Source organism: Ammodytes marinus, assembly GCF_949987685.1.
Source record: "Ammodytes marinus genome assembly, contig: scaffold_61, whole genome shotgun sequence".
NCBI classification, from domain to species: Eukaryota; Metazoa; Chordata; class Actinopteri; order Uranoscopiformes; family Ammodytidae; genus Ammodytes; species Ammodytes marinus.
Genome location: NW_027648338.1, coordinates 25,453 through 169,631, shown reverse-complemented (window position 1 = coordinate 169,631; position 144,179 = coordinate 25,453). Strand labels below are relative to the sequence as shown.

Here is a 144,179-nt window from a genome sequence, read left to right as displayed (position 1 = left end):
TTAGATAAGATAATCACTATTTATTACATTTTGTGACTTCATGCTGTATCATATTGATATTTCAACTGATTTGTATCATCAATTCACATATTTACACCAGTAACTCCAAATAGCATGTACAATATTTGTGTTTGAATGTACGATTCACATTTCTTTCCTGCTCTTCTTCCTGTTAATTACCAGTTGATTAGATTTATAACACCTCTTTATATCCACTGTCACGCTGGTGGAAATTCCTACAACATTCACATAGGTGGAATGCACCTGCAGCTTGTTTCAAAGGAAAAAAAGGGGAGTGTGACAAGGTGCTAAGCCAAAAAAATTACTGATTGTCAGCTGACAACCTGTATCCAGTAACCTGGGTTTTTGCTATGGTCAAACAACATTTCTGAAAAATGTGAAAGATCTGATTCACGTCATTACCCCATAACATAAATAGGCAATAGTAGGTTGTAGGCTGTCACATTAGGAGGGAAGGATTACACAGACGTCAACTGCACTGAACTATAAAACACTGAAATAGTTTGAAAAAAGCAGGAAGAAAGGGGATTTATTTTCTTCCATTATGGGTAAGTACAAATGTAAGTCTCTATGTACACTTTTGTATATTTAACAGTGTGTATGTGGTGTGTGTGTGTGTGTGTGTGTGTGTGTGTGTGTGTGTGTGTGTGTGTGTGAATCAATTCAATCAACTTTATTTATCTGTTAGGAAACACAATATGCCACACAGTGCACACACACATCACATAGCAGCACATAGAGAGAGTTTGTGTATATTCCATCAGCTCTAACCTATTGTAAGGAAGACACTAAAAATGGAAGATGAATATAGGAAACAAAGATATTTGTTAGTGAGGTGTGAAACAGGTAACATTTATTAGCGATTCTGGAGAAAGTTTTTCGTCTCACAATCCACCACCTGCCAATTATCCAGAATAGCTGACTCCACCTTTAAGCACCTTATTTTAACAACTTCTGACAGTCTTCGCTGTTTCCTTTTATTGGAACAACTGCAGGAGACTGAAATTAGGTCTTGTGAGGGGAAATGGGCATTTCCGATATGTAATAGCCGTTCACATCAATGATTTTGGTTTTAAATTTGCTGATAATCTTCCAAAAGTTGTAGAAATTCTTATGAAAAGAGATGTTGCATAAGTCCATAGAAAATCAAGATTTTCAAACTTTTCATCTAATTTAATGTTATAATTATATCTCTGTATTCTGTCACACACATTAAAACAAATGGTACACAATATATTGAATCATCTCAGTTTCCCATGCTTCAGATATAGATTAATGTACATATTGTTTTCCTTTGGATAGATTGTGTACATTGATTTATACAAATGCAAAGTATTCCTAATGTATTTAAGAGATTGGATACTGTGTACTCACAAGCATTAATTCTTTTTGTAATCACCTGTTTAAATGTACACATTTACGGAGTAATGTACCCAATGGGTAACACTTTATAATAACTATCCGTTGTAACTTGTTAATAGATCATTAGTAAACTCTTAATTAATGATTTATTAATGATTTGTTAAGTGTTTGTTAGCAGTTTGTTAAGGATTTATAACAATGCCTTACAGACAGTTAATAGACCATTAATACATTTTTAGTTAATTGGTTATAAATGACTTGTTAAATGACAGTTAACCGTTTGTTAAGGATTTATAACTGTGCTTTATAGATAGCCGATAGATAATTTTCAAGCTAGTAGTGAACTACTTACTAATGACTTATTAAGTATCAGTTAATAGTTTATATGTGTTATCGGGACGTTATTCTAAAGTTGCAACTATTCCTCATTTATTAATTGTTTGTAAATGAGGAATAGTTGCAACTTTAGAATAACGTCCCAATAACATATATAAACTATTAACTAATACTTAAAGGCCTACTTCACCAGTTGGAATATGAAGGTGTATTGAATTCTGAGATCCTATGTAGTATAAATGTGCAAAAAAAATTGAAATTGGTTCATCCTAGCCTGAGAAAAGGCAGAAAGAGTGTTTTTTTAACCCTATATTTCTCTTTCTCGTGACTAAATCATATCTCTGTATGTAATATAAACTGGTTAAAAAAAAACGTACTTTGTAAATATTACTGTGACGTCACAGTAAAAGACATCACATTAATATTTACAAAGTAAGTTTTTTTTTAACCCTATATTTCTCTTTCTGTGATGTCACGAGAAAGAGAAATATAGGGTTAAAAAAAACACTCTTTCTGCCTTTTCTCAGGCTAGGATGAACCAATTTAAAAAAAAAATGCACATTTATACTACATAGGATCTCAGAATTCAATACACCTTCATATTCCCACCGGTGAAGTAGGCCTTTAACTAATATATTAACTCACACTTTACAGATCAGTTGTTAATAGATTATTAACCTTCTACTAATACCAGTGAAACTTTGTAAAACTGCACATGGGTGAAACAAGTTCAAGGTACAGAAATTTGACATGATATTTAAAATATCTAATTTTTGTACCTCAACCTTGTTCCACCCATAGGCTGTTCTGTGTACTGTTTTTTACCAAAGAAACACCACAGATGAAATGTTGAACATTGTGTTTAATCTATAGAAACACACATACTGAGCCATCACATGGCATAACAGTATACAACAACATACAAACCCATGAGGTTTGGGAACTTTTTGTGGTAAACACTGGATAAACAGAATTTCAGATGGACATTTAATGTCCATACATCACGGCAATGATATCCGTCCTAATGGCCCTTTGCGATGCTATAAAGCACAGTTATAAATCCTTAACAAACGGTTGACTGTCATTTAACAAGTCATTTATAACCAATTAACTAAAAGTTTATTAATGGTCTATTAACTGTCTGTAAGGCATTGTTATAAATCCTTAACAAACTGCTAACAGACACTGAACAAATCATTAATAAATCATTAATTAAGAGTTTACTAATGATATATTAACGAGTTACAACGGATAGTTATTATAAAGTGTTACCAAACAAGGTAACAATGCATACAAATGTTCTTGTTCTAAACAGGCCCGGTTCTAGACAGTCAGATTATGGGTGGGCCTGTAGAAATTTTAGGTGGGCACACTGGGCAGAGAGACCGAAGATGCAAGCGCGCGCAGGGCGCGCGAGCCGAATTTTTTTGCCCTTGTAAGATCTCTGCGTCTGATTTTTGGCACATTTACTGTGAATTGTGTAGAACACAATATGCAAATAAACTTTGAGTGTTGCTGTGTGGGAGATTTGATTCTTGCATGTTTTTTTTCTCCAAAATGTTTATGAATAACATATAATATACATTATATACAACATAATGTATCTTTTTTTTTCATCGCAGTATTAACTGTAGGCAGCCTGAGCTGATTGAAGAGAAAGCTTTGGGACTGGGCAACCTGGATGGTGGTAGTCCAGAGCTATATACTATACACATAGATATATAGTATTTCCACTATTGGCTCCAATGTCCAGCTGGGTGAAAATAGTAGCCAGCCGAGGTCACAACTCTGCTAGGGGGGTCCGGGGGTATGCCCCCCCGGGAGATTTTTTTTTACCTTTTTAAAGTGAAATGCATGAATCTGGTAGCCTGGCATTCCCAGACCTGCCACTAGGCGCTGGCAAATTAAATTTGCTGCGCGTGTTGGTCTGGACACGCTCCGTTGAAGCTTATCAAGAAAGCAAGAAATCTGGCGGGCGCGCCAGAGCCCCTTATATGGTACTCTGGGGAGGACGTAACCGGATGACGACAGTGGCGTGCATGCGACGTCGAAGCCGTGATAGTAAACATCAGAGATGGCTGCGGATATGTTGTGTGAGTTTGAGACTGCTTTGGCCTCGACCCTTAACGATTTGGAAGACGGCACTCAAATCTTTCATTAGCAAGTAAGTGGAATGTTCTATTTTGCCGACCGACAACGGCAAACGTTTAATTTAACAGTTTAACAGCTGTTCGCTAAACGAAAGGGGCTTACGTCGCCTTGTGCATCGCTCTGATTGGTTGTAGTGCTATCCAACTGCGTGCAGTGGCATTTGAAATGCACGAGTAGGAGCCGCCCCTTGAGTTGGATATTACTATTGATCGTGGCCAGACCCTCTATCGTTCAAGATATCAGGGTCTGGATTTCCAGGCTATGAATCTGGTGCACTTTGAGAGCAAAATTAAGAGGCTAAATCTGAGGAATTTTGTGTGAACAAATAATTTGGAGACACTGGGTCGGATGAATTAGAAGCTATTGAAGAAAGACACATGGATTTTCCATAGAAATATACATTTGAAATAATATAAAAATATTATGCAGGGTCCTCTGGGATGGGCTTGGTGCTCTTTTTCTTTTACGGGACATATTTTTCTGTAATATAATGAATTCATTTAAATACAGTGAGAGGAACGAAGCAGAAGAACTCTGTTGTCCAGTTATCTTTTTTTCCACAGACGAGGCTGAAATAGGCTATAGACTATACACAGTGCATGGGCAACTGAGGGCAGCCCCATTTTAAAATATTTTTACATAAACTCAATACTAACTGTGCATGCCATGGACTTGAACGTGACGTGATCAGTTAACCTCGGATTACCTCCCAGATGAACTGATTAAATTATTAAGCTATTAACTATCTACCAAAACATTGTATTCCTTTTATTGCATGATAATTTACATTTACATAAAATGATGTTGATATCAAACACACAAACTAAAAAAAAACTAAATAAAAAAATTAATTGGGGGGGGGCCCCCCTGGCAGTCGGGACCCTAAGCAACCGTTCATTTCGCTTATGCCTCGGGCCGGCTCTGCTGACCAGTGACCACTATAAGCGGGTGGGTAACTTGGAGGCAGGCTGTCCTGCCCACCCAATAATACAATTAGAAGCAATGCATGGTAATGGTATATTCTTTAGTATTAATTAATTGTCTGAATTTTATTTGAAATTTTCTTGGACAGCGAATGAACAGGTCCGTCCGATAGTGGGTCTGGACTTCCACCTAAAAAATTGGGTGGGCACAGCCCACATTTGGGTGGGCACCGCCCACCCTGGCCCCTGGCTACCGCCGGCCCTGGTTCTAAATATTTTTTATTTGAAGAAATAATGATTCTAGTTGCTAGTAACTGCTGTGCAGAATGGTTTGATAAGCTGCTTCTGTCAATAATCCTCTGTTTTGATTGATTTTACAGAACAGAAACGAGAAAGGATTAGTGTCAGATGGATATTATCCATTTACCTGATTTTAACAGGTAAGCTGAGTGATGCTCAACCTTTAATATGTCTTGATACCAAATAATAGAAAAGGTGAAGGGGATAACATTTTAATTTAATTTTGGAACAGCAATTTAAAAGTTTACACTTTAAGTATTACATTCTTTTTTCTTGAGCCGTGGCATAAGAAGTGAATCATTGATCATTATGAAATCCCATTTAACTTATACCAATTTTTCTGCAATTACAACCACTGTGGCAACAACAAATCCTGATATGACAACAACAGCTGCTGCTGCAACAACTACTGCTCAATTAACAAACACTACTGCACCAACAACAGTTGCCCCAACAACGACAACTGCTTACCCAACAACCACAACTGCTTACCCAACAACCACAACCGCAGCCCTAACTACAACAACAGTTGCCCCAACAACAACCACAGTTGCCCCGACAACGACAACTGCTTCCCCACCAACAACTACAACTGCTTCACCAACAACGACAACTGCATCCCCCACAACAACAGTTTACCCGACAACGACAACTGCTTCCCCAACTACGACAACCGGTGACCCAACAACAACCACAGTTGCCCAGACGACAACAACTGCTGCTACCACGACAAAAACTACTGTCCCAACAACAACTACAGCTCCAACTACAACAACAGCTGTCCCAACTAAAACAACCGCTGCACCGACTACAACAACCGCTGCACCAACTACAAAAATTGCAGCACTGACTACAACAACCGCTGCACCAAAAACAACAACTGCAGCTCCAACTACAACTACTGCAGCCCCCACAACAACAACTGCCGCCCCCACAACAACAACTTCAGCTCCAACTACAACTACTGCAGCCCCCACAACAACAACTGCCGCTTCCACAACAACAACTAAAACTACTGCTGCTCCAACTACAACAACTGCAGCTGCAACTACAACAACTGCTGCCCCCACAACAACAACTGAAGCACCCACAACAACAACCACTGCACCAACTACAACAACCGCTGCACCGACTACAACAACCGCTGCACCAACTACAACAATTGCAGCACTGACTACAACAACCGCTGCACCAACAACAACAACTGCAGCTCCAACTACAACTACTGCAGCCCCCACAACAACAACTTCAGCTACAACTACTGCAGCCCCCACAACAACAACTGTAGCCCCAACTACAACAACTGCCGCCCCCACAACAACAACTTCAGCTACAACTACTGCAGCCCCCACAACAACAACTGTAGCCCCAACTACAACTAAAACTACTGCTGCTCCAATTACAACAACTGCAGCTGCAACTACAACAACTGCTGCCCCCACAACAACAACTGAAGCCCCCACAACAACAACCACTGCACCAACTACAACCTCTGCCCCCACAACAACAACTGTAGCCCCAACTACAACAACGGCATCACCAACTACAACAACAGCAGCCCCAACTACAACAACAGCTGCACAAACTACAACAACTGCAACCCCAACTACAACAACCTCTGCACCAACTACAACAACATCTGCACCAACTACAACAACTGCAGCCCCAATTACAACAACCACTGCATCAACTGCAACAACTGCAGCTCCAACTACAGCTACTGCAGCCCCCACAACAACAACTGCCGCTTCCACAACAACAACTGCAGCACCAACTACAACAACTGCAGCTCCAACTAAAACAACTGCAGCTCCAACTACAACATCTGCAGCCCCAACTACAACAACTGCAGCTTCAAATACAACTACTGCAGCCCCCACAACAACAACTGCCGCCCCCACAACAACAACTGCCGCCCCCACAACAACTACAGCAGCAACTACAACAACTGCAAATCCAGCTACAACAACTGTAGCCCCAACTACAACAACCACTGCCCCCACAACAACAACTGTAGCCCCAACTACAACTACTGCTGCTCCAACTACAACAACTGCAGCTCCAACTACAACAACTGTAGCCCCAACTACAACAACCGCTGCACCAACTACAACAACCGCTGCCCCCACCACAACAACTGTAGCCCCAACTACAACAACTGCAGCTGCAGCTGCAACTACAACAACTACTGCCCCCACAACAACAACTGAAGCCCCCACAACAACAACCACTGCACCAACTACAACCTCTGCCCCCACAACAACAACTGAAGCCCCCACAACAACAATCACTGCACCAACTACAACCTCTGCCCCCACAACAACAACTGTAGCCTCAACTAAAAAAACTGCATCACCAACTACAACATCAGCAGCCCCAACTACAACAACAGCTGCACAAACTACAACAACAGCAGCTCCAACTACAACAACTGCAGCCCCAACTACAACAACCATTGCATCAACTACAACAACTGCAGCTCCAACTACAACTACTGCAGCCCCCACAACAACAACTGCCGCCCCCACAACAACAACTGCAACCCCAACTACAACAACCTCTGCACCAACTACAACAACAGCAGCTCCAACTACAACAACTGCAGCCCCAACTACAACAACCACTGCATTAACTACAACTACTGCAGCCCCCACAACAACAACTGCCGCCCCCACAACAACAACTTCAGCTCCAACTACAACTACTGCAGCCCCCACAACAACTGCCGCTCCCACAACAACAACTGCAGCACCAACTACAACAACTGCAGCTCCCACTACAACATCTGCAGCCCCAACTACAACAACTGCAGCTTCAACTACAACTACTGCAGCCCCCACAACAACAACTGCCGCCCCCACAACAACAACTGCAGCTCCAACTACAACAACTGCAGCCCCCACAACAACAACTGCCGCCCCCACAACAACAACTACAGCAGCAACTACAACAACTGCAAATCCAGCTACAACAACTGTAGCCCCAACGACAACAACCGCTGCCCCCACAACAACAACTGTAGCCCCAACTACAACTAGTGCTGCTCCAACTACAACAACTGCAGCTCCAACTACAACAACTGCTGCCCCCACAACAACAATTGCAACCCCCACAACAACAACCACTGCACCAACTACAACCGCTGCCCCCACAACAACAACTGTAGCCCCAACTACAACTAAAACTACTGCTGCTCCAATTACAACAACTGCAGCTGCAACTACAACAACTGCTGCCCCCACAACAACAACTGAAGCCCCCACAACAACAACCACTGCACCAACTACAACCTCTGCCCCCACAACAACAACTGTAGCCCCAACTACAACAACAGCATCACCAACTACAACAACAGCAGCCCCAACTACAACAACAGCTGCACAAACTACAACAACTGCAACCCCAAGTACAACAACCTCTACACCAACTACAACAACATCTGCACCAACTACAACAACTGCAGCCCCAACTACAACAACCACTGCATCAACTACAACAACTGCAGCTCCAACTACAACTACTGCAGCCCCCACAACAACAACTGCCGCTTCCACAACAACAACTGCAGCACCAACTACAACAACTGCAGCTCCAACTAAAACAACTGCAGCTCCAACTACAACATCTGCAGCCCCAACTACAACAACTGCAGCTTCAACTACAACTACTGCAGCCCCCACAACAACAACTGCCGCCCCCACAATAATAACTGCCGCCCCCACAACAACTACAGCAGCAACTACAACAACTCTAAATCCAGCTACAGCAACTGTAGCCCCAACTACAACAACCACTGCCCCCACAACAACAACTGTAGCCCCAACTACAACTGCTCCAACTACAACAACTGCAGCTCCAACTACAACAACTGTAGCCCCAACTACAACAACCGCTGCACCAACTACAACAACCGCTGCCCCCACCACAACAACTGTAGCCCCAACTACAACTAAAACTACTGCTGCTCCAACTACAACAACTGCAGCTGCAACTACAACAACTACTGCCCCCACAACAACAACTGAAGCCCCCACAACAACAACCACTGCACCAACTACAACCTCTGCCCCCACAACAACAACTGTAGCCTCAACTACAAAAACTGCATCACCAACTACAACAACAGCAGCCCCAACTACAACAACAGCTGCACAAACTACAACAACAGCAGCTCCAACTACAACAACTGCAGCCCCAACTACAACAACCACTGCATCAACTACAACAACTGCAGCTCCAACTACAACTACTGCAGCCCCCACAACAACAACTGCCGCCCCCACAACAACAACTTCAGCTCCAACTACAACTACTGCAGCCCCCACAACAACTGCCGCTCCCACAACAACAACAACTGCAGCTCCAACTACAACAACTGCAGCTCCAACTACAACATCTGCAGCCCCAACTACAACAACTGCAGCCCCAACTACAACAACTGCAGCTTCAACTACAACTACTGCAGCCCCCACAACAACAACTGCCGCCCCCACAACAACAACTGCAGCTCCAACTACAACAACTGCAGCCCCCACAACAACAACTGCCGCCCCCACAACAACAACTACAGCAGCAACTACAACAACTGCAAATCCAGCTACAACAACTGTAGCCCCAACTACAACAACCGCTGCCCCCACAACAACAACTGTAGCCCCAACTACAACTACTGCTGCTCCAACTACAACAACTGCAGCTCCAACTACAACAACTGCTGCCCCCACAACAACAATTGCAACCCCCACAACAACAACCACTGCACCAACTACAACCGCTGCCCCCACAACAACAACTGTAGCCCCAACTACAACTACTGCTGCCCCCAATACAACAACTGCAGCTCCAACTACAATAACTGCTGCCCCCACAACAACAATTGCAAACCCCACAACAACCACTGCACCAACTACAACCGCTGCCCCCACAACAACAACTGTAGCCCCAACTACAACTACTGCTGCCCCAACTACAACAACTGCAGCTCCAACTACAACAACTGCTGCACCCACAACAACAACAACAACCACTTCACCAACTACCACAACTGCAGCTTCAACTACAACTACTGCAGCCCCAACTACAACAACTGCTGCCCACACAACAACAACCACTGAACCAACTACCACGACTGCAGCTCCAGCTACAACTACTGCAGCCCCAACTACAACAACTGCTGCACCCACAACAACAACTGCATCCCCAATTACAACAACTACTGCCCCCACAACAACAACTGCAGCCCTAACTACAACAACTGTTGCCCCAACTACAACATCTGCAGCACCAACTACAACAACATCTGCAGCACCAACTACAACAACTGCAGCCCCCACAACAACAACCACTGCACCAACTACAACCGCTGCCCGCACAACAACAACTGTAACCCCAACTACAACAACTGCTGCACCAACTACAACTACTGCAGCCCCAACTACAGCAACTGCAGCTCCAACTACAACAAGTGCTGCCCCAACTACAACAACTACTGCTGCCCCCACAACAACAAAAACCACAGCTCCAACTTCAACTACTGCTTCCCCTACTACAACAACTACCCCCACAACAACAACTGCAGCCCCGACAACAACAACAACAACCGCAGCTTCAACTACAACAACGACTGCCACAACAAGAACAACTGCTGCACAAACTACAACAACTGCAGGTCCAACTACAACTACTGCTGACCCAACTACAACTACTACTGCCCCCACAACAACAACAACAACAACCACTGCAGCCCCCACAACAACAACAGCTGCCCCCACAACAACAACTGCCGCCCCAACAACAACAACTGCAGCTCCAACTACATCAACTGTTGCACCAACTACAACAACAGCAGCCCCAACTGCAACTACTGCTGCCCAAACTACAACAACTGCTGCACCATCTACAACAACTGCTGCCCCAACTACAACAACTACTGCCCCCACAACAACAACTGCAGCCCCAACAACAACCGCAGCTCCAAATACAACAACCTCCGCCGCCACAACAACTGCAGCCCCGACAACAACAACCGCAGCTCCAACTACAACAACTGCCGCCCCCACAAGAACAACTGCAGCCCCGACAACAACAACTGCAGCTCCAACTACAACAACTGTTGCACCAACTACAACAACATCAGCTCCAACTACAACTACTGCAGTTCCAACTACAACCACTGCTTCCCCAACAACAACAACTGCCGCCCCAACTACAACAACTGCTGCCCCCACAACAACAGCAGCTCCAACTACAACAACTGCTGCCCTCACAACAACAACTGCAGGCCCGACAACAACAACCGCAGCACCAACTACAACAACTGCCGTCCCCACAACAACAACTGCAGCTCCAACTACAACAACTGTTGGACCAACCACAACAACAGCAGCTCCTACTACAACTACAGCAGCAACTACAACAACTGCAAATCCAGCTACAACAACAGTAGCCCCAACTACAACAACCGCTGCCCCCACAACAACAACTGTAGCCCCAACTACAACTACTGCTGCTCCAACTACAACAACTGCAGCTCCAACTACAACAACTGCTGCCCCCACAACAACAATTGCAACCCCCACAACAACAACCACTGCACCAACTACAACCGCTGCCCCCACAACAACAACTGTAGCCCCAACTACAACTAAAACTACTGCTGCTCCAATTACAACAACTGCAGCTGCAACTACAACAACTGCTGCCCCCACAACAACAACTGAAGCCCCCACAACAACAACCACTGCACCAACTACAACCTCTGCCCCCACAACAACAACTGTAGCCCCAACTACAACAATGACATCACCAACTACAACAACAGCAGCCCCAACTACAACAACAGCTGCACAAACTACAACAACTGCAACCCCAACTACAACAACCTCTGCACCAACTACAACAACATCTGCACCAACTACAACAACTGCAGCCCCAACTACAACAACCACTGCATCAACTACAACAACTGCAGCTCCAACTACAACTACTGCAGCCCCCACAACAACAACTGCCGCCCCCACAACAACAACTTCAGCTCCAACTACAACTACTGCAGCCCCCACAACAACAACTGCCGCTTCCACAACAACAACTGCAGCACCAACTACAACAACTGCAGCTCCAACTACAACAACTGCAGCTCCAACTACAACATCTGCAGCCCCAACTACAACAACTGCAGCTTCAACTACAACTACTTCAGCCCCCACAACAACAACTGCCGCCCCCACAACAACAACTGCCGCCCCCACAACAACTACAGCAGCAACTACAACAACTGCAAATCCATCTACAACAACTGTAGCCCCAACTACAACAACCACTGCCCCCACAACAACAACTGTAGCCCCAACTACAACTGCTCCAACTACAACAACTGCAGCTCCAACTACAACAACTGTAGCCCCATCTACAACAACCGCTGCACCAACTACAACAACCGCTGCCCCCACCACAACAACTGTAGCCCCAACTACAACTAAAACTACTGCTGCTCCAACTACAACAACTGCAGCTGCAACTACAACAACTACTGCCCCCACAACAACAACTGAAGCCCCCACAACAACAACCACTGCACCAACTACAACCTCTGCCCCCACAACAACAACTGTAGCCTCAACTACAAAAACTGCATCACCAACTACAACAACAGCAGCCCCAACTACAACAACAGCTGCACAAACTACAACAACAGCAGCTCCAACTACAACAACTGCAGCCCCAACTACAACAACCACTGCATCAACTACAACAACTGCAGCTCCAACTACAACTACTGCAGCCCCCACAACAACAACTGCCGCCCCCACAACAACAACTTCAGCTCCAACTACAACTACTGCAGCCCCCACAACAACTGCCGCTCCCACAACAACAACTGCAGCTCCAACTACAACAACTGCAGCTCCAAATACAACATCTGCAGCCCCAACTACAACAACTGCAGCCCCAACTACAACAACTGCAGCTTCAACTACAACTACTGCAGCCCCCACAACAACTGCCGCCCCCACAACAACAACTACAGCAGCAACTACAACAACTGCAAATCCAGCTACAACAACTGTAGCCCCAACTACAACAACCGCTGCCCCCACAACAACAACTGTAGCCCCAACTACAACTACTGCTGCTCCAACTACAACAACTGCAGCTCCAACTACAACAACTGCTGCCCCCACAACAACAATTGCAACCCCCACAACAACAACCACTGCACCAACTACAACCGCTGCCCCCACAACAACAACTGTAGCCCCAACTACAACTAAAACTACTGCTGCTCCAATTACAACAACTGCAGCTGCAACTACAACAACTGCTGCCCCCACAACAACAACTGAAGCCCCCACAACAACAACCACTGCACCAACTACAACCTCTGCCCCCACAACAACAACTGTAGCCCCAACTACAACAACAGCATCACCAACTACAACAACAGCAGCCCCAACTACAACAACAGCTGCACAAACTACAACAACTGCAACCCCAAGTACAACAACCTCTACACCAACTACAACAACATCTGCACCAACTACAACAACTGCAGCCCCAACTACAACAACCACTGCATCAACTACAACAACTGCAGCTCCAACTACAACTACTGCAGCCCCCACAACAACAACTGCCGCTTCCACAACAACAACTGCAGCACCAACTACAACAACTGCAGCTCCAACTAAAACAACTGCAGCTCCAACTACAACATCTGCAGCCCCAACTACAACAACTGCAGCTTCAACTACAACTACTGCAGCCCCCACAACAACAACTGCCGCCCCCACAATAATAACTGCCGCCCCCACAACAACTACAGCAGCAACTACAACAACTCTAAATCCAGCTACAGCAACTGTAGCCCCAACTACAACAACCACTGCCCCCACAACAACAACTGTAGCCCCAACTACAACTGCTCCAACTACAACAACTGCAGCTCCAACTACAACAACTGTAGCCCCAACTACAACAACCGCTGCACCAACTACAACAACCGCTGCCCCCACCACAACAACTGTAGCCCCAACTACAACTAAAACTACTGCTGCTCCAACTACAACAACTGCAGCTGCAACTACAACAACTACTGCCCCCACAACAACAACTGAAGCCCCCACAACAACAACCACTGCACCAACTACAACCTCTGCCCCCACAACAACAACTGTAGCCTCAACTACAAAAACTGCATCACCAACTACAACAACAGCAGCCCCAACTACAACAACAGCTGCACAAACTACAACAACAGCAGCTCCAACTACAACAACTGCAGCCCCAACTACAACAACCACTGCATCAACTACAACAACTGCAGCTCCAACTACAACTACTGCAGCCCCCACAACAACAACTGCCGCCCCCACAACAACAACTTCAGCTCCAACTACAACTACTGCAGCCCCCACAACAACTGCCGCTCCCACAACAACAACAACTGCAGCTCCAACTACAACAACTGCAGCTCCAACTACAACATCTGCAGCCCCAACTACAACAACTGCAGCCCCAACTACAACAACTGCAGCTTCAACTACAACAACTGCTGCCCCCACAACAACAATTGCAACCCCCACAACAACAACTGCAGCTCCAACTACAACAACTGCAGCCCCCACAACAACAACTGCCGCCCCCACAACAACAACTACAGCAGCAACTACAACAACTGCAAATCCAGCTACAACAACTGTAGCCCCAACTACAACAACCGCTGCCCCCACAACAACAACTGTAGCCCCAACTACAACTACTGCTGCTCCAACTACAACAACTGCAGCTCCAACTACAACAACTGCTGCCCCCACAACAACAATTGCAACCCCCACAACAACAACCACTGCACCAACTACAACCGCTGCCCCCACAACAACAACTGTAGCCCCAACTACAACTACTGCTGCCCCCAATACAACAACTGCAGCTCCAACTACAATAACTGCTGCCCCCACAACAACAATTGCAAACCCCACAACAACCACTGCACCAACTACAACCGCTGCCCCCACAACAACAACTGTAGCCCCAACTACAACTACTGCTGCCCCAACTACAACAACTGCAGCTCCAACTACAACAACTGCTGCACCCACAACAACAACAACAACCACTTCACCAACTACCACAACTGCAGCTTCAACTACAACTACTGCAGCCCCAACTACAACAACTGCTGCCCACACAACAACAACCACTGAACCAACTACCACGACTGCAGCTCCAGCTACAACTACTGCAGCCCCAACTACAACAACTGCTGCACCCACAACAACAACTGCATCCCCAATTACAACAACTACTGCCCCCATAACAACAACTGCATCCCCAACAACAACAACTGCAGCCCTAACTACAACAACTGTTGCCCCAACTACAACATCTGCAGCACCAACTACAACAACATCTGCAGCACCAACTACAACAACTGCAGCCCCCACAACAACAACCACTGCACCAACTACAACCGCTGCCCGCACAACAACAACTGTAACCCCAACTACAACAACTGCTGCACCAACTACAACTACTGCAGCCCCAACTACAGCAACTGCAGCTCCAACTACAACAAGTGCTGCCCCAACTACAACAACTACTGCTGCCCCCACAACAACAAAAACCACAGCTCCAACTTCAACTACTGCTTCCCCTACTACAACAACTACCCCCACAACAACAACTGCAGCCCCGACAACAACAACAACAACCGCAGCTTCAACTACAACAACGACTGCCACAACAAGAACAACTGCTGCACAAACTACAACAACTGCAGGTCCAACTACAACTACTGCTGACCCAACTACAACTACTACTGCCCCCACAACAACAACAACAACAACCACTGCAGCCCCCACAACAACAACAGCTGCCCCCACAACAACAACTGCCGCCCCAACAACAACAACTGCAGCTCCAACTACATCAACTGTTGCACCAACTACAACAACAGCAGCCCCAACTGCAACTACTGCTGCCCAAACTACAACAACTGCTGCACCATCTACAACAACTGCTGCCCCAACTACAACAACTACTGCCCCCACAACAACAACTGCAGCCCCAACAACAACCGCAGCTCCAAATACAACAACCTCCGCCGCCACAACAACTGCAGCCCCGACAACAACAACCGCAGCTCCAACTACAACAACTGCCGCCCCCACAAGAACAACTGCAGCCCCGACAACAACAACTGCAGCTCCAACTACAACAACTGTTGCACCAACTACAACAACATCAGCTCCAACTACAACTACTGCAGTTCCAACTACAACCACTGCTTCCCCAACAACAACAACTGCCGCCCCAACTACAACAACTGCTGCCCCCACAACAACAGCAGCTCCAACTACAACAACTGCTGCCCTCACAACAACAACTGCAGGCCCGACAACAACAACCGCAGCACCAACTACAACAACTGCCGTCCCCACAACAACAACTGCAGCTCCAACTACAACAACTGTTGGACCAACCACAACAACAGCAGCTCCTACTACAACTACAGCAGCAACTACAACAACTGCAAATCCAGCTACAACAACAGTAGCCCCAACTACAACAACCGCTGCCCCCACAACAACAACTGTAGCCCCAACTACAACTACTGCTGCTCCAACTACAACAACTGCAGCTCCAACTACAACAACTGCTGCCCCCACAACAACAATTGCAACCCCCACAACAACAACCACTGCACCAACTACAACCGCTGCCCCCACAACAACAACTGTAGCCCCAACTACAACTAAAACTACTGCTGCTCCAATTACAACAACTGCAGCTGCAACTACAACAACTGCTGCCCCCACAACAACAACTGAAGCCCCCACAACAACAACCACTGCACCAACTACAACCTCTGCCCCCACAACAACAACTGTAGCCCCAACTACAACAATGACATCACCAACTACAACAACAGCAGCCCCAACTACAACAACAGCTGCACAAACTACAACAACTGCAACCCCAACTACAACAACCTCTGCACCAACTACAACAACATCTGCACCAACTACAACAACTGCAGCCCCAACTACAACAACCACTGCATCAACTACAACAACTGCAGCTCCAACTACAACTACTGCAGCCCCCACAACAACAACTGCCGCCCCCACAACAACAACTTCAGCTCCAACTACAACTACTGCAGCCCCCACAACAACAACTGCCGCTTCCACAACAACAACTGCAGCACCAACTACAACAACTGCAGCTCCAACTACAACAACTGCAGCTCCAACTACAACATCTGCAGCCCCAACTACAACAACTGCAGCTTCAACTACAACTACTTCAGCCCCCACAACAACAACTGCCGCCCCCACAACAACAACTGCCGCCCCCACAACAACTACAGCAGCAACTACAACAACTGCAAATCCATCTACAACAACTGTAGCCCCAACTACAACAACCACTGCCCCCACAACAACAACTGTAGCCCCAACTACAACTGCTCCAACTACAACAACTGCAGCTCCAACTACAACAACTGTAGCCCCATCTACAACAACCGCTGCACCAACTACAACAACCGCTGCCCCCACCACAACAACTGTAGCCCCAACTACAACTAAAACTACTGCTGCTCCAACTACAACAACTGCAGCTGCAACTACAACAACTACTGCCCCCACAACAACAACTGAAGCCCCCACAACAACAACCACTGCACCAACTACAACCTCTGCCCCCACAACAACAACTGTAGCCTCAACTACAAAAACTGCATCACCAACTACAACAACAGCAGCCCCAACTACAACAACAGCTGCACAAACTACAACAACAGCAGCTCCAACTACAACAACTGCAGCCCCAACTACAACAACCACTGCATCAACTACAACAACTGCAGCTCCAACTACAACTACTGCAGCCCCCACAACAACAACTGCCGCCCCCACAACAACAACTTCAGCTCCAACTACAACTACTGCAGCCCCCACAACAACTGCCGCTCCCACAACAACAACTGCAGCTCCAACTACAACAACTGCAGCTCCAAATACAACATCTGCAGCCCCAACTACAACAACTGCAGCCCCAACTACAACAACTGCAGCTTCAACTACAACTACTGCAGCCCCCACAACAACTGCCGCCCCCACAACAACAACTACAGCAGCAACTACAACAACTGCAAATCCAGCTACAACAACTGTAGCCCCAACTACAACAACCGCTGCCCCCACAACAACAACTGTAGCCCCAACTACAACTACTGCTGCTCCAACTACAACAACTGCAGCTCCAACTACAACAACTGCTGCCCCCACAACAACAATTGCAACCCCCACAACAACAACAACTGCACCAACTACAACCGCTGCCCCCACAACAACAACTGTAGCCCCAACTACAACTACTGCTGCCCCCACTACAACAACTGCAGCTCCAACTACAATAACTGCTGCCCCCACAACAACAATTACAAACCCCACAACAACCACTGCACCAACTACAACCGCTGCCCCCACAACAACAACTGTAGCCCCAACTACAACTACTGCTGCCCCAACTACAACAACTGCAGCTCCAACTACAACAACTGCTGCACCCACAACAACAACAACAACAACAACAACAACAACCACTTCACCAACTACCACAACTGCAGCTTCAACTACAACTACTGCAGCCCCAACTACAACAACTGCTGCCCACACAACAACAACCACTGAACCAACTACCACGACTGCAGCTCCAGCTACAACTACTGCAGCCCCAACTACAACAACTGCTGCACCCACAACAACAACTGCATCCCCAATTACAACAACTACTGCCCCCATAACAACAACTGCATCCCCAACAACAACAACTGCAGCCCTAACTACAACAACTGTTGCCCCAACTACAACATCTGCAGCACCAACTACAACAACATCTGCAGCACCAACTACAACAACTGCAGCCCCCACAACAACAACCACTGCACCAACCACAACCGCTGCCCCCACAACAACAACTGTAACCCCAACTACAACAACTGCTGCACCAACTACAACTACTGCAGCTCCAACTACAGCAACTGCAGCTCCAACTACAACAAGTGCTGCCCCAACTACAACAACTACTGCTGCCCCCACAACAACAAAAACCACAGCTCCAACTTCAACTACTGCTTCCCCTACTACAACAACTACCCCCACAACAACAACTGCAGCCCCGAGAACAACAACAACCGCAGCTTCAACTACAACAACGACTGCCACAACAAGAACAACTGCTGCACAAACTACAACAACTGCAGGTCCAACTACAACTACTGCTGACCCAACTACAACTACTACTGCCCCCACAACAACAACAACAACCACTGCAGCCCCCACAACAACAACAGCTGCCCCCACAACAACAACTGCCGCCCCAACAACAACAACTGCAGCTCCAACTACATCAACTGTTGCACCAACTACAACAACAGCAGCCCCAACTGCAACTACTGCTGCCCAAACTACAACAACTGCTGCACCATCTACAACAACTGCTGCCCCAACTACAACAACTACTGCCCCCACAACAACAACTGCAGCCCCAACAACAACCGCAGCTCCAAATACAACAACCTCCGCCGCCACAACAACTGCAGCCCCGACAACAACAACCGCAGCTCCAACTACAACAACTGCCGCCCCCACAAGAACAACTGCAGCCCCGACAACAACAACTGCAGCTCCAACTACAACAACTGTTGCACCAACTACAACAACATCAGCTCCAACTACAACTACTGCAGCTCCAACTACAACCACTGCTTCCCCAACAACAACAACTGCCGCCCCAACTACAACAACTGCTGCCCCCACAACAACAGCAGCTCCAACTACAACAACTGCTGCCCCCACAACAACAACTGCAGGCCCGACAACAACAACCGCAGCACCAACTACAACAACTGCCGTCCCCACAACAACAACTGCAGCTCCAACTACAACAACTGTTGGACCAACCACAACAACAGCAGCTCCTACTACAACAACAGCAGATCCAACTACAACAACTGCTGCCCCCACAACAACTGCTGCCCCTACAACAACAACTGTAGCACCAACTACAACAACTACTGCCCCAACTACAACAACTACTGACCCCACAACAACAACAACTGTAGCCCCAACAACAACAACCGCAGCTTCAACTGCAACAACTGCTGCCCCAACAACAACAACTGCTGCACCAACTACAACAACTGTAGCAACCACAACACAAAGGGTGTCCTTCAGATCTCTTCAAGCCACATTTACATCTGACCTGCTGATACCATTATCAACAGCATTTATAAATCGAGCTTCAATGATAGAAACACAGGTGAGTCTAACCCTTAGAAAAAAATCTGCTGGTAAACCTACTTTGTTTATTTTTTTCGAGTTTCCAAGCGCCCACACAAAAATGTCTATGGTAAAATAACACATGCTTTATGTTTTTGCAGCTTGGAACTTTCTTCCGTACAGAATTCCCTTCATTTAGGTCCTTTAGAGTGGTGCGATTCAGGTAATATTTCAAGACTTATCGTGTCACAATTTGAGATAATTGGGCTAAATCTGATACTTTAAATCTTTTTCTTTCTCCTTCTGCAGAAATGGATCAATTATCACAGATGCAAACGCTGAATTTGATACAAATACAACAATTCCTTCTGAAACTCAGATTGCAAATGTTTTGATCATTGCATCTTCAAACGTCACCGGCTTTGACATTGAAGGCAGCTCCGTACTCATCAATGGTGAAAGTAGGCATCAAACATATACTTAATCAAATATTTCAATTGTTGCAGCACAAAGTAGCTTTTTGTTAAACTAAAGTTTTGTTTCCTTTTTGTTTCCAGCTCCAACTACAACAGCTGCCACCCCCACAACAACAACTGCAGCCCCGACGACAACAACAACCGCAGCTCCAACTACAACAACTATTTCACCAACTACAACAACAGCAGCTCCAACTACAACTACTGCAGCTCCAACTACAACAACTGCTGCCCCCACAACAACTGAAGCCCCATCAACAACAACCGCAACTCCAACTACAACAACTGCCACCCCCACAACAACAACAACTGCTACCCCAACAACAACTGCTGCACCAACTACAACAACTGCAGCTCCAACTACAACAACTGTTGCACCAACAACAACAACTGCAACCCAAACTACAACAACTGCTGCACCACCTACAACAACTGCTGACCCAACTACAACAACTACTGCCCCAACAACAAAAACCGCAGCTCCAACTACAACAGCTGCCACCCCCACAACAACTGCAGCCCCGACGACAACAACAACCGCAGCTCCAACTACAACAACTGCCGTCCCCACAACAACAACTGCAGCTCCAACTACAACAACTATTGCACCAACTACAACAACAGCAGCTCCAACTACAACTACTGCAGCTCCAACTACAACCACTGCTTCCCCAACAACACCAACTGCAGCCCCCACAACAACAACTGCAGCTCCAATAACAACAACTGCAGCCCCCACAACAACAACTGCAGCCCCGACGACAACAACAACCGCAGCTCCAACTACAACAACTGGCGCCCCCACAACAACAACTGCAGCTCCAACTACAACAACTATTGCACCAACTACAACAACAGCAGCTCCAACTACAACTACTGCAGCTCCAACTACAACAACTGCAGCCCCAACAACAACAACTGCAGCTCCAACTACAACTACTGCTGCCCCATCAACAACAACCGCAACTCCAACTACAACAACTGCCACCCCCACAACAACAATTGCAGCTCCAACTACAACTACTACTGCCACCACAACAACTAATGCAGCCCCAACAACCGCAACTCCAACTACAACAACTGCCGCCCCCTCAACAACAACAACTGCTGCCCCAACAACAACAACTGCTGCACCAACTACAACAACTGCAGCTCCAACTACAAAAACTGTTGCACCAACAACAACAACTGCAGCCCCAACAACAAAAACCGCAGCTCCAACTACAACAGCTGCCACCCCCACAACAACAACTGCAGCCCCGACGACAACAACAACCGCAGCTCCAACTACAACAACTGCCGCCCCCACAACAACAACTGCAGCTCCAACTACAACAACTATTGCACCAACTACAACAACAGCAGCTCCAACTACAACTACTGCAGCTCCAACTACAACCACTGCTTCCACAACAACACCAACTGCAGCCCCCACAACAACAACTGCAGCTCCGATAACAACAACTGCAGCCCCCACAACAACAACTGCAGCTCCAACAACTGCTGCCCCCACAACAACAGCAGCTCCAACTACAACAACTGCTGCCCCCACAACAACAACTGCAGCTCCAACTACAACAACTACTGCCCCCACAACAACAACTGCAGCCCCAACAACAACAACTGCAGCTCCAACTACAACAACTGCTGCCCCCACAACAACAACTGCAGCTCCAACTACAACAACTGCAGCTCCAACTACAACAACTGCCGCCCCAACAACAACAACTGCAGCTCCAACTATAACAACTGTTGCACCAACTACAACAACCGCAGTCCCAACTGCAACTACTGCTGCCCAAAGTACAACAACTGATTCACCAACTACAACAACTGCTGCCCCAACTACATCAACTGCTGCCCCAACAACGACAACTGCTGCCCAAATTATTACAACTGCAGCCCCCACAACAACCTCTGCCCCAACATCAACCACAGTTGCCCCAACAACAACAACTGCTATCCCCACAACAACTGCTCCACAATCTACAACAAACGCTTCCCCCACAACAACAACTCTAGCCCTGACTACAACTACTTCAGCTACACCTATAACAACTGCTTCCCCAACTACAACTTCTACTGCCCCCACTACAACAACTGCAGCACCAACTTCAACAACTACTTCCCCCACTACAACAACCCCTGCCCCCAATACAACAATTGCAGCCCCCACAACAACAACCACTGCACCAACTACAACCGCTGCCCCCACAACAACAACTGTAGCCCCAACTACAACAACTGCAGCACCAACTACAACAACAGCAGCCCCAACTACAACAACCGCTGCACCAACTACAACAACTGCAACCCCAACTACAACAACCTCTGCACCAACTACAGCAACCTCTGCACCAACTACAACAACCTTAAACACTGCCCCTACAACAACAACTGCTGCCCCAACTACAACAACTGCTGCCCCTACAACAACAACTACTGCCCCAACTACGACAACTGCTCCACCAACTACAACAACTGCAGCCCAAACTACAACAACTGCTGCACCAACTACAACAACTGCTGCCCAAACAACGACAACTGCAGCCCCCACAACAACCGTTGCCCCAACAACAACCACAGTTGCCCCGACAACAATAACTGCTACCCCCACAACAACTGTTCCACCAACTACAACAACCGCTGCCGTCACAACAACTGTAGCCCTAACTACAACAACTGCTGCCCCAACTACAACAAGTACTGCCCCCACAACAACAACTGCCACCCCCACAACAACAACAACTGCTGCCCCAACAACAACAACTGCTGCACCAACTACAACAACTGTAGCAACCATAACACAAAGGGTGTCCTTCAGATCTGTTCAAGCCACATTTACATCTGACCTGCTGAATCCATCATCAACAGTTTTTACAAATCGAGCTTCAATGATAGAAACACAGGTGAGTCTAACCCTTAGAAAAAAATCTGCTGGTAAACCTACTTTGTTTATTTTTTTCGAGTTTCCAAGCGCCCACACAAAAATGTATATGGTAAAATAACACATGCTTTATGTTTTTGCAGCTTGGAACTTTCTTCCGTACAGAATTCCCTTCATTTAGGTCCTTTAGAGTGGTGCGATTCAGGTAATATTTCAAGACTTATCGTGTCACAATTTGAGATAATTGGGCTAAATCTGATACTTTAAATCTTTTTGTTTCTCCTTCTGCAGAAATGGATCAATTTTCACAGATGCAAACGCTGAATTTGATACAACTACAACAATTCCTTCTGGAACTCAGATTGCAAATGTTTTGATCATTGCATCTTCAAACGTCACCGGCTTTGACATTGAAGGCAGCTCCATACTCATCAATGGTGAAAGTAAGCATCAAACATATACTTAATCAAATATTTCAATTGTTGCAGCACAAAGTAGCTTTTTGTTAAACTAAAGTTTTGTTTCCTTTTCCTCTTTTACAGCTTCAAGTGGAGTAAGCCACAAGATCAGTCTTGTCACCGCATCCTGCCTTGGACTGTTGTCATGGTTGCTATCAAACCAGCTGTGCTGATTTGCCTTTGAAATACCATCAATCCTAAATGCAGGCTTAATGATTTGAGCAGCTTGAGAGGAACTATTCATCAAACTCAGCCTTGCACTGTTTTGACACATTAAGACATCTGGGGCCGTATTCACAAAACATTTTAAGGCTAAGAGTAGGTTCTAACGTGCTGATTTAGGAGTTACTCTCAAAAATAAGGGGCGTTTCACTCCTAGTTTTAGGACTGCTAACTTTTTAAGATAAGTGTAATTCACAAAGCATTTTAGCGTTAAAACTAGCTCCTAAATCTATGAAAAGCTAGTCACTAAGTCACTAAGAGTAAATCACAGACAACCATTTGATGGTGTTTTGGAGAGATTTGATGCTAGTGAGCTTTATGAAAGGTACCTTTAATAGCTGTAAGGGTTTAATGATCGTAAAGCTATATTTAGAAAGTATAGTCACATTTATATTTATTATATTTATATAAAACATAATACAGCGACACAATATGGATATCTCCCACAGTGTTTCTATCATAAATTCACTCTTAGGGACTCATTCCCTCTCAGCCAATCACTGTGGGCATAGAAGGTATGAACATGACGTCATCCATAGCAACAGGGTCAACCACACCCTCTATTCTTAGCTTAGGAGTCCCTCCCATTCCTTAGTAAAAGTTGGTCTTAGCAGCTTTGTGAATAGGTTTTAAGAAATTACTCCTTACTAAGAACTTTTAGTGCTCCTTAGGAGTACTCTTAGCGCTAAGATAAAATGTTTTGTGAATACGGCCCCTGGTGAACTGAACATGTTACTGTGCGGGAAGTGCAGTATCCTGGGCAGACAGAATGACACAGTCTACTTTTAGCACCTTGTCCATTTAATCATAAGTGTAATATTAAGCCAAACAATATAATCACACTGTACAACTGCATATTACTTGGCTGAGCGCTTAGTTACCAATAATTTATTGTAAAGTCTTTTTCGCGAACTGTGAAATCACTTACCACTGTTGTGTTTTTGTATCAGCAAATATCTATCAAAATGCAATTGCTTTGATTAAACTCGAAATATCTTTTCAAAGTGATGTTTAAGTTTAATTTGATAACATAGCATAGCAATACGACATAACAGACATACATCAGAACAGTATATTGTATACAGGATCAAGAGCCTTTAAATAAATTATTACACAGCACTGAAATGCTGTGTTCTGATCGTAATACTCGTTTATAAGGATAATTCAGTAAGATGTTGTTAACAGAATTTAGTTTGCTTTATGATTGTATAATATTTTAATGCACAATACATGCTTTCTGGCTGTTGAACTTTGTCCCAGTAAACTTAAAGAACTCCAAAGTGTTTTGCTAAGACAAAAGTTGTTGTTTAGCCTTGAAGAAGAAACTGCCTAATAAGATTTTGGCACATACAGAGGTATGACGCATTCATGTGCACAGTAGTTGAGAAGAAAAGACTCCCTAAATTTCCCATATCCTGTTATCTGCCTAATTAAAAACATTTCTGCTTTCGGCAGCAAAACAAGGGCTGGACACACCAAACCTAGTATGTGTTTGCGCACACACCACCTTCTCTTGCATATAATCCCATGTACACTGTTCATTTCTTTGTATTCAACCATGTACCAAACCAGATACATTGTTGATTCCCTTGTATGCTGTTTGCAAGTAAATTTCACCTGCTTTTCAAGAAAGCCTGACTCAGTTTCAATTATTCAAATACTTGGGTAAATGATTCTAGTAACAGATGTTATTGAGTAAGTTGGGCCACAAATAAACCAATGCTATGGAGGAAGTTCCAACCAAGAGGACGATTATTTTGTCACATGAGCAATACAAGCCAACCTTTAAGAAAATTAATTATATATGTACTTTGTGCCCCAGTTCACCTTGTCAATCTTTATCTCTAGTGAGTGACCCATTCGCTATACTTAACAAATGCAGCTCAAAGTGGCTGCACATCCCTGAAACAATATAAAGAGTTTTACTAATAGTTAATGTATATTTTGTAGTTTGTATAATTTATGTGTGAAACTTTACTATGACCACAATAAAAAAAAACTTTGAAGACTTTTGTGATGTTTTTCTAGCCTGGTCCTACGAGACCATCGTACTTAATTTCATTTGTACAGAAGGTGCCACTCTGGATCTGCCAACTACTCGCATAACGTTTGGTTGTGACGTATGTTTTACGGTGTGGCAGACAGGCAGGCAAGTAGGACCCAAACGCAAGATGTATCAAGAAAATAAATTTATTTAGCTCCAGAAAAAACTAAAAAGTCCAAAAGTCCAGGAAACAAAAGTAAAGCAGGGAACTGAGGGAACACACAAGACAAGGACTCACCGACACTGACACGAAAAACCATAATGCACAGACAACAAAGGAACACAAGGAGTATACAGTCATATGAAAAAGTTTGGGACCCCCTTCTAATTTTGGGGATTTTTGTTCATCATTAGCTGGGATTTCAAAGAAGCAAATTCCTTTTCATATATGACATACCTTAGGGAAACAGAAGCAATTCAGCAGTGTCATTTTGTTTATTGGAATAATAGAAAATATGCAATAGGCATCATAACAAAATTTGACTGGTGCATAAATTTGGGCACCCCAAAAGAAAAATGACATCAGTACTTAGTTGAGCCTCGTTTTGCAAAAATAACAGCCTCTAGACGCCTTCGGTAGCCTGTGATGAGTGTCTGGATCCTGGATGTAGGTATTTTGAACATTCTTACATACTAAAGCGATCCAGTTCAGTTAAATGTGATGGCTGCCGAGCATGGAAAGCCCGCTTCAAATCATCCCATAGATTTTCGATGATATTCAAGTCATTGGACTGCAAAGGCCATATCCTAACATGGTAACACTTTATAATAACTATCCGTTGTAACTCGTTAATAGATCATTAGTAAACTCTTAATTAATGATTATTAATGATTTGTTAAGTGTTTGTTAGCAGTTTGTTAAGGATTTATAACAATAGTAGATAGTTAATAGCTTAATAATTTAATCAGTTCATCTGGGAGGTAATCCGAGATACCGACGAGGCTGAAATAGGCTATAGACTATACACAGTGCATGGGCAACTGAGGGCAGCCCCATTTTCAAATATTTTTAAATAAACTCAATACACACTGTGCATGCCATGGACTTGAACGTGACATGATCAGTTAATCTCGGATTACCTCCCAGATGAACTGATTCAATTATTAAACTATTAACTATCTACCATTGTTATAAATCCTTAACAAACTGCTAACAAACACTTAACAAATCATTAATAATCATTAATTAAGAGTTTACTAATGATCTATTAACAAGTTACAACGGATAGTTATTATAAAGTGTTACCCATAACATTGTACTTTTCCCTCTGCAGGAATTTGAACTGTGTTAAGGGTCATTGTCTTGTTGGAATATCCAACCCCTGCGCAACTTCAACTTTGTGACTGATGCTTGAACATTATCCTGAATAATCTGTTGAAACTGGGTTGAATTCATCCAACTATCCACTTTAACCAGGGCCCCAGTCCCTGAAGTAGCCACACAGCCCCACAGCATGACCACATTTGATAGTAGGTAGCAGGTGTTTTTCTTGGAATGCAGTTTTCTTCTTTCGCCATGCAAAGCGCTTTTTATAAAGACCAAATAACTTAATTTTTGTCTCATCAGTCCAAAGCATTTTCTTCCAATATGAAGCTGGCTTGTCTAAATGAGCTTTTGCATACTCCAAGCAACTGTATCTGTGGCGTGGGCGCAGAAAGGGCTTCCTTCTCATCACCCGGCCATACAGATGTTTTGGTGCAAATTGCGCAATCTGCAGCCAGATGTTCTTGCAGGTCTTCGGAGGGGATCTTTGGGTTGTGTGCAACCATTTTCACAATCATCCACCTATGCCGCTCCTGTTTTTTTCTTGGTCTGCCATGCCTGGGTTTAACTGCAACTGTGCCTGTGTCCTTCCATTCCCTGACAACGTTCCTTACAGTAGAAATTGACAATTGAAACCTTTGGGAAAGCTTCTTGTAGCCTTCCGCTAAACCATGACAATGAATAATCTTTGTTTTTAAGATCTTTTGGGAGCTGTTTTGATGATCGCATTCTGTCTCACTTCTGCACAGAGTCAAAGAAAAGTGGAACTTGCATTTAGGCACCTAAAATACTTTTTATCATGATTAAACAGACCTTTATATGAGGTTCAAGGCTTAACAACATAATCCAACCAATTTTGTGTTTAAAGTCCTCAGTTTTACATGCTGTTACATGCATTAAAATCAGCAAGACCACAAGGGTTCCCATATTTTTGCACAGCCAGTTTTTCACATTTTATTTAATTTCATAAAACTAAATACTGCTTCTCAAAAATTCTTTGTTTGGAAAACATCCCAGTACTTAGCTGTTCCTGGTAAATGAAAGACATACCACTTTTATCTTTTTTGTGTGAAAGCAGAGTCAATTATAATGCCGGCTGAGAGGGGTTCCCAAACTTTTTCATATGACTGTATATATACATACACACACACACCGAGACACAGGAGTAACACATTAGGGGAGGGAGCAGCAATCACACAGGAGGGAAACTTGACAGGACATGGGGAGGAACAAGACAGACACACCAAAATAAAACAGGAAACGCGGGTAACACCAAAACAAGATAAGACAAAGACAGACCATGACAGTAGCCCCCCCCCCCCCTAAAAGGTTGACTTCCAGGCGACCACACACTGGAAGAAAAAAAAAAGTCAAACCCAAAAACAGGGTGGGTGGAGGGGAGCCAGGAGGAGGGAAACAAAAAATGGCCTGGGGCAGAGCACAGGGGTGACCAACTGGTCAGGGAACTGAAGTGGGGCAGCGCACGGGGCGACCGGCTGGCCAGGAAACTGGAGTGGGGCAGAATGGAGGGGTGTCAGGCCGACGGCCAGAAACATGCCCCAGGGCATAAACGGGAGCCTCAAGCGGATGGCCTGGGGGGCAAGCAGGGGCACGGCAGAGAGCTTCAGACCTGCAGCGACGAAGGCGAAGGTGAGGAACCCTTTCTGGAGCCCGGCCTTGGCCAAAAAGAGGATAATGGAAACCTCCTGGAGGCTGGCAGAGGCGAAGGCGATAAACCCCCTTCTGGAGACCGGCGGCGACGAGGACGATGGAACCCCTTCTGGAAACCGGCGAAGGCGATAAACCCCTTCTGGAGACCGGCGGCGACGAAGACGAAGGCACTCTGCTGGAGGCAGGCAGCGGCCCCTTGGGAGCGAAGGGCGGTCCCCCTCGGGCAGGAGCGAAGGGCGGTCCCCTCGGGCAGGAGCGAAGGGCGGTCGGTCCCCCTCTGGAAGGCGAAGAAAGCAGGCCTCCCCTGGCAGGGGAAAACGTGGAGTGGGCTCAGGAACTGGACAGTGTTCTTGTGGTTGCTTGAGCGCCTTCAGGAGCTGGCAGCTAGCATGCTGGGGCTGGTAGTTAGCATGCTGGTAGTTAGCATGCTGGGGCTGGTAGCTAGCATGCTGGGGCTCTTGAGATAGCTTGGGCTGGTAGCTAGCATGCTGGGGCTCTTGAGGTTGCTTGGGCTGTTAGCTAGTATGCTCGGGTTGGTAGCTAGCATTCCGGGGTTGGTAGCTAGCATTCCGGGGCTGGTAGCTAGCATGACGGGGTTGGTAGTTAGCATGCTGGGGTTGGTAGCTAGCTGGCAATCCAAACTCATCACCCCCACTCTGATAGTCCTTAAGGCAGGAGGAGGCTGGTAGCTGGGGCCTGGAGGCAGAGGCTGTAAGCAGGAGACCGGTGGCTGCGGCTGGAAGCAGGAGACCGGGGGCAGAGGCTTGAAGCTGGGGACCACGGGCAAAGACTTGAAGCTGGGAACCGGGGGCAGAGGCTTGAAGCTGGGGACCACGGGCAAAGGCTTGAAGCTGGGGATCGGGGGCAGAGGCTTGAGATTGTGCTGGTAGCTGGGAGGCCAAATCTCGGGTGGGTATAAAAAGTTATTTGCCCACTCTGGTAAGGACTCCCTGAGCCAAGGCTGTAGCTCCACGCGCCAGCGTCAAGACTGCCTCTTGGTGGTCGAGTGTGGGTCCATTTCTGGTCTGTGCATTCTGTTACGGTGTGGCAGACAGGCAGGCAAGTAGGACCCAAACGCAAGACGTATCAAGAAATCTTTTGTTTATTTAGCTCCAAAAAATACAACAAAAAAGGCCAACTGGAAAAAATGCAAAAAGTCCAGGCAACAAAAGTAAAGCAGGGAACAGAGGGAACACACAAGACAAGGACTCACCGACACTGACACGAAAAACCATAATGCACAGACAAGGAACAAAGGAACACAAGGAGTATATACACACACAACGAGACACAGGTGTAACACATTAGGGGAGGGAGCAGCAATCACACAGGAGGGAAACTTGACAGGACATGGGGAGGAACAAGACAGACATACCAAAATAAAACAGGAAACGCGGGTAACACCAAAACAAGACAAGACAAAGACAGACCATGACAGTATGTCATGCGCCGCCTTCTGAGCCACTACCTCTGTTTTCTTGAAAAAATATTTGCCCTCCCCTGGCTCATATTTGGTATCTTTGGAAACGTTGGACCACTGCTAGTGAACTAATCGGAATTGTGATGTAATATTTTATGTACATACGTCAACAGCTCCAGCCGAACACTTTCAGCCTGATGCAATGTGTGGATCTAACCCTTAAAAAAGGTAGTGACGTTGGAAAAGCACAAATGAAAGCTATAAAAAGAAACCAGCGCAATATGTACGACAAAAGGATGTAGAGTCACGATCAAGTACTGAGGAATGTTTGTGTTGGCAGCAAGTCTAAAGCAAGCCCCAACCTAAGCAATTTTTACCAGCATCCAATAAGGAAGTGACCACAACTGTAGTAACCGGAAGTGCTACTGGGGGGGTGGTACCAAGACTGAGCAATTTTTCTTTGACTCACTTGTTAGACAGGCTGTTTTCAAAGTCTTATTAAACCTATTTACAGCCTGGTCCAAAAAACCATTTTAGTCTGTATGTTTAGGTCATATCTCCATGACAACACTGAGGGGGGTGATTTTTTTTGGACCACGCTAGTTTTTATTCTTTTGGAGGTTAAAATGTATTGGCGCGATCTCTTGAGTGACAACTCTCCGCCCGTTGTCCCTCACTTTGCCCCGGAGGTATACGTCAGCTATCTCCCTCCCCCTCACAAAATGGCGACACGCACAAACCAGGATTATTGGATGCCGTGTGAATAACTGAGGTCAGCCCGGATGCTACATCCATATTATTTACTATCTATGGTCTAAAGGTGTGCCTACACCTATCATTCTCGTCACAATCATCACACTGGACAACAAAAGACTCAAGCATTACAATAAAATGGTGGGTATTTTTGTCACAACACTGGCATACCTTGGTCTACTGGTTGCAGAGTGCAGAGAAAGAGAAACAAACACCTGTGTCATATTGCTGCATCATTTAGGTTAATTAATGGATTTTCATTTCCCTGTCAGGGTTACTTAAAAACGTTTTCACAACCTACAATATATCGAGAATTAAAGGGCTAATATCTCAGCAGGACTTAGAAAAACTTGTCCATGCATTTATTTTTAGTAGACTTGACTACTGTAATAGTGTCTTTGCAGGCCTTCCTAAAAAATCAATCAGACAGCTTCAGCTAATTCAGAACGCTGCTGCTCGAGTCCTCACTAGGACCAAAAAAGTAGATCACATTACCTCAGTTCTTAGGTCTTTACACTGGCTTCCTGTCACTCAAAGAATTGATTTTAAAATATTGATGATGGTCTACAAAGCCTTAAATGGTTTAGGGCCAAAATACATTACTGATCTGCTGATACGTTATGAGCCGCCCAGAGCCCTTAGGTCGTCTGGGACAGGTCTTTTAAAAGTCCCCAGAGCTAGGACTAAACAGGGAGAGGCGGCATTCAGCGTTTATGCGCCCAATGTCTGGAACGGACTGCCAGAGAGTCTGAGGTCCGCTGAGACTCTCAGCTCTTTTAAATCGGGTCTCAAAACGTTCTTGTTTCCCTTTTAACCTGTAATTTATTTATTTATTTATTTTTTTGGTAAAATGTTTTAATTCTTTTATTTAAATGTTGTATTTTTATCCATGTTTTAAATTTGTTCCTTTTTTTTTGTATTTGTATTCTTTATTTGATTGTAACCCTGTGAAGCACCTTGAGTGGCCCTGTGCCTGAAATGTGCTCTATAAATAAAATTGCCTTGCCTTGCCTTGCCTACAAATGATTTTTAATGAATCCAAATATTACCCAAAAGGTCTTATTTTGTGTCAATTATGTGTATAATGTTTACTCAGTGTGTCATTAGTCCAGCTCACTTACATTTGGGAGATTATGTATGCGAACAGTTTATGGACCTTCAAATATTTAAAATAGTACTTATACCAATTGTTTTATTTTAAATCTGCCTGGAGGAAAGAAATATCCGAGATCCGTTATTTGTCAAATCGGTCAATGTAGTGTAGATGTTCTAATGTTGTTTTGTTTTTTTAAAGAAAGTAACTTAAGTCCTCACAACAGCTAAATGCTCCAAAAAACACTTTTCGGCTGACAATTTGACCTTCCTCAGCTGTAAAAGCCCAATTTTTCCCAGCAATTCTCAACTAAATTGATGAAATCTTGAAAGTCAAAGTTCATTCTTTGAGTCAAAACCAACATTGGAGCGAAGCGTTAGTTCAGGCAGGGTACGGACGTCAAGCCGGCTGTCATCTGAGCTCGTCAGCTGACAGCCAGGATACGCCCCTAGCACACCATTGGCCGTACATTCAAAGTGGCGCCTTATTTAAGATGCTCTAGCCTACCTACTGGTGCTGCTTCCTCTGTAAACTCTTGCAACCTACCTCCACCCCACCACCTCCTTGTTAACTGTATTTGTCATCAATGTAATTTCTGTTGTCATTGACGCTGTTCTGTTCTACACCCTAGGGGGTCCTTGCTGCAGATCTCCTCACCTTTCGGTAATCCGTGTAGCTCATGGAGGTCAGAGGGATGGCTCTCTCCGCCTAAAACCTTTCCACGTGTGCGCGTGGAGGGGGAGGAGATCATGGATCAGAACTATACCGCCAAATATAATAATTGCAAAGTATTCTGCTAATTGAAATAAACTTCTACTTTTGACTAAAGTATTCCTGACTGAAATGACTTTGAGGTGAGAATCTTCCCCGATTTTATCGAACCTACAATATATTGTGATTGTATCATTTGGTGAGTAAGCACTGGTGATTATTACCTTAATCTACAGTTGATAAACACATGACAGCTAATCAGTAGGTGATTATTGCTGCTTAGCTACAAATATGTTGTAGGTTTTAGTGTGTAAAACCACAGGTGTCACCTCTGAGATTATACTGTATGTGCAGAGTCACTGATACCTCAACAAAACCTCAACGTGTTCTGGGACAATATTGCTTCCTGCTACGTGATGTTTTCATAACTGTCAATTAATTTTTTATTGACTGAATTAATAGGTTATTTTCATTACTTTCTTCTATCTATGTGTGTGTTTGGTGTGAGAGAGAGAGAGAGAGAGAGAGAGAGAGAGAGAGAGAGAGAGAGAGAGAGAGGGTCGGGGCCTCAAGGGCAACACATCCAGCAGAGGACCCCTACTAAACTTCCCTTTACCAAGCCAGTCCTACAGAACAATCCAAGCACAAACAGAAACACTAATTTAAAAAATCTGATTTCATGTGAATAGCAGCATGCAGACCTTTGCAGAAGTTCCAGTTTATTACACCACTGTTGCGCATGATACTGGAAACCAGCCAGTAGCGTTCACGATTTCCCGCGGCACGTTTCGACATTATCTCGTGAATTCAGCACCCAAAATCATTCTTCAATATTAGTATCACAAAGGAAACACAACTCAAGTCCCTCTTTGCAGGTTTCTCAGCTTCTTCAGCTTTTAAGCTGTTAACCACTAAAAAAACTCTGCGGTCGTACAGAGAGTGATATGTTTGAAAAGCTCCAGATCTTATCTTTGTAAGATTCGATTGCATCTTTGTTCAAAAAATCTCTCTAGCTGTCAACTGATACACTTCCTTCTTCTGCATGGCACTATTAACAACAATTAATCTCTGCAAACAAATAGACCCCCAGTCATTGAAAGCACCTAAAGCCTTTGATCTAGGGAATCATCACTGGAAACATACAAAACTAACAGTAACTGTGTTTGATTGTGTGTGTGTGTGTGTGTGTGTGTGTGTGTGTGTGTGTGTGTGTGTGTGTGTGTGTGTGTGTGTGTGTGTGTGTAATACAGTAGAATACAACATACAGTAACTCAGATATACAGTGAAGAGCTAAAGAAAGACAAATACCACTGTGCACAATGCAATATAATTTATAAAATTTGCTATGTCATTACATCATATAACAATATGTTTATTTGTAAAGCACCTTTCCAGGGCAGACGTCTCAAGGTGCTTTCAAAATAAAAAAACAGAGCAGCAGACAATGTGGAAATCTTTTGGACAACTGAAGCATCTCCAAGGATAGTATTGTTAACTGAACTGGGAAGAAAAAGCGTTAGCACAGCACATGGCTAAGCTTAAGACTCTTTTATGTACGTGATATGTACATTTACTGATCTAGACTGTTTTGTTTTTGCTGTTGTAATTAGGTTATTATGTTGAGTTACACACAGTCACCACTATCCTGATTGCACACAAACAAACTTCTTAACCTGGACTACTTTTTTTTATAAATTTGCAAACATTTCTAAATTTCAGTTTTCACTTTGGCATTATAGGGTTTTGAGAATAGATTAATGTGGCCTAAATAATTGAATTCTTTTAAACATTTTAGAGTCTGATTACTTTCTGATTGGTCTGTAACAAATAATTGTTTTGTCGCTTCTGATTTTCCATAATATTTTCACCAGCAAGATTCTCAAACTGGTAAAATGGCATTCTGTGTGGTACATAAAAGGTTTAAAATGACTCAAATTAATTTGGTGAACCCTGCAAAAACCAGTAACCATTCTTTGCTACAACCAGGGCCGCCCATAAGGGGTAGAAAGTGGGAAAGCTTTCTAGGGCCCAGCCCTTGGGGGGCCCATGGTCTTCAGAAGCCAAGAACTTAACTAAACTTAACATTATTTTTAACAGAAATATTCACTATAACCATTTAAAACTTGCACGTCCATAACGACAAAACAAACATTTTAAATATTGTAACTTGGGTAAAATGCCAAAATCTACTCGTCCGCTACCCTCCGCTTTATGTCCGTCCTGTGTGCATGGCACGCTGAAAAAAAGTCGCTAAAACCAATTTTAAAAAGCCTGGCTCAGAGTTGTTAGCTGTTTATATTTACGATTTTGACGTTTCGGGGAACGGGTTAGGCGGGGCACTGGCTCTGAGAGACAAACATTAACGTGGTTAGTATAAACATAAACAAATATTCGCCAAGTGTTTGCTAGAGATTACCTATGCCTTTTAAACATCATAACACAACTACCCCACCCTTACCCAGGGCAGGTGGACTGGGTACCACAAAACTGAGCTGAGGGGGAATGGAAGCTGTCCAGGGAAATTCTATAACTTATAATTTGACCCCTTATACAGTATGCCTTGTAGGCTTCCCACCTAGTTGTAGTATTGTGTTACTCACAAAATAAATATCAATTTGTTCTCCCAGAAATTGTAGCATCTTTCAGCCCAGCATCCATTTAATTTGAACTCTCAGAAAATAATCTAGTCTTGAAGAGGTTTTTTAAGTTTGAGTTACAGTAAAATTATTTCCTTGATGAATTCAGGTATCCCCATATTAGATAAATGTAGTTCTTTAATACAAGTATGCATTACTTTCCTTTACTTTTGTGTATGCCATATGGTTACAAAATTTGGTTTGTTATTATTATAGGCCAATAGGCCTTCTGTGATGCGATAACCAATAATTCATTAACGTTATTATTAGTCTACTTGCTTGATTTCTTTATAAATAACCTACAGAGACACTTGGAGACACATGTGGACATTTATTTACTGCAAATTGCGGCCTTTCGCGCGGATATGACCATACACAAGCACACATAGCGCTTGCTAGCACTTAAAAAAATAAATAAAAAAAATGTGTCAGTTGGAAATCAAGGCAGCCCGCGCCCCCCCCTGACAACTCACGGCGCCCCCCCAGGGGGGCGCGCCCCACCATTTGAGAAGCACTGGTGTAGTTGAGCTAACTGATAGGCTGCAAGCAGGACAAAATACACAAGATGTCATAGACAACTGGTATAGTAGTGTATGTAACCTTTTATATGGTGAATTGGGCGGGCAAACCGAAAGACCAAAGCGTAAAATCCACAGACAGAATAAACCTTTTTGGAACAAGGAGCTGAAGGACCTGTGGAATGCAATGCATGAAGCAGAACACACTTATCTGAAATATAAAGGTGGAAAAGAATTTAAACAACAGTATAAAGCTGAATTTAAGTGGAGACAACATTTGTTTGACAAACGTTTGCGATACTTTAAAAGACAGTACAATAAGAGTAAAAATTTTGCATTTGGAGGAAATGCACACCTCTAATCCTCAACGTTTCTGGGACCAGATTAACAAACTTGGGCCAAAAAGACATAGCAGTATTCCCTTAGAGGTATATGACGATAAGGGCCTATTAACCTCAGATATCTCACTTGTATTACAAGAATGGGAAAAGTGTTTTTCAGAATTGTATTCTGGGAACCAAGAAGTAGATGGTTTTGATTCTGTTTTCTTTAATGAAATTTGTTTTCTCAAAAGCCAGTTAGAGAGAGAAACATCCCACTTATTAAGTGGCGAAACCCTGCTTGAGGAAGAAATTAATGAGGAAGAGGTGCAGAAAGCTATTGATGCCCTGAAAGAGGGAAAGTCCTCTGGTTTTGATGAGCTGACAAACAAATTACTGAAATGCCCTTTGCTTAACGAACTGTTATTTATTTTGTGTAAGTGCTGTTTCGGAAATGGGCTCATTGCTCCGTTACTACAGTAGTCAGGAATAGGCTAATACGAAATAAACCATAATTTGCCTGTTTTATAGACTTTCAAAAGGCTTTTGATTTTGTCAACAGAGATTTATTATTTTACCGCCTGCTAGAAGAAGGGATAAAAGGGAAGTTGTATTGGGCCATACAGTCTTTATATAAAGATCCAGAAGCCTGCGTTAAAGTCAATGAATACCGTTCAGGATGGTTCCCTACACCACTTGGGGTAAAACAGGGTGATTGTCTCTCCCCTACGCTGTTTGCCATATTTATTAATAATTTGGCAAAAGAAATAAAAGATTTATGTTTGGGTGTAAATTATGATGGATACAATACACTTTATATATTACTTTACGCAGACGATATCATTTTGTTAGCGGAAAATGAAAAAGACCTTCAGAAGATGCTACAGTGTGCTGAGAAGTGGTGTAAAAAGTGGAGACTTCGAGTTAACTACAATAAAACACAGATCATGCACTTTAGACAGACCAGGGACAAAATAAGCACTTTTCAGTTCTACTTTTGGGACCACAAACTGGATTTTGTTGAAACTTACAACTATTTGGGTTTTATTTTGGGTGATCATATGGATTTCCAGCATGGCACACAGGTACTGGCTGGTTCTGCGGGTAGGGCTCTTGGTGGAGTAATAGCTAAAACTAAACAGTTGGGAAATCTGGGATATGCTACCTACTCTAAATTGTTTCATAGCTGTGTGTGTCCAGTCCTGGACTATATGGCGGGAATATGGGGTGCTAAAGTAAACGTGAAAGGAGAGACAGTGCAGAAAAGAGCGGTACGATACTTTCTGGGAGTTCACAGGTTTGCACCAGTCCTTGCAATAGCGGGAGACATGTGCGGGAGACAATTGCAGCATCGACTACAACAACCGCTGCACCAACTACAACAACTGCTGCACCAACAACAACAACTGCAGCCCCCACGACAACAACAGCTGCCCCAAATACAACAACTGCAGCCCCAACTACAACTACTGCAGCCCCCACAACAACTACAGCACCAACTACAACACCTGCAGCTCCAACTACAACAACTGTAGCCCCAACTACAACAACCGCTGCCCCAACAACAACAACTGTAGCCCCAACTACAACTACTGCTGCTCCAACTACAACAACTGCTGCCCCCAAAACAACAACTGCAGCCCCCACAACAACAACCACTGCTATAACTACAACCGCTGCCCCCACAACAACAACTGCAGCCCCAACTACAACTACTGCTGCCCCAACTACAACAACTGCTGCACCCACAACAACAGCAACAACAACCACTTCACCAACTACCACAACTGCAGCTCCAACTAAAACTACTGCAGGCCCAACTACAACAACTGCTGCCCCGACAACAACCACTGAACAAACTAGAGCAACTACTGCCCCCACAACAACAACTGCATCCCTAACTACAACAACTGCAGCTGCAACTACAACAACTGTTACCCCAACTACAACAACTGCTGCCCCCACAACAACAACCACTGCACAAACTACAACTGCTACCCACACAACAATAACTGCAGCTCCACCTACAACAACTGCAGCTCCAACTACAACAATTGCTGCCCCCAAAACAACAACTGCAGCCCCCACAACAACAACAACCACTGAACCAACTACAACCGCTGCCCCAACAACAACTGTAGCCCCAACTACAACTACTGCTGCCCCAACTACAACAACTGCTGCACCCACAACAACAACAACCACTTCACCAACTACCACAACTGCAGCTCCAACTACAACTACTGCAGCCCCAACTACAACAACTGCTGCCCCCACAACAACCACTGAACCAACTACAACAACTGCAGCCCCCACAACAACAACTGTAGCCCCAACTACAACAACTGCAGCCCCCACAAGAACAACCACTGAACCAACTACAACAACCGCTGCCCCCACAACAACAACTTCATCCCCAACTACAACTACTGCTGCCCCAACTACAACAACTGCAGCTCCAACTACAACTGCTGCACCCACAACAACAACAACAATTGCAGCTCCAACTACAACAACTGCAGCTCGAACTATACCTTTGTTGCAACGAGTGGTTATTTGAGTTTCTTTTTCTTTTTCCAGTATCTCGAACCAGCCTGCCCTTTCTCCTCTCACCTCTGACATCAACAAGGCATTTTCGTCCACACAACTGCCGGACCATTCTCTGTAAACCCTAGAGATGGTTGTGCGTGAAAATCCCAGAAGATCTGCAGTTACTGAAAAATTCAGACCAGCCCATCTGGCACCATCAACAATGCCATGTTCAAAGTCACTTAAACCCCCTTTCTTCCCCATTCTGTTGCTCGGTTTGAACTTCAACATATTGTCTTGTCCAGGTCTACATGCCTTAGTACATTGAGTTTATGCCGTGTGATTGCCTGATTAGTTATATGTTAACAAGATATTGAACCAGTGTACCTAATAAAGTGGCCGGTAAGTGTATAAAGTCTTTAGCCAGTTAAATGCTGCCTGCATCTAGTGACATGCCCTTTATGTCACAGGGTCAGAGTATTTTTAAAGTCAGGAGAAATATTAAAGCTCACATATTATACACTTTTCTGTCAATATTATATGGTCTTAGAGGTCCCTAATACGTTTTTCTTTAGTTGTTTGCTGAAAAAAACGTTCAGATCATTTATTGTAGTATGCCTCTATACCCTGATGTTCAGCTAATCTCACGATGGCCTATTTTTTAAACCGAGCTGCAGCTCCCCTCGTAAATATACAATCTTTGAGCTGCCCCCGCCCCTCTCTGGAAGCGACGGGTCTGTCACTACACGATCTGAGGAGCCTGCACGATATGAGGTGCGTGTGCGCAAAATGGCCGCCATCATTGACAGCCCGCTTAGCTCTAAGTGTTTTGGAGAGCCACAGACTGCACTAAAAACAGACTGTAACTCGCTCAATTCTGAACCGATTTTCATGACCTTTAGTTTGTTATGAAGATAGAACAGATAATCATGCTACAGATTACGTGTTGGAATTAAATTCAGTTACGGGGCGGCTAACCCACGGACTTTGTGTGTGTGTGTTTGTGCTCACGGGGAACTTTAGGAGGGGGTGGGGGTGAGGACGCTGACGTGCGTTGCCTAGGCGACTGCGGGCTTTCCAAGATGGCGGCCGTTCTGCGCATGCCGTCCTCATATCGTGCAGGCTCCTCAGATCGTGTAGTGACAGGGTCCATAGCCTGTAGTAGTAGCCTGTCCACAGTGCCTGTACTGAATGTTAGCACGGAAGCTAACGGCTAAAAATATCACGAAAATCAGTGAGAAAATGAGCTTCAAAGTTAAACTTAAACTCCATTTCCTTCCTATGCTTTGTCTGGCTAAAAACGAGGCATTTTCAGACTGCTGTGGAGAATATAAAGAGCTTGTTATGGGCAAAATATCAATGCTTTTCCCGAAGCTAGCTCGGAAGCTAACGGCTAAAAATATCACGAAAATCAGTGAAAAAATTAGCTTCAAAGCTAGACTTCGACTCTATTACCTTCCTATGCTTTGTCTTGCTAAAAACGAGGCTTTTTCAGACTGCTGTGGGGAATATAAACAGCGTGTTATGAGCAAAAGCTGGTTGCTTGTCCCAAAGCTAATAGCTATACACCAGACAGGCAAAAATACCAATAAAAACAATTATTTTAGTTTCACCGTTTAAAAAAAAGCACAAGTAGCTTCCTATCCGTTGTGTTATTAACCCTTTGGTGCTCTTGGGGACGTTTTTGTCCTTTCGCACTTTTTTTACGCTCTTTTTTGTGTATAACTTTGGCTGTGCTTATGTTAGCTGAAATATTTTTGGCCAGGGATTTTTTTTTTTTTAATATTTTGTTTATTTCTACTCAGCAACTTTGTACCATCTATTATAAAGGCTGTACACTTTTTTGTTCCTCTCAGCTCCCTAAGGACGTTTTTGTCCCCTATTGACTCCCATTCAAAATGGCCTTTTTTCACCAATTTGATCCTGCTGTCATTATAGCATAAAATATTTTTTTCAATGATTTTATGCTTTCATCCTAGACACAAAGCATCAAAATTGATCATTTTCAACACCATCAAAATTTTGAGCCATTTCCCTATATTTGGCATAGGGTTGAATTACAAGCAATTTTCCAGGTTGTCGGTCCTGCCCCCACAGTGCAATAGAAAAAAAAAATTCAACCTAAATGGTGTGAGTGTGATGGAAGGGATGCTAGTGTGTGGTGCATATGTGTGTATTGAGAAAATATAGTGTGTGTGTTTGTGTACACACAGCCAAACTTTACAAACTCAAACGTGTATGGAAAAAATGGCCCAATTTAAACTTTATTTTTTCAAACCATAGCCATGATGACAAACACATGTAAATGTGATGATATTAGGCAATAATCCAACACTTAAGACACCAAAATTGCTTTTTTAGCCCTATCTAGCTCAATCATTTATTTTCTCCAGTTTTTTTTGAGGATCAAATATGCTCCCTAAAACCATTTTTGTACTTTTTTGTAATTTTTTAGAGTTGCAGGCCTAAACATAAGAAATATGAGAAATTAATGGAAAGTGTGGATCCATATGGATACCTTAGGGTTGTGTCTGTGTGTGTGTTGTGAAATTACTGTGTGTGTATGTGTGTGTGTCTTTGTGCGTATGCATATGTGTGCAGCTGTAATGTGCAATTTGTGGGTTTTCAGGTGGCTGCAGGTTTACTTTGTTACTTTGTTGACATCATCAAAGAAACTGGAATTAAAAGGTCAAAAGCAACTAACAATGAATTAATATTTGATATGTATGTAAAGAGGTCAAGTGGGATAAAAGGTTTTAAAAAAAAAGTAGAAAAAAATATTACTGTATAATGTGTTTAGGGCAGTTTATAGGGAGGTCATGAGAGGGAGTATTTATTTGCATCTGTGACTGCACAAATACTAAACATGTATCAAAAGCAGTTTTATTGCAAATCATTAACATATCCTAGAGTCTAATTATCCCACTCAAAAAAATCCACTTTGCATCTATTATATGAGAAATTTTTCAATTATTGTGTTTTTTTTAAATAAAAATGGCTCACGTCATCACATAAGCTTGCATGTAAAGGGTTAAAAGCAATTACAAATGAATGAATATTTGATATGTATGTGAAGAGGTCAAGTGGGATAAAAGGTTTTAATAAAAAAAAGTAGAAAAAAATATTAATGTATAATGTTTTTATGGCAGTTTATAGGGAGAGGACGTTTTTGTCCTCTAAGGTCATGAGAGGGAGTATTTATTTGCATCTGTGACTGCACAAATACTAAACATATATCAAAAGCAGTTTTATTGCAAATCATTAACATATCCTAGAGTCTAATTATCCCACTCAAAAAAATCCACTTTGCATCTATTATATGAGAAATTTTTCAATTATTGTGTTTTTTTTAAATAAAAATGGCTCACGTCGTCACATAAACTTGCATGTAAAGGGTTAAAAGCAATTACAAATGAATGAATATTTGATATATATATGAAGAGGTCAAGTGAGATAAAAGGTTTGTAAAAAAAAAAGTAGAAAAAAATATTAATGTATAATGTTTTTATGGCAGTTTATAGGGAGAGGACGTTTTTGTCCTCTAATAGGCCTTTCACACCGCCGCAAAATCGGAGCTAGTTCTGGGCTTGTTCGGAGTTAGAGCCAGTGTTTTGGTTTCACACCGCCAGAGAGCCTGCTCCGGGCCGTAAAAACCGGGGGAACTCATACCCCAGGATTGAGCAGGGTTTGATAAGAACTGCTTGCGCGAACGGTTGGGGGAGGGATTATCCTGACCAACCAGAGCAACTCAAACCTCATGCCCGCCATATTTAAAAACACCGCTACTACGAGACGTAAACATAACATAATTACCGAACGTAGCGATCAAATTGACCGGCGAGAATACGCTGTATGGGTCCTGTTTGCTTAAGAAAGCAAAGCGAGAGCCAACAAGTGTAAAAATAAGACGTATTCGCCGCTGTTGTTGTGCTTAAAGCTAGCGGTAGCTTTAGCGTTAGCCACAAGAGCAGCGGCGTCGGGTGACGTACACACACGTTTACAGTGACGTCATGACGTTGCTCTCTTGCCGGCTCCATGGCTGTCTCCGGTCGATGTGAAACCAACCGGTTCATAACTGGGATAAGGCTGTAACCAGTTTTGAACTGACCCCAACACCAGCCTGGAACTGACTCTTGGTTCATTTTGGTGTGAAAGGCCTATAAGGTAACCAAGGCGTAGTAAAAGTTAAGGATACCCAAGGGTTAAAAGCGAGGCATTAATAGACTGCTGTGGTTAAGATAAATTAGTGGAGTATGAGCAAAAGAATTCTGTGTTGGTGTATGTAACATTCAGGCTGTACTATGGGTATCTTGTCGCTTAGCGGGGAAAGCGGGGAATTTTCGCTCAGAAAATTTTCCAGAGGATCTCGGGGCCGTGGACCAATAAGAAATGGGGGGAGGGGGGGGGTTATCATAGACTACTGCACGGTGGAAGTTTCTGGTTACTAATGTGGGGGGCAAGCATGGACATATAAAGAAAATATGGGGATGTGGCTGTGCAGTTTATGACGTCATAAACCGCGAGAATTCTGAACGGAGTATATTGGGGGGGAGGGGTGGGGGTTTCAGAAAGGTGGAGAGTGAGAAAAGGAGAGATTGTTATCTTTTTTAATATTTTGGCAGTCTCTAGGCACACCGTGGACCCATGGATATGTTGGAACACATTTAAAAAGTGCATTCAGCATAATATGTGACCTTCAAGGGAACAGCTATATTTACACAATCAAACTGTCACTTTTGGGTGTGTTGTGTATTTGAATCAGGTTTGTTCAGAAGAGAGAACTGGGAGTGGCACAGATTGTTGTTTATTCAAATAACACCAGACAGTCTGAGAGATGCCTTGTCTCACATAGAAAGTGTTGAAAAAGACTTATCATAGTAAGAACAATGAATATACATTAATCATAAATATTAACTCATTAAATGCAATTGTCTCATTAAGTTGATGACGTTACCACTTATTTAGTCATGTTAGCCCCAAGACCTAGCCTATAGAAGAAAATTACTATTGAACACTTAGTAATGCTTCATTGTTCAGTCTTTTTCCTGAACTGTGATATAATTCACCACTGTTGAATGCAGTTGATGCTGGTTTTGAAAACATGCAGATTAGCACAGTATATTGTAAAGGAACAAGAGCCTTAAATTAAATTATTACACAGCACTGATGAATACTTTTTTGTGATTGGTCATTAACAGTGTAGCGGCATTCTACAGTCCCTTATTTCGCGTTAATGCTTTTTCAGTTTGTTGGAATTAAATCTATTTAATAGCCTGTCACATCCCTGGTTATATTGTTCTGTTAATCAAGGAAGAAAAAACTGCATGTCAAAATATACCCATATCCATCTACAGGGGGAGCCTTCACTCCGTAACAATGGGTTTTCCCTATGATCACTAAAAGTTTCCAATCTCTTTTTATGTAGTACCCTTTTCATTTGAAAATTATTTTTTATTTAGCGAATGCAAAGTCCTTTAGCCAAGCAGTTGCCTCTTGCTCTGCTGTATGAAGGGTGACAAGTCCTCCTTTCAGTTTTTGTAGAGGGCATGCTTCAATGATGTGATGCATTGTTTGCAGCTCTCCACAAGCACACTGTGGGGTTGGGCTGCTGCCCCATTTGTGAAGGGGCCATGTCCAGTCCTGAATCTATTCAATGTTGTCCACCGCTTCCTTGGGAGATTGGTGCCAGGGACCGGTAGGGTGGGGTCTGACACCAGATGTTGAAAATTATGGAGGCAACTTTACTGTTGCAGACATTCAATGTAGCTACATTGTGTAGCCTTTCCCAGAAGGCATGCAGTTCCTACAATGTCATGAATTGCCTTTTGATCCTATGTACATTGTCAGTTGTGAGACCTCATATAGATGCTTTTCAAATTCATATCCAATCAAATGAGGTAACCTCAGGTGTACTCCAATCAAGGTGTGGAAACATAAAAATCTGAAGCATCTGAAACTAGAGATAATAGTCTGAATACTTGTCAATATTTAAGTTTTTAATTTAATTTTATATAAATTGGCAAACATTTCTGAAAAATGTTGTGGTATAAAAAAGGTTTTAAAGGGTGTAAAATTATTTTGTGAACAACAGAAACCAGTTTACAGTATTTGCTACAAAAATAAGATGCAATCGTTAACTGTAATTGTTAACAATACTATTAGATAATCATTACATTTTGCTGACTTAATACTGTATCATATTGATCTCATGGATTTGCCTTTATTCAGAGACAGTTAAACAGATACTTGATTGAACAGATTTGTATAATCCATCACATATCTTCTCCAGTAACTCTGATCATGTGAAATATTTATTCAATTAGTTTGAGTAATTACTTCATCTTTTCCTGCATTTCTTCCTGCTCCATTACCATATGGAGCAAAAGTACCTCTTCATATTCAGTAACTTTCACACTGGCGGAAATGACAAGTTTAACAAAGGTGTAATGCACAAGCTTGTTTCACAGAACAAGAAAAGGGAGTATGCCGTTGTACTAAGCCAAGAAAAATGATTAATTGTCAGCTGACAACCTGTATCCAGTAACCTGGGGTTTGGATTCCTGTGGTGTTACAACATTTCTGATAAATGCATCATGTTTGAATCACGTCATTACCCTTCACATATATAGGCGATAACAGATGTAGACTGTCACATAAAGAGGAGAGTTTACATCGACGTCAACTAATCTGAATTAAAAAACACTGAAATTGTTTTTAAAAAAGCAGGTTGACGAGGGATTTTTTTTTCGAAAATGGGTAAGTACATTTTTAGGTGTATATATACACTTTTCTACATGTATACAGTGTGTGTGTGTGTGTGTGTGTGTGTGTGTGTGTGTGTGTGTGTGTGTGTGTGTGTGTGTTTGTGTATGTACATTAACAATAGCCATATAAATGAGTGTGTGTGCGTGTGTGTGTGTGTGTGTGTGTGTGTGTGTGTGTGTGTGTGTGTGTGTGTGTGTGTGTGTGTGTGTGTGTGTGTGTGTGTGTGTGTGTGTGTGTGTGTGTGTGTATGTTTGTGAGTGAGTGAGTACATTTTTCCAGTTTCCATTATATCTTATCTTAGCATGGTAAAAACGCCTTTCTTAAGGAACACACTCATCACAATATTTAATTCTAACTAAGAATGTGATTCAGTTTCTATTCTTGTGAGGATCTCTGTTATTCATACATCATTACAGTGTCAGTTTAGGGTTAACTTGTACCAACCTTGCACTAATAGAGTTTTAGTGCCCTGCTCAAAGACAATTGAGCCTGGTTGATGCTTGTGCTGTTAAAGAGCAGTTGCCTTAGTCAGTGGCCCTTCCTTGGCAAGTATATGGAAGTAAATGAGTGTCATCGGATTTTGAAAATAAAAAGCCATTGAATTTTAAGCACTGAATATTTATGCATTGAAATAACGCATCTGAATTTTTTGCAGCATTGAAAGAATGTATCTGAATTTCAAACATGTTTCTATATATATGCTAGCCATTATATTCTTCCCTATATAGAAACATTTTTGTACTCACCCAAGCACCATCGTTACTTGCGTTGCCGTTTGACATGGCTAAAACCTGATTTGCCTTCCTGCATCAGTCAGGGGTATCCAAGTCAACAAGCTAATATTCCCACTGGCTCTCTTTGTTTGAACGTGATCTAGCATCTATGATCGATTGCTCTTTCTTGGGTCCCCAAAGTTTTACTCTGAATTTCATACATGGGATTTTGTAGTTGAATTTGGCACGTTGAATTTTTTAACGTTGAATATTTGATTTTTAATTTGAGAACATTGTAAAATAAAGGTGAAAATGTGTTGTTCAAAATGTAATGAGTTAAATTCAAAGGCAAACAATTCAGATACATTATTTCAATGCGGCAAAAAATTCAGATACATTATTTCAATGCTGCAAAAAAATCAAATACGTTATTTCCATGCATAAATATTCAGTGCTTAAAATTCAATGGCTTTTTATTTTCAAAATCCGATGACATTCATTTACTTCCATACAATTACTCTTTTGTGTTAACGTAGTGCATTTTAACGTGTATATTCCATCAGCTCAAACCTATTGGAACACACTAAAAACTCAAGATGAATATAAGAACCAAAAATATTTGTTAGTGAGGTGTAGTGTTGTTTTTGTCAACAAAATGTATGACTAAATATCGTCGTCAACTAACCTTTTTCACGTGACAGTGACGAGACTAGACGAAAATAGTCACAGATAATATTGACTAAGAGAAGAGAAAAATGCTCAAGACATTTAGTCGACAGAAACTTGACTAGACTTAAAGAGTTTAAACGTGACTAAGACTAATAAAAACTAAAATTAAAGTTTGACGAAAAGACTAGACTAAAACTAAAATTAAAACAGGCCGCCAAAAACAACACTAGTCTTCCGTGTCTGGAATTGCATGTATTCTTGAGTCTATAAGGTAAAAATAATATAATAAGATAAGATAACCTTGTTTGACTTGTGAAATGGGGGACTTAAAGAACATTTTGGTTTTGGCTGTACTATACTAGGTAGTGGTACTTGTACTATATTAACTGGGTTAAATATAATTGCATTACTAAAAAAACTAAAATACAAATGTCATTGACTAAGACTAGACTTAAATGTCATCAGTTTTTGTTGACTAAGACTAGACGAAAATAGTCCCAGATAATTCTGACTAAGAGAAGACTAAAAAGCTCAAGACTTTTAGTCAACTGAAACTTGACTAGACTAAAAAGAGTTTAAACGTGACTAAGACTAATAAAAACTAAAATGACAGTTTGACACAAAGACTGGACTAAAACTAAACTTAAAACAGGCCGCCAAAAACAACACTAGTGAGGTGTGAAACAGGTAACATTTAAGGGGCGCCCTTAGCTCAGTTGGTAGGGCGTCCCCCCCATGGGCCTCGGTCAGCAGAGCGGTCGTTCTCTGCATGTCGCTCCCCTCTCTGCCCCATTTCAACTCTGTCTCTACACTATCAATAAAGCATAAAAATGCCAAAAAAAGATCTTTAAAAAAACAAAAAAAAACAGGTAACATTTATCAGGCAGGGTTTTAGTTTAAAGGTGGAGTCAGCGATCTGGAGAAAGTCTGTTGTCAAAATCACTTTTTGTCAAAATCAGTAAATAGCTCCTCAAGATCCACTCCCTGCCCATTCTCCAGAATCGCTGACTCCACCTTTAAGCACAACATTTTGGCAACTTATGACAGTCTTCTCCATTTTCATTTATTGTATTGACTGTAGGAGACTGAAATGAGGTCTTGTGAGGGGAAATGGGCCTTTTCCCATATGTAACAGTCGTTCACCTCAATGATTTGGGTTTTTAAATTTGCTGATGATCGTCCAAAAGTTGTAGAGATTCTTATGAAAAGAGATGTTGCATAAGTCCATAGGAAATCTCCATTTTCATAATGTTCCTCTACTTTAATGTGATAATCATCACTATATTCTGTAAAACACATACAAACAGATGGTACACAATATATTGAATCCTAGATTAGTTTCCCAAAATTCCGGTAGGGATTTTGTTTGGGTGTACATACTGTTAGCCTTTGATTGGTTTGTGTAGCTTGAGTTATAAAAATGAAAAGTAGTCCTAATTTATTCAGTCATTAAGAGATTGGATACTGTGTACTCACAAGCATTACATTTTTTTTTATATCACCTGTCTCATTTAATGTACACATTTAAGGAAGTAAACAAAACAAGGAAAAAATGCAGACAAATGTTCTTGTTCGAACTATTTTCTATTTGTGTATTCAAAGGGTTTCCAACATTGACATTACAGAAGAAATGAGAAAGAGTTTGTAGTTGCTAGTAGCTGATGTGCAGAATTGTTTGATAGGCTCCTTCTGTCAGTAATTATCTGTAATGTTTGATTTTACAGAACAAAGAGGAGAAAGGATTAGTGTCCGACGGATATTATCACTTTTCCTGATTTTAACAGGTAAGCTGAGTGATAAACAGCGACTTAAAAGTGTAGAACTTCACGTATTACATACATTTTTCTAAAATATGTCTGCAATTATAGTATAGTATATTTAAGCTGTGGCATAAAAAGTGAATTATTGATCAGTTTTAAAATCCCATAAATTTATAACACTTTTTCTGCAATTACAACCACTGTGGCAACAACATATCCTGATATAACAACAACAGCTGCTGCTGCAACAACTACTGCTCAAACAACAAACACTACTGCACCAGTAACCAGTGAAGAAACCACAATCACAGCGGCATCAACAACAGCAGCTGTTGTGGCATCAACCGCAGAACAAACAACAGCTGTTACAACAACAACAGCTGATGAGGAATCAACAGCATTACTAACTACAATCTCTGTTACAACTACAATCGCTGATGAGGCATCAACAGTAGAACAAACTACAATCCCTGATGAGGCATCAACAGCAGAACAAACTACAATCCCTGTTACAACTACAATCCCTGATGAGGCATCAACAGCAGAACAAACTACAATCCCTGTTACAACAACAGCTGATGAGGCCTCAACAGCAGAACAAACTACAATCCCTGTTACAACAACAGCTGATGAGGCCTCAACAGCAGAACAAACTACAATCCCTGTTACAACTACAATCGCTGATGAGGCATCAACAGCAGAACAAACTACAATCCCTGTTACAACTACAATCGCTGATGAGGCCTCAACCGCAGAACAAGCTACAATCCCTGTTACAACAACAACAGCTGATGAGGCATCAACAGCAGAACAAACTACAATACCTGTTACAACAGCAGAACAAACTACAATACCTGTTACAACTACAATCGCTGATGAGGCATCAACAGCTGAACAAACTACAATACCTGTTACAACTATAATCCCTGATGAGGAATCAACCGCATTACTAACTACAATCGCTGTTACAACTACAATCCCTGATGAGGCATCAACATCAGAACAAACTACAATCCCTGTTACAACAACAACAGCTGATGAGGCATCAACAGCAGAACAAACTACAATACCTGTTGCAACTACAATCGATGATGAGGCATCAACAGCAGAACAAACAACAACAGCTGATGTGGCATCAACAGTATTGCCACCAACTGCTGTGGGAGCAACAACTGCTGCCGGAGCATCAACTGCTGCCGGGCCAACAACAGCAGTTCCAATTATACCTACAACAACTGTAGCAACCATAACACAAAGGGTGTCCTTCAGATCTGTTCAAGACACATTTACAGCAGACTTGCTGAATCCATCATCCACAGCTTTTAGAAATCGAGCTTCAATGATAGAAACACAGGTGAGTCTTACCCTTAGAAAACAATCTGATGGTAAACCTACTTGATTATTTGATCCGAGATTTCAAGCACTCACACAAACATTTCTATGGTGAAATAAGACATGCTTTATGTTTTTGCAGCTTGGAGCTTTCTTCCGTACAGCATTCACTTCATTTAGGTCCTTGAGAGTGCTGCGATTCAGGTAATATTTTAAGACTTTTCGTGTCACAGTTTGATAATATTGGGCTAAATTTGACACCCGTCTAATAAATCTCTTTATTTCTCCTTCTGCAGAAGAGGATCAATTTTCACAGATGCTAATGCTGAATTTGATACAACTACAGCCACTCCTTCTGGAACTCAGATTGCAAATGTTTTGTTCGTCGCATCTTCAAACGTCACCGGCTTTGACATTGAAGGCAGCTCTATCCTCATCAATAATAAAAGTAAGCATCAGTGCTACTTAATCAAAGTTTTCAAAAGCACATAGATGCTGTTTGTTAAACCAATGTTTTGTTTCCTTTTTTCACTCATTTACAGCTTCTGCTGCCGGAGCAACAACTGCTGTCGGACCATCAACAACTGCTGGAGCATCAACATCTGCTGGAGCATCAACTGCTGCCAGACCATCAACATCTGCCGGAGCATCAACTAGTGCTGGACCATCAACATCTGCCGGACCATCAACATCTGCTGGAGCATCAACCGCTGCCGGAGCATCAACTAGTGCTGGACCATCAACATCTGCTGGACCATCAACCGCTGCCGGAGCATCAACTAGTGCTGGACCATCAACATCTGCCGGATCATCAACATCTGGTGGACCATCAACCTCTGCCGGACCATCAACCTCTGCCGGAGCATCAACATCTGCCGGAGCATCAACAGCTGCCGGAGCATCAACATCTGCTGGAGCATCAACTAGTGCTGGACCATCAACATCTGCTGGAGCATCAACTAGTGCTGGACCATCAACATCTGCTGGACCATCAACATCTGCCGGACCATCAACATCTGCTGGAGCATCAACTAGTGCTGGGCCATCAACATCTGCCGGATTATCAACATCTGGTGGACCATCAACCTCTGCCGGACCATCAACATCTGCCGGAGCATCAACAGCTGCCGGAGCATCAACATCTGCTGGACCATCAACATCTGCTGGAGCATTAACATCTGCAGGACTATCAAGTGCTGGAGCATCAACTAGTGCTGGACAATCAACATCTGCTGGACCATCAACTGCTGCCGGACCATCAACAACTGCTGGATCATCAACATCTGCTGGAGCATCAACATCTGCCGGAGCATCAACTAGTGCTGGACCATCAACATCTGCCGGACCATCAAGTGTTGCCGGACCATCAACATCTGCTGGAGCATCAACATCTGCTGGAGCATCAACATCTGCTGGAGCATCAACTAGTGCTGGACCATCAACATCTGCTGGAGCATCAACATCTGCCGGAGCATCAACCTCTGCCGGAGCATCAACTGCTGCCGGACCATCAACATCTGCCGGAGCATCAACATCTGCTGGAGCATCAACATCTGCTGGAGCATCAACTAGTGCTGGAGCATCAACATCTGCTGGAGCATCAACTAGTGCTGGAGCATCAACATCTGCTGGAGCATCAACATCTGCTGGAGCATCAACATCTGCTGGAGCATCAACTAGTGCTGGAGCATCAACATCTGCTGGAGCATCAACTAGTGCTGGAGCATCAACATCTGCTGGAGCATCAACATCTGCTGGAGCATCAACTAGTGCTGGAGCATCAACATCTGCTGGAGCATCAACATCTGCTGGAGCATCAACATCTGCCGGAGCATCAACCTCTGCCGGAGCATCAACTGCTGCCGGACCATCAACATCTGCCGGAGCATCAACATCTGCTGGAGCATCAACATCTGCTGGAGCATCAACTAGTGCTGGAGCATCAACATCTGCTGGAGCATCAACTAGTGCTGGAGCATCAACATCTGCTGGAGCATCAACATCTGCTGGAGCATCAACTAGTGCTGGAGCATCAACATCTGCTGGAGCATCAACATCTGCCGGAGCATCAACCTCTGCCGGAGCATCAACTGCTGCCGGACCATCAACATCTGCCGGAGCATCAACATCTGCTGGAGCATCAACTAGTGCTGGAGCATCAACATCTGCTGGAGCATCAACATCTGCTGGAGCATCAACTAGTGCTGGAGCATCAACATCTGCTGGAGCATCAACATCTGCTGGAGCATCAACATCTGGTGGACCATCAACATCTGGTGGACCATCAACCTCTGCTGGAGCATCAACATCTGCTGGAGCATCAACATCTGCTGGAGCATCAACATCTGGTGGACCATCAACCTCTGCTGGAGCATCAACATCTGCCGGAGCATCAACATCTGCCGGAGCATCAACTGCTGCCGGACCATCAACATCTGCTGGAGCATCAACTGTTGCCGGACCATCAACATCTGCTGGAGCATCAACATCTGCCGGAGCATCAACATCTGCTGGAGCATCAACATCTGCTGGAGCATCAACATCTGGTGGACCATCAACCTCTGCTGGAGCATTAACATCTGCTGGAGCATCAACATCTGCCGGAGCATCAACTGCTGCCGGACCATCAACATCTGCTGGAGCATCAACATCTGCCGGAGCATCAACATCTGCTGGAGCATCAACATCTGCTGGAGCATCAACATCTGCTGGAGCATCAACATCTGGTGGACCATCAACCTCTGCTGGAGCATCAACTGCTGCCGGACCATCAACATCTGCCGGAGCAACAAATCCTGCTGGAGCAACAACGGCTGCCGGAGCAACAACTGTTGTTCCAGTTCCAATTGTACCAACAACAGCTGATGTGGCATCAACAGTATTGCCACCAACTGCTGTGGGAGCAACAACTGCTGCCGGAGCATCAACTGCTGCCGGGCCAACAACAGCAGTTCCAATTATACCTACAACAACTGTAGCAACCATAACACAAAGGGTGTCCTTCAGATCTGTTCAAGACACATTTACAGCAGACTTGCTGAATCCATCATCCACAGCTTTTAGAAATCGAGCTTCAATGATAGAAACACAGGTGAGTCTTACCCTTAGAAAACAATCTGATGGTAAACCTACTTGATTATTTGATCCGAGATTTCAAGCACTCACACAAAAATTTCTATGGTGAAATAAGACATGCTTTATGTTTTTGCAGCTTCGAGCTTTCTTCCGTACAGCATTCACTTCATTTAGGTCCTTTAGAGTGGTGCAATTCAGGTAATATTTTAAGGCTTATCGTGTCACATTTTGAAAATATTGGGCTAAATCTGATACTTTAAATCTTTTTGTTTCTCCTTCTGCAGAAATGGATCAATTGTCACAGATGGGAACGCTGAATTTGAGGTTACATCTATTCCTTCTAGAACTCAGATTGCAAATGTTTTGATCACTGCATCTTCAAGCGTCACCGGCTTTGACATTGAAGGCAGCTCCATCCTCATCAATGGTGAAAGTAAGTGCTACTGAATCAAATATTTCAAAAGTTGCAGCACAACGATGCTGTTTGTTAAACTAATGTTTTGATTCCTTTGTTTCCCTTATTTACAGCTTCTGGTGGAGTTAGCCACAAGATCAGTCTCGTCACGGCGTCGTGCCTTGGACTGTTGTCCTTGCTGCTGTCAAGCCAGCTGTGCTGATTTCCCTTTGAACTACCATCATCCTTAATGCAGGATTCATGATTTTCTTTTACGTTAACCAGCTTAAGATGAACAATGTATTAAACTCAACTTTGCACTGATCGGACACTTTAAAGAGAACTGTCGGACTGAATATGTTCCTGTGCGGGATGTCCAGTATCCAGGCCAACAGAAGGACACAGCCTACTTTAAGCACCTTGTCCATTTAATGATCATTGTGATATTAAGCCAAACAATATAATCACACTGACTTTATTGCTCAGTCTTTCTCCCGAACTGTGAACTCACTCACCATTGTTGAATGCTGTTGGTGCTGTTTTTGAAACATGCAGATCAAGGAATCTAAATGATTGATTTCAAACTAGTCGCTTTATTAAGTCTCTATCAAAAGGTTTTTTGTTATTTCTGTCAGCAGATATGAATCAAAATGCAGTTGTTTTACTTTTAATAGTTTCTAAATGCATGTAAAATGTATTAGGTTTAGGTTTCATTTGATAACATAGCATAGGGTACCATATCATGGCATTGCGACGTAAAAGATATATAGCATAACAGTATATTGTAAAAGGAAGAAGAGCCTTAAATTGAATTATCACACAGTACTGTTAAATTAAGTCATGGTTAAGGCCTCACAGGCTACAGACAAGACAACGTCAGTAAGTTTGGCCAGAGAGTATCATAGTAACCGATGCGCGGATCGATGTGGCAGGGGGGCGCGGATGAATAGGTGAAAAAAATAAATAAATAAATAAAACGATTTTTTTTTTTTTTAATGTTTTTGATATTAACATCATATTAAGCAAATGTAAGTTATCTTACAAAAAAGGAATACAATGTTTTGGTCTAGATAGTTAATAGCCTAATAATTAAATCAGATCATCTGGGAGATAATCCGACGTTAACTGATCACGTCACATTCACGTCCATGCACAGTGTGTATTGAGTTTATTTTAAAACATTTAGAAATGGGGCTGCCCTCAGTTTCCCATGCACTGTGTATAATTTATAGCCTATTTCAGCCTTGTCTGTGGAAATAAAGATAGCTGGACAAGAGTTCTTCTGCTTCGTTCCTCTCACTGCATTTAAATGCATTCACTATATTACAGAGAAATATGTCTCGTTAAAGAAAAAGAGCTCCAAGCCCAACCCAGAGGTTGGCCTTGGAATAATATTTTATTTTAAATTAATATTTTTAGGGAAAATCCATGTGTCTTTCTTCAATAGCTTCTATTTCATCAGACCCAGTGGGTGGGTGAATGACATTTAACAATAGTCAATAATTTGGGCAAGTCTTTCTGCCTATCTCTCTCACTCCATTGCACACTCAGTCACTACTATCCATGCTTTAAGGAAGCAGGATTAAACCACTGGATAAAGATGTTCAAATGTATTTTAAAAAAGCTAAACAAAAACATACTTCGATAAAGATGTTAAAATGTTTAAAGAAATGTGTTTAAAAATGCACAAAGATGTTTCGAATGTTTCAAACATATGTTTAAAATGTGTAGAATAATGATAAGATCTTTCAAAACACACAGTGATTTTTTTTTGGGGGGGGGCTCCGCTGAAATTTGTTCTCTGAGGGGGGGCTCACTCTCTCACACTTTGAAAACCCCTGCTTTACATGATCCCTTATGCCTCATTTCCACCTAGCATTGCAGCTTGGTTCGCAACGGTTCAGGCCGCTTTTATTTGCGTTTCCATAGTTGGGAAGGGTCCCAAATAAGCGAGCTGGACCGCTCCTATTTTCGGTACTCCTTTGTTCTGGTGCCAAGCTGTCTGAAACGGTGCCGAACGGGTGGAGCTATGCACCGCAGTCTATTGATTGGTTGAAATAATCATTTCAGTCTTGTGTTTAGCGAAAAATGTTGGCGCTGAACTTATTGTAGTGTAGTGTTTTTCCTACCCAAACCGCACTGCTCAGTGGAAGCGAAGCTTAACAAATGCAGCTCAAAGTGGCTGCACATCCCTGAAACAGTATAAAGAGTTTTATTAATAGTTAATGTATATTTTATAGTTTGAATAATTTCTGTGAAAAACATTACTATTACCACAATAAAAAGAAACTTTGAAGAAGTGTGTGATGTTTTGCAACTTTGGTAGTAAAGAGAAAGTGTGTCAGAGTATTTTTAAAGTAAGGAGCTTAAATTAAGGGAACGGAGATTTACACAATCAAACTGTCACTGTTGGGTGTGTTGTGTATTTGAATCAGGTTTGTTCAGAAAAGAGAACTGGGAGTGGCACATAATTAACTTCAGTTTAAAGATTGTTGTTTCATCAAATACCGCCAGACATGCTGAGAGATGCCTTGAGAATCGAAATAAGCATCACCTATTGGGAAAAAGTTAATTTTCCATGATGGCTCTCATAGAAAAAGAAGCATTTTAATAGACTAAGTGTTGAAAAATACTTAACATAGTAATATCAATGAATATACAGTATAAATCATAAATCTTAATTCAATTAATGCAATTTTCTCATTTAAGTTGATAAAGTCGCCACTTCTGTTATGTTAGCCCCAAGTTCTAGCCTATAGAAAAAAATAACCATTGAACAACTTATAAGATTGTGGTTAACCTTCAGATACAAATCTTTCTTTTATGTTAATTGTGTCTTTCATTCATTATAAAGTCATAGATCAATCAGCAACACCATTGATTTGCACCCACACCTGTAACTGATGGCAATATTGTTGTAGCTTTCAAAATCACAGGCTTAAATTCTGACACACAATTGGTCCAATATATTGGTTCAATATATTCAGAGCTGGCCCTATCTGCGGATCATTTTGGTGCCCTGGCTTGTAGTGGATAGTGTAGTATTGCCACCACGAACCAGCAACTGTATGTAATCATAAAGCGTACCTCTTTTAACATGATGGGCCGCAATTATTTTCCTTCTTATTACATTTTTAAATATTTTTTATAGAACATAAAATGGCTGCAATATTTTCAAGATGTGGTCATCTTACAACTGTCTACAGCCCGGTTAAACAAAGCTAAGGTTGTTACGTTGCAAATCTGGAAGGAGGCTGCCTCTGTAATAAAAGGCCAAAACAAAGAAAACTAAATATTTGTTCATATTGGTAGTGTAAGGCTAAACCAAGATGAAGGGAGGGAGAGAGGGAGGAAAAAGAGGAAAATGTTTATAGCAATATGTCACATACCTCAGGTTTCCAGCACTGGGGTTTGATCCCACATCTCCATCTCCGCCTCCTTTACCACTGGACCATCTACGGCGCTGATGATTCATTTTGTTGCAAAAAGGGTCGGCAGTTAATTCTCAAAACCGTCAGGATGGTGATCCCTGATTCCAGCATTGTATTAAGGGGGAAAAGCGATGGATATCAAGCTTGTTATGGAAATAAGTTATTGGGCTTGTTGATACATCAATTATCGTCTGTAAGAAAATGTTATCAACTTTAATTGACTGATTTAATGTAGTAAATCCTCCTGGTTATTGGTCTTAAGGTTCAGAGAGAGACACTTTGTTCAAAACTTCGCAAACTGAATTTAAAAAAAATTTATCAGGTAAAGAAGTTTGGGGTCATTTTGATTCAGACCTCAGTTTTGAACCACATGTCAGGAATATAACAAAGATTCCATTCTATCATCTCAATAACATTGCAAGAGTTTGACCATTTCTCTCTCAAACCAGTACAGAGACACCAATGCATGCTTGTATTAGCCCCAAAATTGAGTACTATAATGCTGTACTTTCTGGTCTCCCTATAAGATCATAGCACCACTAATGCAGAATTCAGATACAAGACACAAAATAGAGTCCACTTCACAACAATTTGAAAATATCTGCACTGGCTTCCTGCCTGCTTCTTCAGAATATATTTTAAAATACTTGTATTGGTTTTTAGAGCTCAAAATGGTTTTGGTCCAAGCTATTTATCTGATTAGCTTTTAGCATATGAACCCTCTAGGACCCTGAGGTCCTCTGGTAGAGGCTTATTACACCCATATCCATCCACAAGGGGAGCCATCACACCTTTACAACTTGTTTCTCTGTGCTCACTCTAAGTTTCTAATAATTCAGTATTCCAATAATTCCCCCTCTGCTGCAGGAGTAAAAACCATAGATAGTATAATAAAACCTTAAGGTAAGCACTACCATTAAACCAAAAAAAAGCTAAATTAGTTATTGGTTATTTACTGCATTAGGTAGGCCCTATATAATATCATACAATAAAATAGCAATTTATGCAAGTATTATAAGTACTGTATAGTTATGTTCCAAATTTGCTGTATCATTTTGTTTTTTCATTTAAATGAGTATTGCCAAAGCTGAATGATACAAACCTGACTCACAATGACTCACAATAACCTTTAATCCAGGGAGGAGCAATTACGTCTTATACATATAATTTTAGGTTATAAATTGCACCGTTGACTCAAGTCAGACGTCACTCAAAGTAAAAGCCAAACCAAATAAACGGTTAAAGATAGAACAGTGAGTAAGGAAGTTACTCCAAACTAATTGTACTAAAGTAGCGAGGAAGCTATTGAACTATAAAGGGCAAGTGTCCATTTGAGCAAAAAAATTTAATGGTTAATCCACCTATCCATTTAATGCCACATATCTGTCTCCAGGTTATGTTAACCCTTTATAGGGCACTCATTGAAATACTTAGAAATTCTAAATTTCAACCCTACAGTGTTATTGGAGGATATAACAAGACTATATTTTCTTTTGCAAATTAAAAAAATATATACATTTTTACATTGCAAATCGAGGTCAACAAAGTTACCATATATGGTTCCTTGCCCGTAAGAAAAAATCTCCAAAAGTGTAAATATAGAAAATACAAGGAAATATACTTCTAAAGTAAAGGAACATTTATTTACTGATAAAAAACACATAAAACATTAAGGAACATATATTTAGTGATACTAGAACTTGTCACAAGAATGTTCGTTACAATGTCCAGGCCAGTCATTTAGGCAACTGCTTCACTGTAATTGATGAAGCAGTAGCACTCAGCATTGAGGCAAAGGTAGATCCTGCAGACCCTGCAGACTACATTTGACCTCAAGACTTCCCCCCTACTGCTGCAGTACATCCAGGTGTTGCAGTTGGTTTAGACAGGGGCACAGAACAGGGACAGGTTACACTGTACAGAATAATCTTGGGTGTGGCTGCGGTGTCCCTGGACAGGCGCAGGGCCACCAACTGAGGGGCTGAGGCTGCCTAGAGATGCTGAGCTCCTTCAGGAGTAACCTCTTCTGGCTGCCGGAACACCTCTTATCTATCCTGAATTTCTTTAGTTACAGGCCATCCACATCAAGAGCCTTGCAGTCCCGCGTGTAGATGACCCCAGCATTTGTGAGGCTGTCATCAAGTGCAATTGTAGACAGCTGCTAAAGACAAGAGAGTTTTTGAGTCAACATCAAGTCCACTTTGTGTTCTTTTTTAAGATAAACAGTAACAGTGAAGTGTATATCTACTTAAAAACAAAGAATATTGACGTTTAAATTGTAAATATATATAATATGATTGACATAAATTGAAAATATAAACGAGTGAAAAATAGTATAAGTACTAGTGGTACCATTACTTTCTTCTCATAATTCAATCAGACAAATTAAATACATCACAAATATTGAATAACTTTATACATTTTAGCAGTAATACCGCCCACAGCAAAAATAAATACCTATGCTATTTAAGTATAATGTAAACTGTTGTTAAGTCTCAAAACTGTCCAAAATCCCACATATTTCACTATTTATAGCAAGACATTTTCTAAAAAGTCAAAAAATTTCTCACACCAACATCCAATGCGCTATTGAGGACTATTGTCCTATGTTGTCATGTGTTATTTGTTAAAAAGCAAGCACATATGGCTTATTATACCCATTGGGCGTATGGGCGTATGTCTAAATATGGACATATGATCACATGTCCAATTGTTAGGTGAACTGGGCGAATGATCAAATATGGTGCCTCTATTTTTCATAACAAAATTTCACAAATTTCTACAAACACTACACAAACAGCCCCTATCGCAACATCTAACACAGCTATTCAACCATATAATGTGTGAGTTTCAACAACTTACCTTTGTTAGTTTTCATGTTGGTGCCGTGAGTATGGAAGCTTATACAGGCCGATCATGGTACTGCATGGACTTTCGTGGCAAGCTGAAGTTTGAGATGCTCTAAAATACAGCCGATTGGTCAGATGTTGTCACTTGACTAACTGTGACTGGTCTCTCCAGATTGGCTGGGAGAAATATATGGGCTGCTTTGCTCCTTAATGGATAGGTTTGGTGAGGCTTTTAAGGTAGTCAACTTAAGTTACCATATATGGTTCCTCGCCATTAATTAAATATCTGAAGAAGGATTATCCTCTTGCACTTCTGGTAAGTACTCAACAAAATGTGATTGAATTTAAATAACAAATAATTTGAGGGCTTATCATCCCTATTGGTTTTCCATAATAATGTAATACTTTGGTCAATAGTATCATGAACTGGGTAGTAAAAAGCATTTTTTGTGGTCTTACATTCCAAAAGATTTACTTGGTGGGCCCTCCAGTTTACTTATCTTTTTGACAACAATATATGATGCATTTCTTACCTTTAAAAGTTATTTATTTAATTTCTTTCCATTTGTTAAATATAGCGATTTCATACTGGATCATATTGACAAAAGAAGATGCATTTTTAATGTCTCCATATCAACATTATACTCATATACTCTAAGTGTATTGCATCATCTATTTACAAATCTACTCTGGTTACTCTAAATTTCATGTAACATATTAGTTCATTTGTCTTATGTGAATGGTCCAGTGATATTTATTTTAATTTTCTTGCATTTCTTTTTGCTCCTTTACCAGTTGACTGGAACTCTATTACTTTTTCCTTTTAACTTACTGCTTCACTGGTGGAATATCCTGCAACATTCACATAGGAGGAATGCACCTGCAGCTTGTTCCACAGGACAAAAGAAGGGCGTATGCCATGGTACTTAGCCAAGAACAATGACAATGCCGGTATCCTGTAATTCATTGCTAAGGTGTCACAACATTCCTGAAAAATGTATCACTTGTGATTCACGTCACCAATCTTCATTCCGTTTCAATATATATATCGGCTTTGATAGAGGTGGACTGTCACATAAGAGAAAGGTTCAGACAGATAGCAGCTGGACAAAATTTAAAACAAATATTGAAATTGTTAAGATAACTTTTCATCTAACGTTTTTTAATTGGGGTGAGTACATTTCTAAGTCTATACTTTTGCACATTTATACACTGTTTGTAAGTATATGTGTGCTAGCCTGTCTTTTTTCAGCATGATACAAATGTTGTTCTTTAGTTTCAAACAACCCAATATTAAATTCAGATTAAAAAAGAAATAAGTATAACAATTCCCAATGGGATACAGAATTGATTCTTATAGGGATCTGTTTGAGCCTTTCCTCATCATGAGTTCAGAGGTCAGTGTCAGCTTGTATCACCCCTGCACTACTAATACTGTAGGCGTCGAGTGCCTATCTAAAAGAGGCTTGGTGGTTGTATCTTTTAAATTGTTGTACATTTTGAGTGTTTGTGTTTCAGCGCACTACTTGTTCAAGTACTGTGCTTGTTGATATAGTGCATACACCGTAGATGTGTTTCTTTTTGTACTTTTGCTCCAAAAATTCGTATAGAGCAATGTATATGTAATGCCAAGAAACTAGAAATCTAAGATGAATATAGGAAGCAAAAAATGAATTAATGCCATTATCTTCAATGATTTGTGTTGTTCCAAAAGTTGTAAGAATATTTAAAAAAAGAGCATCTATGTTATAACTCCATACCATAATCTTATCAAAAATCATTCATTTAGAGATTGAACCCGTTTTACTTGTAACCATTATTATTATTTTATTTATTTTTGTAATCCCCAGTTTAGTATAAAATACAATCGGAAAGAATTAATCATGAGATTTTTCTAATAGTTGTTTATCTTTTTAAGATGTCATTATACAATACATTCTCACAGAGTTTCCAGCATTGACATTACAGAGACATATATAATTCTAGTAGCTAATTACTAATGTTTGGATACGATGCCCCCGTGAGTAAGTCTCTATATGGTTGGATTTTACAGAATCAATGGAAGAAAAGATGGCTGTCAGGCAAATAATATCCCTCTTCCTGATTGTAACAGGTAAGCTGACAATGACTGGCGTTGAAGCGATTTCCTTAATAATGTCTTGATACAAAATAAGGGACAAAGTGAATGGAAAATTTTAATAACAAATTGGAACGATGACTGAAAAGTAATACCATATGATATTTGTCATTCTAAAATACACACCAGAGTATTCTTGGCATACAGTAAGTAGTCAAAAGTTGTTCATTTAATGAATCACTGTTAAATAATGTCACTTTTTCTGCCCTCAGCAACAACAGCTGCAGTCGCACAAACTACAACTGAAGCAACCATAAGGCAAAGGGTGTCCTTCAAATCTGTTAGAGACACATTTTCAACTGACTTATCGAATTCGACATCCACAGCTTTTACAAGCCGAGCTTCAATGATAGAAACACAGGTGAGTCTCACCCTTAGGAAAAAAATCTGCTGGTAAACCTAGAGGATTCTTTTGATGTGGAAGGAGGCAGTAACAATGCACCTTTTTAAAGGAAAGGTGAAATAAAAAATCAATGTATGATATTAAAGGTGGGTGTCTCAATAAGCTTTTACAAAAATCTAGGTACCACTTTACAATAAGGGCACGTTAATTAAATTTGAGTTAATGCTTAATAAAGGCTAAATAAGCATTTACTAAGCATTACCTAACTGTTAATAAATGCTTAGTAAATGCTTAATAAACATAAACTAAGCATTAACTAATTGTTATAATTAGTTTATGCTTAACTAAGCATTAATTAACGAAGCATTAACTTACCGTTAATAACTAGGCATTAACACTTACTTAATGCTTAATACTGTGTTTACAGACAATGGTTCTCTGAAGTGTTCCATGGCCCATGTAGTGATATCCTTTATAAAATCATGTCATTTTTGAATGCAGTGCCACGTGAGGTCATGGGCATTACATTTTAATTTTGGACCATGGCCCTTACATGCAGAGATTTCTCCGATTTCTCCGGTTTTCTAACATTCTATAGCTTTCCCAGTCTTTTCATGCCCATGTCCCAACTTTTTAGAAACGTATTGCAATTTTAAAATTGTATTTGTGTACAAATAGAAATAAAAAGTATTATAAAAAATGATTTCTGTTTTTGCAGCTTGAACCTGTCTTCCGTACACAATTAACTGCATTCAGGTCCTTGATGGTGACGGCATTCAGGTAATAATTTAAGACTTAATTTGGCACAATTCAACAATATTGTCCAAAATCTGATGTTTTGAAATATTTTTTGTTTCTTCTATAGGAATGGATCAATTGTCAACGTTATGGACGTCTTCTTTGAGAGCACATCTATTCCTACTAGCACTCAGATTGCAAATGTTTTGATCAGTGCATCTTCAAACGTCACCGGCTTTGACATTGATGGAACCTCCATCCAAGTCAATGACGAACGTAAGTATTGTGGAGTGTTACTTAATCAAAGATTTAAAAAATTGCACTTTGGCACAGACTTCCTGTTTGTTAATCTACTGTTTTGTTTCCTTTATCCTCATTAGCAGCGACAGGTGGGGTTGGCAGCCACAAGATCAGTCTCGTCACCGCGTCCTGCCTTGGACTGTTGTCATGGCTGCTGTCAAGCCAGCTGTGCTGATTTCCATTTGAACTACCATGAAGGATTCATTATGGCCTATCATATTGTACAGCTTAAAATTAACTATCTAACTCAACTTTGCACTGACCGGACACATCAATGACAGCTGTTTAGGTTTGTCTGTCGAACTGAACACACACACACACACACACACACACACACACACACACACACACACACACACACACACACACAAACACACACACACACACGCACACACACACGCACTCAGTCCACTCCAGGCCAACAGAATGACACAGCCTACTCTAAGCACCTTGTCCATTTAATAATCACTGTAATATTAAGCCAAACAATATAATCACACTGTACAAATGCATGTTTCTTCTCTACCAGTAACCAATGCTTTCTTGTTCAGTCTTTTTCCAGAATTGTGAAATCACTCACCACTGTTGAATGCAGTTGATGCTGTATTTTGAAACATGCAGATTGAGAAATCTGAATACTTGGTTTCAACTGGTCGCTGTTTTTTTTAAATTAAGTCTCCATCAAAATAAAGTGTTTTGTTATTTATATCTGCCTTATCAGCTGATGTATTGCTTTGAACTTAAATTATGTTTTCGTAGTTTCACTTGATAACATAGCATACCATTGCGTAGCAACATGAGAGACAAACAGAACATAAACGTATTGTAAAAGGAAAAAGAGCCTTAAACTAAATTAAGTGCCTGCACAACCCTAAAACAAACACGTTGTATTAATAGTTATGGTATATTTTCGTAGTTTGTATAATTTCTGTCCTAAACGTTATTATGACCACAATAAAAATTAAAAAAACTTTGAAGATTTGTGTGTTGTTTTTCAACATTAGTAGTAAAGAGAAAGTGGGTCTGGGTATTTTTAAGGTCAGGAGCTTAAATTAAAGGTGGAGTCTGCGATTCTGACAAATGCTTGTTGTCAAAATCAATGAATATCTCCTCATGATCTACTGCCTCTCCATACTGTGGGTGTGCTGAATAAAAATCCAGTGTTAATACACAGCCTAGGCTCTGTAAACACTGAAACTAGCATGTTGCTAGCTAGGGTGGGCCCCATTGTTTGTACAGAGCTTAGGCTGTCTATTAACCAGATTGTATTTCAACGTACAAACAGTACGTATAGGTAAAAAGTGTTCTCGAGAACCGCTATTAAGGGGCCGCAGATGTTTACACCACCATCAAACCGTCACTGTGGGGTGTGTCTTAAAAACAGCCGGTCTCCGCCTTTCTTGTGTAATGGAATCAGGTTTGTTCAGAAAGAGAGAACTGGGAGTGGTGCATAATTAAATTCAGCTATGAGATTCTTTTTTAAACAAATATCGCCAGACAATATGAGATATGCATTGCTTTTGCCATAAAACCAACTCTATTGCCGTCATAATGCTGCACGGCTGCACACGTACGTGCATTTGTTTGCATGCATGTGCACGTACGTGCCCATAAACAGAACAGCTAGTCTGTGAATCCCATCTATTTTTCATTGCTCTGATTCGTGCATGTAAGTGCATGAGCGCACATACACAAGAACATACAGAATGTGCACACACACGCATGTAGATGCGTGATTTCATATAAACAGTCAAATATGCACATCCACGTGCACATGCACATGCTGGTGAAATAGGGAGCTTGGGATTCCTAAAGCAGTAATAAGCTACCTCTGTTTCATGTGTCTTTGAAATAAACAGATCAAAGTGTACAGTTAAAGTTGTGCACATCTGAGCACGCATTTGCACATGCGTACACACTCACTTATTTGCACATGTGTGCACAGCAGAAAGTCTGATATTCCAATTATAATTTTCCATTGCCTTGATGTGTGCATGTATGTGCATACATGCACGCGCACGTACGTGCATGCCCAATCTGGCATACTTGCGCTTGCACGCGTTGTGTTTGGGGTGCTACTTTGAAAAGCATAGCTTTACAAACTACCAATGACACACTAGAGAAGTTGAACTAGAGCAAAGCTACCCATGGATAAATCTAGTTAGGTTAACTAAAGCTACTTACAAAAAAGAGTTCAAACTACTTTGACTTGTACATGTGAAATTAATTAATAATGTCATATGCCAGAAAAAAAGGCACAGATTTTGTTGCAGAAACCAAAAAGTGCCTATTTTTCTCACAGTTCATATATAACTGTGTTTAAGATGAACTCGCTTGCTCAACAAAAGCATTATTTTCAGTGCAGCTAATTGCAAAGTGCAAAAATCTAAATCTATATATTTTTTAATAATGCATATCAATAGTACACGAAACAAAATTAAATGTACAGGGTTTATATTTCATGAAATATTATAAATAATGATTTACATTAATCAAAAACATTTTATAGAAAACAATTAAACAAAGAACCCTGGAGAAATTAATCAATGTCACTATTTTACAGGGGGGGAAAGGCATGACCATTAAAAAATCCTTAAAGGCCTACTTCACCGGTTTGAATATGAAGGTGTATTGAATTCTAAAATCCTATGTAGTATAAATGTGAGAAAAAAATTCGCAAATCGGTTCATCCTAGCCTGAGAAAAGGCAGAAAGAGTGTTTTTTTTAATCCTATATTTCTCTTTCTCGTGACATCACAGAAAGAGAAATATAGGGTTAAAAAAAACTTACTTTGTAAATATTACTGTGATGTCTTTTACTGTGATGTCACAGTAATATTTACAAAGTACGTTTTTTTTTAACCCTATATTTCTCTTTCTGTGATGTTACGAGAAAGAGAAATATAGGGTTAAAAAAAACACTCTTTCTGCCTTTTCTCAGGCTAGGATGAACCGATTTAAAAAAAAATTGCACATTTATCCTACATAGGATCTCAGAATTCAATACACCTTCATATTTAAACCGGTGAAATAGGCCTTTAAAGGAATACTTCACCCATACGGAACAGGCATTCTATCATTATAAAATCACTATTATAATATAATGAATCAGGTTTTTCTTCCCTCAGTCTTCCCTTCGCCCAGCTGTCCTGTTAATCCTAACCCTTACTGTGATGTCACAAGAAGGAAACTGTGACAGTGAGACCATAAAACACTCTTTCTGCCTTTTCTCAGGCTAGGATGATCCGATTTAAAAAAAAAATTGCACATTTATACTAAATAGGATCTCCGAGTTCAATACACCTTCATATTCCAACTGGTGAAGTCGGCCTTTAAAATCTGACATTGCATCAAAAAGAAAATGCACCAAAATTAAGGTTGTGGGTTATAAATCTTGTCTTTACTGGCAAACAAAGAGTAGAATAATCTCATAATACCCATAAGTATGTTGCATATGTTTGAATATTAGTTTTTTTTATAGTAAATTCAAATCAGTGATTTATGATACAAAATGGAATGTAAAGGGTTAATTGTTTTATAAAACAGTGGAAATAATGATTTCAACTAATTAACTTTTTTTTTTTATATATAATGGGACAAAAAACCCTGGAGAAATTCATTAAAAATTCACTATTTTTCAAGGGGAAAGAGGCGTGACTATAATTTGGTCAAATTAGTAAATAAGGGACTTTTCATTCAAATCTGAAATTCCACCAAAATAAAATCATGGACCAAAATCAGTGGCATGGGTTATTATTGAAACATGTCAGACTGGCATAGTAATAGTATAATAATCTCATTACCCATCAAAATGTTAAAACGTTTTGAATATTTGTTTTTTATTATAAATGCAAATCAGTGGTAAATGATGCAAAATGGGGCAGCCCAAACCACATCTCCTGAGGGGAAGAACCCAAGGAAACTACCGAAACCACAAAGAAAAGATACCTCTCCCATAACGGTGACATTGAGTATAAAGTGGATATGCTTCAAGGTCTGCAGGAAAATCAGGGGCTTACAGGTGCACTATGTAACTTTAGGTGTGTCACAGAAATTCAAAGCATAGCATTCATCAGGAGGGAGCTCCTAACCCTGCAGAAGCAGCTCAAACTCCAGGATTAATTAATTTAAAGCCATCATTGAGAGTTTCAATTCAGACTCCATTGGATATTGCAAATGTTATAATCAATAATTTTAATGTATTTTCACAATTGCAAAGTATTGAACTTGCATTTTGTCTGGTCTGTTATGTTGTAACTGTGTACTGCTGTCCATTTTAGCCAGGTCTCTCTTACAAGAGAGATTTAATCTCAAGTGCCTTATAAAGTGTATAATTATTGACCAAAGCTATTCCATCAGTTTATGAGATCCCAAAGGGTGATTTGGAAGATAGGGAAATTAATAGTTAGTAATGGTATATTTTGTACTTTGTATATGAACATAATTTCCCCAAAAAATAAACATTCTGACTATGGGATTATTCAATATTTTGTTACTTGAAAATGGTCTGATAACAATATATTTTGAACCAATTATATTGTGACTTCTACGGAGCCCCTCTGGTGACATCCGAAAAAAAAAAAAAACTGTTTGCCCGACTTAGTGATCCGTTTGCATGACTTAATAATCTGTGGCCACAATTTATTAAATTGTGGGAACGAGATAATTAATTTGTGGCCACAGTTTAATAATTCGTGGGAACGAGTTACTTATGTTGTGGCCACGAATTAACAATTATAAAAGGAATGTGTGCTGTCTATCGTTGCAGCAGGGGTTAGACCATGTCGGCTATGGACAAGCTAGAAGAAATATCGTTCTATTTTAACCTCGGAATGATTACAATGATAGCCTATTTAATGCCATTTTATTTCATGACTAAATAAAATGCTGATCTAACATAAAACCGCGCTGAAAAAGGCATGAAATGAGGCAGCCAGTAAGTATGCTTCCTCTGCCTCACTGAAGGGGGCGTATGCGTGAGCCAACAGGGTTTACAGGATAGCCTACTTCCGTTACCTTCACAACCTGTAGCCTACCTAGTTGAGCTGGCTTTATTTATCCATTATTCCGTTTGGCTATTTTTCGTATTTATTTGTGTAGGGTAATGAAAGGCAGATGTTGCAACTGAAATTTGAATTAGCCTTAAAATTCGATTAGCTGGTTCAGTAGACAGCTGTCACTTCGGCCGCGGCGCAATGACTGAATACAGATCGTCAACACGTAGGAAGAATAAAAACATTTATTTGGAGAGATATGCCTGAAGTTACTACTTTGCAACCTCGTTGATGACCAACGAATGCGCATGCATCCGGTGCAGGCGGAAGCACACACACTACAACGATAGACAACACAGCACACACTCCTTTTATAATTGTTAATTCGTGGCCACAACATAAGTATCTCGTTCCCACGAATTATTAAACCGTGGCCACAAAATAATTATCTCGTTCCCACGAATTATTAAACTGTGGCCATAGATTATTAAATCATGCAAACAGATCACTAAGTCGGGCAAACATTTTTTTTTTTTTTTTCGGGGCTCCGTAGACTTCTATGAATATGAAAAGACATTTGCCATATTGTTCGTTGAATTAATTTGCACAAAAATCATCTTGAAGGATATTGAAAATGTTTAGAAGCAAACATGAACAAACTGCATGAAAACAAAATGTGCTCTATAGGCAACGGGGTGTACATGGATCTTATTTTCTTTGTACATTTAGTTTTATTAATACCAACAATCCTCAAAACATAAAAAAATTGGCTGACTCCAAACCATTTTATCAACGTGAATCAACGATTATCCCTCAGCTGCTTCATGTTGCTGCATAATGTTTAATAAATTGCCACAGACTTTTAGACTGGTTGTGTTGCATTAACAATATCCGAAACCCTGCAGCCTGTTGGACGGAAGTAAACAGCTCAGGCAAACTACACAGCAGAATGCAAAATGTTTTTATTTCTGAAGTTTCATTGCTTCACAGCCCGTATCGTACACCTAGCGGTACATTTTATTATCAGATTGCACTCCCGACACAATATAACTAATGTTGTAGGTTTATTTAATTTTAAAAAATAGCAATTTATGCAAATATAATAAGTACTGGAAGGTCTTGTTACAAATTTGCTGTATCACTTTATTTTTCAGTCAAATTAGCTTTGCCAGGTCTTGATTTTACAAGCAGTTACCGTAAGTGACTCATATAACCTTTAATCAAGGGAGGAGCAATTATGTGTTATACATATAATTATATGTTTTGAACAGCACCATTGTCTATCTGTTTCTTGATTTGTTTGCTCAACGGAATTTTTATTGTGATGCTTTTAGAACTAGTGACAAAACGAATCCGTCATGAATGGATGGATAAGTCACAGAATCGTCAACACTGTTTGATTGATAGGTGACTGCTATGTATTGAAATGCAAAGCAACCTAGGGATAGGCTACGTTGTCAGACGTCACTGAAAGCAAAATCAAACCCATTATTAAAACAGATAAAAATAGAACCACAGGATACAGTCACTTCATATTAATTACACTAATGAAATTAATTCTAAAGTGCAAGTGTGTCCATTTGAGCAAAACAATTAAATGGTGAATCCATCTATCCATTTAATGCCACTTATCTGTTACCAAGTTATGTAAATCAAATTACTCATCTTATGAAGATGTTCCCCTTGTACTAATGGCAAGTACTTTTACAATAAAATGTGATTTAATATCAAATAATTTGAGGACTTATCATCCCTATTGGTTTTTCATCATAATTTAATACGTTGGTCAATATAATTGTGAAATCACTGAAATGGCTTGTAAAAAGCATTCTTTGTGGTATTAAAAATGCCTTCCATTTCAAAGATTAATTTGGTGAACCCTCCAGTTTACCTATGGTCATAAGAACAATATATTCTGTTTTTGTTCACTTCAAAATTTCTGTATTTTCAACTGGCATTCCTATTGACCATTGTTTGAATATAGAGTTTTAGCGGGCGCATGTGGTGCAGTGGTTAGAGTGCCCGCCTATAGAGGCTCAGTCCTCAGAAGCAGTAGTCCGCGTTTCGAATACTGTCCGTGGTCATTCTCTGCATGTCATTTCCCTCTCAACCCCATTTAATTTCTGTCTCTCCTACCTGTCTTATACAGCCAAACATCTTTAAATACAGTGGTTTCATACTGAATAATATTGACGTTGTAGATTCGCACTAGTCAAAGAAATATGAGGAAAGGAAAATTAGACACCTTATTGTCATGTACTCTAAGTTTATTGTATCATCTATTTACATATTTACTCTGGTAACTCTAAATATAATGTAAACTATTATTTCAGTGTGTTCTATTTGAATTCTGTGGATGTATTCATATGTTTCTTCTTGCTTCTTTTCCAGTTGACTGAAACACTGGTGGAATGTCCTACAATATTCACATAGAAGGAATGCACCTGCAGCTTGTTTCACAGGACAAAAGAAGGGAGTATGCCATGATACTAAGCCAAGAACAATGACGAATTGACAGATGACAGCCTTGTACCCTTTGGGTTTGTTCGTGGCTAAGGTGTCACAACATTTCTAAAAAAATGTGTCACGTATGTTTCACGTCATTAGTCATCATTCCAACAACATATATAGGCCTTAATAGAGGTGGACTGTCACATAAGGGAAAGGTTTACACTGAAGTCAACTGGACTAAATAACAAAGAAATACTGAATTGGATTGGATAGAAAAGGGAATTAATAACTTTTCATCATACATCTGATTTTAAGTAAGTACATTTTTTAAGTCTATATATGCACTTTTGCACATGTATACACTGTGTTTGTAGTTGTGTGCTTGTGTTTTATATTTTATTTATTGTAGCCTAAAAATAAAACATAATTATAGTCGTAATTTGTCCCAAGGCTCCATAAGCCATTATCTTGGCATGTGGAGCCTGTCTTTTCCCAACATGATAAAAATGTTGTTCTTTAGTTTCAAACACACCAGTATTCCAATATTAAATTCCAATAAAAAATTAATAAGTATAACAATAAACAAAAACTAAGATTGTGATACAGCATTGATTCTTATAGGGATCTCTTTCGGTTTTTCTCTATCATGGAGGTCAGCGTCAGCTTGTATCACCCCTGCACTACTAATACTGTAGTTGTCAAGTGCTTTTCTAAAAGAGGTTTGATAGTTTTATCTTGTTAATTGTTGAACAAATTTGGTGTTTGGTGTGGTTAAAGAGCAGTTCCATCACTCAGTGCACCTGCCTGTTCAAGTAATGTGCTTGTTGATCTTGTGCATATAATGTAGATTTGTATATTCAGTCAGCTCCAACCTGGATGAATTCTTATTGAAAAATTAAGTTTAAAGAAACTAGAAAATCTAAGATGAATATATGAAAGTAAAGATATTTATACTGTTTGTGCATAATTGGTAGCATTTATCAGACAGAGTGTTTGTTTAAGCATTCAATTCTTACAACTTCTGAAAATTTTCTCTATTGACTTTTGTATTGCATTGGCTGTAGGAGACTGAAATTAGACCTTGTGATGGGAAATGGGCCATTTCCCACATATGAATGATAGTAATTCTCACCAAATGATTTCATTTATTATCTCCAAATTGTTGTTAGGATTCTTCCAAAAAAACATCTTGAATCTACAGTACAAGTGATGGTCCATTGGAAATATTCACTTGCATCTACAGTGATAATTATCACTGTATATTGTCACACACTAATGAAAATTAAACACAATACATTTAATCGTAGGTTTATTTCCAATAAGTTAAAGTTGCATGTGTAAAAGGTATACGATCAATTTGGTTCAGGGTATGGAATATTATAGGGACAATGCATGTTGTGTGCTTTGGCCTTTGGTTGGTTTATGTACCTTGAGTATAAAAGGAAGTAGAAAAAGTACTCTGGTAGTAAGTATAATTAAATCAGTCATTAAGAGATTGAACACGGTAAGCATGAGCACCTCTTTCATTTAAAATGCAATTGGAAAGAATACATTAAACATTATATTCTCACAGGGGCTTGCAAAATGTTTGAATAGGCTGCTTCTTTAAGTCTATGTATTGTTTTTTTTATAGAATCAATGGAGGACAGGATGGGTGTCAGGCGAATCATATCCCTGTTGTTGATATTAACAGGTAAGCTGATGATGAGTGATGATAAACTGATTGCCTTAATAATGGAAAAGTTGAAAATTGTAAATAAAAATTGACGAAAATACATGCATTATACACGTACATTACATTCTTAGTTAGTGATGGCATGAAAAGTCAAAAGTAGTTAATTTGATGAATAACTGTGAAATTACGCCACTTTTTCTTCCTTGTCAATGGTTGCAGCAACAACAACAACCACAATTGCCCAAACGTCAACTGCCTCCCCAACCACAACTGCTTCCCCAACAACGACAACTGCTGCCCCAACAACAACAAAAGCTACACCAAGTACAACAATTGCAACCCCATCAACAACTGCTGTACCAACTGCAACAAGTGCTGCGCCAACGACGGCAACTGCAGCGCCAACAACGACAACTGCTGCCCCAGCAGCAACAAAAGCTACACCAAGTACAACAATTGCAACCCCATCAACAACTGCTGTACCAACTACAACAACTGCTGCGCCAACAACGGCAACTGCAGCCCCACCAACGACAACTGCTGCCCCAACTACAACAACCGCTGCCCCAACTACAACAACTGCAGCCGCAACAACAACGTCTGCAGCCCCAACAACGACAACCGGTGCCCAAACAACAACTGCTGCCCCAACTACACCAATTGCAACTCCATCAACAACCACTGTACCAACTACAACAACTTCTGCACCAACGACGGCAACTGCAGCCCCAAATACAACAACTGCTGTCCCAACGACAACAACTGCAGCCCCAACTACAACAACCGCTGCCCCGACTACAAGTGCTGCAGCGACTACAACAACTGCAGCCCCAACAACAACAACTGTTGCACCAACAACAACTGCTTCCCCAACAACAACAACTGCATCTCCAACAACAACAACTGCTGCACCAACTACAACCACTGCCCCTACTACAACTGCTGCCCCCACAACAACAATCACTGCACTAACAACAACTGCTGCTCCAACTACAACAACTACTGCCCCCACAACAACAACAACCATTGCACCAACAACAACAACTGCAGCTCCAACTACAACTACTGCTGCTTCAACTACAACAACTACTGCCCCTACAACAACAACCGCTGCCCCAACTACAACAACTGCTGACCCAACTACAACAACTGCTGCCCCCACAACAATGACTGATGCCCCCACAACAACAACCACGGCACCAACTACAACAACTGCAGCTCCAACTACAACTACTGTAGCTCCAACAACAACAACTGCTGCCCCCACAACAACAACGACTGCACCAACTACAACAACCACAGCCCCAACAACAACTGCAGCTCCAACAGCAACTACTGCTTCCCCAACTACAACAACTGCAGCTCCAACAACAACTACTGCTTCCCCCACAACAACAACTGCAGCCCCAACTACAACAACTGCAGCCCCAACTACAACAACTGCTGCCCCCACAACAACAACTGCAGCTCCAACTACAACAACTGCTGCCCCCACAACAACAACTGCTGCCCCCACAACAACAACTGCTGCCCCAACTGCAACAACTGCTCCACCAACTACAACAACGGCTGCACCAACAACAACAACTGCAGCTCCAACTACAACAACTGCTGCCCCCAAAACAACAACTGCAGCTCCAACTACAACAACTGCTGCACCAACTACAACAACCGCTGCCCCCAAAACAACTGCAGCCCCAACTACAACAACAGCTGCCCCCACAACAACAACTGCAGCTCCAACTACAACAACTGCTGCTCCAACAACAACAACTGAAGCTCCAACTACAACAACTGCTGCCCCCACAACAACAACTGCAGCTCCAACTACAACAACTGCTGCCCCCACAACAACAACTGCAGCTCCAACTACAACAACTGCTGAACCAATTACAACAACTGCTGCACCAACAACAACTGCTGCCCCAACTACAACAACTGCTGCCCCAACAACAACAACAACTGCAGCCCCAACTACAACAACAGCTGCCCCCACAACAACAACTGCAGCTCCAACTACAACAACTTCTGCCCCCACAACAACAACAACTGCAGCTCCAACTACAACAACTGCTGCCCCCACAACAACAACTGCAGCTCCAACTACAACAACTGCTGCACCAACAACAACTGCAGCACCCACAACAACAACTGCTGCACCCACAACAACAACTGCAGCCTCAACTACAACAACAGCTGCCCCCACAACAACAACTGCAGCTCCAACTACAACAACTGCTGCACCCACAACAACAACTGCTGCCCCAACAACAACAACTGCAGCTCCAACTACAACAACTGCTGCCCCAACAGCAACAACTGAAGCCCCAACTACAACAACTGCCGCCCCCACAACAACAACTGCAGCCCCAACTACAACAACCGCTGCACCAACAACAACAACAGCTGCCCCCAAAACAACTGCAGCTCCAACTACAACAACTGCCGCCCCCACTACAACAACTGCAGCTCCAACTACAACAACTGCCGCCCCCACAACAACAACTACAGCTCCAACAACAACAACTGCTGCCCCAACAACAACAACTGCCGCCCCAACTACAACCACTGCTGCCCCAACTACAACTACTGCCCCCACAACAACAACTGCAGCGCCAACGACAACTGAGGCAACACTCGTTTCGCGATATTTGTCCTTCACTTCTTATCAAACCGAATTTATAAATGACTTTAGCAATCCGTCATCCACAGCCTATATAGATCGAGCAACAACAATAGTAAAACAGGTAAGTCTCAACTAAAGAAAATCTGCTAGTTGACCTACTAAATCATTTTATTCATTTATTTTTATTTAAGCTTGATATATATCCAATTAAAAGCACTACAAACACAGTATATATTTAGTGTTTTACTTATCAACTTTTCTGATTTTTGTAAATATATGTATTTTCTAAATGTATTGCCAGCACAAAGTAAAATTGCATGCCACTGACCTTCAATCCTTCAAATTTAAAAAAAGTCAGCATGTATGATGGTTTTGCGTTGTATTATTTTAACTGGTGTGGGTAACTTGGAACTCGATGAAGGCACCATACTATAAGTTTCACTTCTGTTCCTCTGCACTAAAAATTAAACATTGAACATACTAAAAAATAAAAAAATAAGCTAACAAAAAACAAAGAAGTTTATTAGTTTGAATGTTATTTTGTATTTGTACCCCTTATTTAAATGAATAGTGTCAAATTGAGTTAGCAAATCATCACATTGTTTGACATTTGATATTTTACTAAAATTTTGTTTAATTTAAAAAAATTCAAAAACACCTGCAGTTGTTTGGTGTGATGGCCAGGCTGTTCATTGGACAGTACTGGTGACCAACAATTAGTTTTCTCCTGTAAAATACAACATGCTTTCTGTTTTTGCAGCTTAAACCCATCTTCAGAAGGACTTATCATTCATTCAGTTTCTTGAAAGTGGTGAAATTCAGGTAATATTTTAAGGCTTATAGTGTCACAATTTGAGAATATTGGCCGAAATATATTATTTCAAGCAATATTTTTTCTTTCTCCTTCTGCAGACGTGGGTCAGTTATCAATGAATTGGAAGCTGGGTTTAACAACATATCTGTTCCTACCGTTGAGGAATTGAGGGAGACTTTGTTGAATGCATCTTCAGAAATCATAGGTTTCGACATTGAACAAAACGTAACAACAACTGCTGCCCCCACAACAACAACTGCTGCCCCAACTGCAACAACTGCTCCACCAACTACAACAACGGCTGCACCAACAACAACAACTGCAGCTCCAACTACAACAACTGCTGCCCCCACAACAACAACTGCAGCTCCAACTACAACAACTGCTGCACCAACTACAACAACCGCTGCCCCCACAACAACTGCAGCCCCAACTACAACAACAGCTGCCCCCACAACAACAACTGCTGATCCCACAACAACAATCACTGCACTAACAACAACTGCTGCTCCAACTACAACAACTACTGCCCCCACAACAACAACAACAACCATTGCACCAACAACAACAACTGCAGCTCCAACTACAACTACTGCTGCTTCAACTACAACAACTACTGCCCCAACAACAACAACCGCTGCCCCAACTACAACAACTGCTGACCCAACTACAACAACTGCTGCCCCCACAACATTGACTGATGCCCCCACAACAACAACCACGGCACCAACTACAACAACTGCAGCTCCAACTACAACTACTGTAGCTCCAACAACAACAACTGCTGCCCCCACAACAACAACGACTGCACCAACTACAACAACCACAGCCCCAACAACAACTGCAGCTCCAACAACAACTACTGCTTCCCCAACTACAACAACTGCAGCTCCAACAACAACTACTGCTTCCCCCACAACAACAACTGCAGCCCCAACTACAACAACTGCAGCCCCAACTACAACAACTACTGCCCCCACAACAACAACTGCAGCTCCAACTACAACAACTGCTGCCCCCACAACAACAACTGCTGCCCCCACAACAACAACTGCTGCCCCAAATGCAACAACTGCTCCACCAACTACAACAACGGCTGCACCAACAACAACAACTGCAGCTCCAACTACAACAACTGCTGCACCAACTACAACAACCGCTGCCCCCACAACAACTGCAGCCCCAACTACAACAACAGCTGCCCCCACAACAACAACTGCAGCTCCAACTACAACAACTGCTGCCCCAACAACAACAACTGAAGCTCCAACTACAACAACTGCTGCCCCCACAACAACAACTGCAGCTCCAACTACAACAACTGCTGCCCCCACAACAACAACTGCTGCCCCCACAACAACAACTGCAGCTCCAACTACAACAACTGCTGCACCAACTACAACAACTGCTGCACCAATAACAACTGCTGCCCCAACAACAACAACTGCTGCCCCAACAACAACAACAAGTGCAGCCCCAACTACAACAACAGCTGCCCCCACAACAACAACTGCAGCTCCAACTACAACAACTTCTGCCCCCACAACAACAACAACTGCAGCTCCAACTACAACAACTGCTGCCCCCACAACAACAACTGCAGCTCCAACTACAACAACTGCTGCACCAACAACAACTGCAGCACCCACAACAACAACTGCTGCACCCACAACAACAACTGCAGCCTCAACTACAACAACAGCTGCCCCCATAACAACAACTGCAGCTCCAACTACAACAACTGCTGCACCCACAACAACAACAACTGCAGCTCCAACTACAACAACTGCTGCCCCAACAACAACTGAAGCCCCAACTACAACAACTGCCGCCCCCACAACAACAACTGCAGCCCCAACTACAACAACCGCTGCACCAACAACAACAACAGCTGCCCCCAAAACAACTGCAGCTCCAACTACAACAACTGCCGCCCCCACTACAACAACTGCAGCTCCAACTACAACAACTGCCGCCCCCACAACAACAACTGCAGCCCCAACTACAACAACCGCTGCACCAACAACAACAACAGCTGCCCCCACAACAACTGCAGCTCCAACTACAACAACTGCCGCCCCCACAACAACAACTACAGCTCCAACAACAACAACTGCTGCCCCAACAACAACAACTGCCGCCCCAACTACAACCACTGCTGCCCCAACTACAACTACTGCCCCCACAACAACAACTGCAGCGCCAACGACAACTGTGGCAACACTCGTTTCGCGATATTTGTCCTTCACTTCTTATCAAACCGAATTTATAAATGACTTTAGCAATCCGTCATCCACAGCCTATATAGATCGAGCAACAACAATAGTAAAACAGGTAAGTCTCAACTAAAGAAAATCTGCTAGTTGACCTACTAAATCATTTTATTCATTTATTTTTATTTAAGCTTGATATATATCCAATTGAAAGCACTACAAACACAGTATATATTTAGTGTTTTACTTATCAACTTTTCTGATTTTTGTAAATATATGTATTTTCTAAATGTATTGCCAGCACAAAGTAAAATTGCATGCCACTGACCTTCAATCCTTCAAATTTAAAAAAAGTCAGCATGTATGATGGTTTTGCGTTGTATTATTTTAACTGGTGTGGGTAACTTGGAACTCGATGAAGGCACCATACTATAAGTTTCACTTCTGTTCCTCTGCACTAAAAATTAAACATTGAACATACTAAAAAATAAAAAAATAAGCTAACAAAAAACAAAGAAGTTTATTAGTTTGAATGTTATTTTGTATTTGTACCCCTTATTTAAATGAATAGTGTCAAATTGAGTTAGCAAATCATCACATTGTTTGACATTTGATATTTTACTAAAATTTTGTTTAATTTAAAAAAATTCAAAAACACCTGCAGTTGTTTGGTGTGATGGCCAGGCTGTTCATTGGCCAGTACTGGTGACCAACAATTAGTGTTCTCCTGTAAAATACAACATGCTTTCTATTTTTGCAGCTTAAACCCATCTTCAGAAGGACTTATCATTCATTCAGTTTCTTGAAAGTGGTGAAATTCAGGTAATATTTTAAGGCTTATAGTGTCACAATTTGAGAATATTGGCCGAAATATATTATTTCAAGCAATATTTTTTCTTTCTCCTTCTGCAGACGTGGGTCAGTTATCAATGAATTGGAAGCTGGGTTTAACAACATATCTGTTCCTACCGTTGAGGAATTGAGGGAGACTTTGTTGAATGCATCTTCAGAAGTCATAGGTTTCGACATTGAACAAAACGTAACAACAACTGCTGCCCCCACAACAACAACTGCTGCCCCAACTGCAACAACTGCTCCACCAACTACAACAACGGCTGCACCAACAACAACAACTGCAGCTCCAACTACAACAACTGCTGCCCCCACAACAACAACTGCAGCTCCAACTACAACAACTGCTGCACCAACTACAACAACCGCTGCCCCCACAACAACTGCAGCCCCAACTACAACAACAGCTGCCCCCACAACAACAACTGCTGCACCCACAACAACAACTGCTGCCCCAACAACAACTGCTGCCCCAACAACAACAACTGCAGCCCCAACTACAACAACTGCTGCACCCACAACAACAACTGCTGCCCCAACAACAACAACTGCAGCTCCAACTACAACAACTGCTGCCCCAACAACAACAACTGAAGCCCCAACTACAACAACTGCTGCCCCCACAACAACAACTGCAGCTCCAACTACAACAACTGCTGCCCCCACAACAACAACTGCAGCTCCAACTACAACAACCGCTGCCCCCACAACAACTGCAGCCCCAACTACAACAACAGCTGCCCCCACAACAACAACTGCTGCCCCAACAACAACAACTGCTGCCCCAACTACAACAACAGCTGTCCCCACAACAACAACTGCAGCTCCAACTACAACAACTGCTGCCCCAACAACAACAACTGAAGCCCCAACTACAACAACTGCTGCCCCCACAACAACAACTGCAGCTCCAACTACAACAACTGCTGCCCCCACAACAACAACTGCTGCCCCCACAACAACAACTGCAGCCCCAACTACAACAACAGCTGCCCCCACAACAACAACTGCAGCTCCAACTACAACAACTTCTGCCCCCACAACAACAACAACTGCAGCTCCAACTACAACAACTGCTGCCCCCACAACAACAACTGCAGCTCCAACTACAACAACTGCTGCCCCCACAACAACAACTGCAGCTCCAACTACAACAACAACTGCACCAACAACAACTGCTGCCCCAACAACAACAACTGCTGCCCCAACAACAACAACTGCAGCCCCAACAACAACAACTGCAGCCCCAACTACAACAACTGCTGCCCCAACAACAACAACTGAAGCCCCAACTACAACAACTGCAGCCCCAACTACAACAACTTCTGCCCCCACAACAACAACAACAACTGCAGCTCCAACTACAACAACTGCTGCCCCAACAACAACAACTGCAGCCCCAACTACAACAACCACTGCCCCCACAACAACAACTGCAGCTCCCACAACAACAACTGCTGCGCCCACAGCAACAACTGCAGCTCCAACTACAACTGCTACCCCAACAACAACTGCAGCCCCAACTACAACAACAGCTGCCCCCACAACAACAACTGCAGCCCCAACTACAACAACCACTGCCCCCACAACAACAACTGCAGCTCCTACTACAACAACCGCTGAACCAACAACAACAACTGCAGCTCCAACTACAACTGCTGCCCCCACTACAACAACTGCAGCTCCAACTACAACAACTTCTGCCCCCACAACAACAACAACTGCAGCCCCAACTACAACAACCGCTGCACCAACAACAACAACAGCTGCCCCCACAACAACTGAAGCTCCAACTACAACAACTGCCGCCCCCACAACAACAACTATAGCTCCAACTACAACAACTGCTGCCCCAACAACAACAACTGCCGCCCCAACTACAACCACTGCTGCCCCAACTACAACTACTGCCGCCACAACAACAACCGCAGCGCCAACGACAACTGTGGCAACACTCGTTTCGCGATATGTGTCCTTCAGTTCTTATCAAACCGAATTTATAAATGACTTTAGCAATCCGTCATCCACAGCCTATATAGATCGAGCAACAACAATAGTAACACAGGTAAGTCTCAACTAAAGAAAATCTGCAAGTTGACCTACTAAATCATTTTATTCATTTATTTTTATTTAAGCTTGATATATATCCAATTGAAAGCACTACAAACACAGTATATATTTAGTGTTTTACTTATCAACTTTTCTGATTTTTGTAAATATATGTATTTTCTAAATGTATTGCCAGCACAAAGTAAAATTGCATGCCACTGACCTTCAATCCCTCAGATTTAAAAAAAAGTCAGCATGTATGATGGTTTTGCGTTGTATTATTTTAAATGGTGTGGGTAACTTGGAACTCGATGAAGGCACCATTAATACTATAAGTTTCACTTCTGTTCCTCTGCACTAAAAATTAAACATTGAACATACTAAAAAATAAAAAAATAAGCTAACAAAAAACAAAGAAGTTTATTAGTTTGAATGTTATTTTGTATTTGTACCCCTAATTTAAATGAATAGTGTCAAATGGAGTTAGCAAATCATCACATTGTTTGACATTTGATATTTTACTAAAATTTTGTTTAATTTAAAAAAAATTCAAAAACACCTGCAGTTGTTTGGTGTGATGGCCAGGCTGTTCATTGGTCAGTACTGGTGACCAACAATTAGTTTTCTCCTGTAAAATACAACATGCTTTCTGTTTTTGCAGCTTAAACCCATCTTCAGAAGGACTTATCATTCATTCAGTTTCTTGAAAGTGGTGAAATTCAGGTAATATTTTAAGGCTTATAGTGTCACAATTTGAGAATATTGGCCGAAATATATTATTTCAAGCAATATTTTTTCTTTCTCCTTCTGCAGACGTGGGTCAGTTATCAATGAATTGGAAGCTGGGTTTAACAACATATCTGTTCCTACCGTTGAGGAATTGAGGGAGACTTTGTTGAATGCATCTTCAGAAGTCATAGGTTTCGACATTGAACAAAACGTAACAACAACTGCTGCCCCCACAACAACAACTGCTGCCCCAACTGCAACAACTGCTCCACCAACTACAACAACGGCTGCACCAACAACAACAACTGCAGCTCCAACTACAACAACTGCTGCCCCCACAACAACAACTGCAGCTCCAACTACAACAACTGCTGCACCAACTACAACAACCGCTGCCCCCACAACAACTGCAGCCCCAACTACAACAACAGCTGCCCCCACAACAACAACTGCTGCACCCACAACAACAACTGCTGCCCCAACAACAACTGCTGCCCCAACAACAACAACTGCAGCCCCAACTACAACAACTGCTGCACCCACAACAACAACTGCTGCCCCAACAACAACAACTGCAGCTCCAACTACAACAACTGCTGCCCCAACAACAACAACTGAAGCCCCAACTACAACAACTGCTGCCCCCACAACAACAACTGCAGCTCCAACTACAACAACTGCTGCCCTCACAACAACAACTGCAGCTCCAACTACAACAACCGCTGCCCCCACAACAACTGCAGCCCCAACTACAACAACAGCTGCCCCCACAACAACAACTGCTGCCCCAACAACAACAACTGCTGCCCCAACTACAACAACAGCTGTCCCCACAACAACAACTGCAGCTCCAACTACAACAACTGCTGCCCCAAAAACAACAACTGAAGCCCCAACTACAACAACTGCTGCCCCCACAACAACAACTGCAGCTCCAACTACAACAACTGCTGCCCCCACAACAACAACTGCTGCCCCCACAACAACAACTGCAGCCCCAACTACAACAACAGCTGCCCCCACAACAACAACTGCAGCTCCAACTACAACAACTTCTGCCCCCACAACAACAACAACTGCAGCTCCAACTACAACAACTGCTGCCCCCACAACAACAACTGCAGCTCCAACTACAACAACTGCTGCCCCCACAACAACAACTGCAGCTCCAACTACAACAACAACTGCACCAACAACAACTGCTGCCCCAACAACAACAACTGCTGCCCCAACAACAACAACTGCAGCCCCAACAACAACAACTGCAGCCCCAACTACAACAACTGCTGCCCCAACAACAACAACTGAAGCCCCAACTACAACAACTGCAGCCCCAACTACAACAACTTCTGCCCCCACAACAACAACAACAACTGCAGCTCCAACTACAACAACTGCTGCCCCAACAACAACAACTGCAGCCCCAACTACAACAACCACTGCCCCCACAACAACAACTGCAGCTCCCACAACAACAACTGCTGCGCCCACAGCAACAACTGCAGCTCCAACTACAACTGCTACCCCAACAACAACTGCAGCCCCAACTACAACAACAGCTGCCCCCACAACAACAACTGCAGCCCCAACTACAACAACCACTGCCCCCACAACAACAACTGCAGCTCCTACTACAACAACCGCTGAACCAACAACAACAACTGCAGCTCCAACTACAACTGCTGCCCCCACTACAACAACTGCAGCTCCAACTACAACAACTTCTGCCCCCACAACAACAACAACTGCAGCCCCAACTACAACAACCGCTGCACCAACAACAACAACAGCTGCCCCCACAACAACTGAAGCTCCAACTACAACAACTGCCGCCCCCACAACAACAACTATAGCTCCAACTACAACAACTGCTGCCCCAACAACAACAACTGCCGCCCCAACTACAACCACTGCTGCCCCAACTACAACTACTGCCGCCACAACAACAACCGCAGCGCCAACGACAACTGTGGCAACACTCGTTTCGCGATATGTGTCCTTCAGTTCTTATCAAACCGAATTTATAAATGACTTTAGCAATCCGTCATCCACAGCCTATATAGATCGAGCAACAACAATAGTAACACAGGTAAGTCTCAACTAAAGAAAATCTGCAAGTTGACCTACTAAATCATTTTATTCATTTATTTTTATTTAAGCTTGATATATATCCAATTGAAAGCACTACAAACACAGTATATATTTAGTGTTTTACTTATCAACTTTTCTGATTTTTGTAAATATATGTATTTTCTAAATGTATTGCCAGCACAAAGTAAAATTGCATGCCACTGACCTTCAATCCCTCAGATTTAAAAAAAAGTCAGCATGTATGATGGTTTTGCGTTGTATTATTTTAAATGGTGTGGGTAACTTGGAACTCGATGAAGGCACCATTAATACTATAAGTTTCACTTCTGTTCCTCTGCACTAAAAATTAAACATTGAACATACTAAAAAATAAAAAAATAAGCTAACAAAAAACAAAGAAGTTTATTAGTTTGAATGTTATTTTGTATTTGTACCCCTAATTTAAATGAATAGTGTCAAATGGAGTTAGCAAATCATCACATTGTTTGACATTTGATATTTTACTAAAATTTTGTTTAATTTAAAAAAATTCAAAAACACCTGCAGTTGTTTGGTGTGATGGCCAGGCTGTTCATTGGTCAGTACTGGTGACCAACAATTAGTTTTCTCCTGTAAAATACAACATGCTTTCTGTTTTTGCAGCTTAAACCCATCTTCAGAAGGACTTATCATTCATTCAGTTTCTTGAAAGTGGTGAAATTCAGGTAATATTTTAAGGCTTATAGTGTCACAATTTGAGAATATTGGCCGAAATATATTATTTCAAGCAATATTTTTTCTTTCTCCTTCTGCAGACGTGGGTCAGTTATCAATGATTTGGAAGCTGGGTTTAACAACACATCTGTTCCTACCGTTGAGGAATTGAGGGAGACTTTGTTGAATGCATCTTCAGAAGTCATAGGTTTCGACATTGAACAAAACGTAACAACAACTGCTGCCCCCACAACAACAACTGCTGCACCAACTGCAACAACTGCTCCACCAACTACAACAACGGCTGCACCAACAACAACAACTGCAGCTCCAACTACAACAACTGCTGCCCCCACAACAACAACTGCAGCTCCAACTACAACAACTGCTGCACCAACTACAACAACCGCTGCCCCCACAACAACTGCAGCCACAACTACAACAACTGCTGCCCCCACAACAACAACTGCTGCCCCCACAACAACAACTGCAGCTCCAACTACAACAACTGCTGCCCCAACAACAACTGCTGCCCCAACAACAACAACTGCAGCCCCAACAACAACAACAGCTGCCCCCACAACAACAACTGCAGCTCCGACTACAACAACTTCTGCCCACACAACAACAACAACTGCAGCTCCAACTACAACAACTGCTGCCCCCACAACAACAACTGCAGCTCCAACTACAACAACTGCTGCACCAACAACAACTGAAGCACCCACAACAACAACTGCTGCACCCACAACAACAACTGCAGCTCCAACTACAACAACAGCTGCCCCCACAACAACAACTGCAGCTCCAACTACAACAACTGCTGCCCCCACAACAACAACTGCAGCTCCAACTACAACAACTGCTGCACCAACAACAACTGCTGCCCCAACAACAACAACTGCAGCCCCAACAACAACAACTGCAAACCCAACTACAACAACTGCAGCTCCAACTACAACAACTGCTGCCCCAACAACAACAACTGAAGCCCCAACTACAACAACTGCTGCCCCCACAACAACAACTTCTGCCCCCACAACAACAACTGCAGCTCCAACTACAACAACTGCTTCACCAACAACAACTGCTGCCCCAACAACAACAACTGCTGCCCCCACAACAACAACTGCAGCTCCAACTACAACAACTGCTGCACCAACAACAACTGCAGCACCCACGACAACAACTGCTGCACTCACAACAACAACTGCAGCTCCAACTACAACAACAGCTGCCCCCACAACAACAACTGCAGCTCCAACTACAACAACTGCTGCACCAACAACAACAACTGCTGCCCCAACAACAACAACTGCAGCCCCAACAACAACTGCACACCCAACTACAACAACTGCTGCCCCAACAACAACAACTGAAGCCCCAACAACAACAACTGCAGCCCCAACTACAACAACTTCTGCCCCCACAACAACAACAACTGCAGCTCCAACTACAACAACTGCTGCCCCAACAACAACAACTGCAGCCCCAACTACAACAACCACTGCCCCCACAACAACAACTGCAGCTCCAACTACAACAACAGCTGCCCCCACAACAACAACTGCAGCTCCAACTACAACAACTGCTGCCCCCACAACAACAACTGCAGCTCCAACTACAACAACTGCTGCACCAACAACAACTGCTGCCCAAACAACAACAACTGCTGCCCCAACAACAACAACTGCAGCCCCAACAACAACAACTGCAGCCCCAACTACAACAACTGCTGCCCCAACAACAACAACTGTAGCCCCAACTACAACAACTGCAGCCCCAACTACAACAACTTCTGCCCCCACAACAACAACAACTGCAGCTCCAACTACAACAACTGCTGCCCCAACAACAACAACTGCAGCCCCAACTACAACAACCACTGCCCCCACAACAACAACTGCAGCTCCCACAACAACAACTGCCGCACCCATAACAACAACTGCAGCTCCAACTACAACAACTGCTGCCCCCACGACAACAACTGCAGCTCCTACTACAACAACCGCTGAACCAACAACAACAACTGCTGCCCCAACAACAACAACTGAAGCCCCAACTACAACAACTGCTGCCCCCACAACAACAACTGCTGCCCCCACAACAACAACTGCAGCTCCAACTACAACAACTGCTGCACCAACAACAACTGCTGCCCCAACAACAACAACTGCAGCCCCAACTACAACAACAGCTGCCCCCACAACAACAACTGCAGCTCCAACTACAACAACTTCTGCCCCCACAACAACAACAACTGCAGCTCCAACTACAACAACTGCTGCCCCCACAACAACAACTGCAGCTCCAACTACAACAACTGCTGCACCAACAACAACTTCAGCACCCACAACAACAACTGCTGCACCCACAACAACAACTGCAGCTCCAACTACAACAACAGCTGCCCCCACAACAACAACTGCAAATCCAACTACAACAACTGCTGCCCCCACAACAACAACTGCAGCTCCAACTACAACAACTGCTGCGCCAACAACAACAACTGCAGCCCCAACAACAACAACTGCAGCCCCAACTACAACAACTGCTGCCCCAACAACAACAACTGAAGCCCCAACTACAACAACTGCAGCCCCAACTACAACAACTTCTGCCCCCACAACAACAACAACTGCCCCCACAACAACAACAACTGCAGCTCCAACTACAACAACTGCTGCCCCAACAACAACAACTGCAGCCCCAACTACAACAACCACTGCCCCCACAACAACAACTGCAGCTCCCACAACAACAACTGCTGCACCCACAACAACAACTGCAGCTCCAACTACAGCAACCGCTGAACCAACAACAACAACTGCAGCTCCAACTACAACTGCTGCCCCCACTACAACAACAGCTGCCCCCACAACAACAACTGCAGCTCCAACTACAACAACTTCTGCCCCCACAACAACAACAACAACTGCAGCTCCAACTACAACAACTTCTGCCCCCACAACAACAACAACAACTGCAGCTCCAACTACAACAACTTCTGCCCCCACAACAACAACAACAACTGCAGCTCCAACTACAACTGCTGCCCCCACTACAACAACAGCTGCCCCCACAACAACAACTGCAGCTCCAACTACAACAACTGCTGCCCCAACAACAACTGCAGCACACACAACAACAACTGCTGCACCCACAACAACAACTGCAGCTCCAACTACAACATCTGCTGCCCCAACAACAACAACTGCCGCCCCAACTACAACCACTGCTGCCCCAACTACAACTACTGCCCCCACAACAACAACCGCAGCGCCAACGACAACTGTGGCAACACTCGTTTCGCGATATGTGTCCTTCAGTTCTTATCAATCCACATTTATAAATGACTTTAGCAATTCGTCATCCACAGCCTTTATGGATCGAGCAACAACAATAGTAACACAGGTAAGTCTCAACTAAAGAAAATCTGCTAGTTGACCTACTAAAAAAATTCAAAAACACCTGCAGTTGTTTGGTGTGATGGCTAGGCTGTTCATTGACCAGTACTGGTGACCAACAATTAGTTTTCTCCTGTAAAATACAACATACTTTCTGTTTTTGCAGCTTGAACCCATCTTCAGAAGGACTTATCATTCATTCAGGTTCTTGAAAGTGGTGAAATTCAGGTAATATTTTAAGGCTTATAGTGTCACAATTTGAGAATATTGGCCGAATTCTATTATTTCAAGCAATATTTTTTCTTTCTCCTTCTGCAGACGTGGGTCAGTTATCAATGATTTGGAAGCTGGGTTTAACAACACATCTGTTCCTACCGTTGAGGAATTGAGGGAGACTTTGTTGAATGCATCTTCAGAAGTCATAGGTTTCGACATTGAACAAAACGTAACAACAACTGCTGCCCCCACAACAACAACTGCTGCACCAACTGCAACAACTGCTGCACCAACTACAACAACGGCTGCACCAACAACAACAACTGCTGGCCCAACTACAACAACTGCTGCCCCCACAACAACAACTGCAGCTCCAACTACAACAACTGCTGCACCAACTACAACAACTGCAGCCCCAACTACAACAACTGCAGCCCCAACTACAACAACAGCTGCCCCCACAACAACAACAACTGCAGCTCCAACTACAACAACTTCTGCCCCCACAACAACTGCAGCTCCAACTACAACAACTGCTGCACCAACAACAACTGCTGCCCCTACAACAACAACTGCAGCTCCAACTACAACAACTGCTGCCCCCACGACAACAACTGCAGCTCCAACTACAACAACTGCTGCACCCACAACAACTGCAGCCGCAACTACAACAACTGCAGCCCCAACAACAACGGCCGCCCCAACTACAACAACTGCTGCACCCACAACAACAACTGCTTTCCCAACAACAACGGCCGCCCCAACTACAACAACTGCTGCACCCATAACAACAACAACTGCTGCCCCAACAACAACAACTGCAGCTCCAACTACAACAACTTCTGCCCCCACAACAACAACTGCTGCCCCCACAACAACAACTGCAGCTCCAACTACAACAACTTCTGCTCCCACAACAACAACAACTGCAGCTCCAACTACAACAACTGCTGCACCCACAACAACTGCAGCCGCAACTACAACAACTGCAGCCCCAACAACAACGGCCGCCCCAACTACAACAACTGCTGCACCCACAACAACAACTGCTGCCCCAACAACAACAACTGCAGCTCCAACTACAACAACTGCTGCCCCAACAACAACAACTGAAGCCCCAACTACAACAACTGCTGCCCCAACAACAACAACTGCAGCTCCAACTACAACAACTGCTGCCCCCACAACAACAACTGCTGCCCCCACAACAACAACTGCAGCTCCAACTACAACAACTGCTGCACCAACAACAACTGCTGCCCCAACAACAACAACTGCAGCCCCAACTACAACAACTGCAGCCCCAACTACAACAACTGCTGCCCCAACAACAACAACTGTAGCCCCAACTACAACAACTGCAGCCCCAACTACAACAACTTCTGCACCCACAACAACAACAACTGCAGCTCCAACTACAACAACTGCTGCCCCAACAACAACAACTGCAGCCCCAACTACAACAACCACTGCCCCCACAACAACAACTGCTGCCCCCACAACAACAACTGCTGCCCCCACAACAACAACTGCAGCTCCAACTACAACAACTGCTGCACCAACAACAACTGCTGCCCCAACAACAACAACTGCAGCCCCAACTACAACAACAGCTGCCCCCACAACAACAACTGCAGCTCCAACTACAACAACTTCTGCCCCCACAACAACAACAACTGCAGCTCCAACTACAACAACTGCTGCCCCCACAACAACAACTGCAGCTCCAACTACAACAACTGCTGCGCCAACAACAACAACTGCAGCCCCAACAACAACAACTGCAGCCCCAACTACAACAACTGCTGCCCCAACAACAACAACTGAAGCCCCAACTACAACAACTGCAGCCCCAACTACAACAACTTCTGCCCCCACAACAACAACAACTGCCCCCACAACAACAACAACTGCAGCTCCAACTACAACAACTGCTGCCCCAACAATAACAACTGCAGCCCCAACTACAACAACCACTGCCCCCACAACAACAACTGCAGCTCCCACAACAACAACTGCTTCACCCACAACAACAACTGCAGCTCCAACTACAGCAACCGCTGAACCAACAACAACAACTGCAGCTCCAACTACAACTGCTGCCCCCACTACAACAACAGCTGCCCCCACAACAACAACTGCAGCTCCAACTACAACAACTTCTGACCCCACAACAACAACAACAACTGCAGCTCCAACTACAACAACTGCTGCCCCCACAACAACAACTGCAGCTCCAACTACAACAACTGCTGCCCCAACAACAACTGCAGCACACACAACAACAACTGCTGCACCCACAACAACAACTGCAGCTCCAACTACAACATCTGCTGCCCCAACAACAACAACTGCCGCCCCAACTACAACCACTGCTGCCCCAACTACAACTACTGCCCCCACAACAACAACCGCAGCGCCAACCACAACTGTGGCAACACTCGTTTCGCGATATGTGTCCTTCAGTTCTTATCAATCCACATTTATAAATGACTTTAGCAATTCGTCATCCACAGCCTTTATGGATCGAGCAACAACAATAGTAACACAGGTAAGTCTCAACTAAAGAAAATCTGCTAGTTGACCTACTAAAAAAATTCAAAAACACCTGCAGTTGTTTGGTGTGATGGCTAGGCTGTTCGTTGACCAGTACTGGTGACCAACAATTAGTTTTCTCCTGTAAAATACAACATACTTTCTGTTTTTGCAGCTTGAACCCATCTTCAGAAGGACTTATCATTCATTCAGGTTCTTGAAAGTGGTGAAATTCAGGTAATATTTTAAGGCTTATAGTGTCACAATTTGAGAATATTGGCCGAATTCTATTATTTCAAGCAATATTTTTTCTTTCTCCTTCTGCAGACGTGGGTCAGTTATCAATGATTTGGAAGCTGGGTTTAACAACACATCTGTTCCTACCGTTGAGGAATTGAGGGAGACTTTGTTGAATGCATCTTCAGAAGTCATAGGTTTCGACATTGAACAAAACGTAACAACAACTGCTGCCCCCACAACAACAACTGCTGCACCAACTGCAACAACTGCTGCACCAACTACAACAACGGCTGCACCAACAACAACAACTGCTGGCCCAACTACAACAACTGCTGCCCCCACAACAACAACTGCAGCTCCAACTACAACAACTGCTGCACCAACTACAACAACTGCAGCCCCAACTACAACAACTGCAGCCCCAACTACAACAACAGCTGCCCCCACAACAACAACTGCAGCTCCAACTACAACAACTGCTGCCCCCACAACAGCAACTGCAGCTGGACCAACAACAACTGCTGCCCCAATAACAACTGCTGCCCCAACAACAACAACTGCAGGCCCAACTACAACAACAGCTGCCCCCACAACAACAACAACTGCAGCTCCAACTACAACAACTTCTGCCCCCACAACAACTGCAGCTCCAACTACAACAACTGCTGCACCAACAACAACAACTGCTGCCCCAACAACAACAACTGCAGCTCCAACTACAACAACTGCTGCCCCCACGACAACAACTGCAGCTCCAACTACAACAACTGCTGCACCCACAACAACTGCAGCCGCAACTACAACAACTGCAGCCCCAACAACAACGGCCGCCCCAACTACAACAACTGCTGCACCCACAACAACAACTGCTTTCCCAACAACAACGGCCGCCCCAACTACAACAACTGCTGCACCCATAACAACAACAACTGCTACCCCAACAACAACAACTGCAGCTCCAACTACAACAACTTCTGCCCCCACAACAACAACTGCTGCCCCCACAACAACAACTGCAGCTCCAACTACAACAACTTCTGCTCCCACAACAACAACAACTGCAGCTCCAACTACAACAACTGCTGCACCCACAACAACTGCAGCCGCAACTACAACAACTGCAGCCCCAACAACAACGGCCGCCCCAACTACAACAACTGCTGCACCCACAACAACAACTGCTGCCCCAACAACAACAACTGCAGCTCCAACTACAACAACTGCTGCCCCAACAACAACAACTGAAGCCCCAACTACAACAACTGCTGCCCCAACAACAACAACTGCAGCTCCAACTACAACAACTGCTGCCCCCACAACAACAACTACTGCCCCCACAACAACAACTGCAGCTCCAACTACAACAACTGCTGCACCAACAACAACTGCTGCCCCAACAACAACAACTGCAGCCCCAACTACAACAACTGCAGCCCCAACTACAACAACTGCAGCTCCAACTACAACAACTGCTGCCCCCACAACAACAACTGCTGCCCCCACAACAACAACTGCAGCTCCAACTACAACAACTGCTGCCCCAACAACAACAACTGCAGCTCCAACTACAACAACTGCTGCCCCAACAACAACAACTGAAGCCCCAACAACAACAACTGCTGCCCCCACAACAACAACTGCAGCTCCAACTACAACAACTGCTGCCCCAACAACAACAACTGAAGCCCCAACTACAACAACTGCTGCCCCCACAACAACAACTGCTGCCCCAACAACAACAACTGAAGCCCCAACTACAACAACTGCTGCCCCCACAACAACAACTGCTGCCCCAACAACAACAACTGCAGCCCCAACTACAACAACAGCTGCCCCCACAACAACAACTGCTGCCCCCACAACAACAACTGCAGCTCCAACTACAACAACTGCTGCACCAACAACAACTGCTGCCCCCACAACAACAACTGCTGCTCCCACAACAACAACTGCAGCTCCAACTACAACAAGTTCTGCCCCCACAACAACAACTGCTGCCCCCACAACAACAACTGCAGCTCCAACTACAACAACTTCTGCCCCCACAACAACAACAACTGCAGCTCCAACTACAACAACTGCTGCACCAACAACAACTGCAGCCCCAACTACAACAACTGCTGCCCCAACTACAACAACTGCAGCTCCAACTACAACAACTGCTGTCCACATAATAACAACTGCAGCTCCAACCACAACAACTGCTGCCCCCACAACAACAACTGCAGCTCCAACTACAACAACTGCTGCACCAACAACAACTGCTGCCCCCACAACAACAACTGCTGCCCCAACAACAACAACTGCAGCCCCAACTACAACAACAGCTGCCCCCACAACAACAACTGCTGCCCCCACAACAACAACTGCAGCTCCAACTACAACAACTGCTGCCCCAACAACAACAACTGAAGCCCCAACTACAACAACTGCTGCCCCCACAACAACAACTGCTGCCCCAACAACAACAACTGCAGCCCCAACTACAACAACAGCTGCCCCCACAACAACAACTGCTGCCCCCACAACAACAACTGCAGCTCCAACTACAACAACTGCTGCCCCAACAACAACAACTGAAGCCCCAACTACAACAACTGCTGCCCCCACAACAACAACTGCTGCCCCAACAACAACAACTGAAGCCCCAACTACAACAACTGCTGCCCCCACAACAACAACTGCTGCCCCCACAACAACAACTGCTGCCCCAACAACAACAACTGCAGCCCCAACTACAACAACAGCTGCCCCCACAACAACAACTGCTGCCCCCACAACAACAACTGCAGCTCCAACTACAACAACTGCTGCACCAACAACAACTGCTGCCCCCACAACAACAACTGCAGCTCCAACTACAACAACTTCTGCCCCCACAACAACAACAACTGCAGCTCCAACTACAACAACTGCTGCACCAACAACAACTGCAGCCCCAACTACAACAACTGCTGCCCCAACTACAACAACTGCAGCTCCAACTACAACAACTGCTGTCCACATAATAACAACTGCAGCTCCAACCACAACAACTGCTGCACCCACAACAACAACAGCTGCCCCCAAAACAACAACTGCAGCACCAACTACAACAACTGCAGCCCCAACTACAACAACTGCAGCTCCAACTACAACAACTTCTGCCCCCACAACAACAACAACTGCAGCTCCAACTACAACAACTGCTGCACCAACAACAACTGCAGCCCCAACTACAACAACTGCTGCCCCAGCAACAACAACTGCAGCTCCAACTACAACAACTGCTGTCCACATAATAACAACTGCAGCTCCAACCACAACAACTGCTGCACCCACAACAACAACAGCTGCCCCCACAACAACAACTGCAGCACCAACTACAACAACTGCAGCTCCAACTACAACAACTGCAGCCCCAACAACAACAACAACGGCCGCCCCAACTACAATAACTGCTGCGCCCACAACAACAACTGCTACCCCAACTACAACTGCTGCCCCAACAACAACAACAACTGCTGCCCCAACTACAACTGCAGCTCCAACTACAACAACCGCTGCACCAACAACAACAACTGCAGCCCCAACTACAACAACTGCCGCCCCCACAACAACAACTGCAGCTCCAACTACAACAACTGCCGCCCCCACAACAACTGCAGCTCCAACAACAACAACTGCAGCCCCAGCTACAACAACTGCTGCCCCAACAACAACAACTGCTGCCCCAACAACAACAACTGCTGCCCCAACAACAACAACTGCAGCCCAAACAACAACAACTGCTGCCCCCACAACAACAACTGCTGCACCAACTACAACAACTGCTGCACCAACTACAACAACGGCTGCACCAACAACAACAACTGCAGCTCCAACTACAACAACTGCAGCACCAACTACAACAACTGCTGCACCCACAACAACAACTGCAGCTCCAACTACAACAACTGCTGCACCCACAACAACAACTGCAGCCCCAACTACAACAACTGCCGCCCCCACAACAACAACTGCAGCTCCAACTACAACAACTGCCGCCCCCACAACAACTGCAGCTCCAACAACAACAACTGCAGCCCCAGCTACAACAACTGCTGCCCCAACAACAACAACTGCTGCCCCAACAACAACAACTGCTGCCCCAACAACAACAACTGCAGCCCAAACAACAACAACTGCTGCCCCCACAACAACAACTGCTGCACCAACTACAACAACTGCTGCACCAACTACAACAACGGCTGCACCAACAACAACAACTGCAGCTCCAACTACAACAACTGCAGCACCAACTACAACAACTGCTGCACCCACAACAACAACTGCAGCTCCAACTACAACAACTGCAGCCCCAACTACAACAACTACTGCACCCACAACAACAACTGCAGCTCAAATTACAACAACGGCCGCCACATCTACAACAACTGCTGCCCCCACAACAACAACTGCAGCTCCAACTACAACAACTGCTGCCCCCACAACAACAACTGCAGCACCAACTACAACAACTGCTGCACCCACAACAACAACAGCTGCCTCCCCCACGACGACATCCACTGTCCCAAGTACAACAACCTTAGGCCCTCTTTACACTGTCACAGTAGTAGTAAAAGAAGCCTTTACAAATAACCTCCTTAATCCACAAAGCAAACAATACAAAGCGCTTGAACAACGAATTATAGAAACGGTGAGTGTTTGTTAAACTGAACAAATATTGAATTGACTGTTTCAGTGTTGTAAATGCTGACTGGGTTGAATGTTTAAGCTGAAAAACCCATCTGATAAGCCTAAAAAATAAATCAGTCAAAGTTCCAGCTATTCTGTTCATCTGTGCTCAAAGTCTTTCTTCTTTTGCAGTGCACTCCGATTTACAGCAAGGAATTTAGCACTATCTTTGACAGGTGCTTTGTGAGAAGTTTCAGGTAAAACATTTTTTTACATTGGTGTCTTTATTATGCTATGCATTATTAAAAGGCCCTCAATCAATCAATACATTTTAATATTGATCGTGTTGTATTTTAATCAAGTTGTGACACACTCCAACAGAAATCTTTTTTATCCTAAACTAACACTTTTCCTGTTCGGTTTCATGAAACAGGCGTATTCAAAATCCACCGCCAGGAGCAGATACAATTGAGGCAGATGTGGGTGTTCTGTTTGTCGAGGCTACTCCCACTGAAAAACTCCCACGGAATAGTGTTGTTGGTCAAACCTTGGTTGATGGCGTTCATAATACCAACAATACCTTGATTGTGGACTTAGCTTTCGATCAAATCAAAATAGACGGTAAGTAATCACAACACAATTTTTTGCTCTAGTTTGTATAAAAAAATGTAAAAGACTTGCTGCCCACTTTTTTATAAATAAGACAGTAACACAATGTGACTGTAACACAAAAAAATGAATTATAGACAATATTCTCAAAAACAACTTTAAACAAGAACCAAAGTCACTTTGACATTAAAATAAGAATGTAGAAATTATTTTGGTGAGCACAAATACTTAATGTGTCATTATTACATTTTCTATAAAAAACTGTTTTCACAACAGGTCCAGTACCTGATCCCCCCACGACTACTGCAGCAGCAACAACAACAACAACCCCTGCCCCAACGTCAACTACCGCGGCAACAACAACACTTGCTCCGACAACACCTTTAGGCCCTCTTTACACTGTCACAGTAGAAGTAAAAGAAACCTTTACAAATAACCTCCTTAATCCACAAAGCAAACAATACAAAGCGCTTGAACAACGAATTATAGAAACGGTGAGTGTTTGTTAAACTGAACAAATATTGAATTGACTGTTTCAGTGTTGGAAATGCTGACTGGGTTGAATGTTTAAGCTGAAAAACCCATCTGATAAGCCTAAAAAATAAATCAGTCAAAGTTCCAGCTATTCTGTTCATCTGTGCTCAAAGTCTTTCTTCTTTTGCAGTGCACTCCGATTTACAGCAAGGAATTTAGCACTATCTTTGACAGGTGCTTTGTGAGAAGTTTCAGGTAAAACATTTTTTTACATTGGTGTCTTTATTATGCTATGCATTATTAAAAGGCCCTCAATCAATCAATACATTTTAATATTGATCGTGTTGTATTTTAATCAAGTTGTGACACACTCCAACAGAAATCTTTTTTATCCTAAACTAACACTTTTCCTGTTCGGTTTCATGAAACAGGCGTATTCAAAATCCACCGCCAGGAGCAGATACAATTGAGGCAGATGTGGGTGTTCTGTTTGTCGAGGCTACTCCCACTGAAAAACTCCCACGGAATAGTGTTGTTGGTCAAACCTTGGTTGATGGCGTTCATAATACCAACAATACCTTGATTGTGGACTTAGCTTTCGATCAAATCAAAATAGACGGTAAGTAATCACAACACAATTTTTTGCTCTAGTTTGTATAAAAAAATGTAAAAGACTTGCTGCCCACTTTTTTATAAATAAGACAGTAACACAATGTGACTGTAACACAAAAAAATGAATTATAGACAATATTCTCAAAAACAACTTTAAACAAGAACCAAAGTCACTTTGACATTAAAATAAGAATGTAGAAATTATTTTGGTGAGCACAAATACTTAATGTGTCATTATTACATTTTCTATAAAAAACTGTTTTCACAACAGGTCCAGTACCTGATCCCCCCACGACTACTGCAGCAGCAACAACAACAACAACCCCTGCCCCAACGTCAACTACCGCGGCAACAACAACACTTGCTCCGACAACACCTTTAGGCCCTCTTTACACTGTCACAGTAGAAGTAAAAGAAACCTTTACAAATAACCTCCTTAACCCACAAAGCAAACAATACAAAGCGCTTGAACAACGAATTATAGAAACGGTGAGTGTTTGTTAAACTGAACAAATATTGAATTGACTGTTTCAGTGATGTAAATGCTGACTGCATTGAATGTTTAAGCTGAAAAACCCATCTGATAAGCTGAAAAAAATAAATCAGTCAAAGTTCCAGCTATTCTGTTCATCTGTGCTCAAAGTCTTTTTTCTTTTGCAGTGTACTCCGATTTACAGCAGGGAATTTAGCAATCTTTTTGACAGGTGCTTTGTGAGAAGTTTCAGGTAAAACATTTTTTTTTTTACATTGGTGTCTTTATTATGCTATGCATTATTAAAAGGCCCTCGATCTATCAATATCTTTTAACATTGATCGTGTTGTATTTTATTTTGTAGTTGTGACACACTCCAACAGAAATCTTTTTTATCCTAAACTAACACTTTTCCTATTCGGTTTCATGAAACAGGCGTATTCCAAATCCACCGCCAGGAGCAATTGAGGCAGATGTAGGTGTTCTGTTTGTTGAGGCTACTCCCACTGAAAAACTCCCACGGAATAGTGTTGTTGGTCAAACCTTGGTTGATGGCGTTCATAATACCAACAATACCTTGAGTGTGGACTTAGCCTTCGATCAAATCAAAATAGACGGTAAGTAATCACAACACAATGTTTTGCTCTATTTTGTAAAAAAAAAATTAAAAGACTTGCTGCCCACTTTTTTATAAATAAGACAGTAACGCAATGTGACTGTAACACAAAAAAAAATAATTATAGACAATATTCTCAAATACAACTTTAAACAAGAACCAAAGTCACTTTGACATTAAAATAAGAATGTAGAAATTATTTTGGTGAGCACAAATACTTAATGGGTCATTATTACATTTTCTATAAAAACTGTTTTCACAACAGGTAAAACTCTATGTAAAAGACTTGTGGCACTCACTTTTTTTTTAAATAAATAACAAAATGTTACTGTAACACAATTTTTTTTATTATAGACAAGATTCTCAAAGAAAACTTTATACTGGAACCAACGTTAGTTTAACATAAAAAACAAGTAAAGAGATAATTTCGCTTTGAGCACAAATACTTAATGGGTCATAATTACATTTTCTATAAAAAACTGTTTTTACCACAGGTCCAGTACCTGATCCCCCTACGACTGCTGCAAAAACTACAACAACTCCCAGCCCCACAACAACAACTGCTGCACCAAAAACAACAACCCCTGCCCCAATGTCAACTACCGCGGCAACAACAACCACTGCCCTGGCGTCAACTGCAGCAACAACACCTGCTACCACAATTACCACGTCAAAAATAACACCTGCTCCTACAACAGAAACTCAAATCCCTATTTACAATATCACAGCAGAAGTGCGAGAACCTTTTACGAAGAACCACACTGACCCAAAAAGCAAAGCATATAAAGATCTTGAAAAAAGACTGATAGAATTGGTAAGTTTTCAAACTGAGCAAAGATTTAATTGACTGTTTCAGTGTTATAGATGATGACTGGACAGAATGTTTTGGTTGAACAAGACATTTGATAAACCCAAAATTAATTTCAAGGAAATGTCCAGCTATTCTGTTCACTTGTGCTCAATGTCTTTCTTCTTTTGCAGTATACGGGGATATACAGGAGACGATTTGGTCCTAAGTTTGAAAAGTGCTTCGTGTTAAGTTTCAGGTAAAACATTCTTTTTACTTTGGGTTCCTTATATAGCTTATTATGCATCATTGAAATGCAATACATCTATCAATATATTCTTATGTTGATCGTGTCGTAGGTCATTCAGTCGTGACACACTCCAACAGAATCCTTTTTCATCAACTAACACTTTTTCCATTCGGTTTCATGAAACAGGCCGTTTCGACGTGGATCACTAAGAGAGGATAATATTGAGGCAGAAGTGGGTGTTATGTTTTTTGAATCTACCCCCAAGGATGAGCTCCCACTGAATAGCCTTGTTGCTCAAACCTTAGTTGATGCTGTTAATACCACCAATAACCACAGTGTTTTCATAGTCATCGATGGAATCAAAATAGACGGTAAGTAATCACAAGACAATTATTTGCTCTAGTTTGTAAAATATTTGAAAATACATGCTTCTCATGCTGTTTATATTTAACTTTTTCTTTTTCTTTTTTAATGTTTACAACAGGTCCAGTACCTGATCGAGCTACAGCTACAACTGTCGCTCCTATAAGTACTGCACCTGCAACAGCTGCTCCTACTAATGCTGGACTGACGACCGCTGCACCTACAACTGTCGCTCCTATAAGTACTGCACCTGAAACAGCTGCTCCTACTAATGCTGGACTGACGACCGCTGCACCTACAACTGTAACAATCACAATAACACAAAGGGTGTCCTTCAGATCTGTTCTGGCCACTTTTACAGCTGACTTGCTGGATCCATCATCCATGGCTTTTAAAAACCGAGCTTCAATGATAGAGACACAGGTAAGTCTCACCCTTATGAAACCCTGCTGGTACTGCTGGTACACATACTGACTTACTTCATCAGAGAGCAAAAGCCCCCACACAAAGAACTGAACTGTTGTGATAACACTTTATATTACACGATTTTCAGTAGCCTATAATTGTTTTGAATGAATTAGACACCATTAGGATACCAGTTCTTACTGCTGCTTAAATGCTGGCACATAATGTAACTGTTAACCATAGCCTGGCTTTCTTCCTCTCATACATAGCAATATAACATGGTTACATTCTGCCATTTATGAAGAAATGTGAAATAAATTACATCTTATTTATCACTCATTTTCAAATGAGCTACATTTCTGGGACATACAAACTGTTGCATTACATTACCCACCAATGTTTTGGTAGCATATTAGAACTGTACTGTACATTAACACTTGGTAGGTTCAGCAGCATATTAGTGGTGTTGACACCATTTTCCCCACAATCTTTTGTTTTTCAGTCCTGAACCTTTTAAGTAACCATTAATTACAAAAATACTTAAATTATCATATATTTTTATAATTGTTATTTACTTGTTCCCCACAGTCTTGTTTTTAAGTACCTACAAATACTTTATTATGAATAAGAGGATATAAAATATTGACAGCTGCTTAAACCTGGTCCAGGGCCAAGCAGTACGGAGTAGTATGTATTTATGCATAATAAACTATATAATACAACCTATACAATAAAACTATATAGAAATTCAAGCTACACTTGAAGCAAAATGATGTTACTGTAAAAAGTGGAAAAACTCATCCATTGTTTTAAGACCAGCATTGGTACTCATAAATTATTTTCCTACTGTCTGTCTGTCTCCTGGACTAAGTCTGTTTTTTGCACCACAAAAAAAACTGAAAACAGATGAAAAAAAATAACTAAAATAAAATATACTTTCTTTTTTTGCAGCTTGAAACTTTCTTCCGTGCAGAATACCCTTCATTCAAGACGTTGAAAGTGATATATTTCAGGTAATATTTTAAGACTTATCTTGTCATAATTTAAGAATATTTGTCTGAATCTGATATTTAATTTTTTTTATATTTTCTCCTTCTGCAGAAGTGGATCAGTTTTCACCGCTATGAACGTTGGCTTTGAATCAACAGCAGTTCCTACTAGAACTGACATTGCAAATCTTTTGATAAGTGCATCTACAAAAGTCACCGGCTTTGACATTGAAGGCAGCTCCATCCTTGTCAATGGCGAAAGTAAGCATCATGGAGTGTTACTTAATCAAATATTTCAATAGTTTCTGCACAAAGTTGCTGTTTCTGAAACTAATATTTTGTTTCCTTTCCTCCAGCTTCTGGTGGAGTAAGCCACAAGATCAGTCTTGTCACCGCATCCTGCCTTGGACTGTTGTCATGGCTGCTGTCAAGCCAGCTGTGCTGATTTCCCTTTGAACTCACATCAATCCTAAATGAAGGATTCATGATTATCTTTCATATTGAACAGCTTTAGATGAACTATCTAACTCAACTTTACATTGACCGGACAGTTGTCCAATTAAAGATGTCGTTGTCGAGGGCCCTGGGACGGATAGGATGACACAGACAACTTTAAGCACCCGCTGGTCCAATTAGTCACAAGAATTATAAGCCAATTAAATAACATTTTAAGCCCTGGGATGTCAGACAATATTCACACTACTCTTGCATATAGTTTTATCAAGGGCTATGGTTTACATATATAAAAAAAGCATTACCAATTAACTTATTTATACAAAGTTTATTTATGAATTATGTGAAATTTCTCATAATTTTTACAATTTCTGTGCGAAGCTTTACTAATAAGCAACACAATATACTGTAATGTACACTATCTATTAAGCACTGGCCTGTCAAAAAATTATTGCAATGTAAACTATTAATGGATGTGTAATGCAGCAATGCATTTTGCTTTTCTGAGCACTTTAAAAAATCTAAATACTAGATTTTTTTGGGAAGTTATTCTTCGTCAAAAGAAGTATTTTTGTAACGTGTACCAACAAAGATTCATCAAAATGCACTTGTTTTACTTTGAACTTTAAATTCATAATGCAGTTTCATTTATGTTCATGGTCCACTTTAGAATAACGTATGGCATATAGCTCCATAGACAGCCTTTTGTATAGGGAAAAGAGCCTTAATTTATATGAAGGAAAAACCTTGAAGTGGACGCACCCTGAAATAAGGGTCATGGTTTACATGATATATATGTGAAAAATATTTCAGTGTCTATTTACTTATTTATGTAACGTGTATTTATGTAATCATGCATAACTATATTCTGTGGGATTTGTTGTAGTATGATCAGAATATAAAATCCTATATTAATAAATTATTATAAATTATTGAAGTTGTTTCTTTGTTTTTTATTTAATCATGGATGATGTTGGGAGACATTGGACTTCTAAAATCCTGACGAATGTTAGGCTACCCTTTTCTCCCCTAAAACTTTCGTTGTCTTTCTGTCTTCCATGAAGACAATGACCCTTCACCCCACATTTAATGCTGGTTTCATGTTGTTTGACCAAGACTTGAATGCTTAATGTAAAATGTGTCTTCATGGAATTGCCTTTAATTGCTGGATATAGAACAACATTTTGAAATTGGTTTAAAAAACACAAAATGAAACTAGTCCTCTGCAGATGATAAATGAATAGATGAATAGAAAATGAATGAAGAAAGAATGCCAAAAAATGTCTGACTTCAGCCTCTTCAATGTGAAGATATTGTTTATTCTTTCACTCACATCCAAAGATGGGGTTTTGAAAATACTAAACTCAACTACTTTTATACATGCTGTAGACCAAACGATGAATCGATAATGTAATCATTAGGTGCAGCCTTATAGTGAGCACAGGATGCAGGTAGACCTATTTAGATTAACAGGTTGACGAAAACTTGACTGTTTCTTTGAACACTTTGCCAAGATCTTATTTGGATCCTGCTCCCACAACTGTTTTATCATGTTTCACTTTCTTTTTTAATCTGATGATAAACGGAACCGGAAGAGGAAACCACATGGATTAGTGGTGTTTACAACTCACATCATCCCGAGTGCACGGTGCAACCCCACACATCACTGTGCTGCTGTCCAAACAGATCCATGCTAATTGCACTTGCTGCTTCATAAGACATAATGCAAAAATGATATATTAGGCTACAGGCCTGTCTGTCTTTCCTAGTGAGGAGTAGGGGTTGTTATTGCGGACTAGCTGTTTGATTGACCGCCGCCGCGTCAGGCCACCCACCATCGGTGGAAGTGGGACAGGGGAACAGATGGCGCTGACTGTTAGGACAGCACTGGGGATGAGTATCAATCATTAAAATAGAACGCTCTCGGTGGCCGCTTCACGGTCTAGCCTATTATGCAGACTTGACGATGCCAGAGTGAGAAGAAGTGTTTATGACGGTTTGCAGCGGAGATATTGCTACATTCGCGACGACTCGGCCACTGGCATTAACTTAATCCCCTTTGACGTAGGCCTAGTGTGTATGTGGATCGGTGAACAATGGTTGACAACCGTTACGCTACGGCTCTGGTCATCGCATGCGTGCTGAGCATACTGGCCACCGTGTATCTGTCGGTGGCCGTGGGGACGCCGCACTGGTATCAGTACAGTAGTCCGACAGTGCGCGGCGAGGCCAACGTGTCGGAGCTGCGTTCCCTGTACGAGGAGTTCATCATGGACGGGGAGTTCGACGAGAAAACCTACAGCGACACCCTGTTCCGCCTCAACGGGACCGTGGGCCTGTGGTGGCGGTGCGTGCTCGTTCCCGCCAACGCTCTCTGGTACAAAGAGCCAGGTAAGGCCTATGTGTTATGGGTGAAGAACTGACCTAACCTGTCCTGTGTAGCTGTAGGCACAATATGTCACTCCCCAAGGCAGAGGTTTCAAACCTTTTATAATAGGTCCTGGTTTCAAACCGACTTTTCCACGAACCCCACCTTGCCTCAGGTAGGCCTAGATGACAGACAGTAGGTGTGGCTCTGTTCCCAACACGAAGGGTAATTCATTCGATAGCCTACTTTGATTTTGAATCTCTTTGTAGCTCTACTACTATTCGAGTCACAAAGCGTCAACTTTTCTTTAAAATAATCTTTAAAACCCCAAGGTCGTTACATTAAAGTAGCCTAATGGTTCAGTATTTTTGAAGGGGGGTTGTATGAACTAAGCTACTTATGCATAGTTAGTCTGTTATCCTTGGGTTTAATTAATGATCATATTACCTATATTAGAACCTAGCCCCCCCCCCCCCCTTGCGACAAAAGAAGTGTATACATGATTGTTATGATTTTACCATTTAAGCCATGATGGCCCGCCTTCACCATTCACATTAATAACCCATCCTTAACCCTGTTCACAGCATTCATTACATACAAATCTGTGCATCCATGGATCAACCCATATTATCCATTAAAAACCTTAACTTTCTAAGCTGTAGCAATGGATTAGTAGGCTATTTCATCATGATTACATGGATAAAATGGAATAAATACTTAAAAAATAATGCATGAAGGTGATTTTCGAAGGAAGAAAATACACTCAAGAATCTTAAAAGAAATGTTAGTCATTGTCTATGCGATGTGTGCAGTAAATTGGCCAATACGTGCTAGGTCACCGTGTTCTTTTACATGGATTAACCTCTTTTCAGATGTCAAGTTGGTGCCGGAGTGTCGAAGCTTCACTCCTTCTCAGCAACTCACCCCCAAGTATAAGGAACCAGGGAATCACAACAGTGGAGAGGACATGCTTCGCACCTGTGAGTTCAGTCCCAACAACAGCATTGAGCCCTTATCTCAATGTTATTTCAACAGCATTATTTCAATGTGTAAAATTCTTACTCCCCTGCATAAGAGGATGAGGAGAATCATACCTCTGTAACGGTAATGCCTTTACACTCATTTGTGTGTGTGTGTGTGTGTGTGTGTGTGTGTGTGTGTGTGTGTGTGTGTGTGTGTGTGTGTGTGTGTGTGTGTGTGTGTGTGTGTGTGTGTGTGTGTGTGTGTGTGTGTGTGTGTGTGTGTGTGTGTGTGTGTGTGTGTGTGTGTGTGTGTGTGTGTGTGTGTGTGTGTGTGCAGACTTGTGGAGGTGCCAGTTTCTGTTGCCGCTGGTGTCCCTGGGGCTGGTGCTATTGGCAGGACTGACGGGATTCTGTGCTTGCCTCTGCCGGAGCCTCACCCCCACCCTAGGCATTGGATTGCTTCACCTGCTGGCTGGTAAGACCTGTCGAGCAGCATACAGCCAATTATTTATAACTGTCAGGTTTCACCGCATGCGTCATTCAAATAGTAAATCAAGGCTCACTAAGGCATGGGAAAATTGCAGTCAAAAAGTCAAAAACTGAATTTATTAAGTTTTACTCTTAATAATTCACCAGCTGAAAGGACCTGGGTATATTCTTAAGTTAAAGAGCAAACAACGCTAAGAGTCCTTTGAGCTAAATGATAACGTCAGAATGCTAACAATGACAATGGGATTACCTAAATCAATTCAGATTTACCATCTGGCCTCTGTGATTGTCTGTACCAAAGTGTGTGTCAATCAGTGCAGTGGATGTTGAGATATTTCACTTAGTAGGACTGACAGGCCTGTGCAGTAAGTGTTGTAAAGTTGTTGTTTTTTTGCATACCATATAATGCAGGTTTAAACTGTTATGTTTGGAGCCAAGCCCATTCTGAGTCACTTTGTCATTCAACGGTGTCAATTTAGTCAGCAAACGACAATACAGCTTAGCTTTCATCTTTCTTTTCATTGTGTGTTCCTGGAAGGGGTGATATGATATTAGAAGTCATATCAGGTTTATATCTATTTTTCTTTGATCAGGGTTCGTACAACTTTTTAAGATTAAAATTCAAGCACTTTTCCAGCACTATCAAGATAACATGTCAACTTTTTCAAGGAAGACAAAGCTTTAAATATACAGTATATAAATAAATGCTTATGATTTCATACATTGCCTTATCTGTAAAATGGGAGTGTTCATATAATGTATATGGACAATCACCAATTTGCAGTATGGCCCTAAGGAGACCTTTATCAGTTTAGTTCATATGCCCAAAATGACCATCAATCAGGTTAATAACAACATGACTATACAGGTGATACTCATTATTAGAATATCATGGAAAATTAATTGGAATTCATTCAAAAGGGGCCCAAACCACGTACTGAGTACATATCGATGATTATACTTTATATAGGGCCGACATTTCTGTATTTAAAATCCCTTTTTTATTGATTTTTATGTAATATTAGAATGCTCAGAGATTTTGAACTTGGGGTTTTCATAAGCTGTAAACCATAATAAATACAAGTATAACAAATGAAGGCTTGAAATATCTCACTTTACATGTAATGAGTATATAATATTTTAGTTTCACCTTTTAAGTTGAATTACTGAAATAAATGAACTTTTGCACGATATTCAAATTTTTCGAGTTTCATCTGTAGGCCTACTTGAGCAATATCACATGAGATGGAGCATATTGTCACTATATCAGTGCTGCTGTGATTCAGTTGAAAATGCCATAATGATAATCAATAGGTCTAGATGTAGGAAATGGTTACTAATTAATAACTTATTTCACACACACACACACACACACACAGGCCCGCCGACACAAATGGCTGGGCCCCTGAAAACCTCCTGTCAATGGGCCCCCCTTACTCATACTTCACTTGTATCAATGTGTGTGTGTGTGTGTGTGTGTGTGTGTGTGTGTGTGTGTGTGTGTGTGTGTGTGTGTGTGTGTGTGCGCTCATCCCTAAATAAACACATACATGTATGTGTAGAGAGACTAACTATCTTATCAACTAGGGACATGCAGCGAGAGTTTGGGGAACAGTAGCTCAAGTGAGAAAAAGGACTCTTTTGTGATTATTATACTATATATGTTTTTAAAAATAGTAGCACATTTCTGACTTACTTACCAATTTATTGTAATACCCTAAAACTCACGCAATTGCTTAATATTCAACAGATTTTTACAAAATAACATTGGTTTTCTTGAGTATTCACTAGGTTTATCACAGGAGCAGGCAACAACAAAGGACACTATTACAGACATTGCCTATGCTGCGGGCCGCCCCTGAGGTGCAGTAAAGAACTGGTCAGACATCCTTATGGTGTGACACCTGGGTCTGGTTGTCTATGCAGTATGTTCAGTATGTGACATGAAACTCATGGAACATTTTTCAAATTGTACCTGGCTGCTGGCGTCAACCTGAAGACATAGATCAAAGACTTTGGACCTTATTGTCCCCAAAGGGAAATTCTTTGACACAAAAATGTACGTTAAGACATTTAAACCTGTTAGTAGACTCAGGAAAACAACAAAGTAATTACCTTGTCAACTTTATAAGAATGTTTTCTGTTTTACCTGAGGGGTCCAAATACTTTTCACAATTCATAGAATAACACCCAGACACAAGTAGCAGGACGACTCAGGTAAAACAATCCAGCCAAAACTGTACAACAATATATCAAAACCAAATTTTGTAACCATATGGCACAAAAAAGTAAAGGAAATGAATACATTAAAGAACTACATTTATCTGATATGGAGACACCTGAATTAATCAAGGAAATAATTTTACTGTAGCTCAAACTTAAAAAAGCTCTTCAAGACTAGATTATTTTTTGAGAGTTCAAATTAAATGGAGGCTGGGCTGAAAGATTCTAAAATTCCTGGGAGAACAAATGTATATTTATTTTGTGATTAACACATTACTACAACTAGGTGGGAAGCCAACAAGGCTTATACTGTATAAGGGGTCAAATTATAAATTATACAAGTTCCCTGGCCAGCCTCCATTCCCCCTCAGCTCAGTTTTGTGGTACCCAGCCCACCTGCCCTGGGTAAGGGTGGGGGAGTATGTTATGATGTCTAAAAGGCTAAGCTAATCTCTAGCGAACACTTGGCGAATGTTTGTTTATGTTTACTAACCACGTTAATGTGTCTCTCAGAGCCAGTGCCCCGCCTAGCCCGTTCCCCGAAATGTCAAAATCGTAAATAAATATAAACAGCTAATGGCTCTGAGCCAGGCTTTTTAAAATTGGTGTTAGCGACTTTTTTTCAGCGTGCCGTGCACACAGGACGGACATGAAGCAGAGGGTAGCAGAGGAATAGATATTGGCATTTTACCTAAGTTACAATATTTAAAATGTTTGTTTTATCGTTATGGTTGTGCAAGTTTTAAATGGTTATAGTGAATATTTCTGTTAAAAATAATGTTAGGCTCAGTTAGGTTCTTGGCCTCTGAAGACCATGGGCCCCCCAAGGGCTGGGCCCAAGAAAGCTTTCCCACTTTCTACCCCTTATGGTCGGCCCTGCACACACACACACACACACACACACACACACACACACACACACACACACACACACACACACACACACACACACACACACACACACACACACACACACACACACACACACACACACACACACACACACACACACACACACACACGTAAGAATAACAAAGGGCAAATACAGCCTTTGCACCCCTTTTTTCCCCGGGCTGAATTATAACAATATGTATAAATGTATGCCTGGATATTATATATTTAAATACATTCTTGAGCTTGTGTATGACCAGACATTTTCAATATTGCTAGGTTTCCAGATTACAGTTTGTGTATGTTGGTGTGTTGCCAAAAAGTGATCCTCCCAAAAAGGGCTTTCAGTCAAATAAAATAAAGGTATTTAAGCCAATATATGTCCATGATTTCAGAACGTAAATGGGACTAAGTGGGCTCTGGTCCAATAAAGCATCAGTACAAATATGGCGACATAGCGTTAACATGCTGAGACTGTGGACTGAAATCACTTGACAGCAAAGACCGTTCTCGACTTCGACAACTTCACAAAATTAAAATGTCGGATCTTGGTTCTGTAACTAATCTCACTACAGTGTGACTAATGGATTAGGTTATAGGCTTAAAACTTGTTATGGGAGCTGCATCGAGCTAACCCCGCTGAGTGTAACATCACGTTACAATGAAGTAACCCCCAAGCTTACGTTATCTAGCTAACAACATGGATTTGGAGCAATACACTATTGAGAACTAGCTGGTCAGCTAATTGCTAACGGTGTTGAGCATCAATTTAGCATGCTATTTATTTGTATCAACAAGTCAATAACACATACAAACTCGGGATTTGGTGCAACTTACAAAAAAGAACACGAATGAACAGTCATCCAGAGTGACATTGTCCGATAAGTTTTAACGAAAAAAAATTCTAAACTGATTTACCTTTTGCATGACTTCTAAGTGCCGATTCCCCCATTGTGTAGCCTGCTACAGCTGGAGGTACTTTTTGCAGCCGTACAGTAGCCTATGCCTGCCGGTTATTAGGGCCTCGTCATAACCAAATGGAAACAGATATCTGGTATGGTAATCGGGAGCAATAGGTCCATGAGCAGCGACTCGTGGTTCTGGATCATTCCTGGAGCGATCGCCAGGTGTGGCGCGTGCGCCAGGAAACAAAACACGGGGAGCAACTGCACTCGTGCATACAAGACGGTGGCGAAGAAAACATTGCGACAGATTTTTTTTAAATTTACATAATAAAAAAATTTGTTGAATTACGACACTGGTCAATAAAGAGAAAATCCAGCATTTTCCAGCACAGTGTTCAGATTTCAAGCACATTTCAAACCTTGAAAACACTCGATTGAAAATCAAGCATTTTCCAGACTTTCAAGCATCTGTACGAACCCTGTTTGATAATTAAGATGATGAAGCTTTTAATCCAAGTGCAGTTCCTCTCATCGAATAAAATCGGATCATTGTTTTGGTTTCACGGCCCAGTGATTTGCGTCAATGACCATTTTAACATGCACGGCATATTCCGATTAAGGTCCATAGGACAACATTCCATATGAGGTGTTTACATGAGCGGCTGCTACGGGAATATTCCTATTTACAATCATTATAATCTGAATAAACCAGGGACGTTCACTTGTAGTGGCAGAAGGGTCATGACGTTGGCAGTAATAACTACTGACCTAGGAAAATGAACACTCCTTTTGTCATTATCGTTGTCTTGCATGGTTTTGTCAACCAAAAATGACACCTGTTCTTTTAAGGAGGTTCACACAATTGTTTCATTTACAATCGCTAGTTTAAGAGCCGTAAACCAGGGCATGCGTCGTAAACTGCATTGGATCAGATAATAAAATTTGACTAGTATGATCAAAGTTCAATGATAAAGTGATCAAACTGGCGTTTACAAGCGTATAGTCGGAAAAAAAGGATTGAAGCAAGAAATTATCTTTTGAGTCTTATTTACGCACACGCTTAATAATGTGAGCAGAAACTTCTGTTTACATGGTGTTGTCTCATTCCGAATATGATCTTAACAGAGTTAATATCGCAATGTCGCTGTGCATGTAAACGAGAACAAAACGCAGCTAAAGGAGAGTGAATATTGGACATTCAGTATATCGGTGGCCAGAAAAAAAAATTTAGCTGAGTTTACCTTCAACTAAGCATTGAATGACCTTTAGCTTAACATTGTTTCGACTAAAGCAATGGGGCACAATCCAGACAGCAAACACAACACAAACACAGCTGCGCCTTTGCTTTCCCCTCTATGACAGGTAAAAATGTCTGCTGTAAAAAAAAAAAAAAAAAAAAAAGGCCAGTTTGCAAAAGCACTGCAAAAGTTGGGGGGGTCGTTCGTGATGAAGTGATTAGAGCCCCCCCCCCCCCCCCCCCCATAGAGGGTCGGCCCTCAGTCGCAGCTGACCCGGGTTCGAGTCTGGCCCGGGTCGTTCTCTGCATGTCGTTCCCCTCTCAAACCCATTTAATCTCTGTCTCTCCAAACTGTTTAATAATAAAGCGGAAATGCCCAAAAATTATCTTTTAAAAAAAAAAAAACATTCACAAATGTTAAAAATTCCCCCCCTCCCTCTGTGCCCCTGTAGGTCTGTGCACCTTAGCCACGGTGTGCTGCTACTTGGCGGGGATGGACCTGCTCCACCGTGTGTCCATGCTGCCCGATAAGGTGGACGGCTCTCTGGGCTGGTCCCTCTACCTGGCCCTCATCTCCTCACCGCTCCACATGATGGCTGCCGCGCTGCTGGTGTGGGCCGCACGCAGCCACAGTCAGAACTACTACCGCATGACCGCCTACCGGGTGGCATAGACTTTGACATTCACCTCCCCAAATATCTGTCCTGTTTAAAAATCCCTACCCCCCACTCTTGACACCCAAGATCAGAGGAATTGGGTGCAGGTTAATCTGTGCGTTCTTGCCCTATGATGCATTCAAGTGCATGTACTCTCTAGCGTTGACCCCTATGTGCTGCATTAAAATATTAGATTTCTCCGGGGGCACTCCTGTGGTGTAGTGGGTAAAGCGCAAACCATTAAGGCTCAATCCTTGTCGCAGTGGACCCTGGTTGAAGCCGTTCGCTGCATGTCATCCCTCTTTCCCCCCTTTTCCCACTCTGTACCTCTTCAACTTTCAAAATAAAAGTTGAAAAACACCTTAAAATGTATTTTAAAAAGATTTGATTTTCATCTCTCTAGGGGTTATAGAATTGGTTTGAAAAAAGGTCAACCAGAAAAAAAGATGCGTGTTAGGTGACATATCTTGGATTCAGAGTAACTTAAAGGGATAGCTCAGTAGAGTTGTTTGCGATAATAGGAGTTTTGAAGAGACTGTAGCCGAGGTCAGCCTTGTACTGTTGCAGATGTGGCCAGCAGAAAAACGGTGTTCACCATATATAGAAATGCTTACCTAAAAAATAATTATCCACTAAATTTAGGATTTTGTCATCGCAGACTGCGATTGGTTGGCAGATCCAGAGTGGCACTGGGCAGATCCAATAGTTTTAGACTTCAACAGACACCCGCCTTCAAGTGAGTTAACGTTTGTCAATTGAGCGATTCCAGACCCTCTCTACAAATGAAATGAAGTACGATGGTCTGGTAGGACCAGGCTAGTGCTGTGCAGCTTATCAGTTTGCAGTCAGCATTTTAAAAAAGTCCTACATTTTGTGTACAATTAAATGGTTATTTTTTTTTAGGTAAGCATTTATATATGTGGAGAATGATTTTTTCCTTCTGGCCTGCTCTGCATTAGTACAATGCTGACTTCCGCTACTGCAACATCTCGCCTGAACTCCTTACAATGACTGCGCTGACAGCCATCTCCATGAGGTAACAAACTAACTATGCACAAGTACCTCATACAACCCCACTTCTAAAAATACTTAACTATCCCTTTAACACCAAGCTGAAAAGCTATTACAATGCCTTTGGGAATGCAGTGACATCGCTTAACCTGGTAACCTGTTAAGAAAAGCATAGTAATACAGGCAGAGATAGGTTAAGTGAGGCTTTCCTTTTGCTCTGAGGGATAATTTACTGACATTTATTGTGTGTGCTCGCTTGAACTTTAACCTGATTCTCAGCCCTGTCCAACTTGATTATACTGGTGTTGCTGTATTCCCTATGCAATGTTGTCACCATCAAGTCCAAGCACTCCACGTTTTCACCAGATGAAGACTTTAACTGAATGGAATAGGACATTGTCTATTTAAAGAACACCCTTCTGTTTCACTGACTTCTTCTGGTTCACATAAACAAGTTTCACCTATGAGCACACCCAGTTCTAACAGTGGGGTGTGGTGACGGTTCCCCTTTTGTTGCACTCAAATACCTGCCATTAAAGTTCAGATGCTCTGTACAGTACACACCCCGATCGTGTTTTCCTTTGCTGTTTTGTGATTAGCCTTTCAATTCAGCTGCTCCAAAACACCGTGAGGGGGTTGTGAGCTTCAATGAAGGAGAGCACGTGGACAGGCGATGACTCTTGCTGTATCCATGTTTCTGTTATTGCAAAAGATATCCGTACACCCTTCTTTTTTTTATATATAGCATTTATTCATGGCCATTATTAGGTCTGACTGTTTGTTTATATTTGGTTTACCCACAAGCATGTTTGGAACATTTTCACTGATTTTCTAGTAAACTTACAATAAGAGACATCTTTTTTAGACATGGTTTTTCACCATTTTGCATTTTTTGTTTGTTTTTGTTTTGTTTTCTTCCCCTGCCATGTTGTAAAAATTAGTATCCACATCCTTTTGTCAATTCAGTTGTGCTTATTTATATAATGTATATGTGTTTATTTATTTATATTTCATTTGTTACCATCATTATTATAATTCAACAGGATTTAAAGGACAATGTATCCCTTTTTTAGGCATTGTGAATGTAATTTAAAGGCCATATTGTGGAACGCTAGAGTTTCCTTTGCACTTCAATGATTCTTGAACATATCCTGGAATATTACTGTAGTGGTCAGTAGTTTCTATTTTTTGACAATGTAAATGTCCCAAAAACAGAATATGTTTAGTAAAAAGAAAACTGTTACCCTAAATGCCATGCTATGCGTCTGTGGAAATATATCACACGGTTTCACAAAATCTATAACGTGATGCACTGTGTGTGGGTAAGCTCTCGTGTTATATCAAATTGTATTATTTTGCATATAATGTCTTTTCAATTAAAGGAGGTATCTATCCCTGAATCTACTGTTGCGTATGGCAAATACCACTGGATGACTGTGCTTTTGTGAATCTGCTGTAAATGTGTTGTTCATTTCCCAGTTGTGAGCTCCAAACGGTGGATCATTGTACACTTAAATATTGTGTGTGTGTGTGTGTGTGTGTGTGTGTGTGTTTGCGCGAGTGTACAAATGCGGGCTCCAAGCATCTGCTTTCAATGCAATAAAAGCTTTTTGTAAACTTTATTTCATAGTCACATCATGTCATTTTTTTTTAAAGTCCATCCTCACTCCTCTTCCTCCTCCTCTTCCTCTTCTGATGCATATCCCTGGGGGTTAGCTAGTTGCTCCTGCTCTGTCTGCACCCGGACGGCAGGAATAGTCACACGCTTTTTTCTGGCCAAGGAAAGTGCTATGCCCTTCTCGTAGTAAGCACATTCGTTGATGAAGAAGGGATAAAGAGGCTCCTTGCCTTTGTACCTCAGTGTTTCACCTGCGAAAGTCTGAAACAGTGGCTCTTCAGGGTGGATCAGGCAGAAGTCTCTGTCCTAAGGGGGGTGAAGGGCAGACAATTAGGCTGATTGATACTGGTCACCTTTGCAAGATGTAAGCCCAATTCACATATATCAATTATATATATAAATATTTACTGTAAACTGGTATTTTGGGAGAGGATTTGGGCCATGGAAAATATTTCTTTTTCTTAATTTTCAATATGCACTTCCAGAATATAGTCCGCATTTTGAAAATAAAGTGGAAATACAATTTCGAGAATAAGGTCGTTATACAATGTTGAAAATAAATTTGTCAGTTCAAGACTGAAACAATATTGACAGATACGGACTTTCGGTACTCAGAAGTAAAACGTTGTTAAAATACAAATCATCAAAATACACAACGAAGAAAAATTAGATACAAAGGATGAAATTGTGAGACTAGAAGGCTTTTAAAACCATGTTGTGTACATGATTAGGCGTCACGTTGCTCTTTGGTATGAAGCTAGCCTTGTTCACACGAATGAACAAGTTCACTCCCATGCACACACATACACTCCTAAACAAAGGGAAATGTTTTACGAACTGTAATTAGCTTCCCTGCACTTTATTTTTAGCTGGTTTATAACACGTAGCCTACATAACATTCACTGTATTGTATTGTTAATCCCTGGCTAAATTCCCTGGTGTATTCAAACATCTTTTTTTCTTCATGTAAACCCAAATTATTTAATTGTTTTCCTGTCCGTGGATAAATTCCCCATTTAGCGGAACTGCTGTGCACTGACCATGGCTCAAAGCTTACACTAGCAATAATTCAAAATAATTAATTTAAAGTGGAGCAATTGAAACCCATTCATAATAATAACTGTAATTAATACCAAATTAAATATTTATCTATAGCCTATATATAATAGGCCTACTTTTTAATAATGTCAAATAAAGTGTTAGCCTACAGGAAAAACAGAAGAAGACGATGTATCACCCAGTAGACTTCCCGACATCACACAAGTTTACCGACTGCATTCAACTCTGTGTTAATCACTTGCCCTTAATTACAGTGGATTTGAGAAGCATTTGTTCAAGTCATCCGTGGTCATGGTTCTCTTTGGTATGAGGCCAGTTGACAGGGAAGAAGCCTCACCCTGTATTGTGTACACTAATGCTGTACGTGCTTTAATATTTTACAATGAATATGCAGCCACATACACTCGCACGCACACACATACTGTACACTCCCAAACAAATGGAGACGTTTAATGAATAGCAGGCGGACCCACGTCAACAGATGTTGAACATGATTCAGCATGTTCGTTTTCCTTTCATCAAAGGCTCCTTATGGTTCAAAAGGCATGTAGGCCCATGTAGCCTAATTTATGTAATACTCTCTCCTGTACTTTATTGTACACTGGTTAATGTTAATGAGGTACATTGTATTTTCTTATTAATCACTGGCTCAATTCCCTGGTGTATTCCAATGTACATAATTATAGCGTCTTCTTTTCATGTAAGCCTGAATAAGCCACAAACACTTCTCCGACTTCATTTTGGAGCTAGGATGAATGGCTGCATCGGTGTTATGAGTCTTACTGTCACTTGTTTGAACATTAAATGATGGGACTACAACTTTCAAATACACTTTCAAAAAAAACTTCTCAAGCACCATCTGTTTACTTGAGCCTTTGGCCTCAGTTTGCTTTGTCCCCCTCCATTTTTATTTCTACGGTCCTTGCTTGTGTTATTACTTTCTATTCCTCCCCCTGTACTTGTGTAAAGGCTTGCAGTCGGGGCAACTATCAGGGATTAATGCTTCAACAATTCTAAGTTAGAACAAAAAAAAAAGCTAGAGGTTTTCCTGTTGGTCTAATGCTGCCAGCATTGCATAGGCCTACATGCAGTGTCATCTCTGTGGTAACGTTAGCCCAGCCAAGGAATATTCAAACTCACTGGCAATGTGATTTATTCTCAATAGATAAAGTGTATTATCTTCTCAAAACTTTATTGATCAATATCATCCAAACATATCACAGTGAAAATTAATCCACAATTAACCTTTGCAAACGGTGAATTCAGACAAAATTGGGGGTATTGAAAAATAGTAAGGGTTTTGTTTAAAAATGTTCAACCTTGGTCAATTTAACACGAAACAGAAATTCGAGTGGATTTCATGCATAGGAATGTCCAAAATTACCCTTTCAAATGTCACTCACTTGCATCAAAGCTTGGGCACTGAACACATGTTGTCTCTATTGATGAGATCGGCAATACCCTTGACCGTAAAGATGAAAGACAAAGGGTGCTGCGATTAAGTGGTTAGAACCTCTGTGATGACTGCATCCAGGAAACCACTCAAGCAGGATGTGATATGTTTGGATGAGATTGATCATTACAGTTTTGAGAAGATGAGAGGATATAGACTTTATCTCTCAAGCATAAGTCACATTATCCCAATCATTTCATGAGAAAATTATTTATTCCAACTTCATGGGCGAGCGTGTATAATGCTCTCTATGTCTATGACCAATTGTTGGTAAAAGATGTATTGACTTCAAATTTTACTCTTAATTTTCTTTGAAAAGTCTATGAATGTGTTTTGAAACTCTACTGTAAGAGACATTAACCGGTCGCTCCAGTGATATGGGAATGCACTTCTATGAGGCCTAGAATAAGGAGTCACTCATGGTGTCAAATCCCCATTTCATCTCTGTCTCTCTGCACAATAAAATATTTGAAGAAAAAAAAAGATAAGGTTTTGCTGTTTGATGTGCAAGTAAACATTCATTTCATGCCATGTGAGTTCAGCCATGTGAGTTCCTCTTGGTCTTTGTACATAAGATAACCATCAAATAACTTTGCCTGATAAGCCAAACCTCTCTCCCACGATTGCTGCCAAACACCACAAACTCACAACTCTAAGAATAACCATAAATCTTTCCCCATGTGAAACAGCGTCAACAGAAACTACATTGTGAAATTCACAATGCCATGCCATCTATGAAAAGGCTGGCATTCATGACAGCCCCGGACAATGAGGAAACACTATTCTGAGGAAACACTATTCTAAGGAAACATTATGAAGTACCTTCAACTCAATTCACCTGTATCTATTCTACTGATGTTATCTCACTTGCTACATTTGTCATTAGTGTTAGATCTTCAGTTTCCTTTTGCATCCATTTTTTACATTTTGACTGACCTGCTGCACACTGACTAAAAGGCTCTCTAGGTTACACTAACAATCATTCAAAGTAATTAACTGGAGCAATTACAAATATGTGTTCTTTGAACTCTGTGATTGATCCCAAATGACACATTTCTTTCATATAACCTTTTCTAAAAACGGAAATAAAGGGTTACGGAGAAACAGAGACAGGCTTGGTGTGTCATTCAGTGGGTATTCATGTTATGGAAACCATGGTGTGGACGTCATTAGATTTTACGACGCTCCTTTTGTCTGAGGCCAGTTTAGGCCTACAGCAATAGGCCTCACCCTGCCTTTGTTGTCAACACCAGCCTACTATGTGATGTTATATTTTGGAATGAGCATGCGCCCAAACATACACTCCCTTTCATGTTCCACGAATAACAGGTTAACTCACACAATAGATCTTAAATATGAGTCATCCTTTAAGTACCTGTAGTCAAAGGTAGATCATTGTTCTGAGGACAAAAGGCCCTTACTACTTTCCACATGTCTTCATTACAGTATATTAAGGTAATGTACTGGATGTTTATAAGATGTACTGTATTGTCTGTTATTACTGAAATAAGTGGGGAGCCTTTGTACATCAAAAGCCTTACACCACACTGCAACACTTCTCTGACTGTACCTGGAGCTGAGGATGGATGGCTGCTGTGATGTTGTGAGTCTCGCCGTCTCTTGGGTAGTCGATGTGTTTGACCATGGTGAACACATCCACGAATCCCCCTTCAAAAGTAGTACCTGAAAATGAAAGCAGAAAAGGGCAGAAAGCAAAGGTGGGGGAGGGCGCTTACAATACATTTGGTGGGAGTATATTGGGGATTATGCTCGATGGCGACTAGTGTTTTCATGGCACCTGAGTTGAAGGAACGGGCCCAATCGAGCATGTGCTGCACGCCATCTTTCATTGCCGTGTAGACGTTTGACCTCACCACACCGTGGGGCTGGGGGCCGATCTCCATGGCTGCGGGGGGAAAAGCATTTCTTAGCTGACAGATAAAATAGATTAGCTTGTATTCAAATACCTTTGGTACGCAGGTGTTTTTTTTTGTTAACATCTCAAAACCTACCAAAGCCATGTTTTCCCACTGAATCGAGGGAATACGATTCTTTATTGGGCACGTCAAAGTGGATGTACCTCATTGGTACGTCTGGCATCTGCCTCTGAAAGTGACAAGTGTCGGACTTTTAAATTCTTGATGCTTTGCAGGGTGAATTTATTTTACTGTGTGTGTGTGTGTGTGTGTGTGTGCGCGCGTGCGTGTGTGTGGATGTGTGTGGGTGCGTTTGTGTGTGTGTAGGGAACTGTTTTGTGCTTGCCTGCAGGTGTCTGAATACGTGCAGGCAGACCCAGTCGCTGGCGGAGTAGGCGATGAGGCACAGGCCCATGTTGGCGGTGGTGTTGTGAAGGTCGCACACCAGGTCCACCGCCTCACGACTCCCCTTGGGACCCAGCAAGGAGTTGAGTTGTCTGGATCGGACCATCTCGTACGGGGCCGGGTCTGATAGGGGAGCGCTGGGGAAGCAGAGAGAAACAAATCCAATCACACCTTCCTCATCGGATACCCTGATCTACCCTGATCACAAATGTCTGGGCCAGTCAATGGGCCCCCCCCCTTAATCATGCTTTACTCATATCAATGTGTGTAGAGGCGCTCCTTCCTACATAAACACAGACATATATATATATTCGAAGAGAGACTAACTTGGAGAAGGGTTGCTACATGATGGACGGACACACATCAATAGTATAAGTTGAAGTCAAATATCTATGTGAAGCATTTGGTTTTAGATGCGTCAAAGCAATGCACCAGACGCACATGCATAGCGATAGGATGCTTGTTTTGTGGCCTGTTTTTTTACGTTGCGCACAAAGTTTAAAAGGGGGGAAAAAAATTGGTTTTCGAATAAAATATATTTTAAATTAGGCTATAGTGAATATTTTGGCTCAAAATAAAGTTTAACTCAGTTCAGTTACTGGCCTCCAAAGCCCACCGGATCCCCCCTATAGTGGCTGGGACACTAGAAAAGCTTTCCCACTTACTTGAGGGTGGCGTGGGTGAAGCAGCGGTTCAGGTCCGTGTCCACGTATCTGCGGCAGCGCTGCGTGGCCTGCGGGTTGGACAGCACCGTCAGCACAGACAGGGGTTCTCCTCCGTTCTCCTCCTCCACCTCTTTCTCTTTCTCCACCACTTCCATGGTCTTCTTCTTCTTCTTCTTCTTCTCCTCCTTCAGCAGCTCCCTCACCAGGTACACCCCGGACAGCTCGTTGCCGTGGGTACCGCCGCACACAGCCACCCGGGACAACCTGGGCAAGCACGCCACCTTGTCCACCTCCATCGGACTGAGAGCAAAGGAAATTTGCGCTCCATTATCAATAGAGTGATGTGATGTATTAAGACCACACAGATCTTACACAGCAACTTGTATTTCAGCTCTGTTTTTACATTTTCATTGAACTATGTGGAATATTGTAATATGTCGCAATATGCAATGTATCGTGAGATATCGTAGCGTGAGCCAAGTATCGTGATGCGTATCGTATCGTGAAGTCCTTGCCAATACGCAGCCCTTCTTGACGTCATGTGTTTAGTTTTGAGCAGCGCATGCACACATTGAGCTGGCATTTTCTCAGGTTCATGCGCAACTTTTTGTATTGGCATTTTGTTACCCTTTTTCATTCAGGGTCAATTATGTAATTACATTCACAACACACAACATTTGTTCCCCCCTCATGTGTCACTCAGTAGGATGTTAAGCCAATCAGTGGCTCCAGTGTTGATGTCACTCACTGGGACACATTGTAGATGAACACCGCAAGCATAAAAGCAGAGAGATATATGGATTTGTGAAACCTTACCTCAAATGTTTCTGGCTTGCTGGACACTGTAAAAGGGGGGGCCAGTTCCGGCTTTTTAAAACCCAAGAAATATACCCCTGTAACTCTTAAAGCAGCACTGAGATTTAAAAAAGTCTGTTTAAAAAAAAAAGTCTCTTAACTGAAGAGGAAAGCTTGAGGTAAAAGAGGGTGAACTGTTGTTTCGGCACTCACAAATAATGGATGACGAGGCATCATACTGTACTGTGCATCTTACCCTGGTCTACCCTGGCCGTTACCTTTCTCTCTCTCCCTCTTCCAACCCCTCTCCCAGGCTTTCATGCAGTTTTTCACTGATTCAGCATTCCCATCCCTCCCCTCTGTTACAGGCTGTGTTGGTCTGCCCGCTATGCAAACTCTCACCGCTTGTCCACCACCTCAATGTCCACCGCACTGCACTGGACCACGCTGTATCAGAGGCAGGGTGTGTCCAGAGCAATGACGCGCTGCATTGGGTCTTTGCTTCCTTTTGGTCCCAACAGCTGTGAGGTCCACAGAGAGCGCAAGCCCCTCCCCGAATCCCTGTTTGTCTTTGCCGCAAAGCATGTATAGGATGGTAGGTTCCAGTCTGCCTTTCAGAAAAATTGGCTGAAAATAAATCTGCTGGCATGACACAGCATGAGGGGGTGCCAGTGGTGTGTACTGTATACAGTGAAAGGGAAAAATAACAACTGAAGAACCAACCGGTGATTTAAATAGAACACTTGATTTAGTCTTAGGCTGCAAATACAAGGAGGTTGGCTGCTAAAGAAAAAGGTGTAAATAGCAGGTTAAATCAGTTTTCAAAATGCAGTTTCGTATGCTTGTTATTTTGGAGGTTTCCATATTTTTGTTATATGTCAACCTTTTACATTACAAATAAATTACTATGTCATTTCTTTGCTGTTTGTATGCCTCTGCGCAAATTGCACTCTGTTTTCGGGTTCGTCTGTCCATCCGAGTCATTCTTGTGAACTGGTTATCCTATGAACGCTTTGAGGATTTTTCTTCCAACTTTGTACAAATGTCAAAAAAAATTATCTGATTAGATTCTGGAGGTCAAAGGTCAAGGACAGTGTAACGTCATGTCTTATTAACACAATATTTCAGGAACAGGGATTTTGGTCAAAATTTGGCAAAAACTCAAAACCTGGACTTGAGGATTTACTCTTTATATTTTTAATGTCAAGGTCACTGTGACCTTGAATATTGCAAGCGAAATATCTCGAGAACAGGATTTCCTGCTAACTTTGTATAAATGTCCACTCTGACTCAAAGATGAGCTGAATAGATTTGAGGTCAAAGGTTACTGTGACCTTACATATTGTGATATGGCCCTTGATTGTAGCATTGTATGGCATTTGCTTGGAAGTCCAGTTTTGTTGTCACTAATACTAATATTAAGAACAAATTCAACTGAAACATTAACTAATGGGATCATGTTTTCAATTGTTTTTAATCATTTTATTATTCGACTATTAATGAAGACAGAAACACTAAAGAATTGATTTGGCAAATGTTTTAATTGTGTTACCTAATAAAAACTAATGGAACTGTTGGAACAAACTAAATCCAAAGAACAGTATCAAAAGATATTGGTTTGACATCACAGCATTTGTTTATTACAGATTATTTTTCTTTGTTAATACAAAATACTGAACAATGTCACATCTCCCCATATCAGTTAAGTTTGTAAAGTCCCTTTTTTCTGAAAATGAAGACAGTCCTCTCCCATTAATATGAGGAACCAAAAGTACAAGAAAAAAAAACTACCTTACAGTTGTCAATACTATAATATGAATTTCTATACATTTATAAAATCATAGTTATTTGCAAAGCTTCTTTGCTTCTTTATTCTTAATTTTTAAGTACACTTACAAACAAAATTATGAAATTCACACGCAAATACACACACACTCGCACACACATTATATCCCATGTTTTTGGTGTCAAAATCTACTTGCATAATGTATGAACTCTTCAGCAGATACACAAGGGTGTAACGTTTATTCTCACCAACGCATATACTTTTGTTTTCTATGCTCTTTTGTCTGTGTTCCTCAACACAAAAAATCACGCAGTAACCCACACTTCTTAAAAACATTTTTACTGTCATGTTACTTGTTTACCATTCACTCAAATTGGCCAGACATTATTCAAAATCTTGTGCAAATTCATTGTTATTGAATAAAATTACACTAATGTGAGCAGTGGAAAAGGCTTCTTTTTTTTTTGCCATTTTACTGCTCTGTTATAATTTCCCAACTATTTCTTCAAAGTTTGAACATTTGCACAAGAAACCAGCTACAAAGGCTAGCATCAGTAGTGATGTCAATACAAGTAAGAGCAGGTTGCTCATTTCTAAGGCGCAGAGAACAGTTGTATAGGCCTCGTAGAAACATCAAAATGTTTTATCAACATAATTTCCACCAGGCTTTTGTAAAGAAAAAAATATGTCTAACTATTAAACATAACAGTGTGGAGGTTCAACCCAGTATTTTTGACACTCATTTCTTTCTTTCTTTTTTTAACACAGTATACTGCACAGTGGCAGCGTTGTAAAGTGATGGAAGAGCAGATATGCAGTCATACACACAAGCACACTAGAAACCTTCACTTCATTACATTAAGACACTAAATCAGAGTGATACACAAGAAAAAACCTCGCAAACATCTTGAAGGCCACCAGTCGACATTTTGAATGAAATTATCTCAATCATATTTATATATAAATGTATATATTAACCAGGTCTCACCCCACTTTTTTTTCTTTCTTTTTTTTTCCTCAGAGTTATTACAAAGCACACACGGCTGTGGATGACAATAGGAACATTACATTATCTCACATATTGTTATCAGCAATAAACCTCTTCTGACCTGAGCAGAGAGACTAAAAAAAACATGTATCTATTGTGAATTTGGAAGCTCTGCCCATGTCAATTGTCCCCCATCTCTTCAGCCTGACCCCTCCCCCCCCCCAGTCGAAGCAGCACAAACATTTTCATTCCAGTCATATGTTTGACAGCAACAAGGAGAAAAGGAACCGAACCTAGCACTCCCTCTGGTGGTCAGCGACGGGATATATCTCCTAGAACAGAGAGCTGCTGATAGGAGGGAGGGAGGCAGCCGGCAGAGCGAGTGGGTGTGGGGTGAGGGGAAGGACAAGCCAGCCTTGGCAGTAGCAATCCACCAGGCAGCTTTCAATGGATGGGTCTCTTTTCAGGGGACTTTTACAGTCAATGCCGAGGTCAATATATGTCCACACAGCCCTCCCAGCTGCCGCTCTCCTTGGCTTCCCAGTAGCCGCCCTTATAGATGTGGACCGGCTCGCCATTGATCGGGTCCTCGCAGCGCTCAAACCAAAGGGCCAGGTGGGTTTCGTGAGGTGCGCCTGAAAAAGACAGAAAAATGATGTTACCCCCCCCCAAAAGAACACAGGGATCTCCAAGTTAAATTTAAAACGTTTTATCATATGGCCTAATGCTACTTAAAATGAAAGTTAACAAACAACATCAATGCCATGCTGTCAAAAGAAGAAGGGAAATAATGACGCATTTTAAGGTACCTTTAATAAAGAAAATGTATTATAAACTCACATTAATATACTCATTATGTACTGTAACAATACCTTAAGTACGGAATACTCCTCATATCAAAATCTAAAAGTGCTTGTTTGTCACACAACGACCCTTCTCCAAGTTTTTAAAAACATATAATACAATAAATGTAATACTTTTATAAAGGATGTTTAATACTTTGCAGCGAAATTCAATATTAAATTCAAGGCTTTTTTGAATGCTGTGAAGACCCATCGTAGATGGAAAGATTGGCAAAAAACACAAGCATAAGGCAGCGGGGAAGGAAAGAGACAAAAATAGGAATACTTGCTTTTTAAGGAGGGATCAATAAGAGCGTCCTCATCGCCAGCTTTTGGGAGAGAAAAGGGGGGAATCACAGAGAAGTTGTTTTTTGAACCCCTTTAATTCTAAGATTTGCCCCATGAAAGTTGAGAGAGGGAAACAAAACAAAAAAGAATTAAAGCATTAGCAAAGGCTGGGGGTCTCTCACCTTCTTCTGACTGACTGGAGGTGCGTTGGCTAGCGGCTTCCCTTTCTCTCTCGCGCCTCACGTTGCGCTGCTTCTCCTCTATGCGTTGCTTCTCGGCGTTGGCCTCGTCCCAGCGCCCGTCCTCCATGAGCCGCTGGTCAGGCCGCCGCCGGCTGTCGGTGGGCGCCACCCCCTCCTCGGGCTCGTTAAGGGTCAGGGCCAGGTCAGTGAAGTAGTACATGGTCTCTGCTCCCTCCCTGTTGGTGGAGCAAAGATCACACAACTGCAGCGCCTGAAGCCCCTGTCCTGATTATTCTATTTGATATATTTTTTTTTGTCTTATTATTGTTTTTACCATTATTGTTATTTATACTATTATTAGTGTTATTGTTAGGATTGTTTTTCTTGTTTTGTTTGGATTTTCTGACTGTGTGTTGTATGTATCTATCTATGCGTTGGTGGACAAAAATATATATATAATTTGAAAAAAATTTAAAAAAGTCAAACCAAATCCACAAAATCCTTCAAACTATGAATCTCTGTGCTATGATGTGCTTTAAAACCAGACTGGAAGTTGTCAAAAAAAAATAAAAAAAACACTAAATGAAAGAAATCAGCTGTGAGGACATTACCTTCTCCAGAACTTTAGATAAAAATTCTCTGTGTTTAATGTAAAGGGGGATCCAAGTGGGTTTTTGCAAAGGGGGAACAATGGCATGTTTAAGAGTGTCATGAAAGGAACCAGAGGACAGAGAGTTCATACATTTAAAAAAAAAAAAAAATTAATTAGTTTGATACAGCCAAGCCCACACAGTCCTGGTAAACGGTCTAGACAGTATAGAAGCTAATTGTTTTAAAGTACGTTTTATAATATGTATGAACATTTATTTTATATCAGATTTTTGTAGAAGTGTATTGAGACACCACTTTGATACCATTTATTGATTTTTACTATTTTAGACCAGCTTTCCAGAGGCCGTAAGGAAAAAAGTTTTGTGTCGTGGGTTTACGACGTGTGATTCTGATGTGTTTTTTTCCCCATTAAAATATATAATCTGTTTTATTGTATTGATTGCAACCTTCTTCTAAAATGTCTTAATGTTTATTGTTCAGGCTGAATTGTATGTATTAAAAGGAGCTTTAAATATTAAATAGAATGTCCTTGTTAAAATAATGCTAGATGTTTTCTAATGAGAGACACATAATTACTAAATACGCAGAAACAAGGAGTAGAGATCAAGCAGCACTGTGGGGGAAAAGCCTAAGGTACGCAGGTGTGTATGTGGCTGTGTCAACACCGGAAAGTGAGTGGATGTGTGAAATATTTGTGTGAATGGGAATATATCTTGCCATAGCAATGCAGTGAGTGATGCTGTGTAAGGGCAGGGGAATGTCTTTTAAGTGTGTGAGAGTGTCTGTGTGTGTTGCAGCCGCCCTGTTAGTGACGTAGACACTCCATCACAATAAGTCATCACTGAAGTAACCATGGCAGCCGTGGGGAGATAAGGATACTTCTAAGTGTAGCTACTGCCCTCTATTGTACAGAGTAGTATTGCTCAAAATTTGATCAAATTCTTAAGAGCAAGAAAAGATTGTTGCTGTCTTTGTTATTCTTTTAAGGTTAAAATGTGAAGTTAAAAATATTTTGTACGGTAGGTGATTTCTTTTTGCTTTGTTCACTGCTGTCCTTTTTCAGATTGTCATATTCTAGAGATCATAAGGTGTGTGTGAAGTCTTAATTCTAATGAGGAGGTGACAGGGCAGAATCATAAAAAAAAAAGTTGTGATTCAGAGCCGACTCTCAACAGCCAAACAGGAAATCTTCTCTTTGTATTGTACATTGAGTACAGTAAGTAGAGTTGGAGAACTTTTTGGCCCTTCCTGCCGGGACTGACTAGGCAGTTTTGTTATTTATAGAACTGTCGTGTATGGCACGGGTTTATATGGACACACCTAGTGCTGTACTTAACAGTACTTACGGTAAAGGGTTCCTCTTCCACACCTCCCTGGCCTTGAGGGTTTGATAGACGGTCTTCTGTTTGCCCTCCGCGCCGTTCTCCCCCCCGCGGCTGCTCTGCATCACGCGCGAAAACTCCATCTTCTCGTCCCACGTCCCCGACAGCACGTAGTGGGCCTTCCCGTCCTTGTCCATCACCACACCTGTCACCTGAGATTCAAGAGAATCAAAAGTGTTTAATTGTCGTATGCACAATGATTACAGCCGCAGTTGTTGGCAATTACATTCTTGGGGATCGGGTTACTTCAACAATGCAATATGAAATAAGTAAAGAAAGAGAAATAGGGGAGGGATACTTGTATTTTTAGTGGGGTTGGTATGAGGTACTAATGCATAGTTAGTCTGTTACCTTATGGAGATGGCGGTCAGCGCAGTCATTTAAAAAAGATTTGGGGATACGTCGCTGTAGCAGAAGTCAGCCTTGTACTATTGCAGATGGGGCCAGGAGAAGAAAGATTTTTCACCACGTACATAAATGCTTATCTAAAAAATAATAATAATAATTATCCCTTAATTGTATGCTGAATGTAGGATTTTTCACTGCTGATCTGATATGCTGAATTTTGTGCACATTGGATATTTATTTTTTAGGGTTGGCATTTATATATATGCCGATATATGCCTTTTTTTGGCTGGCCCCTTCTGCAACAGTACAATGCTGACTTCTACTACAGCAACGTCTCAACCAAACTCCTTTAAATGACTGCGTGGACACAATCCCTTTAACACAACTGTAGTTTGGTTGACAAAACGCAGAGAAGAAGAAATGGTCAATGGTCTCCTTTTGTCTCACCTTTCTGGCCACATCTCTGGAAAAGTAGCTGTATGGAGCAAATTTCAGGTGGCAGCGGTCTCCGGTGGTGTGGTTTACTACATCAATCTCCCCTGACTGGCAGAGAGAGAGAGAGAGAGAGAGAGACACAGAGAGAGAGAGAGAGAGAGAGAGAGAAAGGTTTTAGAGAAATTACTGAGACTGTGAACGTTTCATTTCACCCTAGAGTCTGCATACACAAACAGTATGTGAAGTGAAATGCAAAGTAGTAAAGTCTTAAGGCTGTTCCGACGGACTAGTGTAAATGTATTAAGATGAACAGGAGTAAAATGCAAATGATAATAATAGAAGGGATATACGGTAGTGTGAGTGTTTATAGCTGCAACGCTTCCTCTTGCCAGTATGCAATAATATTATGTCTGCTGTCACCAGTCAAAAGATGTCTGTCAAGTGGTGACTGTGTTTTGTCAAGTCATTATCAATTTGGGATAAATCCTTTTTTTTCTCCTTTTATTGTCAAATCCATCTGTCAATCAAGAAATTATTTCCAGAATATTTACTGAGCGTCCAGCTTTGAATGTGGACAGGACTTTTGTTAAAACTAAACCTGGGGGTCCTGCCATTAATTCAAAGCTTTGTCTTAAACGCGTCACCTTCCATTCAAACCCATCAGTCTCACCTGATCGATCCATAGTTTCCCTACAATGATGTTGTGCACTGTGGTGTTGACTTTCTTCCATGTGTAGTGATTGTCGCCCCTTTCAAAGATGGCGTGAATTGTGCCTGCAAGGAAGGGAGGGATATGCGTGAGTGGCAAAAATCAATCAATCAATGTCACATAACAAAGCGATTGTCGCTCTAGTTGGTGGCAGAGTCTATTAAGACAGGGCGTGTGTTCGATGCATTCCTTGAGCCTTAATCACACGTCGAATAAAAGGACTCTTAATTATAAGTTCTAGTTCAGGAATCAGTTCACCGTGTTAAGTGTCGCGCCCATTACAGTGTCACTATCAAAACCTCAGGGTGTGTTAGATACACAGACTGTCTCTTACCCAAGGGCATAATGGAGAGGTATTTGCCCCGGAACTTGCTGGCGACCGTGATCTCCTGCCTCAGAGTCCAGCCGCGATCTGATATGGCATGGTGCGCTGCAGCCGGGGGGTGGTGACTCACCTGGGACAGCAGAGAAGCGTGTGAAGCGTGTGAAGCGCACAAGATTGATTCGAATAAATTATTTAAACATTAGGCCGTCAAAAACTATGCCACTGAGTGTTACTGCTTTGTGTGTGTCAGATGTGTCAGAGAAGTGAACATTTTGTAAGGTATATTCTCATAACTGAATAAACAAAGCTTTCCTCACAAGATCATTTGGTTCCAGGAGCATCAAAATGATTTTGTTTTGTTTTAAGAATGAGATGTAGAGAAAAATGTGCTTTGTAAACTAACTGCAGGCTTAGCACATATAAACCCATCCCCCTCCCCTGAAACTTCATAGTGCACCTTTAAAAGGTCCTCTGTGCAACAATATTGAACAGTTTGGTTTGGTGGGCTTTGGCGCCACCTTATGGTCTCTGACTGCAATGCACTGATGGCCAAACACCTGGTACAAAATGCCATTCAAACGTCTGTCTGTTCAATGTTTTCTTACTTATCCAGATATCTGAAAACATCAATGATATTGGTTGTGGACAATTATGGACACTTTGTAAATGTCTCGATAGAATTATTGTATTGTTGCTTTAAAAGTTAGGAATCCTATTTAGTGGCACTGACGGACAGAAGTATAGAGAAAATAATCCCTGCTGTTATATGAAAATCCCCAGGATAAAACTCAAATCCAATTATATTACTCATCTAAAATAATATTGAGTTGTTAGTCCCTCTTATTTAATCCAATTTAGAGCCTTTGGGACTGAGCTGAACCAGTATAGTAATATGTAAAAAGCTCATGCTCTTAATACAGCCATGTCCACAGCTGCTATCACTGGATGTAATGCCTGAAAAGCACATTTTACAGGATTATTTATCAGGCTGGATTTATTTTTCTTGCACCAATTTTAAATAATTACACAATGCACTTTTTGTTCAACTCTTTCTTGTTCCTCGAATTTGTATGTCAAAATCTCAAGACATGTATTCTCCCATTACTTATAATGAGGTTAGTATTAAGCTGCCCTTCTGTTCCTCCAATGAATGCTAGAAGTGCATGCCCAAATACATTGAAAAACAGGAAGCAAAAAAACACTGACTCAATTGTATTTTTCAAAGTCATCCTTCCTGACATTCATCCTTTGTTCAGTTTCACTTCCGTCTATCTTACCGGAGCCTGTATTCTTATATGAGTTCTTTATTTATTCATTGATTTATTTTTGATTATTTATTCGTTATTACTTTTCTATGTCATTTATTCTGGGCAGTTTTAAAAAGGTGGAGTCAGTGATTCTGGGGAACACTTGTTTGTCCAAATCACTTTGTCAAAAACAGTGAATGTCTCCTCACGATCAGCTACCAGTCCGTACTGTTTGTGCGCACACAGAACTGTCTTAAACTGTATGTAACTGCAGCTGTTCTATGCTAGTCCCCCCCCCCCCTCACCTGTTCACAGAGGGAGCGGTAGCCGCTCTCTCTCCGGCGGTCCAGCTCGTAGGTCTCGCCCAGCAGAGGGTTGAAGGGTTTGCCCGTGCGGTGGACGGTGGTGGAGTAAGAGGACACGGAGAAGGCGGCCACGTAGCACATCTGCTCCAGGGAGCTCTGGCACTTTGCAGCTTTGTCCAGCAGCTCGTGGTACTCCAGGTCCTCGGACAGACGCTGCAGCATGGAGATGGGCTCGTTGAAGTTCACCTGCACGGGGAGACCAGAGAAATTCACATATGAAATCATGTTTGAGCTAATGGTACCAAGGCTAAGTATGTAGCAGCACCAGGCTGTGAGTGTACCAGCATGACACAAAGTAAAAATTCTCTCACTATTTTTAGGTATGGCATTTTGGGTTATTGATATTCATAGTTGGGGATATTAAAACAATCTTAAACATTGTATGGGCTCAATAGCAGTAGTAATAGTAATTTTCAAAACATAAAATATACAAACAGACCTCTTATATTTTTCATTCACACCCTGAGCAAGACTTTACAGTGTAACAATCAACTCCATTGTGCTCTCTGCTACAGAAATGACGTAAAATGTTTTTTAAATGTCGTTGAACCCAGTTTGGCATTTCTGTTTTGGTTTCTAACTTAGCAACCATCACAAACAACAATGTGTAATAAGGTGATACTGGTCCAGCTCTACTTCGGTAAAAATGTACCGTTTGTAAAATGAGTTGATTATTGTATCATTGATGATGATTGAATCAGCATGCCGTAACGTTGGTATGTAGGGAAGGCACAGTCGTCCTCGTTATAATGATTGTTTATATCCACGCTTTAATTCTTTTATAAGCATGGCAAATCGTTTATGTCATTTAATGTTACATTAATCAGGTCTCATGTTGGATTGAAGCTGACTTTATTGTTCATGTTTTTTTTTCTTTTGTTGTGTGATGTGTACAGGGCTTGAAAGGATTCTCAATGAATAGCAATTATAATTATCATCAATTATGGTGTTATGTGTGCTGTGTCAATGAATGCAGGAGACAGGTCTGGCGGACCCGCCTGTCTGCATCATTCTGCCTAGATGCATTTTGAGGAGCCTGATTGTTTCGAACAAATAAAATAAATCTAAGTAAAGTTCTCGACCTGCATTTACAGTAAGGCTTTGGCTTAAAATAGACACACAAGGCTTGACACCTGGAAACACCTTCACAGAATGTTGTTGACTTCGTATGGGAGCCAAGAAAAGGGATGGGCTGTTTTTTGAAAGGCGACGACACAAAAGCATGCTGGCGTCAGAAGATGGCGACTTGCCGACGAGAGATTTAAAATAGCCCTGGTGCCCGTAAAGATGCATCTTTTAAATGTTTGTTGCAACAGCACAAAGGGACACCAAAGGGTTGACAAATAAGCAATGTGAAACTGCCCGAGGCCTTCACTGGCCAGACCCACTAATTAACAGTGTCACACAGGTTGTTGAGTAATCTACTCACAGGCATGGGGATCTTGGACAGCTCTTTGCCAATACAGTTCTTCATGATACTCCATAGGTTGAGGGAGTAGTTGGGCTTGTCTGAAATGCGCGTCCGCCTCTTCTTCAGGGGAACTAACTCCTGAGAGGGAGACTCCTGGTTCATGGCTAGGGGCTCCTCGTTAAGCTAAAGGGTAGACAGACAGTTCGGTTAAAGAAAATAATTTATAAAAAGGATTATAGCACAGTCACATACCTTTAAGTACTAACAAATCCTGTGCATGTCATATGAAACGAATGATGGACGACAACATTGGAATGGGCTTTTACTTGAATAAAAGTGAGCCAGCCTCTTAGCGGTCATCGCAGAGGCCAGAATGAGACCTACCGATTGATCGTCAGCACACATTTCACTGTTGAAACCGCTGACATTACTGCTTGACCTTCTGGAAGAGATCAAGACAAAAGGAATTCTGTCAACCAAACAGCCAGTGCATACAAAGAAATGGAAGACAAACTGGTTAACCTGATAAATAAAGTAGAGTATCTATCTATCTATCTATCTATCTATCTATCTATCTATCTATCTATCTATCTATCTATCTATCTATCTATTTCTATAAACCACATTATGAATTCCACAAATAAGGGTGGAGTGATTACACACATCTTGTACCTGTGTGTTGTACAAGGAACTAAACAAACAAACAAAATTCCTTTCCAAGCAGATGATTCATTTGCGTTAATTACAGCTTAAGGGAACTCGTACGTAGAAAGATGTTTCCGTGTATGACTCTCTATGTGCGACACCTAAGTGAATGTAGGGATGGAAACAATGTGAGTGACGGTGCACTGACTTGTGGAATTGTGGGTCTGCGGGGACAGTGATGAACTCTGGCGCCTCCTCCATGGCGTCAAAGAACTCGTGGTCATCGTCGTCGTCGCTGCCCTCTCCCTTCCCCGGCCCGGCCGAACCTTAACAATACAGACAACAGGTCACTATAGGTCAAAACAATTATTTACCGGCTTTAAGTAATCCATTTCTAAAATGAACTTTCAAAGTGTTGCCAAAGCTATAACGCCGTAACACTTTTCCGGCGTCATGGCTGCGACAAACTTATTATTTCCATTATCTATTACTATCGTTTGGTATGTAAGATGGCAAGACATGGCAGTCACGATTAAATGAAGGGGATTTAAAGGGTCACCAGTAGATCCAGCAATGATTTAAAGGGGTGACGAGACAGAAAAAGGTTGGGGGAACCACTGACAGGACTAACTTGATAGAATTGTCATGTCAGCCCTAGTCAGCATATGCAATCGACTTCCTGTTTTTGTCAGGTTTTGTGTCGATAAGAATCTACTGACTGACATGTAGCGCCATGGTAGCAGAATGGTTATCACACATACCACTCTGCACTTATCTACAAGGTAAAGGTTGAAAAAAATTAAAAATAAAATAAATGACATGAATCCAAAAACAAGCTTGACACTTGATAAAATAGTGTAATAGGGGGACAAAAAAAAAGAGTACAAACGGCAGGATTTGCCAGAGTGTGAAGGGAGGTGGAAAGTAGAATGGATTGGTCAAAAGAGCGGCCCATATACTTAGCTGCACTTTGGAAGGTATCGGGGTCAGCTCTTACTTTTACTGTCTGCAGAGGCGTTGGTAGAAGCCCCCCTGAAGGCTCGCTCCAGGTTGTTGTGCTGTTTGGCCAGTTGCTCCAGAGTCTCCTCCAGCCTGACGCGCTGCTCCCGCTCGGCCTGGAGAGCCTTCTGCCATCTCTTACTGTGAGCCTGGGCCAGGGCCAGGAAGTCCCGGCACGCCTGAGGGGGGGAACACACAACACCAAACTGGGTCAGCTACGAGCACTGAAAGCTAACATCCCTTGAGAATGAGCCAACAGGGCCACTTACTTTAGCCTGCACAGACAACAGAATGCATGGGGGGGATGTATAGATTAACAAGGCACAATCTCTTAAAACTGGGCATGTCACAAGAACCGAGAACGAGATAACAAAAAACAGCTTTTCAAAAGGGACAGAAAGTACGACAAAAACTCCAATGGAGCAAGGAAATTTGAAAGGACAGTTTTTGTTTTTAATGTTAATACTAATAGCTGTTTCTTTGTATCTATTGCTTGAAGGTAACATGCCACTGTTGTTGGTTTAAGGTTTGTAATAATGTATGCTGAAATAGATGGGATTCATTGTTTGTTTTTTTGTTTTTTTTACTGTGGTATCAAATTGGGTATCGAGAATGGTGGAATTTGACCGGTATTGGTATGGACTATTACATATCTGGTATGGTGACATCCCTATATATATATAAGTATAAAAAAACATAGTAGCCTTACGTTAATCATGGCATTGGAGGTGATGCGGAACAGCGTGGCTCTCTCCGTCACCTGACGAATCTTATCCCCGGCCTCTCCTGTCAGACGCAAACTGTCCAGCTCCGATAAAGACCTGAAAGAAATATGAAAAAGTACAACATGTAAACACAGTTGGGAAAAGATATCATCAATTTACATTGTGAAAAGGCCTCAGGTTCACTGTGTTTATTATCATAACATATGCTGTTTGGCCTTTCAACAGCAGAATGGGTTTATCTAACTGCTTATTTTGAAACACCACGCCTAAACTTAGTACATGAAAGTCATGCAACAACTTTCATATATTCTAGATTCATTACACAAAGCAAAATTTGGCAGGCTTTTCTTTTTCTTTAGGTGATTACGGCTCACCGCTCATGGAATAATACATCCAATATATAAAAATATTAGAAAATTACACAAAACCAAAAAAGGATTTATGATACAGAAATGTCAATCTTCTGAAAATAATGTTTATCCTAGCTTCATTTAAATTTATGTGTAATGAATCTAGAATATATGAAAGTTTTGCTTTCCAATGATATCCTAATTTATTTGAGATGCACCTGTGTTTTTTTTCCTCAAACGTTACTATGTGTATGTGTATAAGTCATGGATTCTTAAGCTGAGGAAAAGATATGAGCCATTTGTGGTTAAAGCCTGACCTCTGGAGGGCAGAGCCGTGCTTTGAGATGAGGTCGTTGCAGGTGCTGAGATCCTCCACTTTGCAGCCTAGCGTTCTGAGAGCAGACTGCACCTCTGAGTTGTATGAGCTGCCACTCTGTCCAGGGGGCACCGGAGGGGACGACGGAGGAAAGTCGTCCCCCGAGTCATCTGTGAACAATGAAAATCAACATGAAAACCGCTTAGAAAGGAGTTCCACAATTCAACACCTGCCTCTCTGATTAGCCCCTTTGATTAAAACCCACTTAACAGAAGGGTATTTACTTAGAAAGATGACTAAGTTCAGGGGTGGTCGGGCATTTTCTATTACAGCCCCTACACTTTGGATCTCTCTGGCAAATCACAAAGACTTAGTCCAGAACTTCCTTTAAATCTCTTCTTCAAACTTTTGCTTTCGAAATGTTTGATTTGTGCTTTTACTTATTCAGTTTTTCTGATCCTTTTTTATTATATTCTACTGTTTGTGTACTAAGGCCTTGTCTGCCTGTTTTCTTACTGTGAATAGGTTTTCTTTTCTTTTCATAAAAAGGTGGATCCAGCGATTCTGGAGAACGCTTCTTGTTAAAAATGACGTTTGCTCAACATTAGTGAACACCTCCTCACGATCCACTACCTGTACATACTGTGTGTGCGCTGAAAATCCAGTGTTGAAACACAATCTGTGCTTATGTCTACGGGCATGTTGCTAGCTATGGAGGGCCCCTTTGGTTTACATACCATTTGTTTACATACCCGTTAAACATTACACTAGACTGTGAAATAACCCTGAATTTCTTTTCAGCACACACACAGTAAAGACAGGTAGTGATTGTATCCACTAATTGTGACAAAAAGTGATTTAGACAAGCAGAATGGCTGACTCCACCTTAAAGTACTTTGTGACAGTGTTTAGAAAGGTGCTATACGAATACATAAATGTGTATGTAAATGGGACAATGGCTGCTGTTTGTGTGCATGTAGTACCCGACTCTGCCTGCATGCGTGCGGCCTTGGCTTTGGCCAGCTCCAGGGCAGTGATCCAGCGCTGGCGCTCCACCTCGCAGCTGGCCTTCAGGTGGTACGTCTGGGCACCGCCGTTGGAGATGACAAAGTTACAGGCATCGTCCACGGTGATGGTCGCTGTGGCCAAGTTGATTGTGCCTCGACACGTGTGACCCATCTCTGCCTGGGTCCTGAGGATCAAAAGAGTTTGATTAGACATGAAAAAATTTAACTGAATCAAATTAATAATACAGCAGTCGCTATTTGCCTTGAAGCCTTGCTGCAGTTTTTCTATACACACAGTTCACAGTAAAGTGCATATATGAACCCATGTATGATTAAATGTAAACTAAGGGTGGGTACTGGGTAGAAAAGTTCTTTACTTTTCTGGTACAGACTGAAATGGCCAACATACAATCATTGAGTATCGAAAAATGTCTTGTTGTCCAATACCAAATGTAAGGGGTTAAGCTTATCAATGTCAGTGAGCCAATAAGCATGCAGCATTCTTGATCAAGATCTTAAAGAGCTGGTGATTGGTATCAGTGAGCCTGCACTGAAAACTATTTGCACTGGTTGTATTGCATTGTTTGCATTTTGCTCCTTTATTCTTGTATATTTTGTTTGAGCTGCAATGGCTCAGGAGATCGGGCATTTGTGCTAATCTGAAGGCAGTGAGTTGAATTTCAGCTTATTTAAAGTTATTTTATTGATATTACAGCTTTCATAAAAATACTTTTGAAAAAACCGGTATCAAAGTCCTTGTATCAGTATCGGTTTTTGAACAGTACCCAGCCCTATTGCAAACAATAAATCTTGGGGTGACCTTTACAACTGAATTCAGAGATGTCAAGTTCTGATTAGATCACCCAGGCAGGACATAATGTAGAATTAGATGGAAACAGGGCCATCGATACAAGACATTTGATAACACATGTTTTCACCATAGCAGTGTGCGGATTTTACAATAACATTACAACCAAGATTCAATCTGATAAGGACTTTCAACTAAAGTAGGTTGATTTTCCCTTGCTCAATTAAAAGCTGACTGTGTTTATACAAACAGTAGCTCAATGCTTAGGTTTCATGATCAAAGCACGGCAGTCCTTCATGTGCTGTGTTCTACTGGAGGTGAACGCACCTGTAGTATGACAGCAGCCCGTTGCTCAGGACAAACCACCGGCGCTGATAACCCTTGATGTAATTGGTCCACTTGAACACCCATCCTTTGTATGTGTCGCCAGCAGGAGTGGGAGTGGTGGGGGTCTTGGGCTCCGACATCACAGCCCCCAAAATGGAGAGACAAATTTGAGGAACCTTAAAAAAGGGGAAACTGAAAGTTAGAAATGCACGTGACAAGACTTGTGATTTCACACAAGTCTGGGATTATTTATCGATAAGTAGGACCTACTATTGACACAAAATGAATAGACAACTATTCATATAAAGGATTCGTCTTGTAACTCACTCTTGAGGTAAAAGTGTTACAAAAGCATCACTTTAAATTCAATGCTCCTCTAATGAGCACAATGGCTTGTGTTTTTTTAAGTCCCTGTGATTTCCAACGGATTCCTAACATGAATTTCAAACATGTTTGCGGTCAAGGCAAGACATTCTAATGGGTCAACATGAGCTTTGGAAATTGCCACAACGTCTGTTTCCATATTTTCTGACATTTTATGATCCAAACAATTATTGGATAATCAAATCAGGAGGATAATCAATAATTACAACTATTTGTTAGTCGCATTCCTGCTGTCATACCAAACCATCTTAACAGTGTGTGCGGTATTCTAATAATGCATTACTAGTGGTGGTTGATATTGATCGTTCTGCGTAGTTGTAACAGGTCAAAGGTCGACTTCAGGATCAGTGCACATTCACTGGTGACTCACTTTGTACAAACAAAACTTTTGTTTAAAATGGAATTAGATGTGCATAAAAGAGGTACTGAATTCTGATTGAAACACCTAGTATTAGTCTGTTAACCTATAAACTATACTAAACAAGATTTTTAAAATCAGTTCCTCCTGTGATGTTTTCAGGAAAATGTGACAGTCGAGCAACCATTCAATAATCCAATATGACAACATGAAATTGGTAAAGCTCATAACATATCGACGAGCTTGACAGCAGTAGCTAACAGTCGTTCGTTCCACTTTCGGTGGGCGTCACGGTACTAACAGCTCACTGCTGGAACAGGAGCTGAAGAAAAACAAACATCTATTGACATGTTTATTTGCTCGAAGTTTACCAGCTGACCTGTGCAATGGGTGAAATACAGTGTAAGATACATACAGTGCTAAAAAAAATGCATTAGCACACCAGCTAGCTTTCAAACTCGCCTGTGGCTAAATGTTTACCTTGACGTGTCCGAAATGTGAGATGAGGCAACCAGACGCCCGGTGAAGTCACGGCTAACTCTGACACCCATACACTACTATGCCCCAGCTAGCTGAAGAGGCTAACTAGCTAGCTGACTGACACGGGACAGCTAATGATAATAATAATAAAAATAAAAAAATAAAGCGAAGACGTCGACGACAACAGTAGTGTTACTGTAATTTAAAGTGACGCCAAAGAGTTGTGTTAGTATCCTTCAATTATCATGTGTGTAGGTTTATTCTTTAGCTGCATACGCCGACAAAAATCTAAAGCTAGCTAGCTACATCTAACTAGCCTAACGTTAGCTCACTGGGTTACACCCGGTGCAACACTATTAGGTCCCTTCTAGAAACGGGGACCTAGCTGCACTGTGTTCCATCCCCATTGCCTGCCTCTGTCAAGCCAACCTGTCTCGAACTTGGCTGACAGAAACAGGGGTTCAAAGTAATAATACTTTCAAACAGCAGATTATCCACTATGTAATTACATAACATGAAAGAATATAACATATTTGCATTAGTGAATCATAATATACGGCCTCATATCGTTCGTCTCATTCAAAGGCCATTGAAATGTATAGTATACTAAATATGTATTGTACATACATAAATACATCGGTTTATTTGACATTTTATTTTCAGTAAATTCATACAATTGCTTAAAGGCTATTCTTCAATGTTTTTCTGAGAATGGGATTTATAATGAAGGATTCAACCGGAAACCCAAACTTACTAGACGAGAGATAACGTTTTTTGTTTTTTTACTACCTTCGCTATCCTAGGCTACACAATTCCAATTGGGGTATTGATATCATATAGCATTAATTACATTACCGGTCAATAGTAATCGTCCACATTGACGTTGATGACACGCGATCGTGCTAGATGCAAATTTAACTAACTGTATGTGTACCCTGCTTTGTTTATTTACTAAATGTAGCGTATTTGAGCTTCATTAGCATTTATGATTTGTCTTTTACATAAAACAACGGGCAAAAAACACGACTCCGGTGGGACTCGAACCCACAACCTTTGAATCACTTATACAGTGTACTAGAAGTCCAATGCGCTATCCATTGCGCCACGGAGCCACTTGTTGCATACGAGAGTATAAATCATATTTGAACATTCCAGTACAGAAACATAAAGGAATGCGTTATATTTTCACGTTATGAACTCTAGTTGTGTCGGCTGTGGTGTTGCCTGCTAACACTGCTATCCCGCTACTTACCACGCCGACGTCACAATAAAACTCCGTTGTGAGCAATGTGTCATATTGGACACTGGGTGGCGCTGAAGGACCATGAACAGAATAATTACAACACATTCAGCTTTGAGTGTTGCTGGAGCCTGGAGCCAAAACATGCCTCGGCAGCACTCGGCAGTCACCTTTTCCTTTTCCGTGTTACCCGCACGGATAGTCCATGTGTTTAGGCCTATTTTATGCAGCAAGCTTCTCATGTAGCTTAAAGTATGCTAATAACCGTAGGCCTGTTATAAAAGCTAAAAAGCAAGAGGCTAGTTCTGATTAGCTTCATTGAATGACACCCGTATTCGGCAAACAAACTTAATACAAACGTAATACGACATGCCTTTCACAAATACACGTTACTTTCTTTAAAGCCACGGCTCTTGTCTGTCTATACGGGCTGTTTTGGTGAAAAAGTATTGAGTAATTTTCAATATCGAGACAAAACTCTTAACTAATGTATGCTGAATGCTAGGCTAATGTTAGCCTTCTGCTGTAGGCTAACCATAGGCTAACCCTCACGGACGGGAAAAAACACCTCAATATTGAAAATTACTCAGTAATTTTTCACAAAAACAGCTCGTATGGACAGACAAGAGTCGTGGCTTTAAAGAAAGTAACGTTTTCTTGTCAAATGGATGTTCGATTACGTTTTAATTAAGTTTGTTTGCAGAAGACAGGTCTTTTCAATACAAAGTGAGTGGAACGGTTTTCAACGGTTTCCCCCACGATGGGTCCGACCCGGTCCGACCGGACAAAAACACCTCAATATTGAAAACTACTCAATTATTTTTCACAAAAACAGCTCATATAGACAAACAAGAGTCGTGGCTTTAAAGAAAGTAACGTTTTTTTCTTAAATGGATGTTTGATTAAATTTTAATTAAGTTTGTTTGCAGAAGACAGGTCTCCTTCAATACAAAGTGGATGGAGCGCTGTTCAATGTTTTCCCCCCAAAGGGGGCGTGGCCTGATTGCCGACCTGATGTGCTACCAAGAATGCTGCCAACATTTGAGATATGAAATGCCAGTACCAAGAGTGTGAAAGCCAATCACCTTGCTTATGGCTACCGAGAATTTTACCAACTTCCACGCAATCACATTCGCGAAAGCCTTTTCCATTTTATCAACAGATTCGGAGACATCGGACGGAAGTTTACAGGGTTAGTCACTCACCGGTAATGAACTAGTTCCGTCTTTGAAGTAGGCTAACTAATGTGGACATTTAATCAGGAGGAAGGTTTTGCACGGTAGCCTATAACCGCTAATGCTAAGTAGGCTACTGTAGCTAGCTAAGTAATAGTGAATGGCGATGTATCAACCGAAAGACCGACAGGAGCCCAACTCTAGTTATTACTAATATTGCTAGTATTATTAGGTATACTATATTAGTAGGTTAAAAACACTAAGATTGTGTATGACATAAGTGAATTTTATGGAAAGTCATATATGATACTACAACATTGTTTTCCCATCAATATAGTGGTCTGGCTGCCTGGCCTGGTCATTAAGACCCATTTGTAAGCATGCCAGGCTATTACTAGTTTTAAGCAGTTGAAGTATTTTTAGTATTTTATTTATTTGTTCTTAAGATACAAAACATCAATGATTAACCAAAATGTATAATACACATGATTATCATGCATCTGGATTATGTCAGAACGTATTAACACTTTTATGAACTGAGACGATTGATGTTGATTGTTGACGGTGTCTCTGTAATGGGAGATTTCTTACTGTGTTATTGATATAACCTCCACTTTCAGAATACAGAATGGATCCTGGAGGAGAGGGGATGGCTGTGCCAGCTTCTTTGACTCTGAGGATGCCAAAAGGCTCAAGGCGGAGAAAAGGCCATGGACCATACCAGAGCTCTTTCAGCAGATAAGGTGACTACTGTACTACTGTTCCGGGCCAGCATCAGCTACAGTTTGGGGTCTACAGGAGCCAAACATTTAAATGGCTGGTTGAGAACGCTCTGGGGTAGGGTGGCTATGTGGGTGCAGCCATGGCTCCCCCACACAATATCCAAGTACATATTTTATAATTTATTCCCTAATATCTGCTTAACAGAGAGCAGAATTTGCCTGCCCGCTGGCTGGATCCCCGCCCTGCCAGAGGTTGACCAGCGTTGGATGTCAAAGGTTCTGTTCCGGTGGTCATGCTTCAGTCAACCAGAGCTGGACTATGAGAAGGTGGACAGAATGTGGTGGTATCCACCAGCAGTACACCATTTTGTTAACAGTGTTAATAGTAATAGCCAGAGGGATGGCCTCGGTCTCGGTTGTCTGCGCCTGAGTACCATGGTCTGATAATGACGAGAATATATATTCATGCATTTCCCTAACGTTGTGTTTCTTTGTTTATCTTCCGCTATCTGCCAAGGGACACCTCTCCTCTCTCTCTTTCTCTCTGTCGCTCTTTCATCCAAGCAATAATTACGAATTAATTAGCCTACTTTAATGTTCCTTTTGGAAAATATAGCCAATGTAATTTTAGAGTAGACTACAATCATCAATGCTTACGTAGTTTGCAAAATCTGAATTTAACAAGCTTTGGGTGACACCGGAATCAAACAGACATATGCTGAGGAAAAGTTTCACCTGTTGGTCGAACGAAGCCTTCATGTGAGGGCCAATGGCATATGCCTATCGGAATTAAAAATTCAGTGCACAGTCCACATGCGGACAGGTAGGCCTAGCAGATTGTGAATAATCCCCCTAAATTAAATGTTACTTCATGAAATCATCTGGTTATTTGGTGCAGTGGGGACTGGGAAACAATCTGGAACAAAATGTTCTGCCCCATTGTAAAAACAATACAATTTTTTTTTCTGCTTTTTCCCCCAGGCAAAAGTAGCCTATAAATTCAGTAGCCTATAAATCCAGTTTGTTTATTTCGCCTATTATTGCCACATTCCTTAGGCTATTTGCTTAGGCCAAAGTTCCGTTGTTCATCTTTAGAAGTCAGGTGAAGATAAATTGTATAGCCTACATTTCGCATGCGTTCTCGTCGCAAACTAATCAAATATTAAAAAAGGTCGACACTTTTAAAACAATTAATGGCAATGTAACCTGTGTTTTCGCGCATGCGCGATATGGTTCAACCGGATTAATTTATGACTTGTGTTGTGTTTCAGGCTAATTAGTAACTTTTTACATTGTAAAATGTATCACCCTCCAGTTTCGCTCGGTTTTTCGCTTGTGCACACCACACACATCCGGTCTGACCGACAGTAATCTGGACGTGAACGTGAAGATATCCCTCTTGACTCCCTGCGTGTCTTCGGCATAGGCCTATCCTGCCATTAGCGGAAGTGTCGAAGTCTCTGGGATTCTGCTGCTCAACCAACCCACCCATCGCTCCATACATAGCAGCAGCAGTCGCTTGTAAGGAAAGGGGAGACGGGGCGAAAAGGCGTCTGCATCTCAGCCCGCATCACCATCACATCACCACCATCATCTGGGCTCCGTCTAACGTAGCGGCACGGGACATGCTCTATCGGGTCAGGCTTTTACTACAATCGGACATGCGTAGTGACTGACAAAACCAACATGAGAAAAAAAATACGAAAATTGGTCGTCATTACAATTGGTCTTAATTTCTAACGGCGGTGCCTGTTTGTGTGTTTTGTTCCAGGTCTACGCAATCGACGTGAACGCCTGTCGCGACACAGGAGAGGATTAAGTTACTGTTGCAGGCGGCGGATTATTTTTTAGTGGCCTCCTCCTCCTGTCACGCCCGAGTCTTTGGTGATCCCTTTTCCAATTAGGAGAGGTCGCTAGAATAAAAAAACAAAACAGGTACGTTATTGCAATCGGAAAAGCCTTAATAGACTTGCCGTTTTTTTTCCTCCAAGCAATGTCTCACTGTGGGATTAACTACGCATTCCTTTGTTGCCCATGCATGTAGTCACTCTTTGCGAAAGAGCAACATTGCGTTGCATTGCGTTGTATTGTGTGCAGAGAACAATGGAACCTTTGACAAAAACGGCGTGAATATACTGTTTGGGCAGGCTATTTCTTTTTCTTTTAAACAATATTGCAGGGAAATTTAAAACGCAATTAAACAAGAGGGGGACACTGCTAAATCTACCAAAGATGAGTGCACAGATGAGATGAGTCTTACAGTGTTGGGCTCAGCTGCCTTTAGTAGTGCATGGATGTGGAGGAAATGTATGACTACAGCCATGCACACATACCTGCCCACGTAGAATTTGTTGTGACAACTGTGAAGCATTAGGTAAATGGCATATAGAGTTACTGGCTCCCCTGGCCTCAGCTGTAGCAGCCTGGACTGCCCAGCCCCCTTCAAACCCCCCCTCTTCTCACTGCCAGTGCCACAGCATGTTTTGGTTTCAGGCGGATCATGCCCTTTTGTCCACTGAAGCCAGTCAGTACTTTTCAGTACAGGCTCCCAGAATGAAGGAATTTGCTTGCTGTTTTTCGACCCCCACCTCCCCCCCCCCTCTCTCCCCCCCCCCCCCCTCTCTCTCTCTCTCTCTCTCTCTCTCTCTCTCTCTCTCTCTCTCTCTCTCTCTTTCTCTTTCTCTCTCTCTTTCTCTCTCTCACTTAGAATCTAAAGATCTCGATGACTCACTAACTAAACTGCGATGAAATAGCACCTATGTGATTTTAAAATTAAAATGAGCCTGGACTTGGGTGCAGATAGCCGCAGCAGAACTAGTTTGTTCTTTTATGGAATGGAAACACCATAGTTTTAGCATGCATGAATAGTTAGCAGTACATTGAGCCCATTCCACGTTAACTGTTCATCA

The 144,179-nt window shown here is 41.9% G+C and overlaps 12 protein-coding genes across 14 annotated transcripts in view; 9 read left to right on the top strand and 3 right to left on the bottom strand.

Annotated features, from left to right (window-relative positions):
• Positions 1–23,652: 23,652 nt before the first annotated feature.
• Positions 23,653–25,600, top strand: LOC307270691 (uncharacterized protein). Of its 2 annotated transcripts, none has more exons than XM_080054577.1 (4): positions 23,653–23,768; positions 23,890–23,951; positions 24,038–24,183; positions 24,289–25,600. In XM_080054577.1, the coding sequence occupies exons 1-4, from the start codon at positions 23,754–23,756 to the stop codon at positions 24,375–24,377; spliced, it is 312 nt and encodes a 103-aa protein (XP_079910703.1). In that variant the 5' UTR covers positions 23,653–23,753; the 3' UTR covers positions 24,378–25,600. The 2 variants fall into 2 exon arrangements, with proteins under 2 accessions (XP_079910703.1, XP_079910702.1); XM_080054576.1 differs by having other exon boundaries at positions 24,038–24,189.
• Positions 25,601–49,550: 23,950 nt separating this feature from the next.
• On the bottom strand, positions 49,551–50,540 carry LOC307270693 (uncharacterized protein; the record flags this gene model as incomplete). Its single annotated transcript, XM_080054579.1, has 2 exons — positions 49,551–50,116; positions 50,147–50,540. The coding sequence occupies 2 exons, from the start codon at positions 50,538–50,540 to the stop codon at positions 49,551–49,553; spliced, it is 960 nt and encodes a 319-aa protein (XP_079910705.1).
• LOC307270694 (uncharacterized protein) lies at positions 50,511–52,270 on the top strand. Its single transcript, XM_080054580.1, has 4 exons — positions 50,511–50,646; positions 50,767–50,828; positions 50,921–51,072; positions 51,167–52,270. The coding sequence occupies exons 3-4, from the start codon at positions 50,941–50,943 to the stop codon at positions 51,797–51,799; spliced, it is 765 nt and encodes a 254-aa protein (XP_079910706.1). The 5' UTR covers positions 50,511–50,646; positions 50,767–50,828; positions 50,921–50,940; the 3' UTR covers positions 51,800–52,270.
• A 9,130-nt stretch (positions 52,271–61,400) lies between these two features.
• Positions 61,401–64,870, top strand: LOC307270678 (uncharacterized protein). Its single transcript, XM_080054562.1, has 6 exons — positions 61,401–61,544; positions 62,427–62,486; positions 62,723–62,871; positions 63,572–63,633; positions 63,719–63,867; positions 63,972–64,870. The coding sequence occupies exons 2-6, from the start codon at positions 62,432–62,434 to the stop codon at positions 64,064–64,066; spliced, it is 510 nt and encodes a 169-aa protein (XP_079910688.1). The 5' UTR covers positions 61,401–61,544; positions 62,427–62,431; the 3' UTR covers positions 64,067–64,870.
• Positions 64,871–72,668: 7,798 nt separating this feature from the next.
• Positions 72,669–74,475, top strand: LOC307270684 (uncharacterized protein; the record flags this gene model as incomplete). The annotated part of the gene is made up of 3 exons (XM_080054570.1): positions 72,669–72,679; positions 72,969–73,028; positions 73,230–74,475. The coding sequence occupies 3 exons, from the start codon at positions 72,669–72,671 to the stop codon at positions 74,143–74,145; spliced, it is 987 nt and encodes a 328-aa protein (XP_079910696.1). The 3' UTR covers positions 74,146–74,475.
• A 1,520-nt stretch (positions 74,476–75,995) lies between these two features.
• LOC307270683 (uncharacterized protein) lies at positions 75,996–85,760 on the top strand (the record flags this gene model as incomplete). The annotated part of the gene is made up of 7 exons (XM_080054569.1): positions 75,996–76,032; positions 78,177–78,784; positions 79,424–79,485; positions 79,576–80,110; positions 83,289–84,382; positions 85,027–85,088; positions 85,179–85,760. The coding sequence occupies 5 exons, from the start codon at positions 75,996–75,998 to the stop codon at positions 84,144–84,146; spliced, it is 2,100 nt and encodes a 699-aa protein (XP_079910695.1). The 3' UTR covers positions 84,147–84,382; positions 85,027–85,088; positions 85,179–85,760.
• On the top strand, positions 84,654–88,878 carry LOC307270682 (uncharacterized protein; the record flags this gene model as incomplete). The annotated part of the gene is made up of 4 exons (XM_080054568.1): positions 84,654–84,662; positions 87,029–88,491; positions 88,651–88,712; positions 88,803–88,878. 2 exons carry the CDS (start codon positions 84,654–84,656, stop codon positions 88,427–88,429), a joined length of 1,410 nt encoding a protein of 469 aa, XP_079910694.1. The 3' UTR covers positions 88,430–88,491; positions 88,651–88,712; positions 88,803–88,878.
• Positions 88,879–91,221: 2,343 nt separating this feature from the next.
• LOC307270681 (uncharacterized protein) lies at positions 91,222–96,640 on the top strand (the record flags this gene model as incomplete). Its single annotated transcript, XM_080054567.1, has 5 exons — positions 91,222–91,251; positions 91,411–91,472; positions 94,328–96,153; positions 96,324–96,388; positions 96,565–96,640. The coding sequence occupies 3 exons, from the start codon at positions 91,222–91,224 to the stop codon at positions 96,093–96,095; spliced, it is 1,860 nt and encodes a 619-aa protein (XP_079910693.1). The 3' UTR covers positions 96,096–96,153; positions 96,324–96,388; positions 96,565–96,640.
• Positions 96,641–103,950: 7,310 nt separating this feature from the next.
• Positions 103,951–114,387, top strand: LOC307270675 (claudin domain-containing protein 1-like). Its single transcript, XM_080054560.1, has 4 exons — positions 103,951–104,552; positions 105,402–105,509; positions 105,829–105,966; positions 111,689–114,387. The coding sequence occupies exons 1-4, from the start codon at positions 104,258–104,260 to the stop codon at positions 111,907–111,909; spliced, it is 762 nt and encodes a 253-aa protein (XP_079910686.1). The 5' UTR covers positions 103,951–104,257; the 3' UTR covers positions 111,910–114,387.
• Positions 114,388–114,566: 179 nt separating this feature from the next.
• LOC307270680 (N-acyl-aromatic-L-amino acid amidohydrolase (carboxylate-forming) B-like) lies at positions 114,567–120,315 on the bottom strand (the record flags this gene model as incomplete). Its single annotated transcript, XM_080054566.1, has 6 exons — positions 114,567–114,827; positions 118,604–118,716; positions 118,832–118,939; positions 119,046–119,139; positions 119,296–119,491; positions 120,020–120,315. The coding sequence occupies 6 exons, from the start codon at positions 120,313–120,315 to the stop codon at positions 114,567–114,569; spliced, it is 1,068 nt and encodes a 355-aa protein (XP_079910692.1).
• Positions 120,316–122,336: 2,021 nt separating this feature from the next.
• On the bottom strand, positions 122,337–138,453 carry LOC307270695 (oxysterol-binding protein 1-like). 2 transcript variants are annotated; one of them, XM_080054582.1, is made up of 17 exons: positions 138,134–138,453; positions 136,912–137,087; positions 135,753–135,961; positions 134,771–134,939; positions 134,088–134,199; positions 133,377–133,557; positions 132,588–132,705; positions 132,119–132,176; positions 131,753–131,917; positions 130,264–130,509; positions 128,721–128,841; positions 128,348–128,451; positions 127,690–127,785; positions 126,859–127,046; positions 124,901–125,136; positions 124,721–124,759; positions 122,337–124,223 (listed from the first exon to the last, which is right to left on the bottom strand). In XM_080054582.1, exons 2-17 carry the CDS (start codon positions 137,049–137,051, stop codon positions 124,081–124,083), a joined length of 2,325 nt encoding a protein of 774 aa, XP_079910708.1. In that variant the 5' UTR covers positions 137,052–137,087; positions 138,134–138,453; the 3' UTR covers positions 122,337–124,080. The 2 variants fall into 2 exon arrangements, with proteins under 2 accessions (XP_079910708.1, XP_079910707.1); XM_080054581.1 differs by lacking the exon at positions 124,721–124,759.
• Positions 138,454–142,753: 4,300 nt separating this feature from the next.
• Positions 142,754–144,179, top strand: part of coro1b (coronin, actin binding protein, 1B) — a 9,760-nt gene continuing 8,334 nt past the window's right edge. The window contains exons 1-2 of the mRNA XM_080054561.1: positions 142,754–142,907; positions 143,042–143,205. The gene's annotated coding sequence lies outside the window, so the exon portion shown is untranslated. The remainder of the gene's footprint in view (positions 142,908–143,041; positions 143,206–144,179) is intronic.

Excerpts from the sequence above, each read along its gene's own strand:
- LOC307270691 (XM_080054576.1), top strand. Across the intron at positions 23,952-24,037 it reads TTTAGAGTGGTGCGATTCAG|AAATGGATCAATTTTCACAG; the intron begins GTAATATTTCAA and ends CTCCTTCTGCAG. Across the intron at positions 24,190-24,288 it reads CATACTCATCAATGGTGAAA|CTTCAAGTGGAGTAAGCCAC; the intron begins GTAAGCATCAAA and ends CCTCTTTTACAG.
- LOC307270694 (XM_080054580.1), top strand. The coding sequence starts at position 50,941 with ATGCTAATGCTGAATTTGATACAACTACAGCCACTCCTTCTGGAACTC. Across the intron at positions 51,073-51,166 it reads TATCCTCATCAATAATAAAA|CTTCTGCTGCCGGAGCAACA; the intron begins GTAAGCATCAGT and ends ACTCATTTACAG.
- LOC307270678 (XM_080054562.1), top strand. The coding sequence starts at position 62,432 with ATGGAAGAAAAGATGGCTGTCAGGCAAATAATATCCCTCTTCCTGATT. Across the intron at positions 62,487-62,722 it reads CCTCTTCCTGATTGTAACAG|CAACAACAGCTGCAGTCGCA; the intron begins GTAAGCTGACAA and ends TTCTGCCCTCAG. Across the intron at positions 62,872-63,571 it reads CTTCAATGATAGAAACACAG|CTTGAACCTGTCTTCCGTAC; the intron begins GTGAGTCTCACC and ends CTGTTTTTGCAG.
- LOC307270675 (XM_080054560.1), top strand. The coding sequence starts at position 104,258 with ATGGTTGACAACCGTTACGCTACGGCTCTGGTCATCGCATGCGTGCTG. Across the intron at positions 104,553-105,401 it reads TCTCTGGTACAAAGAGCCAG|ATGTCAAGTTGGTGCCGGAG; the intron begins GTAAGGCCTATG and ends ACCTCTTTTCAG. Across the intron at positions 105,967-111,688 it reads ATTGCTTCACCTGCTGGCTG|GTCTGTGCACCTTAGCCACG; the intron begins GTAAGACCTGTC and ends GTGCCCCTGTAG.
- LOC307270695 (XM_080054582.1), bottom strand. The coding sequence starts at position 137,051 with ATGTCGGAGCCCAAGACCCCCACCACTCCCACTCCTGCTGGCGACACA. Across the intron at positions 131,918-132,118 it reads TGTGTGCTGACGATCAATCG|CTTAACGAGGAGCCCCTAGC; the intron begins GTAGGTCTCATT and ends TCTACCCTTTAG. Across the intron at positions 124,224-124,720 it reads TATTGATCCCTCCTTAAAAA|GCGCACCTCACGAAACCCAC; the intron begins GCAAGTATTCCT and ends TGTCTTTTTCAG.